Source organism: Podarcis raffonei, chromosome 3 (genome assembly GCF_027172205.1).
Source record: "Podarcis raffonei isolate rPodRaf1 chromosome 3, rPodRaf1.pri, whole genome shotgun sequence".
NCBI lineage: Eukaryota > Metazoa > Chordata > Lepidosauria > Squamata > Lacertidae > Podarcis > Podarcis raffonei.
In genome coordinates this window covers 55,565,964-55,707,198 of record NC_070604.1, presented here as the reverse complement: position 1 = coordinate 55,707,198, position 141,235 = coordinate 55,565,964, and the positions used below count along the sequence as shown (strand labels likewise).

At 43.6% G+C, this 141,235-nt stretch overlaps 8 protein-coding genes and 1 long non-coding RNA gene across 19 annotated transcripts in view; 5 read left to right on the top strand and 4 right to left on the bottom strand.

The window, feature by feature from the left end:
• LOC128410466 (amine sulfotransferase-like) overlaps positions 1–15,706 on the top strand; it is a 20,546-nt gene extending 4,840 nt beyond the window's left edge. The window contains exons 1-7 of one of the 2 annotated variants that reach the window (XM_053381738.1): positions 8,350–8,541; positions 9,934–10,078; positions 11,478–11,686; positions 13,321–13,447; positions 14,212–14,306; positions 14,902–15,082; positions 15,414–15,706. In XM_053381738.1, the coding sequence (XP_053237713.1) occupies positions 9,937–10,078; positions 11,478–11,686; positions 13,321–13,447; positions 14,212–14,306; positions 14,902–15,082; positions 15,414–15,538 (879 nt within the window). In that variant the 5' untranslated portion in view covers positions 8,350–8,541; positions 9,934–9,936 and the 3' untranslated portion in view covers positions 15,539–15,706. Of the gene's footprint in view, positions 1–8,349; positions 8,542–9,933; positions 10,079–11,477; positions 11,687–13,320; positions 13,448–14,211; positions 14,307–14,901; positions 15,083–15,413 lie in introns of those variants that run through there. The other variant, XM_053381737.1, reaches the window with a different exon arrangement.
• Positions 15,707–23,095: 7,389 nt separating this feature from the next.
• On the top strand, positions 23,096–39,254 carry LOC128410468 (amine sulfotransferase-like). Of its 3 annotated transcripts, none has more exons than XM_053381745.1 (7): positions 23,096–23,414; positions 24,999–25,147; positions 33,712–33,920; positions 35,072–35,198; positions 35,744–35,838; positions 38,460–38,640; positions 38,796–39,254. In XM_053381745.1, the coding sequence occupies exons 2-7, from the start codon at positions 25,006–25,008 to the stop codon at positions 38,918–38,920; spliced, it is 879 nt and encodes a 292-aa protein (XP_053237720.1). In that variant the 5' UTR covers positions 23,096–23,414; positions 24,999–25,005; the 3' UTR covers positions 38,921–39,254. The 3 variants fall into 3 exon arrangements, with proteins under 3 accessions (XP_053237720.1, XP_053237719.1, XP_053237717.1); XM_053381744.1 differs by having other exon boundaries at positions 23,097–23,418; positions 25,003–25,147; XM_053381742.1 differs by having other exon boundaries at positions 23,100–23,414; positions 25,003–25,147; positions 38,796–39,253.
• A 5,306-nt stretch (positions 39,255–44,560) lies between these two features.
• Positions 44,561–50,504, top strand: LOC128410470 (amine sulfotransferase-like). Its single transcript, XM_053381747.1, has 4 exons — positions 44,561–44,859; positions 45,619–45,713; positions 49,870–50,050; positions 50,206–50,504. Exons 1-4 carry the CDS (start codon positions 44,835–44,837, stop codon positions 50,328–50,330), a joined length of 426 nt encoding a protein of 141 aa, XP_053237722.1. The 5' UTR covers positions 44,561–44,834; the 3' UTR covers positions 50,331–50,504.
• Positions 50,505–51,490: 986 nt separating this feature from the next.
• Positions 51,491–57,943, top strand: LOC128410465 (amine sulfotransferase-like). Of its 4 annotated transcripts, none has more exons than XM_053381731.1 (7): positions 51,491–51,760; positions 52,384–52,528; positions 53,417–53,625; positions 55,025–55,151; positions 55,996–56,090; positions 57,109–57,289; positions 57,628–57,943. In XM_053381731.1, exons 1-7 carry the CDS (start codon positions 51,569–51,571, stop codon positions 57,750–57,752), a joined length of 1,074 nt encoding a protein of 357 aa, XP_053237706.1. In that variant the 5' UTR covers positions 51,491–51,568; the 3' UTR covers positions 57,753–57,943. The 4 variants fall into 4 exon arrangements, with proteins under 4 accessions (XP_053237706.1, XP_053237708.1, XP_053237710.1 ...); XM_053381733.1 differs by having other exon boundaries at positions 51,659–51,760; positions 52,334–52,528; XM_053381735.1 differs by lacking the exon at positions 51,491–51,760 and adding an exon at positions 52,032–52,108.
• A 1,396-nt stretch (positions 57,944–59,339) lies between these two features.
• Positions 59,340–67,249, bottom strand: RWDD1 (RWD domain containing 1). The gene is made up of 7 exons (XM_053381746.1): positions 67,020–67,249; positions 64,968–65,033; positions 63,934–64,064; positions 62,738–62,881; positions 61,606–61,738; positions 61,335–61,397; positions 59,340–59,624 (listed from the first exon to the last, which is right to left on the bottom strand). The coding sequence occupies exons 1-7, from the start codon at positions 67,090–67,092 to the stop codon at positions 59,512–59,514; spliced, it is 723 nt and encodes a 240-aa protein (XP_053237721.1). The 5' UTR covers positions 67,093–67,249; the 3' UTR covers positions 59,340–59,511.
• A 4,144-nt stretch (positions 67,250–71,393) lies between these two features.
• Positions 71,394–86,009, top strand: TRAPPC3L (trafficking protein particle complex subunit 3L). 2 transcript variants are annotated; one of them, XM_053381729.1, is made up of 6 exons: positions 71,394–72,333; positions 79,047–79,094; positions 79,553–79,650; positions 81,766–81,865; positions 83,846–84,025; positions 85,353–86,009. In XM_053381729.1, the coding sequence occupies exons 1-6, from the start codon at positions 72,292–72,294 to the stop codon at positions 85,470–85,472; spliced, it is 588 nt and encodes a 195-aa protein (XP_053237704.1). In that variant the 5' UTR covers positions 71,394–72,291; the 3' UTR covers positions 85,473–86,009. The 2 variants fall into 2 exon arrangements, with proteins under 2 accessions (XP_053237704.1, XP_053237705.1); XM_053381730.1 differs by lacking the exon at positions 79,047–79,094.
• Positions 81,198–85,433, bottom strand: LOC128410464 (uncharacterized). 2 transcript variants are annotated; one of them, XR_008329513.1, is made up of 4 exons: positions 85,343–85,433; positions 83,434–83,498; positions 82,992–83,082; positions 81,198–81,839 (listed from the first exon to the last, which is right to left on the bottom strand). It is a non-coding gene; the product is annotated as an uncharacterized LOC128410464 (long non-coding RNA). The 2 variants fall into 2 exon arrangements; XR_008329514.1 differs by having other exon boundaries at positions 82,992–83,498.
• A 925-nt stretch (positions 86,010–86,934) lies between the features above and the next one.
• On the bottom strand, positions 86,935–91,750 carry LOC128410462 (calcium homeostasis modulator protein 6-like). Its single transcript, XM_053381728.1, has 2 exons — positions 90,921–91,750; positions 86,935–89,015 (listed from the first exon to the last, which is right to left on the bottom strand). Exons 1-2 carry the CDS (start codon positions 91,455–91,457, stop codon positions 88,593–88,595), a joined length of 960 nt encoding a protein of 319 aa, XP_053237703.1. The 5' UTR covers positions 91,458–91,750; the 3' UTR covers positions 86,935–88,592.
• Positions 91,751–99,265: 7,515 nt separating this feature from the next.
• Positions 99,266–137,479, bottom strand: DSE (dermatan sulfate epimerase). Of its 3 annotated transcripts, XM_053381724.1 has the most exons (6): positions 137,177–137,479; positions 118,478–118,946; positions 106,476–106,729; positions 105,027–105,266; positions 103,983–104,190; positions 99,266–102,958 (listed from the first exon to the last, which is right to left on the bottom strand). In XM_053381724.1, the coding sequence occupies exons 2-6, from the start codon at positions 118,891–118,893 to the stop codon at positions 101,194–101,196; spliced, it is 2,883 nt and encodes a 960-aa protein (XP_053237699.1). In that variant the 5' UTR covers positions 118,894–118,946; positions 137,177–137,479; the 3' UTR covers positions 99,266–101,193. The 3 variants fall into 3 exon arrangements, with proteins under 3 accessions (XP_053237699.1, XP_053237700.1, XP_053237702.1); XM_053381725.1 differs by lacking the exon at positions 137,177–137,479 and having other exon boundaries at positions 118,482–118,586; XM_053381727.1 differs by lacking the exons at positions 103,983–104,190; positions 105,027–105,266; positions 118,478–118,946; positions 137,177–137,479 and having other exon boundaries at positions 106,476–106,558.
• Positions 137,480–141,235: the final 3,756 nt, after the last annotated feature.

The window sequence follows — 141,235 nt, the reverse complement described above, 5'->3', positions numbered from 1 at the left end:
CAGACCACCCCGGGTGTCATTCTTGAGGGGGGGTCACATTACTGTTTGCCCCCCCGGATGCTCACCGCTCGCCCAGGGAGAAGGCCAGTAGTCTAGAGAACAAGCCTGCTGTGGAACAACCTTGATGCCTCTTTGTAATGGTTTCTAAGGGGTTGCTTGTGTGCAAGCAGGCAACTATTTCCCTGGCTGGGTGCAAACAACTGGCTGGGCTGCCAAAATAAACTTTATCTGTCCGGACGCCACTCACCCGTGGCTGACTCAGTCACTGGCAGAATCCGTGCGTGGGCGTTTCTTAAACTTCTTCCAGCAAAGAAGCTCTTTGACGCCTAGTCTCCGCCTACCCTCTCTGCGCGAAAGCCTTCTGCTCAAGGAGGGCATGGGCAACGGAGGACCCCTACTCTCCCCGCTGGTCCCAGGCAAGGAGTCATGGGACCGCCTCGCCGCTTCCCCCGTCTGCCCCCCTTCTCCACTGGTGCTACGCTGATTCTCTTCCCCAGAAGATGGGCTGCTTCTCCCGATCCCTGGACGCTCTCTGGAATCCCTCTGGCTTTTGATCTTCCCCTCCGGCACTGATGACAGTTCCCTGACACCCACCCCCTCCTCAGGACCCCTCTCACCCCTGGCGTGATCTTCCGATACATCCTCCTCTCTCTCCTTGACCAACGATGCGGGGAATCCCCTGAAAGAACTGTCATCATCTTCTGAGGATTCAAAACCAGCCTCCCATCCCCTCGGATCTCTTCCAGCTGGTTGAACCTCCCAGTCTGATTCTTCTCCCTCAGACAGCTCCCCTCCCTCCTCTTCGGAGGCAGGAAAATCCACAAAGTCCCCTTCGTCGTCTGTGGGTCCAAATTCTTCCTCCCAGAATCTAGCTAATGGTTTGGGCTTACCCGGGAACAAACCATGAAACTCTTCCACCAGATTCCTGTCAGTGATTGATTCAGCAGGGACCCAAGTGTTTTCAGACCTGGGTTCTCCTTCCCAGGCTACCAAGTACTCTACCTGGTGACCTCGCCACCTCGAATCGAGTATTTCTGTAGCTTCGTTACAGTGTTCCCTCTCCTCTACCCGCGGGTGGGTGGTAACCCCTCCCTCCCGTCCCGGGAATTCCCGCCCCTCCCTGTAATGTGAAAGTAGGGACCTATGGAACACCGGATGTATCTTCATGCTGTTGGGCAACTTGAGTTTAAATGCCACTGGGTTAACCTGCTGTATTACCTCAAATGGCCCCAGCCGCCTAGGCTGCAACTTCTTGCACCCTCCCTTTAGGGGCAACCCTTGGAATGACAACCACATCCAGTCTCCCACCCGTATGGCCTCCCCCTCCCGATGGTGCCTGTCTGCCTGCCTCTTGTAAACTTCCTTGGCCCGCTCCAAGTTCAGCCTGAGTTGCTGGTGTAAGGCCTCCATTTCCTCAGCAAATTGCTCAGCCGCAGGTACACTCCATCCTTCCTCCCCCCGTCCCGGGAAGGCCCTGGGGTGACACCTGTAATTGGCCATGAAAGGGCTCATTCCCGTGGACACGTGTTCAGCGTTATTGTACGCAAATTCAGCCAAAGCTAATTTCTCTACCCAATTGTTCTGCCTCTCACTGACATAGCAGCGTAGGTGTCGGGAATTCAAGCCCATATCAAGAGAAACTGGCAACAATCCCAGGCACCCGGCTTGATTCCCTGTTGACCTCCCTGGCTGCATTCCCCAGCAAGCGCAGGCTAGGTCTCGATCGGCGATTCTTCTCAAATGTGAGAAGAACACACACCCTCTTTCCTGCCCCCTGGCAGGGGAAAGAGATAGACAGGAACGTATTTACATGCCTTTATTTCTGTCTTTGCAGCATTACAAAAAACATGACTGCTCTCTTCAAACTCCAGCAGTGTAGTAACAAACACTTCCTGCACTTCCTGGACAGGAACAAACGGAAGAGCTCATATTACACTCTGAGCTAATTCCGGTGCTTCACACTGTGAATTGACTGTCCCTCTGTTTCCCACGGGCAGTCCCAACATTCCCATCATGTTTACTTTTCAAGCTAGCACTTTGCAGCTGCATTGCTTCAATATCGTAACAGTAGGTACTGCTGGAGTATACCGTTCGCTCTTTCGGCCTGTCCATTGGTTTCTGGGTGCCTCGCCGTCGAGAAGCTCACCTCGACCTGCAGCCAGCTCATGAGTCTCTGCCAGAACCGGGAGGTAAATTGTTTTCCGCAATCTGAGATTACCCTCAATGGGGTGCCATGCAGTCTAAAAATGTGGTCCACAAACAGCCTGGCTGTCTCCTCTGCCGACACTGCATGCGAGCAAGCTACGAAATGACACATTTTAGTCAGTAGATCGACCACTACCATGACCGCTGTCTTTCCCCTTTACTTGGGCAGATCTGTCATAAAATCAATGGACACCACCTCCCAGGGCCTTTCCGGTGTAGGTAAGGGTTCCAGTAACCCTGCGGGGCAGTCCTTTCCCCCTTTGCCCTCTGGCATTGGTCGCACCCTCGTACATATCCCTGGACGCTCTCTGGAATCCCTTTGGCTTTTGCTCTCTTCCTCCGGCACTGATGGCAGTTCCCTGACACTCTTCCAGTCAGCAAGGAGCCTTCTCCTTCAGGAGAGAGGACTAGAGTAAATTGGTTGCTGAGCCATTGCCAATGCTGCCTCCATCTCCAAGGACACACAGATGCTAACACATGCAAAAATCCTTGCAGACCCAACCCACTTGAAGGGATGCCTGTTTGCTTGCTTGTCTCCTTAGAGAGCTTAGGCCCCAGGTATTCTTGGAACAGGGCCCAGGCATTGGACATATGAAGGGAAAAGGCTGCACTTTGCCACGTCCTGAAGGTCTAGGAAAACTTAGACCTGAGAGCAGCAATCAAACACATCAGGCCCTGGGCTCAGGAGCTCAGAGGGCCACATCACTAGTCCCAGCCTGACCCCACTGCCCATCTCTGAGAAACTGGGCTGGAGCTGACAGCAAAGCAGTGAAGAGGCCCTCTGCATCCTACCCCCACAATCTATGTCAAGAAAGACTGCTTATGCCATTTGGATCCCTTCCAGTCGGGATTCAGGCCTCATCATGGGACTGAAACTGCCTTGGTCGCACTGGTTGATGATCTCCGGCGGGCTAGGGACAAAGGTGAGAGCTGTTTCCTAGTTCTGCTGGATCTCTCAGCGGCGTTTGATACCATCGACCATAACATCCTTCTGGACCGTCTTGAGGGGCTGGGAGCTGGGGGCACTGTCATACCGTGGTTCCGCTCCTTCCTCCTGGGCCGTGTTCAGAAAGTGGTGGTGGGGGATGAGTGTTCAGACCCCTGGGCTCTCACTTGTGGGGTGCCTCAGGGTTCTGTCCTTTCCCCCATGCTTTTCAACATTTACATGCAGCCACTGGGAGAGATCATCAGGAGGTTTGGGCTGGGTGTTCATCAGTATGCGGATGATACTCAGCTCTAGCTCTCTTTTAAATCAGAACCAGTGAAGGCGGTGAAGGTCCTGTGTGAGTGTCTGGAAGCGGTTGGAGGATGGATGGCGGCTAACAGATTGAGGTTGAATCCTGACAAGACAGAAGTACTGTTTTGGGGGGACAGGAGGCGGGCAGGTGTGGAGGATTCCCTGGTCCTGAATGGGGTAACTGTGCCCCTGAAGGACCAGGTGCGCAGCCTGGGAGTCATTTTGGACTCACAGCTGTCCATGGAGGCACAGGTCAAATCTGTATCCAGGGCAGCTGTTTACCAGCTCCATCTGGTACGTAGGCTGAGACTGCCTGCCTGCAGACTGTCTCGCCAGAGTGGTACATGCTCTGGTTATCTCCTGCTTGGACTACTGCAATGCGCTCTACGTGGGGCTACCTTTGAAGGTGACCCGGAAACTACAACTAATCCAGAATGCGGCAGCTAGACTGGTGACTGGGAGCGGCCGCCGAGACCATATAACACCGGTCTTGAAAGACCTACATTGGCTCCCAGTACGTTTCCGAGCACAATTCAAAGTTTTGGTGCTGACCTTTAAAGCCCTAAACGGCCTCGGTCCAGTATATCTGAAGGAGCGTCTCCTCCCCCATCGTTCTGCCCGGACACTGAGGTCCAGCTCCAAGGGCCTTCTGGCGGTTCCCTCACTGCGAGAGGCCAAGTTACAGGGAACCAGGCAGAGGGCCTTCTCGGTAGTGGCGCCCGCCCTGTGGAACGCCCTCCCATCAGATGTCAAAGCGATAAACATCTACCTGACATTCAGAAGACATCTGAAGGCAGCCCTGTTCAGGGAAGTTTTTAATATGTGACATTTTAGTGTATCTTTCATCTTTGTTGGAAGCCGCTCAGAGTGGCTGGGGAAACCCAGCCAGATGGGCGGGGTACAAATAATAAATTATTATTATTATTATATATATCTTGCTGCATGCCACCCCAATTTTGAGCAGTGCAAGATTCCCTGGGTTCCAAGTGCTCTTTCTCTCAAAAAGGGTATGTGGCAATCCCAATTCGGGAGACATTACACTAAAAGAAGGTGTATGTTTGACGGAAGTCCAGCCATCATGAGATGGTGCACAGCATAGAAAAAAGACACAGAGAGCCAGCTATATTTTCAGGATGGTAAGAGCAGCTCCCTCGTCCGCTCTCCCCCGATTTTATTCTCCTTTGTTCTCCTCTGCCCGCATGGCCATTTGCCAATGTCTCACGTTACTTCATCCGGTCATGGCTTTTGCTACGCCCATCACCATATAAGGTCAATACATTCTAATACATTGTAAGGCACAGAGTGTGAGTCAGCCGAGGTCAGGGGGCACCCTGCAGTATTACAAGCCTCTGCCATGGCTTTATGACACCCACACATGTTGATCTTTAAATCTCCCAATAAAGGTGCCGGATTCTGCTGCAGCAGCTAGGGATGGCATTTTGTGACAAACTGGTGTTACAACTATCTATTTGACCACCACAGTGCCAGGCACTCTTGGAGACTGGGAAAACATGATGGCCATTGCAAAAATTTGAAAGCTTTGAGAGTGTTTTTCAGAAGCAGATGGAAAGGCTCCTCTACAGGTTCTGCTGGAACATCAATGGTGAACTGAGTCTGATTCCAGCTTGAGAATATTTATACAAACTTTTTCTCTGTCTTGCATGTGTGTACCAATAGTCCAAATTTCGAGAGATTTGCTGCAGTCCATCTAAAGCTGTGTTGGAACCAAGCAAGCAGTATTCTGAATGGAGTTGCTTGCTCAGGTCCTTCTCTAGAACAGGATGTGCATATGTTGTAGTATCTGTCAATCCATGCGTTGCAAATAATTGGTTGAGAGCTGTGATTGTTGGAACAGATGTTTGTGATTATTTGAAGGCATTCTGAGTGGAACAACAACAGGCAAGAAGTAATTTCCTTGTAATGGTCCTACAAAATCAATTTGAATTCGTGATCATTCGTGATCAGGCAAGAAGTAATTTCCCTGCAGTAGGTGTGGCAGGATCCATCTCCGCTTTCAAATATAAAAACTGCCTCTGCCTTTTCTATGTTTAAGAGTGTGGATGAGTGAATCTTATTTGTTTGGGTTTCTGCTTAGTTTCTCACATTTCCAGTGTTCTTTTTGGTTCACCATATTTCTGTACCAGTTTGTGCAGAAGAAGTGAAAAAAATCATGAAAAATTGTCTAAATTTTAGTGTACATTTCTGTTGATATACAAATAATGCTTAATACAAAGATTAATATATACACACAATATTTTTGTTAATATACTAAATTTTGCATGATATTTTCAGTAAAATATACATTCTATTATCGGCATAATATCATAAACACTTTACCATAAAATACACACATTGTTTGGTTGGAAAGGTGTATCACGTAATCTGAAGATGTGTGAATTTTGATGGATGAACTGCAGCTGTGTTTCTGTTCACATACCGTTTCAGGAAGTTGAAATTAGGTGGACTTGCATTAAAGCATTAATCAGATTACTCCCCATCCCTGCTCTGGAGTATTATTACAGTCTGCCTGGCAACTAAAGCTGATGGATAAAGGACATCAGGAAACCAATATCTATCGGCCAGGAATGTTTGTATGGGCTTTGAAACATCTATCACTCCAACATATGAAGTCAGTATCATTTATCAGGAAACACTGCTGAGATTTGCCATCATTTCAAATAAAAAACCCTGCAACCATAAAATAAACTGCGCTTTCACAATCTCTCTTTTTTTAAAAAAATTTTTTATTAAGTTTTCCATTTTAACAATCCAATCAAATCACATTAAATATTCCAAATTATACAAATATATATCATAAAGTCCAAATATTTTGCCAAATTCTAATTTTTTTGTTGGGGGTTCCCATGCTTCAAGTTCAGTAGGGTCCAATCATCTCATATTTCTACTTCTTTGAGTGTCCACTAGTCCCTTCTTTAAATCTTCTTGTTATTATCCTTCTTCTTTCATAGCCTCTGAGTTGTTTCCACAGGTGAGCTGAAATGATCAATATTATACTTCTGTGTGAACTTTGTATGACTCTCCACCCCTTTTTTTGCAGCTGGTAAGTCTTTTATTTGCAGTATGTCCTCACGCGCTAGTATTTATGCCTAATCCATCCAAAAGTCCTTCTCGGGTGGCAGACGCCATCTTATCTCAGTTCTGATGAAATAGAATCTAGGCGTTTGCTCATTAATTTTCTCAGACAGGTTGCAGCAAACATTAGTCTTTCCAGGGAAGATTTGCCAAATCGAACTTGAGACGCAGATATAATAACAAAGTAAGAGCTCGCCTCCCCCTATGACTATTAATCTCTGCAGCGCAGTCTGTCTCGTAATGGCGGATCCCGATTAAGTTGTGCGTCACAAGAAAGTCTTTTATCTTCTTCCAAATATTTCAAGAAACAAAGGCTTTACTTAATATTATTATTTCCACACAGTTTATGTTTTCCAATCTCACTTGCTATAAGTAGTAAAAGACGGTTCTTCGGGGGGGGGGGGTGTTGTTAGGTAGTATCGTAGTAAGAAAACAAAAAGTTTTATCCCCCCTTCTTTCCTTTCCGTTTCAACATACCGGCTTAGCTGTTGTTCTTTGATGTTATCTTTCTTCCAATCCGTCACTCTTAGCATCTCAGTGGCTGGCTTAATTAGCAGATAAAATACCCTTTCTTCGCTCGAAGCATGTCCATAAATCTTATCCAATCTTTTATCTTAAGAAATGGAACTTGGAGCGCTCATGGAGACAGTGTCCAGGAGATCCGAGCTCACTCGAGGGCTTTCCATCCAGTGCCCTCACCCCCTCCTTCTTTTCGAACTCGGGGGTGGTTTGTGGGCAGCTGCGGATGAGACTGCATCTTCCCTTCCACCGGGAAGAAACCTGGGAGGCTGATGACTCCCATCTCAGCCCCTTAATTACCTCGTGTGAGCTGGAGAGATGGTATTGTCGGCCATCTTCCATGGCGCCCCAAGCAGAGCCCGGCGCTTTCAGAACCTCAGGGGTGTTGTATAAAAAAACCACCCTGTGAGTTTGTGGGGGGAAAGCTGAGGTATGGGAGGTAGACAAAATTGTGGAGCTGCCCAAGCCCAAGACATTGAAAGCGGTTTGCAGGATAAATTTGGACAGCTTAGCAAGGAGAACATAGGAAGCCATCAAGTGCATTTTCTATGCAAAGGTATTCCTGAAAACATTAACTTTAGATGATAAACAAAAACAAAATGAGCCATTTCTGCATGTGGCATTGTTTACTGGGACATAGCTTTCATGGAATTCTGACTAAAATGACTGGGAGCTGTCCATCTTGATGTGGACTCTGAAAATCCTTCAAAATCTTTGAAGGGTGGGAAAGACTGCTGCCAATATATTGGATTTGAAAGTTTATTCTTGGGCTTGAGTCATATTTGATCTCAGATATGCTGTGTGCAAATGAAAAAAGTTGCTACTTTTCTTGGACAGATTTCTAAAACAACCAGTGCTAATTATTTAGTAAGTTTTATAGTAATAATAATAATAATAATAATAATAATAATAATAATAATAATAATAAATTTATATCCCGCCCATCTGGCTGGGTTTCCCCAGCCACTCTGGGTGGCTTCCAAACAAATATTAAAAATAATACAGCATCAGACATTAAAAACTTCCCTAAAAAGGGCCGCATTCAGTTGACTTTTAACAGTGAAATAGTTGTTTATTGCCTTGACATCTGCTGGGAGGGCATTCCACAGGGCAGGAATCACTACCGAGAAGGCCCTCTGTCTGTTCCCTGTAACCTCACTTCTTGCAGTGAGAAGAGTTAAAGTGGGCGTTATCGGGGTGTAAGTGAGTGCAGGCATGTGTGTGAAACAAGTTCGTCCCCTGTTGTCCTTTACATTTTATGCCTCGATGCTCCTGTGTTACCTTTCTTTTCTTGCATAACTTGCCAGGAATTATTTACTAAGGAGGAGCCATCGATTTACTCAAACTCTTATTAGTTAACAGAATTCTATAAAGCAGTTTCCTTCAGAGCTCTGTACGTGAGCCTTGAAAAGCTGAAATACTCCAAGCTACAGAAGAAATCGGTCTCTCCCTCTCTCTCCCACACTTTTGGACTCTAAAAACAAAAGGTAGGTAAGTTTTCTTGTAAATTAAACTTTCCAAGGAAAAGCAGGACTACTGAATGACAAACAACTAATCTACTCTTTCTTGCAAGAGTTCTGAGGGGCAATAAGGTATTTGATCAGATGCATGGAAACTCTTTTCACAGTTCATATTATTTTATGGTGTCACACAGAATGCAACATTTGTGTTACCAGAGATTAATAGTTATTTTGAGGGGACTGAATGTGAACTCCCATTGTGCAAGTGGAACCCTGCTCATTCGGCATGGGATACAGCCCTTAATTTATATATTGGAAAATATATTTTGTACATACAATGTTTTCCACTAAACGATTGTTGCATTTCTTAGCGTTGAAACACAAGACTTATATAGAGAATTAAAGGGATTTTCAGGCTTCATGGCACTTTATTTCTTTATCACTTTTAAGCAATGGATTTTATTTTTATTTAAATGTTTATAAAGCATCCATTCATCTATAATAAGGTGGTATATCTTGATGTCATGTATCATATTCTATATTACGGCCTGAAATGTCCTAACAGGTATAAAAGACAAGCAACACACTGGCGACAACTTTGGTTTCCTCAGCACCCAATGGAGCCTTGAACTTTCTCCCATAACAATTCCCCTCCTCCTTATACCATGCACTGAGCCCACGCTTGCAAGTGCCTTCCTTGTCAGACGCTACGTGGGAGGAGAGAAATTGGCGCAGGGAGGAGGCAAAAAAAGAAGAAAGATCTATTTTGGCAGTGGTGTCTCAGAGGGAATACCTTTCTCTTTGCCACCCTGTGGTCCCCAGGCACATCTATGGTTTGGTCCCAAGAGGCCCAGAAAATACGTCACCCCAATTTCTTGAAGCTGATCAAGAACCCAGGAGGAATTGGGCAAGAGTTCCCAACAGATTCCATCTTTCATTTTCCCTGGAACCATTTCCAGGGAGCACTTTTTTGCTTCCTTCCCACCTCCCCTGAGTACAAGAATGAGTGTCAGGATAGCAGCACTGACCAAACTATGATGCCAGGCAGCATAAAGTGAGGCCAAGGGCTGCTATTTTGCATGCTGCACACATGCACTTGAGAAATAACTATATCAGGGTGAGAGAGAAAAGCCTTATTGTGTAGGACAAAGCCAGCTTTGAGTTGAAAGCAGCACCATTTAAAAAAAACACTTAAAGCAGGGGGAAAATAATGCTTTGTTGCCTCAATGATGGGTCAAGTCTCTGTACTTTAAATGATGGACCTTTATGTTGCTCACCTGTGATGGAAGAGAAGCATGGGATTCTGCTATGGGGTCTGCAAGAGGAGTAGGATTTCACAAAATGACACCTCTATTTCTTTGTGATTCCCCATTGTTGTATAATAGAGAGAACTATTCTCTTCTCTTTATTCTTAGGCAGGCAATGCAACCAGACGAGAAATACCTTTTCACATACAAAGGATTTTATTTCCAGTCAGTATTTACTTCAGTGGAGTACTTAGATTCCCTGGAGGGTTTTGAAATAAGAGACAGTGATGTATTTATAGTCACTTATCCAAAATCAGGTAAGAGTACCTTTTCGTAGGTTGAACCATCATTTCAATTCAACCCTGTTGGATACCCACATATATCTACATAGTATCTGTATTATCCTAACGCAAGATTAAAACCAAATGCAAAATTGAGGTCAATGTGGGTAGTATGGAACTTACCTGGTTACATAAAGGTGAACTGGGCCATGTTCTGATTTGTTCATAAAAAAGAGATGAAATAATGTGTTTTCCACCACTCTCAAAATGTTTGAGGTTTTGAAAACAACATAAATACACATCAAAAACATTCAAATGCTTTGCCAATCATGGGGGGGGGGTTCCGTATCCAATGCAGTTGTGCCCTCCATGCAATAACTTCCACTTCCACACCAGAACTTCCTTCACTCTTCTCTCTCCTTGTGTCCCCAGTGTTCCCCAAATCTGCCTTGGAGGGTTGGTGGGGTGGGGAGGACACAATAACCGGGAGTGGGAGAGGAGAGAGAGGGGAAGTTCTGCATTGAAAAGGCATTTAAGACTTGGGTGACATGAAGAAAGGCTTCTGCAACTGCCTTTTGCTTATTATGTTTGTCCCACTGGCCATTTGTCAATATTCCTGTTCCTAGAATGCATTGATTGCATTGGCAACCCGTGCAGCCAGGTCCCTAAATCTGCCTATGCTTGCTGTGTTGATTCCCTTCCTCTCTCTCATTTCTGGCCCAGATCTCCCATTAGGTCCAGTCGTGGATGACTCTGGGTTTTTGCGCTCATCTCGCTCTATAGACCGAGGGAGCCTTCGTTTGTCCGCAGACAGCTTCTGGGTCATGTGGCCAGCAAGACTACCATAGATTCCGGCATATTAGGCGACTGGGCATATTAGACAACCCCCCAAATTGGCAGCTGCAATTTGAGGGTTCGTCTTATACGTCCAGTTGCTTAATATGCTGGGCAGCTCTGCGCCACGAGAAAGCCACCCGGCGCTGAGCAGAGCCCGCCGCCAGCTGCTGCTGCTTCCGAAGCAGTGGGGGGGGGGCAGGCTCCGCGCCAGGCAGTCCTGTCCCACTGCAAAGCCCGCTGTACGCCGCCAATACCCAGCGTATAATACGACCCACGACGTTTTAACCTCTTTTCCAGGGTTAAAAAGTCATCTTATACGCGGGAATCTACGGCAAGTCACTTCTGGAGAACCAGAGCGGCTCACAGAAATGCCGTTTATGTTCCCGCCAGAGCGGTACCTATTTATCTACTTGCAGTTTTATGTGTTTTCGAACTGCTAGGTGGGCACGAGCTGGGACCGAACAATGGGAGCTCATCCCGTCATGGGGATTCGAACCATGACCTTCTGATCGGCAAGCCCTAGGCTCTGTGGTTTAGACCACGGCATCACCCACATCCCCATATGAATGAAATTAAGTATGCTTATTCTCATTTATAGGCACAATATGGACTCAAAATATTTTGAGCTTGATTTATCATGAAGGTCACCGAGATGGAACTGAAAAAGTCGACTTACTAGACAGGGCTCCGTGGCTGGAGTACAATGTCCGCAATGTGGATTACGTCAGTCGTCCATCACCTCGCCTCTTTGCTTCCCATCTACCCTACTATTTAGTACCCAAAGGATTAAGGAACAGAAGAGCAAAAGTAGGAAACAGCACATTTATTATTTGATCATATTAAATGTTTGTCTTGCCTTATTTGAATGAGCATCTCAGTTTCCGTTAACATTTCTCTGATTTTGAGGGAAGTTCATCCAGCTGCAATTCCTTATTCCTCTGTCCAGATGAATGAATAATGCTCTGTGCACCCTGAGTTTGAAATAATTCCCATGACTGCTAAACAGCACAGAGTTTATGCTCCACCATAGTAAAAGTCCTGGAGGGTGTTAAAAATAAAACAGGTTCTTTTATCTGAGATTCAGTGCACTTCAGGCAGAACACAAGTAAGCAGTCAGACAACCAATATATTGGAATTTCTACATAACATTGCTTTGTTGAGTAACAAGCAGAACACATAACAAGATAAGGGAACATGTACTCAGTCTCTCACATAATCACACATACACTCACCACTCTTCTGGATTGGGTGGGCAGACAGCGGGATCCTGGCTGCATCCGACACACCAACCCCCCTGAAAAGCCTGATCTTATATAGTCCTTTTTGATACACATCTGAATATTGGCATTTCTCATTGCCTTTGACATGTTCTTGGCAGTCCTCCACCCTTAGCATGTTCTTGGCATATCACAACTCTCATGCTTTGCACCTGGTCTTCTGTAACTTTTGGCACGGTACGATACTCATTGTTTGTAACTAGCATTGCACAGCCAGTCTTTACACTTCCTTGCAGGTACAGTACTTTTGCCAGAACATGCACATTCCATTCACTCTTTGATCAGCACAAATTATTTATAGTTCATCAACAGCATCCATTTTATGTGGTGGTCTTCAGCCCATTCAAAACATGGCATTTGTTGTGCAAGTACTTGGAGCTCGCAAAGCTGACAGATGCAATACGAGATAAACCTAAAATTATGATGAAAGAAGAATGGGAATGTATAAATAATTATCTAGGGGATAAGGGTTCAACAAGAAAGACCTGGTTATGTTTAGAATGATACCTCATAGAGAAATGTTCCCTGATACCAAAATGAGGGATTCCTTGGAATGCAGATCAAGAGAATTGATAAGAATAATGATCTGTTGTGACCTTGATGGAAGCGTACAATAGATGAGCCTTTCTGTGTTCTGGCTCTTCTTCTTCTTCGTCTTCTTCATCTTCTTCGTCTTCTTCGTCTTCGTCTTCGTCTTCGTCTTCGTCTTCGTCTTCTTCTTCTTCTTCCCTTTCCCTTTTCCCTTTTCCCTTTTCCCTTTCCCTTTCCCTTTCCCTTTCCCTTTCCCTTTCCCTTTTTTTCTCATCCTTCTTCTTATGTTTTATGCCATGTATTTTGATTTTTTTAGCTTTTTCATTATTATCATTATTAAGTAATTTTCTTTTGTAATTTTGGTTGTCTATATTTATATGTATTTGTTTAAAGCAAAATAAAAGTATTTTAAAAAACAAAAAAATGCCATTCGTTACAAGGGTGCCATCCAACAAACTTAATAAGAATAAGCTCATTCGACACCATAGGATTGCACTGTGCATGTGACATTCATGTTGCAAAAGAGGGTGAGGCTGCCAGGGTTGTAAAGCAACTTGGAATAACTAAGAATCCACAAGAAGTGATATCTGAGATCCATCCATTTATTATTTTAGGAATCGAAAGAATTTGCAGGTTGTTTATGTGGCCAGAAACCCAAAGGATGTCTTGGTTTCCTTTTACCATTTTTCCAAAACTGTAGTCCAATTAGAAGAGGTAGAAGATTTTGGAATTTTCATGGAGAGGTTTTTGGCTGGGAAGGGTAAGGATGAATTGCTACTCTAAAATGAATCACTCTTGTCTCTTCATCTTTATCCTTTGACAACAGATTAAAGAATTTCTCTCTGTGTTAAGGAACCTTTTCAGAATGCCATGTCTGATGCCGTAGGTTACTCTGAGGAAATTCCACATCCATGCATCACAAAGCGTCTCCAACTGAGACTCCAACTACACTATTTTATGCCACTGATGACTGGTGTCCATTGATGCCGAAGGGAGGGTATAGATCTGGCCAACTCCCAAAGGAAATCAGGTGGATTTGTATGCTGTCTGCATCAGGATGCAGCAGCTACAAATCATTACAAGCTGGAACATCCAATGCTTAATCAAGTGTAGAGATTTGTGTCAAGTTATAACTCAGAAACCCAGACAGTGTCTCTAAATGTTGCAAGTATTAACTTCCACACCATATAAGGAAAATGCCAGAGTGGGAAGGAAGGGGGCTGGAGGAAGGCTAGACTGATCTCAGCCCACCCATCACTCTCTCATCACATTGGGATGGGAAGCACAGCAGGGAGCCTTAAAATGCAGAACTCTTCTGCAAATTTCTTCTCTGAGAAAGTGTTTGGTGAGGTTGGGTGGTATTAATTCAGCTTCTGTTTAATGGTTTGTACCACTGCTGGTTCTTAAAATGATCCCTTAAAATTGTTTTAATGGACTTTAAATGTTCATACTGCTTCTCTCTGAATGTTTTTTTTAAAAAAATCTGATCTACATTTTATGCCAAATCAACTTCTCTCACATCAGTACTTGCAAGTTTATGGCTGGACCATGTGGAAGGCTGGTACTCTCACAAGGATGACTTCAATATTCTGTTTCTTACCTATGAGGAAATGAAGAAGGTAAGTTATCAAAATGCTATCCAGTCTGATATTAAACATCCATCAAAACTCTCCTTTACAAAATGGAGGAAGGAAGCAATTTGATTATTCAATTGCCCTCAGCTGCTGCTTTCCCAGCTGGTCTCTCTTCCTTTCCAAAAGATTTTTCAAAGCCGAGCAGGCCATGGATTCGGGTGCAGCTTTCAAACCTAAGACTGCAAAAATGCACTGTAACCATTTCCCCTGAGGATTATGGGGCTATAAATAAAGTGTCATGATCCCAAGCAAGATATGTCATTTCACAGACCCTCTGATGCTGAGGAGAGATGTCACAGAACCTCCCTTGTGTCTGCAACAGGGACATTTATTTATTTACTTGTGGACTCAGTTGAAAGAGCTGCCCCATAATATAATGCATTCTGCATGGCTCATAGAATAAAAGCAACAATGAAAGTACAATATGATGCAATGGCAATTATTCCAAACTAGGCAAAGAAAGATGCAGGCTGCTTGTTTCCCCTGCTTGTATTCCTGCCTGTTCCATGAGTTTTAGTCTCTAAGCTGTCAGGTTTCTCTATTGTGGATGGCCTGACATTAAAACCACGTTCCATTTCAGGATCTGAGAAGCTGTGTATTGAAATTATGCAACTTCCTGGGAAAGAGACTGACGGAAAAGGAGGTGGATGCTGTTGTGGATCAGGCTACATTTAATAAAATGAAAGCAGATCCCAGGGCAAACTATGAGTTCGCTCGACCAGATCGCATGGACCACAACAAAGGACATTTTCTTCGCAAAGGTAAGTTAATGGTAGAAAAAACTGATTTGGTGCTTATTGTAGAATCCTCTACAGATTCCCCTGATATTTACACTGATATGTGATAGCTACCAAGTAATGGTGATTTCATTTTTCCAGTCTTCATGAAACTCTCAGTTTCTGTTATTTCCTAATTTTAGAGTTGTTGTTTTTTTTCCTTGTTCTAAATAGGAGGTTTTCTTCGCAAATGTAATTTATGGTAGATCAAACTGACATATTCACCTGACAATCGCATCTAGGGATGGAATATATCTGGAGTTATATTTATTTGACTACCACAATGCACTTTCTTTCTGTCTGCTTCCTGGGCCAGGCACTGTTGGAGACTGGAAGAACATGATGACAGTCGGACAAAGTGAAAGGTTTGACAGTGTTTTTAAGGAGAGAATGGAAAAGCTGCCCATCAAGTTCTGCTGGGACATCCATGAGGAATCATGAGTCTGCCTTCAGCCTGGAAGGATGAAATAAAGTGCACTGTATGCATTTAATCCAGCCCTATTTATAAGATTCAGCAGAATATTCTCATGTGGCTTAATAGCTTCCTAATGTTCAAATATGTGCATTAATGTTTTTAAAACACCACAATAAAATTACATTTGTACTGTCCACTTCTTCTCTTTCCACATTCCAACATGTCCTAATTTCTGACCCCATGTGCAAAAGTTAAGGAATCCCAAGATATCTATTGGGATTAGTAATTGTGTTTTAATTTGGCAGTGAGGCGACCACTGGATTATTACAATTGAAATTTAATAAAAAATGTTCTTAAAATAAGCAAACAAACCAACTAAGCAAACTATTGGTGTCCCAGATGCACTGGCGGAGGAAGCGGGCTGTGGGCCACCCCGGATGTCATGCCTGAGGGGGGGTCACATTACTGTACTGCCCCCCCCCCAAGGATGCTCACCGCTTGCCGTGGGTGGCACCCCCCTGATATGCTCACCCCGTGCCCGGGTGCCAGAGCAACTACCTCTGCTTCTGCCCAGACGGCAATGTAAATCCTCCCACTCACTCATGTCATCTATTTATTTGTTGTTTGTGGAATTCAACTTCACGCTCTTCCAATCATACCATCAGGACAAACATTCCAGCCTGCTGGTTGGCACAACCCCTCCTCACCTTCATTCCTTCTGCACTGTTCTTGGGGTTCTCCTGACCCCCCTCAGAGTCAATTTTGAGGGTGCGTGGGGAATATGTGGGGAGAAGTGGGGGAAATGGACAGTGTATGTTTGATGCCCATAGCAATCTCCTTCATGGGTTAGATTGAAAGGGGGGAATTTCCATCAGGATCATGGAGCAGAGAGAAAGGGTTAAAGCAAATTTTGGATGACATAGAACCTGGATCAGAAGTTCCCACTGCTACTTTTAAATCTTAAGAAATGATGTCATGAGTTCCATGGAGACATCACAGAGGGAATGGTTGGATCCTGAAAATCAATGGGAGGAGCTCAGGAAGGTGGGGCTGAATAAACCTGGGGAAGGTCTTAGCCGGATGCAAGTGTTGAAATGAGGATCCCAAGAAGCGTCTGAGCCCAGGGAGAAGCCCAGTAGTCTAGAGAACAGAGAGGCTTGAGGAGATTTTTTCTCTTGAAGTACATGTGTAAGTTGCTGCTTGAGTATATCAAGCCTATTTATAACTTCCTGCTTTGACAATATCTCTTGGAGTTTTATGAAAAAGAATCTCAAAGGAATGGGGGTGGGCCAAGGTTTTGAGAATGGTATAGGTGCAATTTATTCTGAACAAAAAGCAAAACTAATTGTAAATAACGTGGTTACTGAACAAATTGCTATTGAAAAAGGGACACGACAGGGGTGCCCAATATCCCCACTACTTTTTATAACTGTTCTGGAGGTTTTACTAAATATGATTAGAGGTGACCAGCTGGTTAAAGGGATTCAGGTCGGAGCTAAACAATACAAGTTGAAAGCGTTCGCAGATGACCTAGTCTTAACTTTGCAAGAGCCAGACACTAGTACAAAAAAAGTTTTGGAGATAATACAAGCTTTTGGTCGAGTGGCAGGTTTTAAGTTAAATAAACAAAAAACAAAGGTATTGGGAAAGAATCTAACAGTGGAGGAAAGAGAGAAGTTTCAGAGTGAAACTGGATTAATGGTAGCAAATAAGGTGAAATATCTAGGGGTTAACTTAACAACTAAGAATGTGAATCTATTTAAAGACAATTATGAGAAATGCTGGACAGAAATTAAGAAAGATTTGGAAATATGGTCAAATTTGAGACTTTCCTTGTTAGGCCGAATTGCTGTTATTAAGATGAATGTTTTGCCAAGAATGCTGTTTTTGTTTCAAACACTGCAGATTGTGGACAGAATGGACTGTTTCAAGAAGTGGCAGAAAGATATATCGAAATTTGTCTGGCAGGGCAAAAAGCCCAGAATAAAATTTAAGATACTAACTGACGCAAAAGAAAGAGGGGGGTTTGCCCTGCCGGACCTAAAACTTTACTACGAAGCAGCAGCTTTTTGCTGGTTGAAAGATTGGCTACTTCTTGAGAACACAGACATTTTGGACCTAGAAGGGTTCAATAATAGATTTGGTTGGCATGGATATATCTGGTATGACAAGGTAAAAATCCACAAAAGTTTCAAAAATCATATTGTTAGGAAAGCATTATATAATGTTTGGACTCGTTATAAAGATCTGTTGGAAAATAAAACCCCTAGGTGGTTGTCACCAATGGAGGCTAAGGAAGTTAAAAAACTTAATATGGAATCTAAATGGCCAAAATATTGGGAAATTGTAGAACATGAAGGTGGAAATGTGAAATTACAGAGTTATGAGAAACTGAAGCTTAAAGTAAGAGATTGGCTACATTATTACCAGATAAATGAAGTTTTTAAACAGGACAGGAAAATAGGCTTCCAGGTGGAGAAGTCAAAGCTAGAAACAGAATTGTTAGAACCCAATACGAAGAATTTGTCTAGAATGTACAACTTACTGCTGAAATGGGATACACAGGATGAGATGGTTAAATCAGCTATGGTTAAATGGGCACAGGACATTGGTCATGACATTATGTTTGCTGACTGGGAACAGTTATGGACCACCGGTATAAAATTTACGGCATGTAATGCCTTAAGAGAGAATATTATGAAAATGATTTATAGGTGGTACATGACCCCAGTCAAGCTTGCAAAAATTTATCATTTGCCCAATAATAAATGTTGGAAATGCAATGAAACTGAAGGTACTTTCTATCACCTTTGGTGGACGTGCCCAAGGATTAAGGCCTTCTGGGAAATGATTTATAATGAAATTAAGAAGGTGCTTAAGTGTACCTTTCACAAAAAACCAGAGGCTTTTCTCCTGGGCATGGTGGGCCAATTGGTGTCAAAGAAAGATAGGATGTTTTTTATGTATGCTACAACAGCAGCGAGAGTTTTACTAGCAAAGTATTGGAAGACACAAGAACTACCCACACTGGAAGAGTGGCAGACGAAAGTGATCGACTACATGGGACTAGCAGAGATGACGAGCAGAATCCGTGACCAAGGGAAAGAGACGGCGGAAGAAGATTGGAAGAAATTTAAACTTTATCTTAAAAATATTTGCAAAATTACTGAGTGTTAAAATGTCATGGGTAAAGCACAACAGATTTGCAGCGTTAAATGAGGATAAGAGGAAAGAAAGAGGTTAAAGAAAGGAATTAATTATAATTTGGATCAGGGGTTGCTGGAAAAAAAAGTTTAAAATAGAGATGCAGAAAAGGGGGGCATGGGGAAGTCGCTGAAATTGGGTACATGAAAAAATCTATGAAATTATACATGTTTATATGTTTGTTTGTTTATGTTTGTCTTTTGTATTGTTTTATATTATATGTGGAAAAACCAATAAAATTTTTTATAAAAAAAAAAATATATAACTTCCTGCTGTTCTTCTAATGGCAACTCACCATAGGATGAGATAAGGTCCCTCTCCTCTAAAGCAGCCAGATGGCTGGGCCCGCTTTGGTCATGCTTCTCTGTTGCTGGAGTAGATAAACCAGGTAGCTTGGGCTGAGAGGGAGGGTGAGGTTCCCGGGTGGGCAGCTTGAGTTTCAAGACTATGTCGCGCCAGTCTGGTGAGCGGATACCTTTTTGTACGATATTACGGAAAAGAGGTTTAATCCTGGTGTCATGAAAGACTCTCGTTGGAAAGATGCCCCAGGTGGCCAAAAACGCTTTGCGCCTAACCAGTATGGAAGGAATTTTTGGTGACTGGAAGGAGAGCAGTACTTTTTGGAACCAATGGTAGTAGTTCAAAAGTTTCACAGAACTAAGTTCTATTAGCGGAGGCCAAATCTGAAGGAGTTGCCTTAGATGATCTTTGATATCTCTCGAATTATTCCACCTTGGGGACCTGGGGTCACTGCTGCGTATAGTTAGGCATATTTTGTTTGCTTGTAGGGTCAGAGATTGAGAGTCCAATTGAGCTTTTAATAAGTGACCACCAGAACCACTTTCATGTCTAACAGGGGAGGTACACCTCTGTCCCTTTAAATCCCTCGGAGGCAGAGTGAGGTTGTGCTGCAACTCCAACAAATGGGCCTCAAGCTTTTGGTGAAGGTTATTCACCTGCATGGAGATCCCATTTATGCTCTTAAAGATGCAGCGCAGGGTCCTGGTTATTAATTGGAAATGATCGAATCCCATGCCATCGCCCAGGGCCGACTCGGACTCCCCCTTCGAGGTGGCTCTGACTTCTTTGTCATTATCCTTAGCATTATTCATTGCCTTCGAGTTCACCCCCTCCACTTCTATGTCGGCTGCGAGGTCAATTAAAGGATTAAAACGATTGTGAGTTTCAACCGTGTAGCTATCTTCCTCGTTATTTCTGCTACAGTTAAAAAAGAAAGAATCAATCTTGGACTGTTTGGGCCTTGGGGGAGGCATTGCCTCATCCAGGTCCCTTGGCCGCTTGCCATGACACATAGTGGAGATAAGGAGAAATATCCGCAGTAATTGGAAATATCTTAAAGCACCTTAGAGAGTATTGTAGGAGGCAGGGGAGTGGTAAGTAAAAAAAGTTGGTAGAGTTCGTTGCTTACTTACAATTCTCAGCCCTCATAACTCATCGCCTCTTAGGCAGCTCCGGCACAATACAACCTCTCCCCTCTTTATTATTTTCTGTTCTTCTTAGCCAGTAGAAGAAGCAATGGACGAAACTGCAAGTTAGTCACAAGGACTACAATCAATCTTCACTGGAACAGAGAGGCACCAAGCAGGTTGTCAGAAAAATGTTCTGCCCCTGTAACATTGGACATTCCAAGCCAGGCACCACCTGCTGTGGAACAAGCATGGTGCCTCTTCCAGTCAGCAAGAAGCCTTCTCCTTCAGGGGAGAGGTCTAGAGTAAATTGGATGCTGAGCCATTGCCAATGCTGCCTCCATCTCCAAGGACACACAGACGCTAACACATGCAAAAATCCTTGCAGACCCAACCCACTTGAAGGGATGCCTGTTTGCTTGCTTGTCTCCTTAGAGAGCTTAGGCCCCAGGTATTCTTGGAACAGGGCCCAGGCATTGGAAATATCAAGGGAAAAGGCTGCACTTTGCCACGTCCTGAAGGTCTAGGAAAATTTTGTCCAGGGTCCAACCTAAACCTGAGAGCAGCGATCAAACACATCAGGCCCTGGGCAAGGTCTCAGGAGCTCAGAGGGGCACATCACTAGTCCCAGCCTGACCCCACTGCCCATCTCTGAGAAACCTGGGCTGGAGTTGACAGCAAAGCAGTGAAGAAGCCCTCTGCTTCCTACCCCCGCAATCTATTGTCAAGAAATACTTCTTATGCCATCTTGCTGCATGCCACCCCAATTTTGAGCAGTGGAAGATTCCAGGGGTTCGAAGTGCTCTTTCTCTCAAAAAGGGTATGTGACTATTCCATGTTTGGGAGACATTACACTAAAAGAATGTGCATGTTGATCTTGGAACCTCCCAATAAAGGTGCCGGATTCTGTGCAGCAACTAGGGATGGCATTTTGTGACAACCTGGCGTTACAACTATCTATTTGACCACCACAGTGCCAGGCCCTCTTGGAGACTGGGAAAACATGATGGCCATTGCAAAAAAATGAAAGCTTTAACAGTGTTTTTCAGGAGCAGATGCAAAGGCTCCTCTTCAGGTTCTGCTGGAACATCAATGGTGAACTGAGTCTGATTCCAGCTTGAGAATATTTATACAAACTTTTTTCCTTCTCTAGAACAGGGGGTGCATATGTTGTAGTATCTGTCAATCCACGTGTTGCAAATAATTGGTTGAGAGTTGTGATTGTTGGAACAGATGTTTGTGATTATTGGAAGGCATTTTGAGTGGAAGTACTGCAGGCAAGAAGTAATTTCCCTGCAGTAGGTGTGGCAGGATCCATCTCTGCTTTCAAATATAAAAACTGCCTCTGCCTCTTCTATGTTTAAGAGTGTGGATGAGTGAATCTTATCTGTTTGGGTTTCCTCTTAGTTTCTCACATTTCCAGTGTTCTTTTTGGTTCACCAGATTTCTGCACCAGTTTGTGCAGAAGAAGAGGAAAAAATCATGAAAAATTGTCTGCATTTTAGTGTACATTTCTGTTGATATACAAATAATGCTCAATACAAAGATGCTTAATATATACATACAATATTTTTTGTTAATATACTAAACTTTGCATGATATTTTCAGTAAAATATACATTCTATTATCCGCATAATATCATAAACACTTTCCCCTAAAATACGCACATTGTTTGGTTGGAAAGGCGTATCGCGTAATTTGAAGATGTGTGAATTTTGATGGATGAACTGCAGCTGTGTTTCTGTTCACATACTGTTTCAGGAAGTTGAAATTAGGTGGACTTGCATTAAAGCATTAATCAGATTACTCCCCATCCCTGCTCTGGAGTATTATTACAGTCTGCCTGGCAACTAAAGCTGATAGATAAAAGACCCCAGGAAACCAACATCTATCATCCAGGAATGTTTGTATGGGCTTTGAAACATCTATCACTTCAGCATATGAAGTCAGTATCATTTACCAGGAAACACAACTGTGATTTGCCATCATTTGAAATAAAAAACTCTGCAATCATAAAATAAACTGCGATTTCACAATTTCAGGGGTGCTGCATAAAAAACCCATGTGGGTTTGTGGGGGAAGAGCTGAGGTATGGGGATGTAGACAAAGTTGTGTAGCTGCCCAAACCGAAGACATTGAAAGCGGTTTGCAGAATACATTTGGACAGTAGCAAGGAGAACACAGGAAGACATCAAGTGCATTTTCTATGCAACGGTATTCCTGAAAACATTAGCTTTAGATGATAAACAAAAACAAAATGAGCCATTTCTGCATGTGGCATTGTTTACTGGGAAATAGTTTTCATGGAAGTCTGACTAAAATGACTGGGAGCTGACCATCTTGATGTGGACTCTGAAAATCCTTCAAAATCTTTGAAGGGTGGGAACGATTGCTGCCAATATATTGGATTTGAAAGTTTATTCTTGGGCTTGAGTAATGTTTGATCTCAGATATGCTGTGTGCAAATGAAAAAGGTTGCTACTTTTCTTGGACAGATTTCTAAAACAACCAGTGCTAATTATTTAGTAAGTTTTATAATAATAATAATAATAATAATAATAATAATAATAATAATAATAATTTATACCCCACCCATCTGGCTGGATTTCCCCAGGCACTCTTGGTGGCTTCCAACCGAATATTAAAAATAATACAGCATTAGACATTAAAAACTTCAAACTTTTAAAAGTAAAATAGTTGTTTATTGCCTTGACATTTGCTGAGAGGGCATTCCACAGAGCAGGAACCACTACCGAGAAGGCCCTCTGTCTGGTTCCCTGTATTCTCACTTCTCGCAGCGAGGGAACCGCCAGAAGGCCCTTGGCGCTGGACCTCAGTGTCCGGGCAGAACGATGGGGGTGGAAGCGCTCCTTCAAATAGACATTGGTGAATCTCAGGTCTCTCGTATCATTTGAGCCCATTTTCTACTAGTGGACCAGATGTAATACTGCATTTATTTCTTAAACGGACGAAGACCACTGTTGATATTGGCTGTTGCTTGTGTAAAGAAACAAGTTATTCCCCGGTTGTTCTTTACATTATCTGCCTCTATGCACCTGTGTTACCTTTCTTTTCTTGCATAACATGCCAGGAATGATTTACTAAGGAGGAGCCATCAATTTAATCAAACTCTTATTAGTTAATAGAATTCTATAAAGCAATCTCCTACAGAGCTCTGAACTTGAGCCTTGAAAAGCTGAAATACTCCAAGCTGCAAAAGAGATCGCTCTCTTGTTCTCTCTCCCACACTTTTTGACTCTAAAAACAAAAGGTAGGTAAGTTTTCTTGTAAATTAAACTTTCCAGGGAAAAGCAGGACTACTGAATGACAAACAACTAATCTACTCTTTCTTGCAAGAGTTCTGAGGGGCAACAAGGGGCATCAGATGCATGAAAACTCTGGTCACAGTTCATATTCTTTTCTGGTGTCACACAGAATGCAACATTTGTGCTACCAGAGATTAATAGTTATTTTGAGGGGACTGAATGCGAACTCCCATTGTGCAAGTGGAACCCTGCTCATTCGGCATGGGATACAACCCTTAATTTATATATTGGAAAATCAAACGGAGTATTTTTCTTGTTACTATTTTGGACATACAACGTTTTCCACTAAATGATTGTTGCATTTCTTAGCAATGAAACACAAGACTTATATAGAGAATTAAAGTAATTTTTCTGTCTTCATGGCACTTTGTTTCTTTATCACTTTTAAGCAATGGATTTTATTTTTATTTAAATGTTTATAAAGCACCCATTCATCTATAAAAACACAAGGTGGTATATCTTGATGTCATGCATCATATTCTATATTATGGCCTGAAATGTCCCAACAGGTATAAAAGACCTGGCGACAACTGGCGACAACTTTGGTTTCCTCAGCACCCAATGGAGCCTTGAACTTTCTCCCATAACAATTCCCTGCCTCCTCATATCATGCACTGAGCCCACGCTTGCAAGTGCCTTCCTTGTCAGACACTATGCGCGGGGAGAGAATTTGGCGCGGGGGCGAGGTAGGGGGGAGACAAAAAAAGAGAGGAAAGATCTATTTTGGCAGTGGTGTCTCAGTACTGGAACGCCTGCCCAATAGGGCCCATTGTATGTGTAGCCAACTCTCTGTATTATCATAGATGAAGCTGAGGGCAGCACTCCCTCCATGGAACGTCCTTGGGCACCACATTTCAGCAGCAGTTTCAGCCAGAGCTGGCAATGGAAGCCAGATGGGCAGTGAACAATACCTTTCTCTATGCCACCCTGTGGTCCCCAGGCACATCTATGGTTTGGTCCCAGGAGGCCCAGAAAATACGTCACCCCAATTTCTTGAAGCTGATCAAGAACCCATGAGGAATTGGCAAGAGTTCCCAACAGATTCCGTCTTTCATGTCCCCTGGATCCATTTCCAGGGAGCAGTTTTTCCTTCCTTCCCACCTCCCCTGAGTACAAGAATGAGTGTCAGGATAGCAGCACTGACCAAACTATGACGCCAGGCAGCATAAAGTGAGGCCAAGGGCTGCTATTTTGCATGCTGCACACTGCACTTGAGAAATAACTATATCAGGGTGAGAGAGAAAAGCCTTCTTGTGTAGGGCAAAGCCAGCTTTGAGTTGATAGCAGCACCATTTTAAAAAACATTTAAAGCAGGGGGGGGAGAATGCTTTGTTGCCTCAATGATGGGTCAAGTCTCTGTTCTTTAAATGATGGACCTTTATGTTGCTCACCTGAGATGGAAGAGAAGCATGGGATTCTGCTATGGGGTCTGCTAGAAGAGTAGGATTTGACAAAATGACACCTCTATTTCTTTGTGATTTCCCATTGTCGCATAATAGAGGTAACTATTCCCTTCTATTTATTCTTAGACAGGCAATGCAACCAGACGAGAAATACCTTTTCACATACAAAGGATTTTATTTCCAGTCAGATTTTTCTTCAGCGGAGTACTTAGATTCCCTGGAGGATTTTGAAATAAGAGACAGTGATGTATTTTTAATCACTTATCCAAAATCAGGTAAGAGTACCTTTTCATAGGAAGAACCATCATTTCAATTCAACCATGATGGATACTGTCAGGGAATCAGGAGCAGGAGCACTGGGGAGAGAGGATTGGGAGAGCGAAGGGGAAGAATCTGAGGGCAGCGTAGGGGAGTATGACAGTGGCCCGAGAGATTCCATGAGCTTCTCCAGCGAATCAGAAGATTCCCAGAAGGGGGCGCCGATGGTCAGGGCAAGGGGGGTCCCAGGGGGGACGCACCAGAAACAAGGAGCCAGAGGGGAACCCCAAAGCAGCAGTGGAGGATCGGGACCAGTTTCCCCACCAGAGCATAGTGGGGGGGAGGAGTCACATGTGTCAGGGCCAGCGTCTCCTCCAGAGAGGGAGTCAGGGCTGACCACGCCTCCATCGGAGATTGGGGGAACGGAAGGGAGGTCAGTTGCAGCTAGCCCCCCCGAAGGGGGAAGCAGTGGCAGCAGCAGTGAAACGGTCAGGAGGAAAGCTGCTGGCTGGGCGCGCGCGCCAAGTTCAAATGTGCAGGCGCGCGGAACAGCAGGAGACCCGGATGGGGAACCAGCTCCTAAAGCCCGCCGGAGGGAGGGAGAAGGCTCAGGGGAATCAGCGGGAGAAGAGGCTAGAAAGGGCGGAACCCCGGCGGGCAGGCGGACCCAGAGGAGGAAGGAGCAGCGGAGAAGGTGGAGCAAGGCTAGGATCTTAAATTGGTGTCAGGGGGGAGGAGACTCAGACGGAGCATCAGTGGTCTGACACTTTAGACGTGGGGCTGCGCGCTGCGGCTCTGGAAGTGAAACTGAACTTCAATAAAGACTTTTATACTTAACAACGAAGCAGCGTTGGTCCTTTGTGAGCTGGGACCTAGGGCAGCCCTGACAGTATGCTCCGTCTCGAATAAAAACCTCGCAGCGTGAGTTGGTGCAGCGAGGGGCAAGACTTGGTGTTTTGCGAGCTCACGAAGAGAGGCAAAGATGACTACAGAGAGCCAGGTGAAAGAACTGCAAGAAGCAGTCACAACGCTTTACGCAGAAGTAGCAGCATCCAGGAAAAGAGAAGAAGAAGCAGTAGCGCTCTGCCGGGATCTGCAGGCCAGGTGGGACCGTTGGGGGAAAGAGGGGCTGCCAGGACCCAAACCGGAGGGAGTTGGCCTCGGGAAGAGGGGGGGCAGCCTAGTAGCCCACTTTGATGGGAACCTGCAGCAATACCCTAACTTCAGAGCTGACGTGGTTTACGCGCTCAATTTGCTTCGGAAAGACTTTAGAGATGAGGAAGAGAAGGTGGGCTTCATAATCACTCATTTGCATGGGGAAGCAAAAGCGTGGCTGCGGAATTTGTGGCGCGAAAAAGACCCCGCCCTCAAAGATTCCGATGCATTTATCAAAGCTATGGACGCTTGCTTTAAATCTACGGTAGATGTAGATATTGCTCGGAGGGAAATGCATGGACTACAGCAAGGGAAAGCGACGGTGAGGCAATATCACTCGCGCTTTTTTGCCTTACTGAACGTGCTGGGCTGGGAGAAGGACTCTATTGCTGTCAGAGACCTGTTCTGGGAGGGGCTAAGTGGAGAGGTGAAAGATGAGCTGGCAAGAGGGGAACGACCCCAAAGTACCCAAGAAGTTGCCCAAAGAGCGTTGGCAATTGGTGTGCGCCTGGAAGGACGCCCTTGGAGCAGGGAGGAAGGACGTAAGGCAAGCACCCCAGCCAGGACAACCCCTTTCTTTCCCAGAGAGGCGGGGCGGGCGCTGTCCATGCCTCCTTTAGGCAGGGGAGAAGAGCCGATGGAGATTGGTGGTGCAAGGGCTCAGACTGCCAGCAGAGCCCAAACACCGGGAGCAGTCAAGGGGAAGGCTCCTAGAGGGACCAGGAAGTGTTACATCTGCGACAGTGCACAGCACATGGCCAAAGAGTGTCCCCAGAGGCTCCAGAAGCACACTGCAGCCTCAGCAACAGTAAAGGGAACAGGTGAGCAGCCGAAACAGCTGCAGGGGGAAGAAGAAGCCTGGTTGGAAACAGAGCCACTGGGGCCCAACCAGGCAAGTCAGTGAAGCAGTCCCCAGAGATTTTACAGCCCACAGACCCCCTCCCACCCAAACCAGTGGTGCAACTCACCGCATCGCTCCAGTTGCCCAATGGGCACACCATGCAAGTACCAATAACCATTGACTCTGGGAGCAACGCAGACTTTATTGGAGTGGACTTTATCAAGCAACATCGCATAGCACTCATGCCAGCCACGATGCCCCTAAACGTCGTCACGGTCGATGGCAGGAAGCTACTGGGAGGAGAGGTGGTACAGCAAACACCACCGATGGTGATGCAAATTGGAAACCACCGCGAAGTCATCAGCTTCAACGTCACCCACCTGTCGGACACGCCCATAGTGTTGGGTATGAGTTGGCTGGATAGGCACAGCCCGGCATTAGCATGGTACCAGCGGCAGTTGACCTTCTGCTCCTCCTATTGCGCAGAACACTGCATCCAGACCCGCCAGGAGGAGGAGGGGCAAGAGGATGAACCGCAGCTACACCTAGGCATGGTGCAAGCGGTACCCAACAAGTACAAGGAGTTTTTGGAGGTCTTCTGCGAGAGGGAAGCGGATAAGCTGCCTCCCCACAGGCCTTACGACTGCAAGATTGACCTCCTGCCGGGAGCGACGCTGCCGACTGGGAAACTGTATTCCATGTCTGAAGATGAACTGCAAGAACTCAGGGAGTTCATAGATCACAACTTGAAGCGGGGGTTCATCCAAGAATCTAAAGCAGTGGGGGGCAGTCCCGTGTTTTTCGTGAAGAAGAAGGACACGCCCCAACGGAGACTCATAGTTGATTATAGGATCATAAATTCCAAAACAAAGCCCGCAGCATTCCCCATGCCCAAGACCGACGACCTGCTCGCGACGGTGAGGAAGGGAAGGATCTTCACCAAGTTGGATCTACGAGGGGCGTACAACCTTATACGCATGCGGGAGGGCGATGAGTGGAAGACAGCCATGTTTACACCTTTAGGCACCTATGAATATCGCGTAATGCCTTTTGGTCTGCAAAATGGCTCCCATACCTTCCAAGCTTTCATGCATCATGTGTTAGCGGGACTCCTCTACAAGAAGTGCGTCTGCTTCCTGGACGACATCCTGATCTTCTCGGAATCGCAGGAGGCTCACGAGAGGGACGTCAAGGAGGTCCTGCAGAGGCTACGGGAGCACAGACTTTACGCCAAATTAGAGAAGTGCCAGTTCGACATGACGGAGGTGGATTTTCTGGGCTACAAGCTGTCCGACAAGGGACTCGCCATGGACAGCGCCAAGGTCCGCGCGGTGTTGGACTGGAAGAGCCCGCGCAATCGGAAGGAGGTCCAGAAGTTCGTCGGCTTCGCCAACTTTTATCGCAAGTTCATCAAAGGGTTCGCGAAGGAGACGGCGGCCATCACGGACACCCTCAGCTCCAAGAAGAAGAAGTTCACCTGGACGGACCAGGCGGAGCAGTCCTTTCGGAGACTCAAGCGTCTCTTCGCGTCCGAAGAACAGCTGCTACATGTAAACCCCAGCAGACCAATGAGGGTTGAGACGGACGCCTCGGACAGAGCGGTGGGGGCCGTCCTGTTGCAGCAAGATCCGCAAGGGGAATGGAGGCCGTGCGCATTCTACTCCAGGAAACTCAGCAAGGCGGAACAGAACTACACCATCTGGGACAGGGAGTTGCTGGCCATTCATGCAGCTTTCAAGGCGTGGCGGCACTTCCTCGTTGGAGCCAGACACACGGTGCAAGTCCGCACGGACCATAAGAACCTGGAGTACTGGCGCACGGCGCGGTTCCTGAACCAGAGACACATCCGCTGGGCGGAGTTCTTTGCGGATTTCGATTTCCGGATAGAATACATCCCGGGAGACAACAACGTCATGGCGGATGCACTATCCAGGAAGCCGCAGTATCTCGAGGAAGCGGCGCCGGTGGCGGCCAAGCACATTTTCGCACCGAAAGCGTGGGCGTGCGCTTCAGCTGCCGTGGACCTGGACGCGGTGCGTCGAGCGCTGCAGACGGATTCGTTCGCACAATCCAAGATGGAGGAGGTGCGAAAAGGCACAGCGAAGGACGACGAGTTCCAGATACGAGACGGACTGCTCATCCGCAAAGGGGCTCTCTACGTGCCCGGAGACGACCTCCGCGCGAAAGTCTTGCAGCAGCTACACGACGCGCCCAGCGCTGGGCACTTCGGCAAGGACAAAACGGCGGAATTAGTAACCAGAGACTTTTGGTGGCCCAAGGTGAGGGGAGAAGTCGCGGATTACGTCTCCAGGTGTGACACCTGCCAAAGGGCCAAGCCAGTACACAGGAAGCCGGCGGGTCTACTAGAACCCCTACAGACGCCGCTCGAACCGTGGGAGAGAGTGGCCCTGGACTTTGTCACAGATCTGCCCAGCTCGCGAGGCAAAACAGCGGTGCTCGTGGTCGTAGACATGTTCACCAAGATGGCGCACTTTATTCCGTGCGCGAAGGTGGCCACAGCGGAACAGACCGCCAAGCTGTTCATAGACCACGTGTTCAAAGCTCACGGCTTGCCGCGGTCCATCCTGTCCGACCGGGGTCGCCAATTCGTCTCGAGCTTCTGGCAGAAGCTGCTGGGCATCCTGAACGTCAAGATCAACTTAGCGTCAGCACGACACCCGCAGACCAACGGACAAGCGGAGAGGGTCAACGCCATCATGCAGCAGTACCTGCGATGCTACGCCAATCAACAACCCTCGACCTGGGTGGACTACCTACCGCTGGCCGAGTTTGCCTACAACAACACGAAGCACGGGTCTACGGGAGTGACACCGTTCTTCGCCAATAATGGGCGGCATCCCAGAACTTTCCCGGGGTTAGAGACGAAGGGGGAGGGGGAGCCAAGGGGAGCAGAGCACTTAGCAGCAGAGTTACAGGAGGTCCACGAGCAACTCCGAAGGCAATTGGAACTGGCGAAACACGCCTACAAAATGCAGGCAGACAAGCACAGGAGGGTCGGGGAGGACATCCAGGTGGGGGACTGGGTCTGGTTAGCAGCCCAGGCAGTGCCGGCCAGGACGCTAGCTAAGAGGAAGCTCAAGCACAAGCAGCTGGGACCTTACCAGGTCGCGGCACAAATCAATCCAGTGGCCTTCCGGTTGACACTCCCGGAGGGCTCCAGAATGCACCCAGTCTTTCATAGGTCAGTGCTCACACCCTACAGGGAACCCCACAGGTTTCAGGCGACAGGGAACGCGCCAGACACACTTAGTGAATCTCCGAAGAGGGAGGGGTCACGGAGGGCGACGCCACTCAACGAGGTCACGGAGATTTTGGACTCGAGGTGGGGGGAAGAGGGGGTGGAATACCTCCTCGCCAGGGAAGGTACCCCAGCCAGTGCCAACAGGTGGGTACCGTGCTATGCCGTGGAGGAGCACTATCTTAAAGACGAGTTCCATGCACTCTTCCCACACAGACCTATGCCGGCAGAGTTTTTCGACGACTGGCTCTTCACACCCACACTGTCAGCCAGTACGTTCCAGGGTTTTTCATCAGCTGAAGAGATGACGCAGGACACTAGCTCCTCGGAGGGGTCTCTCTCGGGGTTTGCCACAGACCGCTCCTATTGGTGGGACACTCAACCGGAGGTGGGGTGGCACAGGGAGCTGCTGCGGGGACCTTTGCAAGCAGTCTCACCAGAGGTACCCGGGGGAGGGGAGGACATGGACGTGTTGGGGGAGGATCCTGGATTCGGGCACATCAGCAGAGAGATGGAAGCAGAGGAAATCGACGTCGACGAGCCCGTTGTGGTTGGGCCGGATCCAGTGGACCGGCTACACACCAGGGGGGAAGAATGGTATCCCGCACTCACACCCACAGGACTGGAGCACCCGGAACCCACACCCGAAGAGGGGGAGGGGGGAAGGGGGGGCTTCGAGGGGGGGATGGATGTCAGGGAATCAGGAGCAGGAGCACTGGGGAGAGAGGATTGGGAGAGCGAAGGGGAAGAATCTGAGGGCAGCGTAGGGGAGTATGACAGTGGCCCGAGAGATTCCATGAGCTTCTCCAGCGAATCAGAAGATTCCCAGAAGGGGGCGCCGATGGTCAGGGCAAGGGGGGTCCCAGGGGGGACGCACCAGAAACAAGGAGCCAGAGGGGAACCCCAAAGCAGCAGTGGAGGATCGGGACCAGTTTCCCCACCAGAGCATAGTGGGGGGGAGGAGTCACATGTGTCAGGGCCAGCGTCTCCTCCAGAGAGGGAGTCAGGGCTGACCACGCCTCCATCGGAGAGTGGGGGAACGGAAGGGAGGTCAGTTGCAGCTAGCCCCCCCGAAGGGGGAAGCAGTGGCAGCAGCAGTGAAACGGTCAGGAGGAAAGCTGCTGGCTGGGCGCGCGCGCCAAGTTCAAATGTGCAGGCGCGCGGAACAGCAGGAGACCCGGATGGGGAACCAGCTCCTAAAGCCCGCCGGAGGGAGGGAGAAGGCTCAGGGGAATCAGCGGGAGAAGAGGCTAGAAAGGGCGGAACCCCGGCGGGCAGGCGGACCCAGAGGAGGAAGGAGCAGCGGAGAAGGTGGAGCAAGGCTAGGATCTTAAATTGGTGTCAGGGGGGAGGAGACTCAGACGGAGCATCAGTGGTCTGACACTTTAGACGTGGGGCTGCGCGCTGCGGCTCTGGAAGTGAAACTGAACTTCAATAAAGACTTTTATACTTAACAACGAAGCAGCGTTGGTCCTTTGTGAGCTGGGACCTAGGGCAGCCCTGACAGATACCCACATATATCTACATAGTATCTGTATTATCCTAACACAAGCTTAAAACCAAATGCAAAATTGAGGTCAATGTGGGTAGTATGGAACTTACCTGGTTACATAAAGGTGAACTGGGCCATGTTTTGTTTTGTTTCAAAAAAAGAGATGAAATAATGAGTTTTCCACCAGTGTCAACCTGTTTGAGGTTTTGAAAACAACATAAATACACATCAAAAACATTCAAATTTGGTTGCAAGGGATTTATTGTATTCACTGACTTTTAGGATTTTGTATGTGTTTGTCAAATAGAGTTGATAAATTCTTTTCTTAAAAACTTTTCATCCTGTGACTCTTTATTTCAGCATTTACCTGCCACAGTTTTGCCAATAACAACAGGGGTCCGTATCCAATGCAGTTGTGCCCTCCATGCAATAACTTCCACTTCCACACCAGAACCTCCTTCACTCTTCTCTCTCCTTGTGTCCCCAGTGTTCCCCAAATCTGCCTTGGAGGGTTGGTGGGGTGGGGAGGACACAATAACCGGGAGTGGGAGAGGAGAGAGGGGGGAAGTTCTGCATTGTGTACAGGCATTTAAGACTTGGGTGACATGAAGAAAGGCTTCTGCAACTGCCTTTTGCCTATTATGTTTGTCCCACTGGCCATTTGTCAACATTTCTGTTCCTATAAAGCATTGATAAAAAATCATGGTTTGAATCCACTGAATCAAAGTACAGTGGTACCTCAGGTTAAGAACTTAATTCATTCCGGAGGTCTGTTCTTAACCTGAAACTGTTCTTAACCTGAAGCACCAATTTAGCTAATGGGGCCTCCTGCTCCCGCCGCACTGCCACTGCCCAATTTCTGTTCTCATCCTGAAGCAAAGTTCTTAACCCGAGGGACTATTTCTGCATTAGTGGAGTCTGTAACCTGAAGTGTATGTATCCCGAGGTACCACTGCACTTTGGAGAACAGATAACTTTTTTTAAATTCCCTAGACTTTGAATATCATTTGTATAATGTTCTGGGAAGAATCTGGAATAGAGTTTTTGGTAGCTTTCTGAACAATAAAGGAACTTATTAGCAAATTTTGTTCTGTCTTCCCAAATCCTCAAATTCTATGAAGCCTTTAGCTGAAATTCCCTCTCTCGTCCTCAATGGAAATGAAGCCTATGTCAATCTTCCTCATTCACCCATTGCTGTCCCTATTTCAGTGTTGGTCTGTGTGACACCAAAATGTGGTGCCCCCCACCTCTCACCTTCTATTTGACATCATAGTATTGGCAGCCCGTGCAGCCAGGTCCCTAAATCTGCCTCTGCTTGCTGTGTTGAGTCCCTTCCTCTCTCTCATTTCTTTTCAGTGTTGCAATTCAGATAGTAAGCTCCATGACATGTTGTTTTCAGTTATTTCACTCTTTAAAGTACTAAGTACATATACTTAGTATAATGAATGAAATTAAAGTAAAGGTAAAGGTATTCCTGGACCATTAGGTCTAGTCGCGGACGACTCTGGGGTTGCGCGCTCATCTCGCTCTATAGGCCGAGGGAGCCAATCTTTGTCCACAGACAGCTTCCAGGTCATGTGGCAAACTAGAGCAGCTCACAGAAATGCCGTTTACTTTCCCGTCGGAGTGGTACCTATTTATCTACTTGTGGTTTTATGTGTTTTCGAACTGCTAGGTGGGCACGAGCTGGGACCGAACAATGGGAGCTCACCCCGTTGCGGAGATTTGAACTGCCGACCTTCTGATTGGCAAGCCCTATGCTCTGTGGTTTAGACCACGGCGCCACCCATGTCCCTATATGAATGAAATTAAGTATGCTTATTCTCATTTATAGGCACAATATGGACTCAAAATATTTTGAGCTTGATTTATCATGAAGGCCACCGAGATGGAACTGAAAAAGTCGACTTACTAGACAGGGTTCCGTGGCTGGAGTACAAAGTCCGCAATGTGGATTACGTCAGTCGTCCATCACCTCGCCTCTTTGCTTCCCATCTACCCTACTATTTAGTACCCAAAGGATTAAGGAACAGAAGAGCAAAAGTAGGAAACAGCACATTTATTATTTGATCATATTAAATGTTTGTCTTGCCTTCTTTAAATGAACATCTCAGATTCTGTTAACATTTCTCCGTTTTTGAGGGCAGTTCATCCAGCTGCAATTCCTTTGTCCATATGAATGAATAATGCTCTGTGCACCCTGAGCTTGAAATAATTCCCATAACTCCTAAACAGCACAGAGTTTATGCTCCACCATAGTAAAAGTCCTGGAGGGTGTTAAGAATAAAACAGGTTCTTTTATCTGAGATTCAGTGCACTTCAGGCAGAACACAAGTAAGCAGTCAGACAACCAATATATTGGAATTTCTACATAACATTGCTTTGTTGATTAACAAGCAGAACACATAACAAGGGAACATGCACTCAGTCACTCACACAATTACACATACACTCACCACTCTTCTTCTGGATCGGGTGGGCAGACAGCGGGATCCCGGCTGCGTCCGACACACCAACCCTCCTGAAAAGCCTGATCTTATATAGTCTTTTTTGGTGAATCTGAATCTGAATATTGGCATTTCTCATTGCCTTTGACATGTTCTTGGCAGTCCTCCACCCTTAGCATGTTCTTGGCATATCACAACTCTCATGCTTTGCACCTGGTCTTCTGTAACTTTTGGCACGGTACGATACTCATTTTTTGTAACTAGCATTGCACAGCCAGTCTTTATGCTTCCTTGCAGGTACAGTACTTTTGCCAGAACATGCACATTCCATTCACTCTTTGATCAGCACGATTTATGAATAGTTCATCAACAGCATCCATTTTATGTGGTGGTCTTCAGCCGTCTTGCGGCCCATTCAAAACACAGCATTCGTTACAAGGGTGCCATCCAACACACTTAATAAGAATAAGCTCATTCGACACCATAGGATTGCACTGTGCATTTGACATGCATGTTGCAAAAGAGTGTGACGCTGCCAGGGCTATAAAGCAACTTGGAAGCACCAAGAATCCACAAGAAGAGATATCTGAGATCCATCCATTTATTATTTTATGCATATATATCCCACTTCAACAACTTAGTTACTGGCACATTTCACAACCACAGAAATAACTATAGAAGCAAAACAAAAGAAACAGTAGAAAAAATAAGACCAGGAATCAAAAGAATATGTTGTTATTCCTGCAGGTTGTTTATGTGGCCAGAAACCCAAAGGATGTCTTGGTTTCCTATTACCATTTTTCCAAACCTGCAGTCAAATTAGAAGAAGTAGAAGATTTTGGAATGTTCTTGGAGAGGTTTTTGTCTGGGAAGGGTAAGGATGAATTGCTACTCTAAAATGAATCACTCTTGCCCCATCATCTTTATTGCCTTTGACAACAGACTAAAGAAATTCTCTGTGTGGTAAAGATCATTTTCAGAATGCCATGTCTGATGCCATAGGTTACTCTGAGGAAATTCCACATCCATCCATCACAAAGAGTCTACAACTGAGAATCCTACTACACCATTTTATGTTGCATTTTATGTTGCAAATGTTAACTTCCACACCATATAAGGAAGGAAGGGAGCTGGAGGAAGGCTAGACTGATCTCAGCCCACCCATCACTCTCCCATCACATTGGGTTGGGAAGAGCTGCAGTGAGCCTTAAAATGCAGAACTCTTCAGCAAATACTTTCTCTGAGGTTGGGTGGTATTAATTCAGCTTCTGTTTAACGGTTTGTTCCACTGCTGATTGTTAAAATGATTCCTTTAAATTGTTTTGGCGGTATGGATATGTTTGTACTGCTTCTGTCTGAATGTTTTTCAAAAAATAATCAGATATACATTTTATGCCAAATCAACTTTTCTCCTATCAGTAATTGCAAGTTTATGGCTGGACCATGTGGAAGGCTGGTACTCTCACAAGGATGACTTCAATATTCTGTTTCTTACCTATGAAGAAATGAAGAAGGTAAGTTTTCAAAATGCTATGCAGTCTGATATTAAACATCCATCAAAACTCACCTTTACAAAATAGAGGAAGGAAGCAATTTGATTATTCAAGTGCCCTCAGCTGCTGCTTCCCCTGCTAGTCTCGCTTCCTTTCCTAAAGATTCTTCAAAGCCTAGCAGGCCATGGATTCAGGAGCAGCTTTTCGGACCCTAGACAGCAAATAGTGCATATAACCATTTCCCCTGAGGGATTATGGGGCTATAAATAAAGTGTCATGATCCCAAGTAAGATATGTCATTTCACAGGCCCTCTGATGCTGAGGAGAGATGTCACAGAACCTCCCTTGTGTCTTCAACAGGGACATTTATTTATTTACTTGTGGACTCAGTTGAAAGAGCTGCCCCATAATATAATGCATTCTGCATGGCTCATAGAATAAAAGCAACAATGAAAGTACAATATGATGCAATGGCAATTATTACAAATTAGGCAAAGAAAGATGTAGGCTGCTTGTTTCCCCTGCTTGTATTCCTGCCTATTCCATGAGTTTTGTTTTTTTTAATTATGTTTATTAAAATTTTCAAAAAAGAATACAAAGGAAAACAGAAAAGAAAAAAAGCAAAAAAGAAAAAAGAAAAGAAAAAGAAAAGCAGCAATTTAAAAGTTTACCATAATTATATTCCATACCCAATTTCCCTGACTTCCCCACACCTACCCTTCTTGTATTCCAATTCCAATTTTTAGCTCAGCAATTTTTATCCCCCCCACTTTACCTTATTTCCTCTACTTCAATTATCTTAAACAAATTTTAACTTCTAAACCTCTATCTTTATATTTCAAAACTTATTCTTAACATACTTTCCCTAAATTCCTCCATCAATTTAATTAACCTATTTAAACTTAAAAATCCCAATCTTTATACACGAAACACTTATTTTTGATAATCTTTTGCTAAGGTCGGCCCCAAATCTCTCCCCAAATTCCCCATTTTTATGTTAGTGGCAAAAGCCAACTTAATTAAAACAGAATCATATTTTTACACCCTTTAAATTCCCGAAGCCCTCCCACCCCCTTTCCCGGTTTCGATCCCCAACCAAAGTCCAACAGTCCATCCAAAATCAGCCTGGCGATCTCACATCCGAGGCACTTAACCCTCTCTCAATTTCTCTCTGCCGGTTTTCTTGATAGTCCTTTATTTTAAATTCTGAATCTCGAAGAGGCTCTGTTCCAGTAAAGTCGATATTTCTTCCAGCCAGACCTCCATATTTAACAATGGAGCCAAAATCTTGTTTCTTGCTTCTCATAAGTTCAAATGTCCCAAAGACTCCAAACTCTGTACTGTCCATATTTATATTCCATATGTCTTCCGATCCCCATAAGAGGAGATCTCTCCAGATTCCATTCTTCACTTCCAGCCAAACATCCATTGTCATGATCTTATTTTCAGTTGTTTCCAACTTAATAGGCCTCTGGCTCTCTTTAGCCATCTGCAACATCCCAGCGCCTCCTTCTTTCTCATATTCTTTAAATGGCATCTCAAATGACTCAGACTCTTTCTCCTGTTTGGCTATAAGGATTTTTATATCAGCAGCAACACTTCCCTGTTCATCTGCAGGAGCTTGAATCATATCCTTTCCAGGTTCAGCAATTTTGTTTACTGTTCCCTTCATTGTTATTACACTTATAGTCAAAGCATCTGTCTGCTTCTGTAGATTTCCCAAAAGACGAAAGGTCCTTTCCAGTTCAGCCAGTATTTTTCCACTTACAGCCATTTTTGTAATGTCCTGAACCCCCTCTAGAGGGATTCTAGTTACTTAATGACAAATTAACCTTTTCTTCTTTGTTTTTAACAATTTGTTACCAAATTGTATCAAATGTAACCAGCAAAGACACAGTTCTCCTTTTTTTTTCAGCTTTGACAGCTAATTTGACAGCTGTCAAAGTCTATAAACCTCTTCCACAGGCTCTCTGCCCGATCGCTCCCGGGTTTTGGGGGAGGGGTGAATTCCGTTCTCTTATCCTCCAGCACAGTCACTTAAATTGGCCCAATATAAAGTTAATTGCGCTTTTCCACAAAAAACAAAAGACATTCACACAACCTTAGTAATAAAATCCTTGCTTTACAATGCTTACAAGGCGGGCAGGTTGACTTCCTTTTTAGCACCTTACCCGATCTTGCCGAATTCCCAGAAATAATTTTCCCTTTTAAGTCCAATTACCGTGTTACTCACGGGTCGTTACTTTGATCCAAAAGTTCAAAAGAAGAAGTTAACGCTCTCCGCCCATGGCATGCGGCTTCACTCAGCAGGGGAAGCAGTCGAACTCTCAGCACCACACCTCCCTCCGTCCCCCGTTCCGAAGCCTTTAAAAAGGCTTCTTTGCGGGTCGGGGGGGCGCGCAAATGGTGCCCACCGAGTCACCAGGTCCACAGGCTTCAGCGCCTGTGGTTTCTAAGGGTCCCCGCGTCGCCGCCGCGGCAGAACCCGACCCCTGTTGAGCAGATTCCCTCCGGAGCTCGGAGGGAATCCGCCATTAGACGATGGCGCCAACCCGGAAGTCCTATTCCATGAGTTTTAGTCTCTAAGCTGTCAGGTTTCTCTATTGTGGATGGCCTGACATTAAAACCACGTTCCATTTCAGGATCTGAGAAGCTGTGTCTTGAAATTATGCAACTTCCTGGGAAAGAGACTGACGGAAAAGGAGGTGGATGCTGTTGTGGATCAGGCTACATTTAATAAAATGAAAGCAGATCCCAGGGCAAACTATGAGTTCTTGCCACCGGATCTCATGGACCACAGCAAAGGACATTTTCTTCGAAAAGGTAAGTTAATGGTAGATCACACTGGCTTGGTGCTGCTTGCAGAATTCCTGACATATTCACCTGACAATTGCATCTAGGGATCAAATATATCTGGCGGTATGGATATTTTTTTGACCACCACAATGCACGTTCTTTCTGTCTGCTTCCTGGGCCAGGCACTGTTGGAGACTGGAAGAACATGATGACAGTCGCACAAAGTGAAAGGTTTGACAGCGTTTTTAAGGAGAGAATGGAAAAGCTGCCCATCAAGTTCTGCTGGGACATCCATGAGGAATCATGAGTCTGCCTTCAGCCTGGAAGGATGAAATACAGTACACTGTATGCATTTATTCCAGCTCCTATTTGTAAGAGTTAGTAGAAAACAAAATCTCATATGGCTTAATAGCTTCCTAATTTTCTAATATGTGCTGTAATTTTTAAAAAACACCACAAAACAATTACATTTGTACTGTCCGCTTCTTCTCTTTCTACATTCCAACATGTCCTAATTTCTGACCCCATGTGCAAAAGTTAAGGAATCCCAAACTAGCTATTGGGATTATTAATTGTATTTTAAATTGGCACTGTTATATTGAGCCTAGCATTGGATTATTGTAATTGAAAATTAATAAAAATTATTGTTAAAAAAAACCAAACTAACTAACTATTGGTGTCCCAGATGGCAATGTAAATCATCTGGCTCATTCACATCATCAATTTATTTATTGTGGGTGGAATTCTTCTTCATGCTCTTCCAATTATTCCATCAGGACAAACATTTCAGCCTGTGGGTTGGCACATAATTGGTCGAGAGCTGTGATTGTTGAAACAGATGTTTGTGATTATTTGAAGCCATTTTGAGTAGAAGTACAAAAGGCAAGAAGTAATTTCCTTGTAATGGTCCGACAAAACCAATATGGATACTTGATCATTTCCCTGGTGAAGATAAGTCACTTTGGTGGGTTACACCAAATTGCTGGGTGTGCATAACTGTGTGATATAGTATAATTTCAGAACTGTAGAAAAAGTAACATAAAAATTACAAGAGCAATTTTATTTTATGCTGCTTGTCACTTACTCACCTTTGGCCCTTGAAAGAATTAGCAATCCATGTGTTGCAAATAATTGGTGGATAATCTTGATTGCTGGAACAGATATTTATTTTTATGGTACTGAATAATCTCTTTGAACGCTTCATTCCTAAACAAATTTATTATTTGAGGGAAAGTGTTCTTGAACACATTTGGCTTTAATTCAGAGGACAGGGCTGCTTGTTGCTTCCTCGCCTCACTCCCCTGGAGAAAGGTTGTGCAAGACGAGTGACAAAGTCTGATTGCAGAGGAACTCCTCTGACCCCAAGGATGATAAACATTGCAAAGGGCCCTCAAGTGTGTATCTGAGTGGGTTTGAAAAAGATAAATGGGAGAACTATCTAACTGCCTCACAAACATTTTTGATGGTGAAAGCATTTGATTCCTACTGGATGGCAATGATTAATCAGAATTCAAAAACAGGGCTAGCTGTAGAAAAAAATCTGTACTCACATGCTGCATGCCACTTCAAGGCAGTGAAACTTGATAAGAGACAAATGCACCCCAAATATATTCCTTGAAGTGATTTGACACACATACTCCTCCCTGTAGTTCACACAGCAAACACGATCACATGAAAAGGCATAGATAAAATTAATTACATTTTATTTGTTGTTGTTGTTTAGTCGTCTTAGTTGTGTTTGACTCTCTGTGACCCCATGAACCAGAGCATGCCTTGGAAACTCTCACTTTCTTCTCAAAGCTTCTCCTTTTTTATGTCCATGGAGTTTACTTGGGAAAATACTGGAGTGGTTTGCCAGTTCCTTCTCCAGGTGGATCACATTGAGTCTAAACACTTGGCTATGACCTGTCCGTCTTGGGTGACCCTGCACAGCATAGCTCAGAGCTTGTGCTGGTCCAGGGGGGGAGGTTACCATGGGGCGAGGTCCAGGACCTGAGTCGAGGGTCGGCAGACAGTCCTCCACGGGCGAAGCGGGGTCCACAGCGAGGAGCCGGGCGAGGACACGAAGTCTGGGGAAACAGGACTGGATGCTGGCCGAAACAGCTCTTCAACGACGTTGCTCCCGCAACCTGGGACCAGGCTGACTGGCCTTTATCTTCTCTGAGGCCAGGGACAATCCTGGCCCCCAGGTGACCCGCCTCTCCTGGCCTTAAGGCGAGCACTCCTCCTGGGAGAAACCAGTTCCCTCCGCCTCTCTGCCCTGAGCCTCTGCAGCTCAGGAGAGGCCGGTGGGTTACTGGACCCAGGGGGAGACTCACTTTCCCCTGACAGGGCTGGGAGAGGTGCACCTGTAGGCAATGGGTCCTCAATCATCTCCGGAGCCAGAGTGGATTCACCTGGTGCCTGCTCCTGAGGATCCGGCACAGGTGCAGGAGCTTCAGAATCAAGGCCCTGCCCCAGCTCAGCCGGCCCTGGAGGCAGGGACTCCTGTGCAGGCTGGGATTCCTCCAGTTCAGCCTCTGAATCGGATTCCCAGGCCGTCACAGAGCTTCTCAGAGTTATTGAAGCCCCTTCGCCACAACAAGGCAGTGATCCATGAAGGGGAATTACATTTTATAAGAAGACCTAAATAAATGGTTCTTTGTGCTCTTCCAAGAGCGTAGCAGCACACATTCTTCAGATCCCAAACTTGAACCAGACTCTGATATTTATAAACCATCTCAATATAATTTAGTACAGGCTGAGTTGCCCAGTCCTATTCTCAGCAAGCAGTAGGTGTGGCAGGATCCATCTCTGCTTTCAGATTTAAAAACTGCCTCTGCCTCTTCTAGTTTTTAAGGGTGTGGATGAGTGAATCTTATCTGTTTGGATTTCTGCTTAGTTTCTCACATTTCCAGTGTTCTTTTTGGTTCACCATATTTCTGCACCAGTTTGTGCAGAAGAAGAGAAAAAAATCATGAAAATTTGTCTGCATTTTAGTGTACATTTCTATTGATATACAAATAAAGCTGAATACAAAGATGCTTAATATATACACACAATATTTTTTGTTAATATACTAAATTTTGCATGATATTTTCAGTAAAATATACATTCTATTATCGGCATAATATCATAAACACTTTCCCCTAAAATACACACATTATTTGGTTGGAAAGGTGTATCGCGTAATTTGAAGATGTGTGAATTTTTATGGATGAACTGCAGCTGTGTTTCTGTTCACATACTGTTTCAGGAAGTTGAAATTAGGTGGACTTGCATTAAAACATTAATTAGATCACTCCCCATCCCTGCTCTGGAGTATTATTACAGTCTGCCTGGCAACTAAAGCTGATGGATAAAGGACCCCAGGAAACCAATATCTATCAGCCAGGAATGTTTGTATGGGCTTTGAAACATCTATCACTCCAACATATGAAGTCAGTATCATTTATCAGGAAACACAACTGAGATTTGCCATCATTTGAAATAAAAAACCCTGCAATCATAAAATAAACTGCACTTTCACAATCTCAGGGGTGTTGTATAAACAACCCCCTGTGATTTTGTGGGGGGAAAGCTGAGGTACGGGAGGTAGACAAAGTTGTGGAGCTGCCCAAGCACAAGACATTGAAAGTCGTTTGCAGTATAAATTTGGACAGTTTAGCAAGGAGAACACAGGAAGCCATCAAGTGCATTTTCTATGCAAAGGTATTCCTGAAAACATTAGCTTTAGATGATAAACAAAAACAAAATGAGCCATTTCTGCATGTGGCATTGTTTACTGGGAAATAGCTTTTATGGAATTCTGACTATAAAGACTGGGAGCTGTCCATCTTGATGTGGACTCTGAAAATTCCTCAAAATCTTTGAAGGGTGGGAAAGACCGCTGCCAATATATTGGATTTGAAAGTTTATTCTTGGGCTTGAGTCATATTTGATCTCAGATATGCTGTGTGCAAATGAAAAAGGTTGCTACTTTTCTTGGACAGATTTCTAAAACCAGTGGCGTAGCGTGGGTTGTCAGCACCCGGGGCAAGGCAAGTAATTTGCGCCCCCTAACCCGTGGATTTGTGCCCCCTAACCCGTGGATTTGCCCTAACCCCAGATGTTGCGCCCGGTGCGGCCGGCCCCCCCTGCACCCCCTACGCTACGCCACTGTCTAAAACAACCAGTGCTAATTATTTAGTAAGTTTTATATTATTTTTATTATTATTATTTGTGACGTTACCATATATGAGAGAGTGCTGGAGGAGAAACAGACATGCCAATTAGGCCCGAGCCTGCTGAGGTAAGTAGAGGCCGAAGTCCTGCATTGTTATATGATACAACAAGATAATCTCTTGTTAAAGAACGCTGGAGAGTATATCTGGATAGAGGGGAAAAGATATCTTGGGTTAAAGGACACGGGATCGCAAGTCACCATAGTCCACCCGGAAATAATCAGGGATGAGGCCATAATTCCAGGGAAAGTAATGAAATTAAAAGGACATTCGAAACAAGCAGAGATCCTAAAGGTGGCAGAAATAGATGTCAGGTTCAAAAACTGGAAAAGGGAAGTGGCAGGTAGCCCTTTCGGAAGAAATTCCCGCCCCTGTGCTCATTGGTTGGGACATTTTAGAACATGTGCAGAGTACTTTCATAGTTACCAGAGCAAAAGGGAGCTCACAGTCAACTAAACCTGAGGGGGTGGATACAGTAGCAGAGGCAGACAATGCTGAAGAACAGCAAAGGAATGATCAGTGTGAGGAAAGAAAAGACAGCTTTTTATTTCCTTTGACTAAAAGTCAAACCTCAAGTTTTGTCAAAAAGCAAAAAGAAGATACTGAGTTACAAAAGTACTTTGAGGCAGCCGAGTCGGAGAGGCCATTAACTCCTGAGTGCCCAGAACAGTTTTGTTTGAGCAAGGACATTTTATATCAAGAAGTCCTTGACCCACCATGCAGGGGGGGTGAAGAAGTGAGAAGACAATTAGTAATCCCACATGAATACCGAGGCAAAATCCTGCAGCACGCTCACAACAGTGTATTTGGAGCGCATATGGGTATTACACATACAAAACAGAGAGTGGCTCAAAATTTTTATTGGCCAGGAATGGGGAAACAAATAAAACAATACTATCAAGCCTGTGACATATGTCAGAGAAGAGGCACCGGGCAAGACAAAACAAAAGACAAAATGAATGAAGTAAATTATGTGATCAAGCAAGGAGAGGAAGGGCGAAAAGTGGTGCATGTAAATATGATCAAACCGTATTTCATTCCATTCCATTCCACATTCCATTCGCTCTTTGATCAGCACAATTTATTAATAGTTCATCAACAGCATCCATTTTATGTGGTGGTCTTCAGCCATCTTGCAGCCCATTCAAAACATGGCATTTGTTGTGCGAGTACTTGGAGCTCGCAAAGCTGACAGACGCACTACGAGATAAACCTAAAAAGATGATGAAAGAAGAATGGGAATGTATAAATAATTATCTAGGGGATAAGGTTTCAACAAGAAAGACCTGGTTATGTTTAGAATGATACCTCATAGAGAAATGTTCCCTGATACCAAGATGAGGGATTCCTTGGAATGCAGATCAAGAGAATTGATAAGAATAATGATCTGTTGTGACCTTGATGGAAGCGTACAGTAGATGAGCCTTTCTGTGTTCTGGCTCTTCTTCTTCTTCTTCTTCTTCTTCTTCTTCTTCTTCTTCTTCTTCTTCTTCTTCTTTTTCCCTTTCCCTTTTCCCTTTTCCTTTTTTTCTCATCCTTCTTCTTATGTTTTATGCCATGTACTTTGATATTTTTTGTAGTTTTTTTAGCTTTTTCATTATTATCATTATTAAGTAATTTTCTTTTGTAATTTTGGTTGTCTATATTTGTATGTATTTGTTTAAAGCAAAATAAAAGTATTTTAAAAAACAAAAAATGCCATTCGTTACAAGGGTGCCATCCAACAGACTTAATAAGAATAAGCTCATTCGACACCATAGGATTGCACTGTGCATGTGACATTCATGTTGCAAAAGAGGGTGAGGCTGCCAGGGTTGTAAAGCAACTTGGAATAACTAAGAATCCACAAGAAGTGATATCTGAGATCCATCCATTTATTATTTTAGGAATCGAAAGAATTTGTTGTTATTCCTGCAGGTTGTTTATGTGGCCAGAAACCCAAAGGATGTCTTGGTTTCCTTTTACCATTTTTCCAAAGCTGCAGTCCAATTAGAAGAGGTAGAAGATTTTGGAATTTTCATGGAGAGGTTTTTGGCTGGGAAGGGTAAGGACGAATTGCTACTCTAAAATGAATCACTCTTGTCTCTTCATCTTTATCCTTTGACAACAGATTAAAGAATTTCTCTCTGTGTTAAGGAACCTTTTCAGAATGCCATGTCTGATGCCGTAGGTTACTCTGAGGAAATTCCACATCCATGCATCACAAAGCGTCTCCAACTGAGACTCCAACTACACTATTTTATGCCACTGATGACTGGTGTCCATTGATGCCGAATGGAGGGTATAGATCTGGCCAACTCCCAAAGGAAATCAGGTGGATTTGTATTCTCTTTGCATCAGGATGCAGCAGCTACAAATCATTACAAGCTGGAACACCCAATGCTTAATCAAGTGTAGAGATTTGTGTCAAGTAATAACTAAGAAACCCTGACATGGTCTCTTAAATGTTGTATTAACTTCCACACCATATAAGGAAAATGCCAGAGTGGGAAGGAAGGGGGCTGGAGGAAGGCTAGACTGATCTCAGCCCACCCATCACTCTCTCATCACATTGGGAAGGGAAGCACAGCAGGGAGCCTTAAAATGCAGAACTGCAAATTCCTTCTCTGAGAAAGTGTTCGGTGAGGTTGGGTGGTATTAATTCAGCTTCTGTTTAATGGTTTGTTCCACTGCTGGTTCTTAAAATGATTTCTTTAAATTGTTTTAATGGAATTTATATGTTTGTACTGCTTCTCTCTGAATGTTTTTTTTTTTTTTTAAATCTGATCTACATTTTATGCCAAATCAACTTTTCTCCTCTCAGTATATGGAAGTTTATGGCTGGACCATGTGGGAGGCTGGTACTCTCACAAGGATGACTTCAATATTCTGTTTCTTACCTATGAAGAAATGAAGAAGGTAAGTTTTCAAAATGCTATGCAGTCTGATATTAAACATCCATCAAAACTCACCTTTACAAAATAGAGGAAGGAAGCAATTTGATTATTCAAGTGCCCTCAGCTGCTGCTTCCCCTGCTAGTCTCGCTTCCTTTCCTAAAGATTCTTCAAAGCCTAGCAGGCCATGGATTCAGGAGCAGCTTTTCGGACCCTAGACAGCAAATAGTGCATATAACCATTTCCCCTGAGGAATTATGGGACTGATAATATAGTGTCATGATCCCAAGCAAGATATGTCATTTCACAGGCCCTCTGATGCTGAGGAGAGATGTCACAGAACCTCCCTTGTGTCTTCAACAGGGACATTTATTTATTTACTTGTGGACTCAGTTGAAAGAGCTGCCCCATAATATAATGCATTCTGCATGGCTCATAGAATAAAAGCAACAATGAAAGTACAATATGATGCAATGGCAATTATTACAAATTAGGCAAAGAAAGATGTAGGCTGCTTGTTTCCCCTGCTTGTATTCCTGCCTATTCCATGAGTTTTAGTCTCTAAGCTGTCAGGTTTCTCTATTGTGGATGGCCTGACATTAAAACTGTTCGGGGGGGTCAAGTTCGACCGGGGGTCCGGCACACTTCTCTGCGCAGCTCTGGTCTTCCCCCTTGGAACCTTTGACTCCAGCAGAGTAAACACAGCAGAAGCAGAAGCAGGAACGTTCTGTCGTGTGGTGGCAATAACTCAGGCTGACACGCAGCTCTCCTTATCTTAAAGTCTTTATTCCTTAGCAAAACACAACATCTATAAATCTCCTGGCGAGAGTTCGCCCATGTTGCTTGCTCTCTCCTTGAAGCAAACACGCAGACTGAAAAACACACAGAGAAATCCACACCCCTTCCGTGTTCTCTGCCCGCCCTCAGAATGTGAGGCGTCATCACTCAGAACTCTTAACCCTGTAAGTTCTGAGCCCCCTCAACACCCCCTCTCGAATCACATTCTGAGAGGACTTCTGAGTGTTCAACACCTTCCCCATTGCCTTCCGCCCCTTCCTGGCATCGTTGTTAGGCACCTGTTGAACCTCACAAACCTTAGGTTCGCACTGTGCGAAACCAACCCACGCATTTGTGACCTGAAACCTCTCAGGTGGAATTCCCTTTGTTGCCCTTGAAGACCGCCTGGGCACAAACTGGGGTGCTCCTCCTGACCCACTGGGGCCAGCGTGTGCGTCTTCCTCACCAGAAGACTCCCCCTCTGACTTGACACGTCTGTGAGCTTTCTCCATTATGCGCACAGGAGATGAGGGCTCACTCTTGGACACTCCCTTAACAACCTGTGGAGACGCCCTACTCTGTTCAGGGACCTGGTCTCCACCAGCAGGTTCAGGCTCTGGCTCTCTTTCCTCCTCAGAGTCGTACAGACAATCTGAGTGAATGTCAGAGCTCGCTTTGCGCCTTGCCCAACCATCCTGCTCAAAGAACTCAGCCTGTTTACTGACCAGAAGCTTGGTCTGATCACCTTCTGGATATGCGAACCTCCACCCTTTTGTCGCAGGTTCATATCCACAGAAGATCATTTCCTGGTACCTTGGACCACCTTCTTGCTGCAACCACTTTGGTACAGGCACCATGGCCCTGCAACCAAAAGTGCGAAAGAAATGCACAAGCGGCTTCTGCCGATGAAGCAGGAAATATGGGGTGTCACCTACCACTGCATTGTAGCACCTGTTCATCGAGAAATTGGCCGTTTTTACCGCCTCCCCCCAAAAACTGTGAGGCAAACCAGAGTCATCCAGTAGAATCTCGGATGCTCGAACCAGGGCTCTACTCCTCAGCTCTGCCACGCCACTCTCCTGAGGAGAAGTCACCTTGTGACGTATCCCCCTCTGGCGAAAGAAACCCTTTAGAGCAGACCCAGTGACCTCTGAACCACGGTCAAACTGGAAACCTTGCACCTTGGTGGAGAACCTCAGTTCCACCTCTGCAACCCAATCTTTGATCAGTTGCGCTGCCTCCTCCTTCGTTTTCAGCGTGAAAGCCCAGGAGTTCCTAGTAAAATCATCTGTCAGCACCACCAGCCACTTGGCCTTGCCCAGACTTGGCTGTGGCATACCTAAAAGGTCTGCATGCACAAGCTCAAAAGGCTTTGTGGTGACCCTCTCCACCCTGGGATCATTAAACCCCTTGTTTCTGGCTTTCCTGCAAGCCTTGCAATTCAAAGGTTTACCACATTCTTTTACCTTGCAACCTTTGGTGCACTCTGATAACATCTGGACGTCCTCACAGGACCCATGTGACATTCTCTTGTGCCACACGCAAGCACACGACACATGAGTGTGGTCAGTGGCTTTCCCCTCACCCTCGAGAGGTGATTCCAGAACAAAGAGGTTGTTCTGATTTCTTTCAACACGTACCAGTTGCTCTCCACCTCTGGAAATGGTGCAAACATTTTTTTCAAAACTCACAGAATATCCCTCCTGTAAAAGAGAAGGTACAGATAGCAGGCAGTGTTTTATCTCAGGGAGAACATAAACCTTCAATTCAGCCTGTAAGAAAGAGACAAACATGTTAGAAACATGGGTTACACGCCCCTGTGCCCCTGTAGCAAAACTAACAGTTTTCTCAGTTGAAACAGCTTTGCAGTTCCACATTTGTCCATCAGGTGGCGCTGTGACCAGATGGGCATTCGCAGCTGAGTCAACAACCCAACGTAGCACGCTCCCCCCACCGGAGTTGTCCTTCTTTGTCGCCTTTGTTGCAACTGACTTCCTGCTGCCCTCGACCTTGGAGCTCTCGCTGCAGGTGGTGTTGTCCAAAACCGCCATCGAAGCAGACAGTTGAAAAACGCTCCCCTCCCCTTCCTGCCGACCCTGGGACTTTCCACGCTGGCCTCTTCTCCCGGGCTGGTTCCCATGGGAAACGACCTTGGGCGCATCCTGCCTTGGCTCTCTCGCTCTCTGTGGGCAGTTGCGACGCAGGTGTTCAGCCGAGGCACAAACAAAACATCGCCTAGTGGAAAACTTTGCAAACGTGCCTTTGGTCTTCGCTGCCCCCCCAACCTCTCCAGCAGCCCTCCTCCTTGAGGCTTTTCTGCCGTTGGGAAAATGGCTTTTGGCTTCTGCTGTGGTTTCTCTGCAAACCACCTTCAGCTCCTGCCAAACAGCCTGGGCACTCTCAAGACCCTTGGAATGGCCTTTATGGCCTGCACCCCCAAACTTGGGTGCACAGCCCCCAGAGGAACAGCTTGCCTCTGCTTTCCTCTTCCCAGCTTCCAGCAGCTTTCCAGCATGCAGCTCATATGTAGGGGCATTCCGGCAGCCCTCCAACACAGTCCCAGCCCCCTCTGGGCCTTCTGGGCATTCCTCAGCTTCTGTGCAGCATCTGGCCCCCTCTGGGCCTCCAGCCCCCTCTGGGCTTCTTGAGCATGGTGCTTCCTCAGAGCAATTCTCAGCCCCCTCCAGCCTGGCTCCCACTGCTTTCTTCAGTGCCTGCCTTCTCCCGGCCCAGGGCTTGCTCCCGTCCACCTTATCAACAGGGATTGACGACTCCTGGCTGTCTGCCATCTCTCCCCGGGGGCCCAGCTTACTTACAGGTACCTCCCGGTCCGGCAGATCTCAGCTCCTCCCAGCAAACTCCTGGCTGGCTCCAGCTACGCCTTAGCTGGCCTTTGGCTGCTTCTCAGCCGATTCTCTTTCCCAGCGTCTCATCGGCTGGCCTCCGTCTGCAGCCTCCTCACACGCACGAACGTTGCTTATCTTTATTGCTGATCCCCATAACCTGTTCGGGGGGGTCAAGTTCGACCGGGGGTCCGGCACACTTCTCTGCGCAGCTCTGGTCTTCCCCCTTGGAACCTTTGACTCCAGCAGAGTAAACACAGCAGAAGCAGAAGCAGGAACGTTCTGTCGTGTGGTGGCAATAACTCAGGCTGACACGCAGCTCTCCTTATCTTAAAGTCTTTATTCCTTAGCAAAACACAACATCTATAAATCTCCTGGCGAGAGTTCGCCCATGTTGCTTGCTCTCTCCTTGAAGCAAACACGCAGACTGAAAAACACACAGAGAAATCCACACCCCTTCCGTGTTCTCTGCCCGCCCTCAGAATGTGAGGCGTCATCACTCAGAACTCTTAACCCTGTAAGTTCTGAGCCCCCTCAACAAAAACCACGTTCCATTTCAGGATCTGAGAAGCTGTGTCTTGAAATTATGCAACTTCCTGGGAAAGAGACTGACGGAAAAGGAGGTGGATGCTGTTGTGGATCAGGCTACATTTAATAAAATGAAAGCAGATCCCAGGGCAAACTATGAGTTCTTGCCACCGGATCTCATGGACCACAGCAAAGGACATTTTCTTCGAAAAGGTAAGTTAATGGTAGATCACACTGACTTGGTGCTGCTTGCAGAATTCCTGACATATTCACCTGACAATTGCATCTAGGGATCAAATATATCTGGCGGTATGGATATTTTTTTGACCACCACAATGCACGTTCTTTCTGTCTGCTTCCTGGGCCAGGCACTGTTGGAGACTGGAAGAACATGATGACAGTCACACAAAGTGAAAGGTTTGACAGCGTTTTTAAGGAGAGAATGGAAAAGCTGCCCATCAAGTTCTGCTGGGACATCCATGAGGAATCATGAGTCTGCCTTCAGCTTGGAAGGATGAAATAAAGTGCACTGTATGTATTTAATCCAGCCCTATTTGTAAGTTAGTAAAAAAAAAAACCCCTCTCATATGGCTTAACAGCTTCCTAATGTTCGAATATGCACAATAATTTTTTTTAAACACCACAATAAAATTACATATGTACTGTCTGCTTCTTCTGTTTCTACATTCCAACATTCTACATTCCAACATGTCCTAATTTCTTACCCCATGTGCAAAAGTTAAGGAATCCCAAACTAACTATTGGGATTATTAATTATTAATTCAGAAGTGAACAGAGCGATCTGAACAGGGGCAGAACTAGGCTTTCTTTGAAAGACTAGGTCAGCAGCACCCGACCAGACCTGCGCAAGCATGCACAAACACCCCCTCAACACATTTGTGTGTTTTCTTGCGGGGGGGGGGGGAGAAAAACAGCTGCCCTAGTCAGGGAGCCCTGTAGGGACAGAGGACGCCACCTGCTGCCAAGGGGTGCAGAGGCACGTGAGGGAGGGAGAGGTCGGTGTTACAGCCTGACCCAGCTGTCCTGGGCACTCCACAGGCATGGAGGGGGCTCTTCCCTTTGGAACAGGCAAGGTGGGAGATAGTGAAGATGTTGGAAATGGTGGAAAACATTGCTGCCAATCTGTTGGATCTGAAAGATCATTCTTGGGCTTGAGAAAATTTCGATCTTAGATAAGCTGTGTGCAAATGAAAAAAGTCACCACCTTTCCTGGATAGATTTCTAAATCAACCAACGCTGATTTATTTAGAACATTTTATTAAAATGGGGCTTCTTTTGGAGTTTAAAGTTGTTGAGATTGGAATGCAAGTCATGTGTGTACAAAGAGATACATACAATACCCCAAATTTTCCTGACGCAGCACATGTAGAAGGTGTTGAGGGATCGGTCCTGCCTCCTGGCATTGCCCACACACCTCACTTGCATAAAGCAGAGGGCTCCGTTTGCAAGCCTGGTACTTCATCTTGGTATTGGACCTTAGTAAAACATTCTCCCACATCCTTTTGGATGGCGGTGTCTCAGTTCTGGAAAACCCGCCCCAAGAGGGATCCCCTGGGTATTCACCCAGCACCCTCCTTATGAAAACACACATGGATCCACTGTATGTAGGGTGGGGGGAGCATAACAGAAAGAAATACCTCCAACTCCCGGAGGAATAGATAGAAGCTAACACCAAGAGAGAAAGTGATTTGGCCCCAGGCAGGCAAGAAAATGTGCTCTACTAAATCCTCGAAGCTTTTCTTCCCACGCACAGAAGATTTCCCTGTCTCTTGCCTCATTCCTTTGGGATTTCTTTATGATGACAGTGGGGAAGCCTTGGGAGCTCAGCCTGGGAGGGAAGGGCTTCGTCGTCCGTTGCTGTGCCTCGAAAGGACCGGAGTGGAGCCACTGACAAGAAGCCTTGTGGGGCAGAACGAGAGCTGAGAAGGCTTTTGCGAGAGTGCTCAACTAAATAGAGGGAAACAATGGAGGCGGGTTGCGGGATCTGGCAAAAGGTGCCTTGCTGGGCTGGGCCGAACAAGCGCAGTTGCAAGCTGGGTTAGAGACCAGCCTTGCCTCAAGAAGGAAGTGCTTCTCAGCAGGGGCCGATTTAGGGCAGCGCGGTGCCAGAGCCCGGCAAGCGCTTACCGGGCTTTGGGAAGGAGAAGAAGGTCTCTAGGGCCCTGCTGGAGCCAAGCCCGGGAATGAGGAAGCAGCGAAAGGACTCTGGCCAGGACGCCCAGTCTCTACGCGGAAACGTGGAAGGCTGCGGTGAGTTGGAAGCAGCACAGTTTCAGAAAATAAAATAAAAGGAAGGGGGGAAATGCTTCAATGCTGAGCCACGTTTCTGTTCCTCAAGGAACAGGGGATACCTTGGAGCTCTATGTCGCTCACCTCCGATGTAGGGGAAGCCTGGGATTGTGCTTTGAGCTCTGCAAAAGCACAGTAGGATTTCACCGAATGACAACTCTCTTTCTTTGTGATTTCCTCTTGCAGCGCCATAGCGGGAACTGTTCTCTGCTTCTCCGCTCTTTATTCTTATACAGGCAATGCAACCCGCCGAGAAATACGCTGTCAAATACAAAGGATTTTATTTCCAGCCAGATTGTTGTTCACCGGAGCACATAGATTCCCTGGAGGATTTTGAAATCAGGGACAGTGATGTGTTTCTAGCTACTTATCCAAAGTCAGGTAAGATTAGAAACGTGTGTGCCTTTTGCATGTGGTTGTAAAATGGTATTGGTAAACTTCCATTGTTAAAAGACTCTCATACCTCTATCTCTTTATTTCATTAGGTTTTTGCCACAGCTGTTCAGTAACAGGGGACTGTGTCCAATGCAGTTGTGCCCTCCACACAAGAACTTCCACGTGCACACCAGAACTTTTCCTGACTTTCCCTTCCCATAGGCGCCCCCTCCTGTGTATCCCCAGATCTGCTTTGAAGGGGATCCAGTAACTGGGAATGGGAGAGGAGAGGAAGCTCCAAGTCTTTGTGCAAATGGGACATATTCAATGGGTAGAACGTAGGGGTTTAGACAGTAATTTGACAGGTCTGCATTATATAGGCACTGAGGAATTGAGTGACAAGAAGGCAAAATACAATGAGCATTTCTCAAAATTCCTGGGAAGAATAATAATGATTGGAATAAGCTGAATCAAAGTACTTTGGAGGACTGACAACTCTTTTTATTCCCTGGACTTTGACTGGTCATTTGCATTTCCATCTATAGGGAGAATCTAGAACAGAGTTTGTGGTGGTTTTCTGAAAAAGAAAGGAACATCTTAGCAAATATTTTTCTGTCCTCCCAAATCCTCAGATTCCATGAAGGCTTTCTATTTCTCATCCACAATGGAAAGAAAGCCTTGGTGAATCTTCACATTCTCTTATTCAACCATCCCTGCCCTTGCTGTGTTTCCTTTGACTCCCTTCTTCCTCATCCTTCCTTGTCTCTAACAATTTGCAATTTAAATAGTAAGCTCCATGATTGAGAGGCATGTTGTTTTTAATTATTTTGCTCTGTAAACTAGTATGTACATTTATGGCACTGAATGAATTAAATAACTTATCCTCATTCATAGGAACAGTATGGACTCAAAATATTTTGAGCTTGATTTTGCACAAAGGTCATCGAGATGGAACTGAACACATAGACTTACTAGATAGAGCTCCATGGCTGGAGGCCAATGTCCGCAATATGGACTACGTCAATCGACCGTCACCTCGACTCTTTACTACCCATCTACCCCACTATTTAGTACCAAAGGGATTAAGGAATGGAAGAGGAAAAGTAGGTCTTGCCGTATTTATTATTTGATCAAATCAAATGTTTGTCTCACTTTGTTTTAAGCCCAGAAAGAACGCATCCCATTTATCACATGAAACAGAACAATTGTGAAGTATGCTTTTTCAGATCATGAATATTCTTTAAAAAGTGGAAAATCCAGTGTTTACACATCTTACTCATATCTTCATGTAAAATAATTAGCATACCAGGATAGTATTAGCATACCAAACCTTTCCTCCCTGGTGGGCCGGCTCGCCAAGGATCAGCATCTTTCCCCTGAATTTCCTGCCTTAATCTTGTGGTACAGTTTGGTCAGCACAAAAAAGAGCCATGTCATTTCTCTAACCTACATCATTCCTAAAGCTTATGTCACTGGATCAGAATGAAAAAAGAGCACAGAAGAATGGCTGTTTTGCTGTTCTGGGAGTGTCAGCTTTGTCAATGGGTGAGATGGTGGGAATTCAGAAGAATTCGGCATAGGATATGTTGCTGCAATGAGATTTCCAGGAGATTTGAAGGGAGAATGAGACAATGAAGACCAACGTCATATAACTGACAGGAGGGTCTGTCAAAAATGCATCTCAAGGGGGACTTCCGGCTGAGAAAATTGTGTGCTAAGCAATCTTTATTGTTGTAGTTTAGTCGTTTAGTTGTGTCCGACTCTTTGTGACCCCATGGACCAGAGCACGCCAGGCACTCCTATCTTCCACTGCCTCCCGCAGTTTGGTCAGACTCATGTTGGTAGCTTCAAGAACACTATCCAACCATCTCGTCCTCTGTCATCCCCTTCTCTTTGTGCCCTCCATCTTTCCCAACATCAGGGTCTTTTCCAGGGAGTCTTCTCTTCTCATGAGGTGGCCAAAGTATTGGAGCCTCAGCTTCACGATCTGTCCTTCAATCTTTATTAGCGGCTAGTTAATAGGGAGACTTATAAATGATGAAAGATGATCAGATATAATTCTGATTACCCAAACAACTCACCTTTGAATCAAGCGGAGGTGAGGTCAAAGGGCAAGCCTCCTAGCTCTGAAGAAATATTTCATTATTGTTCCAGCGGGATATAAAAACCTCCAGGGAGGCGAGGAAAAATCCAAGAGTGAGAGGCAGATACACTGAGCTTGAACACTGTATAAAGGCTCTAATGTTAGATCATCAAGTACACATTCTCTTCTCTCTTAGTTACTATTACCAGTACTGGGAAGAAGGAAATTGAAATTGGACTCTGACAATTAAAAACCACACAAAAAAAATAAAACTGCAGACGGTTAACAATTTTATTATTTGATACAAGCAGAGAATATTATGGGAAAAGCCAGGTTTGGGAGAACAGTTTCATTGCTAGCAGTATCTATCTCATCCTTGGAAGAGTCAAGCCAAAAAGAATTTGTTGTTATTCCTGCAGGTTGTTTATGTGGCCAGAAACCCAAAGGACGTTCTGGTTTCCTATTATCATTTTACCAAAGCTGCACGCACACTAGAAAAAGTAGATGACTTTGGGATTTTCATGGAGAGGTTTTTGTCTGGAAAAGGTAAGGATGATTTGCCGCTCTAAAACAAGTCACTTTTGTCCCTTCATTCCCTATCCTCCTTTGAAAACAAATAAAAGAAATTCAGTGTGCGGTAAGGAATTATTCCAGAGTGCCACATCTGATGCTGTTGGTTGCTTTGAGGAAGTCTAAACTTATTTTCCATGTGCATCCATAATAGTTTTTCCAACTAAATAAATTACAGCACACAGGTTTATGCCATGGATAGCTGCTGACCATTGAGGCAGAAGGTAGGGTATAAATTTGACCAACTCCCGAAGCAAATCAGGCATGGGCTGAAGCAGCTACAAATCATTACAGGGTGGATCACCTAACCGTGAATGAAGTGTAGAGATTGGTGTCAAGTTATAAGTCAGAAACCCAGAAAGGGTCTCCTAAATGTTGTAGGTATCAACTGCCACACCATATAAGGAAACTGCCAAAGTGGGAAGGAAGGGGGCTGGAGGAAGGCTAGACTGATCTCAGCCCACCCATCAATCTCCCATCACACTGGGATGGGAAGCACTGCAGGGAGCCCTAAAATACGGAACTCCTCTGCGAATTCTTTCTCTGAGAAAGTGTTTGGTGAGGTTGGGTGCTATTCATTCAGCCTGTGTTTGTTTTCTTTCCTTTCCAATCCATCTCATTCCGATTTCAAGCTGCTTTGTTTCATTGAAAGGTTGGTCTGAATTTTATTATGATCTAATGGTTTACACCATTGCTGGTTCATATTTGGTTCCTTTAAAATGTTTTAATTCATTTTATCTGAGTGTTATGCTGCTCTCCAATAAATAAATAAATAAATATCTCCTCTACATTTACGCCAAATCAACTTCTCTCCTATCAGTAATTGCAAGTTTATGGTTGGACCATGTGGAAGGCTGGTACACTCACAGAGATGACTTCAATATTCTATTTCTTACCTATGAAGAAATGAAAAAGGTAAGGTGTCAAAATGTTACCAAGTCTGATATTAAACAAGCATCAAAACTCACCTTTACAAAATAGAGGAAGGAAGCAATATGATGATTCAAGTGCCCTGACTGAAGGAGATTCTGCATCTGCCTCATCATCAATTTAACACAGTCTATGGTCTCAATTTGAGTGAGCTTATCATGTTGCATTGAAACCATTGTGAATTTATATAAGCAATTTCAACCCCCCCCCCAGGAATCAAAATGTTGCCCTTTTATTATTAACTGATTTCGAAGCAGTCGTGGTTGAAGCATATTCCCACATCAACTATCAATCAATCAATCAATTACAGCATGGTGTTGTGCCTCTTTGCAATCATCTTCTAGCCAGGCAGCATTTTAAAAAGCACACAAAATCTGAATATGCAATAATGCAATGATTTTTACCAACATAGTTAATGGAAACAATGAATTCTGAAACTACCTTCAGAAGAGACAAGCACTCCAACTGCCCGCTTGGAAACCGCAAAAGGTTTACTGAGTGTTCAATACAAACAGTTCAAAACCCCAGTTCAGCTGCTGCTTTCCTTGATAGTCTTCCCTCCTTTCTAAAAGATAAACAAGCCCAGGAGGCCATGGACCTAGGACCAGCTTTTTAGGCCCTAAACTCCAAAGAGTGCACTGTAACCATTTACCCTGAGAGATGATGGGGCTGAAAATAAAGTGTTCCAAGCAAGATATATCATTTTACAGGCCGAGGAGAGATGTCACAGAACGCCCCCTCCTGTCTGGAGTGGTGGCATTTTGTTTATTTATTTACTTGTGGATTCAATTTAAATAGCTGTCCCATGGGTGGCTCACAGAACAAAAGCAACAGTTACGAGTACAATATAATGCAATGGCAATTATTCCAAACTAGGCAAAGAGAAATGCTGGCTGCTTGTTCCCCCTGCTTGTTATCCTGCTTGTTCCATGAATTTTAGTCACGAGGCTGTTGTGTCTCTCAATTGTGGATGGCTTGACATCAAAACTATTTCCCATTTCAGGATCTAAGAAGCTGTGTCTTGAAAATATGCGACTTCCTGGGAAAGAGACTGACGGAAAAGGAGGTGGATGCTGTTGTGGATCAGGCTACATTTAATAAAATGAAAGCAGATCCCAGGGCAAACTATGACTTCTTGCCACCGGAGTTCATGGACTACAGCAAAGGACATTATCTTCGAAAAGGTAAGACAGTGGCAGATCAAACTGACTTGGTGCTGCTTGCAGAATCCCTGACAGATTCACCTGACAATTGGTCTGACACGTGATGGGCACCAAGGCGATTTCATTTTCCCAGTCTTTCATAAAACTCCTTCAAAATATATGTATTTAAGGGTGGCATATTTGTTTTTTCAATCTGGAGTGTGGAGACTCAGCCAGATGGGTGGGGTATAAATTATCATCATCATCATCATCATCATCATCATCATCATATTCCCAACTAGGGATGGAATATATCTGGTGTTATAGAGATCTATTTGACCACCACAATGCACGTTCTTTCTGTCTGCTTCCTGGGCCAGGCACTGTTGGAGACTGGAAGAACATGATGACAGTCGCACAAAATGAAAGGTTTGACAGCGTTTTTAAGGAGAGAATGGAAAAGCTGCCCATCAAGTTCTGCTGGGACATCCATGAGGAATCATGAGTCTGCCTTCAGCTTGGAAGGATGAAATAAAGTGCACTGTATGCATTTAATCCAGGCCTATTTGTAAGAGTTAGTGAGAAAAACTCTCACGTGGCTTAATAGCCTCCTAATATAATACTGTAATATGTGCAAGATTTTTAAAACACCACAATAAAATTACATTCGTATTGTGCTCTTACTCTGTTTCTACACCCCTGAGCATGTCCTAATTTCTGACTCTTTGTTGCTCCTGTTTTGTTCTATTAAATTTCTTCTTTGCAAAAAGGAGAAATAGTTTCTTGTAGGTTGAAAATGTTTTCTTTATGTATTACTTTTGTATAAATAAATACCGTTGAGTTAAAAAAATAGACCTTTAAATGCCCTATAAAAAGAAATAAATTTAGCAGATTACTAAAACAAACGGGGGGGAATGGTACTATTAATGCTACAAGTAATTCATAGGAGGAAAAAAAGAGTATGTTATTGGAAGTTCGAAACTGGTAGAAGTCATTTTTACCTGATCAGAGGAAGTGAATAAAAAAGAAAGGGGTTGCTATTTTTCTTGCTAAAGCATCATCACTCCAAATCCCCCCTTGAATAGATTACAGACCTAGATAAGAGATTTATTTTTGGAATGTGCTGTGAAAGAATATTTACTAGGATGCATTTATGCACTCAACAATAAAATAATTATTTTCAGAAAAGAAATGAAATTATTAATGTCAGCACAGATGAGATTCTTCTCAGTGGAGAATTTAATGGGGTATCAAACCCCAAAACAGATCATACAATTTCTAAAGATAACAAAGGTGTTTTACCTAAAACATTGAAATGGTAATGTTATGGAGAAACTTTCACACAACCAATTATACCTTTCACTCTATTCCACATAATTTTTATTTGGAATTGCATTTCCCCCCCTAGCATCTCCTCCTCTGGAAATTGGAAGTCCAAGTATATATGTGGACCAGGCGCCATTTGTTAACAGATCACAAGGAAGTAAATGTCGTTGAATGGTCATTCTTATATCACATGGGAGGGGGGGGGGACCTTTACAGCAGGGGTGACTAACCTGTAGCTCTCCAACTGTTGAATATTGCCCCCATCATCCCCGCCTGTGCTTCTGCCCACATTGCCCTGGTGTCGTGGCTGCCTCACCCCCAAATTATTCTGATAAGCTGTGATGCCAGACACACTGCCAGCCACTCCAGGGAATTTGTGTTTAACATTTGGAGGGCCACAGGTTCCCGACCCCTGATTTAGAGCCAAACACCGAATACACTTCCTAAAGCAAATCTGTACATCTCGCCCTTTCTCTCTTTATCATTATTAAAATGAACACCTCCACTGTACTTCCATAATCTTTGGATGCTGTGAAAGGGAGAGTTCTAAAGAGCAACTTCTTTTCAGAACAACTGGTCCTAAGAAGGTTTGGGACTGAAGATAATATGAGAATGCTTCTCGTTCTGTGTTTTGCTTTGTGCACAACACATTCGTTTCAAACCCAAGGCCTTCGCAATACAGTAAGATTAGTGTTTCAAGTGCATTTTAAACTTCAACACACGGTACAGCTTCTTCTATAATGCAAGAGATTCAAGAACGCGAATGTCAAACACCTGAAGTCAATTTATTATCTGTGATGAAAGATGTCAGAGAAGGTGGCCTCTTGGAATTAAAATACTTTTGTCTTAAGTAAAAGGGGAACCAAAACATATGTGGGTGTCTCTCTGTACAAATGTTCACACAGGTTGATCAGTAAAGTCGGTACAACAATTTCCATCTAGTCGCTCTCTAGATGGGCAGGGTTATAGTCAGGATCGTCTTCTTCATCCTCCAACTCCAAATCATCCATTTCCTGGAACAAGGATTCATCTACTTCCACACTGTTTCCAGCTTTGGGGAGAGAAGAGAGATAAAACTGTCATTCTAGAGTCATTCTAGAGTTCAAAAGCCCAATACCAGATGGACTGCCTGCTATGCTTGCTAAGAATCTTTAGCAAAATGCTATGAAGAGTCAATGCCATCTACTGCTCTACATAGTTATATTAAACAGATTATCTAAAGCAAGCCAGATGGAGAGGTCTGGTGGGCTGCATTGTGTCTGAGGTTTGTGAACTAAAAGGCAGTTTAGATCTCCACTGCGTGCCATCAGTTGCTGTTGAACAACATGCATTTTGGGTTTGTTATATGGAGTATCCCAATTCTTCCTCTGCCTTTTAAACATTTTTAAACCCAACACAGCCTAAGCAGTGTTTGAGTGCAACAAATTATGGGGAAGGGGCCCTCAAAACAATAATCTTGAAGTTTTCCCAGTTGCCTATATTATAGGGACTTTATGTCTCCTCTGGTCAAAAATCAGCTTTGGGAAAGGGTTTTACACTGAGGGAAGGATTAAGCCTCTGCTCTCCTCACTCTCGCTTGTTTCATTCTGAGCTTCCACAAGCTGCTTTGGATTTAAAACAAAAGAAATATAGGGAAGAATAATTGGATTCTATGTAACCTGCAGTTTGTGTCTATGATTAATTAAACCGGAGCATTCAAGTGCTTTCCATTCCAAAAAGGCAAAATGGAACAACAGTGACATCTTCTGGACAGTAAAGTGGCTTTTATTTTCCACATGTTCTTTGTTACCTTGGTCCCTTTATATTGAGGCTACAATCTCATGCAGTAAACCCCATGACCATCTCCTTCCATATGAACCTTCCCGGACCCCTTCTGAGGCCCTTCTTCGTGTGCCTCCTCCTTGAGAGGTCCGGAGGGTGGCAACACGAAAACAGGCCTTCTCTGCAGTGGCTCCCCATCTGTGGAATGCTCTCCCCAGGGAAGTTTGCCTGGCGCCTTCATTATACACCTTCAGGCACCAGGCAAAAACTTTCCTTTTGAATGTTTCCTTATGTTTAACATTCCTTTTTTTAACCAGGCCTTTGCTTGATTTGACTGACATCCTATGCCCTTTGAAAATGTGGCTTTTGTGCGGGGGGGGGGGGGGCAGGGGCGAATTATTGGGTTGTTGTTATTTTTATAATATATTTTGTTTTTGTTTTGTGAACCGCCCAGAGACCTCTGGGTGTAAGGCAGTATATAAACTCAATAAAAAATAATAATAGTAATTTGCCTACATTATTAAGGCTGCATTATATCTCTGCTTCTCTGGGGAATAAGGTGCATTCTTTTTACTTTTAATCATTACCTTTCTGTTTTGTCTTTACGCCAAGCAGCCAAGGTGATGAACCTGAGCCTCTCAGACACCCAAACTAGGCACTACCCAGGGTGAGACATGATAAGCTTCTGCCTGTCTTTGACATACCCGCTCCCCTCACAGGTGAAGAGCTTTGCCACCCTCCAGCTTCCATCAGCGCATTGGCCACATTTGGGGGGTGAATGAGGATGACGAGCCAGGCAGCCATCCCTTTTTGCAGGGACACATCCTGCGCTTCACACCAGGTGCTTATAGCACAGAACTGGCAAGCAAAACATTAAAACTTTTAACCCCTTCCAAAAGTGCAGCATTTAGGCAGCATTTAGGCCGCTACCAGGGGCAGATTTTGTTCTCGGTATGAATAATTACAATTTGTAGCAATGGAAATAGGAATCGCCAGTTACCTTCTTCCAAGAACTGAATATCAGATGTGTCAAGATTATGATCTGTTTCGAACAGCTGTTTCCCTGTAAGAAATAAGAACATAATAAATTAAGAACAGCCCTGCAGGATCAGGCCCATCTAGCCCAGCATTCTCTTTCCCACAGTGGCCACCTAGATGGCTTTCGGAAGTCCATTTTGGGGCCACCACCCACTCTGGCCTACAAATCCCATCAGCACCAGCCAGCACAGCTGTTAGGGAAGGGCTGACCTAAGGCAACTGATACCTCTTACCTGTTAGTTTATTTTTGCCAGACTGTTCTTCCTCTTTCACCTTCTTTCTTTTAAATTCTAGCATCTCTAAATCAAATTTTGCTTTCCAGCTTAGAAAATTTTCAATGGTGACCGGGGTGCCATGGAAACATTGCTACGCAGAAAGGCCAAAACAAACAAACAATATTAATATACAATTCAGAAAACAAAACAATCAAGAACACACAAGTCTGCTCTAGCTGTCTGGTACTCTTGGACTGAGGGACAAATGAGAAACACTCTGTCCCTATTCATCCTCTAAAGGACTAAAGGCTGCAGTACACATGTGTGGGGGGTTGGGGTAGTGTGCTTGAGAGCTAACTTATTATTTTATTAATTTATAAATCACACTTCACATTGAACTTCAAGGCAATTTTTCAAACATACCCTAAAACCAACTAGAAACAGTTTAAAACCCTGCCCTCCTTGACTGTTTTAAAAACAATACCAAAAAAAAACAACACCTAGGGAAGAAACCTTTTCACCCAGCAGGAAAGCTTATCGGAACAAAAAATGTCTTCAGTTGTTTCCTGAAACTGTCATATCTCTGCAGAGATTTTGTAGCAGAAAACTGGGGCAGCTACAATGAAATCCCAGCTCCAAGTTATTGTGGAGTGGGTTTCTGACATCATTTTAAGGACTTCAAGGAGAAACGCTTCTGCAAAATGCAGTGACCTGCTGGCTCAGCCTCTCAAGCAGGGCTTTTTTTCAGCTGGAGCTCACCGGAACTCAGTTCTGGCACCTCTCAGGTGGGCAGCATTGCCATTCTAAGAGAACAAGGGAGGCGCTCATGGTGAGTTCTAGAAAAATAGCACTGCTCTCAAGTAACCTGGTCTTGAGCTGTGATAAGCCTATACATATTGGTACCAAAACCTTGAATTTGGTCCCATAGCTTTGGGAATCATTCAGTTGAAAAGGTGGGTTACAGATCTTTAATAACAAGAACAAGAAGAACACTTAGAAGAGGTTGCTGGACTAGGCAAAGTGAGTTTAACAGCCCTCCTTATTTAGCACAAAGTGTATCAAAGTAAAGCTACACTTAGGCAGGCCGGGGAGTCCACTAAGATTTCTTGTATTCAGCAGATAAGAAAAACAATTTCAACTAAACTTTCACCTTTTCTGCTTCCTCTGCCTCTTTCTCCTTCTGTTTAGTTTCCTCTTCCCTCCTTGTTTTTATCTGATCTACTATTTCATTTAATTTCTCTTGCACAGCCGATACTAGTGTGAAGATCATTACCATGCCCAGGTTCTCATCTGCCTGAAATACAGAAAAGTGTTTAGCAGGAAATGAAGTCACCTCATGGCACAGCAAATACAAAACCTGTGGGAGGAACATTGCCAAGCAGGCAGAAAATGGGGGGGGGGGGAATATAGATATACTGAATGCAAAATCCGCATGGAGCAACAGCTTCAAGATAAATCACTCCTATTTATTATTTGTATTTAGCAAGACTCATATTGTCTCAGACCTGCAATTCCCATCTAGTACAAAAATAGCACAAAGGCCATCTTTGCACTTTCCAATGCGTTGTGGGATAGAATATCCTATAACAGGTTATTGTTACATTGGCCAATCTAGTTCTGATGCCACAATTTAAAAAGCATACAAAAATCACATCAAAACCTGCAGATATGCCTTTATAAAATTTACATAATTTCATAAAAGGGAAACATAGATGGTCTATTATAACGAGAAAGAACTAATAAAATGCTACACTGAAATGTTTCCAAAGCCATCTGCAGACCCTGGAATTCATGTGATCATACACAATATAACTTAATGCAGGCTAAAGCGCAATCCTACTTTGATTAAGTCCCACTGAGCTCAATGGGACTTGCTTCTTGCTAAGTTCATATAAAGATTGCAGCCTTAAATTATCCTTAACACTCTGTCATATTGCCAATGGTGGTGCATAACAGATTCCTTACCACCACTTCAATGCAAACTTGCTTTTTTAAGGTATTGTGGTACAAAGTCAGGAGTTTAGTAATAATAATACAATTCAGAATAGTGATAAACTAAAGTGTGTTATTACTGGTACTGTGCAAGATATTTTCAAGTGCTCTGTCAGCTAATGGAGAGGGACCAACATTAGCTGAATTGTTTGTTTTTGAAGTAGATTTATATTTATCCATTAAGTATTTTATCGACTTTACCTATCTGCAGAACCCATTATCCTTGAGCTTGAAAAAACAACCACACCCTTTATTCCCCTCTTTGTAAAGCATTTATATTGCAAAGCATGGGGCAATAGTTAAACTTGCTGCACCTTGATGTTATTAAACGTTATTAAAAAGGATGCTGCTTACCTGTTCCCGCAATAATTTCAGTATGTCTGTGATGTCACTGTCCTCAAGATTCTCTTGAGAGAGTAGTTCATAGAGGGGGATTTCATCAGGATAGCGCTCTGCATATGTGAATTTGAGGGTTGCCTGGACAGCTAAGTGCAACAGAAAACATTAGAAATCGTTGCTTCATGCTGCCAACAGCACCTACTGACATTCATTATATTAGTAGCAATTTACACAACCTAGTTATGACGAAGGCCTAACACACAAAACACACCAGTGTACAACCAAAGTGATGGTTGCTGTTTTAAATGCAACAAGGAGGTGTCTGATTCTTGTGCTAAGCCCTTTAATGCAGCTCAGTTTTCCTTACTGCATTACAGTGGTACCTTGGTTTGCAACTGTTTTGGATTACAACCACATCAAACCTGGAAGTGCATGTCCCTTTTTTTGGATTACAACCCATTATTTTTTTGGGGGGAGGCCCCACTGGCAAAAGTGCGCCTTGGGTTACAACCTGTTTTGGTTTACAACCGGACCTCCGGAACGGATTATGGTTGTAAACCAAGGTACCACTGTACACTCATCCTTTCCCATGGTGAAAACATAAAAATGCTTCAATGACATCATGCAGGTGCAACAAAAGAAGCTACTACTACGCTTGTTGTTGTGTAGTGGGCCTAACAATCTATATTTTTGTTTGTTTTACTAAATCCTTCACCTTATTCTGTCATGGAACCAAATGCAACACAGATGCGGTTTCCAGGCTGTCTCCAATCTAGACCCTGACCAGACCTAGACTTGGTCTGTTTCAGCGAAGTGGTCGTCCCTTCAGACCATACATGGCTTGGGACCAGTTTACTAACAGTACTGCCTTACCCCATATGTGTCCACTTGACTGTGTCAATCTGCAGACCTGGTACTGTTACACTGTTATCAAGGGACCACCTCCTATCAATTTAGAAACAATCAAGTCTTTTAAGCATTTTATGCCAAATGTCTTTTCTTCGTGGGAGATCTCTTTCCATATGAAAGTTCAACAGCAGTCAACTTACTTTCGTCATTTTCTCCTGCTTCAGATGTCACAGTGATAGTGAAACTTATTGGCTTTTCTGATAACACTGTTGAAGAAAGAAGTCATAAATGAAGACAATAAAGGTTTTCTCCCTCGGCCACCCAGAGGCTGGTTGGTTTTGTCTCCATCAGCCATAACACAATAGCCTCTGCTCTTTTCTTTAAATTGTTTTATATAGGAAATTGGGTTGAAATTCAAATACCAATTAGATATCAGCTCACCAAGATCCCAGAATCAGCTGGAAAGGAATAACCTCTATTAACTCAAGAGCCTTTCCCCTTTGAGGAAGGGATATAGCTTAGGGTCCCTTCCAACTCTACAATTCTATGATTCAATGAAACCGTATTGCCCTGGTGAGCAACCTCGTCACTGAATTCCGCACCAGCTGAAGTTTGCAAACCATCTTCAGATGCAGCCCCACATATAACACGTTGCCTCTTATCTGCAATAACAGGGATAATACTACTCATCTACAGCACAGGCTTGCCGTACAAAACTTCCTGGATTATTTAGTGCTACACAGCCAGTTTCATTGAATGTATATGAAGGATGTGTCCCATACAAAGCTGTAGCAGTTTTCATTTGTGTCAGTGTAAAGTCAAAACAGTGACTGCTAACCTTTTTGGCAAGTGTGACACATAAAAATGTAGGGCAAAATCCAAGCTAAGTCATACCCTGAGTATACCCATTAAAATAAATGGGGTTAAGCAATTTATGTTTGTTCATTTCAGTGGGTCCACTCCAAGTATATCTAAGCTTTCTCATCCTTTACTTATAGTAGCACAGCATGGAACAAGCAGGTGTGCAAGCCTGATTTTATGCCATGGCCCTTATGCTAGTTCAGAAGTACTACAAACACCTTTTGAAAGTTGCCCATCTGTGATCCAAAGTGATCTGGTATTACAGACATACAGTGGTACCTCTGGTTACATACTTAATTCGTTCCGGAGGTCCCTTCTTAACCTGAAACTGTTCTTAACCTGAAGCACCACTTTAGCTAATGGGGCCTCCTGCTGCTGCTGTGCTGCCACTGCTGCACGATTTCTGTTCTCATCCTGAAGCAAAGTTCTTAACCCAAGGTACTATTTCTGGGTTAGCGGAGTCTGTAACCTGAAGCATATGTAACCTGAGGTACCACTGTAATAACTATCTGCCACAGAGGCTTCTTACAGCACAAAAGACCAAAAACCAAGCCTAAAACCAAGGGATGTTTTGATCCAATCCCAGAATCATGTGACGCAAAGTTTGGAAAATAAGAGCGCACATTTGGATCTCTGGAATAAAAGCAAAGATCTGCCCCCCAACCATTTCATAATACGGCTCCAACTGCACTCCAGGACACTGATGATTTCAGCAGAATGTGGTTCCACACCATATTGTTATGTCTTGGCTTGTTTTAACATGGTCTGTAATTTATTTGCTAAACCATCTTGGGAGCTCTTTTATTAAGATCAAAAGGCAGGATATGATTTTTTTCAAATTAATAAGTCTTTTACAGTGGTGGTATTAAGAGGTTTAATGACTGAATGAGGGCCAGGTTTTCAGGAGACTACTTGCGTGATCTGCTCTGCCTTGCTCTTCATGGGCCACCAGCATGGCAGAGGGGGCACCTCATGAGAAGCTGTGAAGACCCTAAGAAAAGCCCTGCCTGGATCAGGCCAGGGGCCCATCTGGCTTATGGGGAGCCTGAGAGCCGAGAACACAGGCGCGAGAGCACCGTCCCCTCCACTATCCGGAGGGAGCTGTCCCTGCTGCAAAGCGGGGAGTGCAAATCCCCACCACCCAGGATCCCGAGGCAAAAGTTTGGCAACTTCTCCAGTTAGGATCGGGGGGGGGGCGGGGACCTTGGAGGGAGGTTTCCCACTTCGAAAGCTGGAAGTTCGGAGCAGGCTGGCAGTGCGGGCGATCGCCGCGCCGGGAGGCAGAAGTGCGGAAAGATCAGCTGCAGCGCATGCCGGAAACTTGGCGCCGCCGCCCTGCCCGCGCCCACCTGGCTCCGCACGCGGAGGTTCCTGCAGGCTCCGCCGCTCACCTGTAAAGGAGTCCGGGTAAATGGACTCGAGCGCCTCGAGCTCGTTGCGCTGCTCCTCCGCGTAGTCCGTCATGGCCCCCCGCGGCCGGCCATGGAACCCTCCGGCCCGCAAGCGCCTCCGCCGGCAGAGCAGGGGCAGAAAGGAAGTCGGCGGGCGCAGGAGACAGCCGAGGGAGGCACAGCTCAGGCCGCCGGGACGCACGCGCAACGCGGCGCCGCCCACTCGGCCTCTCTACTCATCGGCCTGGCAAGGAAATCCGTGACTCTGACCGACGATTGGTCGCGCCTGCCGCCGAGGCGCGCAGGCCCGGTTCTTTTCTTACGGCTGCCTCTTCGCCTTGAAAGCGAGCGCGTTGCTTCCCGAGACCCTGGCTAGCCGGCAACGGCTGCCGGGAAAGAAGCGGGGGCTTCTCTTCCGCTTCGAAGCGCTTTCAGTATTTGTTTCTGTTGGTCATGCGGAGAAGGGAATCTGGGGTCTCCACGGGTTGCAACAGCTCCGTAAAGTCCTGCAGGGATAACGGGGAATGGAAGGGAAACACAGAATAGCAGCGCGGCGGCGCTTGCTCCCGAGAAAGTGCATGTAGGATTGCAGCCCGCACATTGCAATCCCACGGATCTCTGCCCAATAAGTCCTTTGAGTTTAGCGAGACTTGATTTCAGGTTAATGTGTGTTAGGACCGCAGCTTTAATTTCTATTCCCACCTCCAAAGCCCCATGTGGCACCAGTCCTAACGCTTTCCTGTTGTTATAAGACTGCATAGAAAGAGGGAAGAAGCGTTTTTAAAAGCCAGGAAAAGGGGGTAAATTAATTGAGGAGGGAAAGCAAAAATGAGGCAGCGATAGGAGTCTCAAAATGAGGTGAGCCCCTGGACCACAGGTTCCTCACCTGTGATACAGAACAGGGCAGGTTTTTAGGCTTGTGGATGCACGTCAGATGACTGGGAATGTTGAGAAATAGGAGTAAGAAGCAGGCTGTAGGTATGTGCTGCCAGCTTAATATTGGAGGCATTCTTGACATGCATGCAAAAAAATAGCGGAAGATTGTAAATTCAGACTAGTAATTCATAACACTGTAAGGGCATATTTTCCTTTCCCATCCCCTAATGTTTTTATAATGGAGGAGGAAGTAAACAGCAGGTAGAAGTACTCCATAGTAGCCAGCTGGCACTACAAAGCAAAAAGAAAGAGATGATTCAGCTGTCGGGGGACATGGTTATCCTCGATTCAACTCATTGATTTTCTGTTATTGCGAGATCCCTTAAAAGCTTAGCATTTAACAACCTAAAAATACTTCTAAAGGAAAAAAACAGAGCCATTGCATTGCTTCTTTTAAATCTAGACATATTTTCTCAAGGATACAGTTGCTGGTAAATGTACACAAGAAATAAATACTGTATGTATATATATATATAAATCCCAGACTGCATATCCTAAAACAGATATGCCAAATCCCACAATGAAAATCTGCATGCAGAAGATGATGGTTCAACTGGTAGCAACAGAGCGCAGTAACAAATAGTGAAAAGAAGTCAGCCTTTTCCAGGAAAAGCTATATTTTAAAACAACATGAAGAATTGAATTTCCCAGAATCTTTGGTAGTATTCTCTTGTTCATTTCCAGTTACGTTGGCAGGAGAAGGGGTGATCTATCTGTAGCATCTAACAAAAAGGTTTTAAGATTTACTATAAAATAAAGGGATTGTATTGAAAGGGTGAATAAACTGTTGTCTTCTTAAAATTTAATATCTTGCTTGAAACACTTTGTTTGAAACTGCATAGGTAAAAAATAAAAAAGGTAAAGGACCCCTGGATGGTTAAGTCCAGTCAAAGGCAATTTGGGTTGTGGTACTCATCTCGCTTTCAGGCCGAGGGAGCAGGCGTTTGTCCGCAGACAGCTTTCCAGGTCATGTGGCCAGCATGACTAAGCTGCTTCTGGCGCAACGGAACACCGTGACGGAAGCCAGAGTGCATACAGAATAGCTGATCCCCCAAAACTTTGAACAACCATCACCCTTTGGAATTGACAGAGAACCAAATTTAAAATGAAGTTCTCATTATACAGCCATTAACATTTGGATTCAAACACTTGCCTCAGTCGACAGATTTCATATTACACCAAAGAGCAGCAAATAGTTGATCCATTTATTTTGTTTTTGCTATGAGAACTATTCAGATTTTCTTCCTTAGGCACCCAAGTGCCTTGTCTTTTGCCAATTCTGAAAGCAGATGAGTTTTCCAAGATAATTTATTATACTCCACATTTCATTCAAAAAGCCTAAGGCTGTAATTCTATGAACATTTGCTCAGGATGGGATATTCCATTAAACTCAGAATGGCCAAATTGTAATTAGAGAGAGTTGTAAAGCATATGGAAAAGGTCTGATGGAGCTATAACAAAACATTTAACAAAGGCAGAAGGGACATGAGATGCATTTGTGAAATCTCCAGCTGTGCGTAACTAATTGACTCAACTACAATTATCTTTCTTCATCCTATCATTCTTTTTGTGGTGTTCACACCCAGCCAAGATACTTTATAAATATACATTCATTTGAAGCATTTCTGTACTATCCTTCAGCAGATTCTGTGGAATAGCTTATGAAACACATAATAAAGCACACACGCGACTGGGAATATAAAAACTGCAAAAAAATTTTGATAAACCTGGTGCCAGGCAGGCCTCTTTGAGGAAGGAATTCCACAGAGGGAGCATTCTCCATTCGGTCACCACTAGCCTTGTCTCAGGTAACTGGGGACCTGTAGGAGATATTCCAAAGATTAAGTTAAACCTCATCACTTTGAATTGTTCTTAGAAATGGGGCAGGTGCCAGCACAGCTGAGTTGTGTTCCCACTGACCAGCCCCAGTCAATGGACTGGCGACTGTATCGTGAACTAGCTATGTGAGGCTACCCTTCAACTTGGTACAGAAGCTCTAGCTGGTGCAGGATGAAGCAGCTAGACTGTTGATGGGGACAGGTGGCCAAAGGCATTTGACACCTCTACTGAAACATCTGCTGGCTTCCCATATGCTGTTTCAGAGTTCTTGTATTGATATACAAAGCTCTGGACAACTTGGGTCCAGGATACCTTGAAGACCTCCAGAGCCCTTATGTCCCAGCTGGTAATCAGTATCTTCTGGAGGAGCCCTGTTCGTTTCCCCTCATGTTACAGAATCCCTATTTGGGCATTTGGAATTTCTGGTTCCATGCTGTGGAATATTCCATGTACTTCCATAATAAGAGATTTGGCAGGAAGAGGAAGATCTTGGAGAAGATTTGCCCTCGGTAGAACTTGTTTCTGAGATTTTAGCGTCTCTATCCCATCGTACCACCGCATGCATTATTTAATTGTTTTTCTTTAAGCCTCAGTCATATTATGCTCCTCCATTGATTTTGTCTGAAGCAAGGATTGTTTGTTTTTTCTCCTTAAGTGAGCTTTGGAATGAGCAAAGCCTTTCCATGCTTTAATTTTTAACTTAGAAAACGCATTAGTGAAGAAATGGAGATCAAGATGACAGTGGAACATCAATACAGTTGAGATATAGGAAATTTGGACAGCCAGTAATGAAAGTCTGTGTGGCAGTGGTGGTGTACTGCCAGCTTGCTAAGACCATGTGATCATCAATAAGCAGATAAATTGCATCCAGCATCAAAGAGGCCATGTATGGGGGCGGGAGCGAGGCAGATGTAGCAGTAATGTTTTTACTGACTCATGTATTCATGCTATTTAAGAAGTAGATCTTGCTGGGTTTCATGTTTGTTTGCTCCCAAGAACGTATGCATAGGATTGCAGCCTTTTATCCTTTCAGATGTAGCAACCCCTCCCCCTCTGTATTATAAACCTGCTGCTCAGTCCTATTTGTATTAACTCAGAGGTAAGTTTCACTTTGTTCGAAGGATTTTGTTCCAAGTAAACAAACAGTAAAACCCATTGAACTCAGTGGGAATTGATCACTGATTCAGCATACACATTGAAAATCAATCATCTTGCATTTACTTACCGATCATTTATCTGCATGCATAAAAATTGTAATTTTGGATAGAAACTGGGACATAATTATTTTTAAAAATCAAGTGCACATGCTAGCCTGTGTTGCAAAACACAGGTACAAAATTGTTATGCTGTGCGATTTTATGACTGTTTACCCAGAAACATTCTACTTGGCAAATGTGCTTAGGATGACTGTGGACCACTTGTGATGCTGTAGAAGCTGTTGGCAGCTGAATGGATATAAATGAGGACCAAGGAAAAGGCCCTATTAACCAGCAAATCTTTTCTGTGAACCGCCCTGAGCCCTGTGGGTATATAAATTCAATAATAATAAAATAATAAAACGCAGGCGGTCATGCCGTTCAGCATTGCCCGGTTTCTTCTACTTGGAGGAGGTGAACTGCTGAATAATACAGGCAGGTGATCATCTGGCAGCAAGATGCTATGGAGTGATAATAAGGCAAGCTCACTTGCTGAGTGGGATTGTGGCTTGAAAACTAATAACACATCGTTGCTGATATCCATGGTTGAAAGCTGACCTAGGTCTAGTGGTGGACCTAACAAAATCTGGTAGATGATGTTGGATAGAAGCTGGTGGAGTCTGTACTCAGAAGCCGGAGAACATAGCATGGCTAAAGCAGGTTGGTGCTTATGGTTGAAGTTCATTTTCGGAAGCCAGACAACAGAAGCCAGTGGATATTTGTGGACTGAAGCCAGGACATGGATGTGAATGAATGGAGTGTATGTGATGAATGGATGTGTCCACTGGTGTTCTTCACAGATGTCAGCTGGCATATGTTTGTATGAGAGGATTCCCATTTGAATGCTGTTGAGATGAAATGAGTGTGTGTAGGTGTGTGAATATCATGTGTGAGAGGTGGACTATGGCTATGCCAAATAACCAGCTTTATATATTTCTGGCATATTTAGACCTCTGAATGTTCTGGTCTTGCTTGTCATGCAGTGAGATCAGCTATTATGCATGTGATTTGCAATCTCTCTGCTTTAATGGATCAGTTCCTGATCTGAGTCAGGTTGTTCTCTGAAGCAGGCTTGATTTCTTGCCAGATTTCTCTTGGAAGATTTGAATCACATAAGAGGAGGAGCAGAAGAAGAAATGTGGCACCCAGAGCTCTTTTACTTTCAGAGAGTAGTAAAGGGTGGTTGTTGTTTTAATAGCCAGGATAAAGAAAGGAATCCAGTAATGGGAAAGGAAAATGCTTTTTGAAGAAGAAAGGATATAAACAGGGAATCGCATCCTCTCTACTTCTGCCCAGGAAAAATGTCACGGCCAGCAAACAGAAGACCAGAGAACCCCAAAATAGTAAGTCTTATTTGGACAGGTAAATGCTACCAAATATAAAACTTTCCCTTTTAAACTAAGGTGCTGCTCTGTTTAATAAGAACATGTTTTGCAAGCTAGGACATATAGCTAAGAATTTCAACATGTTTAGGGATATAGATTGCATTTTCATCTTTTGTTTTGAAATGAGAACCCAGGAGGGAGCATTTTAGTTGTAAAGATTCAGAAAAGGGCAGCCTGAACCATCAAAGAACTGGAACAGCTCCCCTGGGAGGAGAGGTTAGACTGTTCGACCCTTGCTAGTTTGCTTTAGGGAAAAAGCGAGTAAAGGCTTTTTCTCCCTCATTCATGATACTAGAATCCAGATTATTCAATGAAGGTAAATGGTGGGATATTCAGGACAAATGGAAATACTTATTTGCACAGTGTATAGAGATTTGCTGTCACAAGATTGGTGTTAGCCTCTTTTAATGTCAAGTCATGGAGTTCTTATCATTGTGTAAGGTGTTGGTGGTATATCTGTGACTGAACAGTTTAACATTCTCGTGGTTGAATTATTTAAGTTTTTCTGTTCATAAGATGATTATATTTATTATTTCTTCTAAAACAAAGATGCTTTAAAAAGAAGGAACTACTTCACTCCATTCATGGCTGTCGGTGATGGACACCAATTTGGATGGCTTTAAAAGAGGATTAGATAAATTTGTGGAGGGTAGGTCTATCTGTGGCTACTGGAAATGTTTCTTTCCTTTTTTTTGTGGGCTTCCTATAGGCATCGGATTGGCCTCTATAGGAAACAGAATGATGTTTGGCCTGACCCATGTTCTTATTTGTGGCCTGAGAGCAATTTTCAGTGCTTGTTGTAGTTATTGTGATGATTTCCAACAAGATCACATTTTTTGGAAGACCCGTGAAACCTTTGGCACCTTCTGCACTATGCATTAGAAACAGTATCTTGCCACTTTAAGCAGCCATAGCCTTCCCCCAAAGAAGCATTGTAGTTTGTTAAGGGTGCTGAGAGTTCTTAGGAGACCCCCTTATTCACTGAGCTACAATTCTCAGAACAGTTTCAACAGCCAATCCCTCTTCCCAGATAACTCTGGGAAATCTAACTTTTCCCATAAGGTGTTGTCTGGTGCTGCTGGTACACCACATCTTTAGGAAATGGAGGAAGGGATGTTACCTTTCACTCCACATATCAGCAGTATCACATAAGCACCCCACCGTTCCTCTAAAGTAGTGGTTTTCAGGCCTTTTGGGTTGAGAAACCCTGTAATATCTCATCCTACAGAACTCTTAATCCCTCTCCTTGAGCAACCTACATACCTACAAAGCCAGGGGAGAGGGAAATCGGTGTAACAACATGCAATAATTTATTTAGCCATTACAAAGGTGCAAGAGAGGAAAGTGAAGTCCCTGAGGGTGGGACAGAATTGTACAGAATTTTACAGCAGGGCTGGCCCACCCATGAGGAAGGTGAGGATACTGCCTCAGGGGACAGGACTCACAGGGGCAGCAGATCCTAATGTAGAACTTTATCTCCCCCCCCCCCGCCCTTGTTCCTAACTTAGATCTTCACTCATCTCTTCTTCCCTGGTGGGGGGGCAGGGTACAATTGTGTGGTTTGCCTCAGGCGCTAAAATGTATTGGGCCAGTCCTGCTCCTGGGGAATATATTTGGAAATTAAGGATTCATCTTCAGTTGGTTAATTCATGGCTAAGTAGGAATTTGAACTCAAACCTTACAGACACAATCCGTTCTCTCTCTTTTTAAAAAAATAATATTTATTAAAGATTTTTTAAAATTATAAAAAAGACAAAACAGAAAAAAAGACAAAACAGAAAAATAAAAAGAAAAAATACATCCATCATTCTCAAGTTTTTAACTTTCATTACCTTCTTTCTTTGACCTCCTCCTCCTCCCCTTTCTTGTATCCTGGTTAATAATTATCACAGCAAATCCTATCCATAATTCATAATATTTTGTCCTTACATTATCTTAATCTATTTTCATCTTGTCTTATAGCAAACCTTGAAACTTAAAACTTAAATCTTATTTTTACCGACTTCTCATAACCATACCATTAACCTAATTCTTTAAACATTTTTACTAGAACCAAGTAGTTCCATTTCAACATTTTTCTAGCATTCATCAATTATTTTAAAGCAGTCCTAATGATAAAAGAAAAACAAGTAAAACAATCCAATCTTCATCCAGCGTCCCTTCCTCCTGGTTCCGGATTTTGTCAGTCCTTTTTGTCCCATTTATCTAGCGCATTAACCTGGTGTCCTTATATCCGAGGCCCTCAAGTCTCTTCCATGTCCCTTCCGCGGCTCTTCTTCATATTTTCCTTCCACTCGTAGGAACTCCAGCTTAGTAATATTTTTGACCCTTTTCAACAGATCAGCAACATTTCCATAGTCCAGACTAAACTCCATGTGATATTTAAACACCTGTTTCAGATTCCCTCCAAAATTAAAAGCCCCCACAGCTCCAAACATCTGACGGCCCATTACCAGACTCAGAAAGTCCAAACATCCCGGCATGGGAGGGTCATTCCAACCCCCCATTTCCAAACCAAACCTAACTTTATCTTTCCAAGTCTGGTTTTTTCCAAATTCATTTATCAAATCCAAAGGCTCATGATCCTGCAGGGCCGCAACTCCCTCCATTTCTGGCACCCAGGATTCAGCAGTATTCTCTTCTCTCATCTGTGCTGTCATAGCACACTCCTGTTTTAATTCCTGGGTAGGCTCCATGTAGTTTCTTACTGCCTGTTCAAAATTTCTGGTCGCATTAGTCATCAAGTCCGTCTTCTGGCTTAGCTGATCCAATAGGGCATTTATTTTACAGAAAGCACCCAACAGAGCTTCTGAAAACATTGTCCTGCAAGGTCACAAGTCCTTTCCCACGATTGTAATCTGTAACAGCTGCAAGCTCCTGAAGTTGGTTACAATTTCACAGTCTCCCTCTAGGGGGACAACTTGTTTATTCTTTCTTTTAAGAACAATAGCAACAAAGTTTCTTTTTTAAAATATTCAGTCAATATTTGTTCCTTTGAAATGCGAAAGGAAACAATGGAGTCACTATGTTACTTTTCTTTTAACTATCTGTCAGAAACATTTGTCTCTGGTCAATGAGCTTCAAACGTCAGTCCCAACACTCTGCTCCAGGATCAGGACGGTGGAAAGTTACTTTACTTTAAACTCACTTCTGCAGGTTTAGACAATCCAAAAAGAGGTCCCCCTTCTTCTCCTGCTACCGAAGGGGGGTTCCACGATTTTAAATGATGAAAGCCAGTCCTTTAAAGGTGAATTTCTATGCTCTAGTTACGTTATCTTTGCTTTATTCTGACTACAAAGAAACGGAAGGCTGACTTCCTGTTTAGACCTTCCCGTTTCAGTACCAAATTGAAGTAAATTTTAAGTCCAATTCCTCTCTACTGGCCAATCCTTATTTGAAGTCCAATTGTTCGAGTTTTAAGTACTCACGGGTGATTCTTTAGATGCCAAATTGTCCCAGGAAAAAGGCAGCGCTCTCCGGCAACGGCTATGCGGCTATGCTCCACGGAAAAAGCATTAGACTCACAGCACCGCGCCACACCCCCCTCTTCGCTTCGGAGCCCGTTTATGGGTTCCTTTGCGGGTTGGGGGGGCGCTAAAGGTGCCTGCCGAGTCCCATGGTCACAGGCTTCATCCGCCTGTGATTTTTTAAAGGGTCCCCGCTTCGCCGTAGTGGAAAAGACCCGTTTCGCGCGGAGCTGGTCCCTCCGGTTCAGAGGGAGTCCGCCATTGCCGATGGCGCCACCCCGGAAGTCAGACACAATCCGTTCTCTCTCTCTCTCTCTCTCTCTCTCTCTCTCTCTCTCTCTCTGTGTGTGTGTGTGTGTGTGAGAGAGAGAGAGAGAGAGAGAGAGAGAGAGAGATTAGAGTGTTGCAGCCAGACAGAAATAGAAAATCAAGTTAAACATTCTGCCTTTCTACTTTTTTCCCCATGCTGGCACCTGTTTGTAAGCTCCTTAAAAATTTATAATTCACTGAACTAACGGTCAGGGGTCCCTTTACCTTTACCTTTAAGGTAAATTGATTTCTTAAAGGAAATGAGTTGGTTTTGTAAGATATTCTATGCTTCTCAAAGTGACATAAAAAAGACTAGACTTCAAACCTGTTCTGTGTCTATATATGAATGAGTCAGGAATATTTTTTCTTCAAATGATACTGCAATTTTTGTCCATTCACCACCACCACTTACAAGCACCCTTCCTTTCTCGCTCTTCTAATTCTGATCATCTATTAAAGATTTCCCTTTTTGGCCACTAGATGGCACAACAGTTAATAGCAGCGCCACCAGTTTTATTGTTCCAGAAATGAATTTCTGATCACTTGAATCAATTTCTTTCCCCAAACACTGAATACTCTTACTGGATTATAGTCCCCCAGAGGCTAATATGCAATTAACATACAGTTGAGCAAGTCTTACTTGACACCAAGGAATCGAAAGAATTGATTCCAAACTTTTGACTTGTATGCAATTCCAAGCTGCTTTTATTCCTTAAAAAAAGAAAGAAGTTCATATGCAGTTGCATTGTGGAGTCTAGGAGTGTAAGGCATTATGTAGAAGTTTGCCAGACATAATTTCCACCTGTGCTTGTTTGATTCACCTCTGTGTAAATTTCAGAATATCCACGGGCTCTGTCTAGGCCGCTTAACTTGGAATAATAATAATAATAATAATAATAATCCTATAATAATTTATTATGTATACCCCGCCCATCTGGCTGGGTTTCCCCAGATACTCTCAGCAGCTTCCAACAAAATATTAAAACATTAAGACACTCAAACATTAACAACTTCTCTGTACAGGGCTGGCTTTGGATGTCTTCTAAAAGTCAAATAGATGTTTATTTCATTGACATCTGATGGGAGGGCATTCCACAGGGCGGGCGCCACTATCAAGAAGGCCCTATGCCTTGTTTCCTGTAACCTCACTTCTTGCAGGGAGGGAACTGCCAGAAGGCCCTCGGCACTGGACCTCATGAACTTCTTTCTTTTTTTAACTGAACGATGGGGGTGGGAGATGCTCCTTCAGGTATACAGGACCAAGACTCGATGGGACTTGCTTGTGAGTAGATGTGCATAGGATTGTGCTGTACAGTGATAGTTTCAGTGGCTATTTGTGTTTGCCAGGAGCCTGCCAGGAGCATTTGGGTGTAACTACAGGTGACACTTGGGACGCGGGTGGCGCTGTGGATTAAACCACAGAGCCTAGGACTTGCCAATCAGAAGGTTGGCGGTTCGAATCCCCGCAACGGGGTGAGCTCCCGTTGTTCGGTCCCTGCTCCTGCCAACCTAGCAGTTCGAAAGCATGTCAAAGTGCAAGTAGATAAATAGGTACCACTCTGGCGGGAAGGTAAACGGCATTTCCGTGTGCTGCTCTGGTTCGCCACATGACCTGGAAGCTGTACGCCCGCTCCCTCGGCCAATAAAGTGAGATGAGCGCCACAACCCCAGAGTCGGTCATGACTGGACCTAATGGTCAGGGGTCCCTTTACCTTTATCTTACAGGTGACACTTAACTGTGTCACTTGTAATATGCCATATTTTCTTTACCTTTTCCTTTACTTAATTGCAGGTATGTGACAAGGCAAGGGGCTATTTTATTTTATTAGCACTGCAACCCTGGGGAGGCCATTCTACTGCGATTGCAATGAAAATCAGGACTCAGTTCTTTGCACATCACTTGCAAGGCACTGTGTTGGGATTTGTCCTCAGTTCCTGCAGAGTCGATGCGAAGCCCAGTGGGCCTCCCAAGAGTCTCATGAAAATAAAGGATATGAGATGGCTTAGCCTCCTCTACACAATGGTGGGGCTCCCTTGACAGACACGTCAAGGTCGAAAGGGGTCCTTCAAGGTAGAAAGGCTGAATGCTGTGGCTATAGGCAGGGATGAGGAATCTCCAGCCTGCAAGCATATTCTGACCCACCAGTCCTCCTAGTTTGACTCACCAGTGAGGAGTGGGGCAGGTAAGGAACTGCCTTGGCTGAAATGGGCTTACAGGCACCCCGATTAGCTTTTTGTTGGAGCTTGAGATGCCCCCACAATGCTATCTGCACAAAGAGCTTCTCCGTGAGGTCTTGCAACATAGTAAAGGATAGGAGGGTCCACTGAGTATTCAAGCTGTGCAACTCCCTTGCATTTCAAGGGCACAAGTGTAGGAGACCTTTGTGAGTGCTTGGCTAGTTTTCACTAAGGCTACCATCTTAGGCACACAGACTTGGATGGAGGCCCCACTGAACTTGCTTTGGAACCAACATGCAAGTCACTGGCAGAAATTTCCAGAGCTGTGCTGTGTGAGTTTTTGTGGTCCTGAAGTGTACTTTAAGGCTGTGATGTGCCCTCTAGAGACTTTGTGAGCACACAGCGATTCGTGCTCTCTTCTGGTTTCATAGAAATTTCACAACATGGTGGAGTTTTGAAATGCAGTTGCTTGTTCATTGGGAGAGTGGAAAGGTGTGCTTCTGGAGACATTGCAAAAGAAACCATTTGTGCGCTTGTTATTACTCACCTGATTCAGGGTGAATTATTTCCTTTCTAGTTCTAAACAGCTTTTGCATTTCATTCCATCACATTTCCCCCCTCCTCGCTTTCTATCTTTCAAACAAAGCAATTTACAGGAATGTGTGACTTTATTGTTCTTCCCCCTCTCTCTTTTATATGCTTCTCTTTGTGTTCTAGGACTGGCATTTACCCACCGTTTCATCCTCTGCATCAGCACATCATATGGTATGCTGAAAGACTTCTGCATCTACCCTATAATATATCTCCCTGGGAAACTGGGATTTTTTGAGAGTTCGTATTGGGCATGGTCAGGGCCAGCCCAAGGCATTTTGGCACCTGAGGTCAGAAGAAGGGGTCAGAGAAGATCTACACCAGGAACAAAGGGGGAAGAAGGATAGACATTGGGATCTACTGCCCCAGTGGATCCAGCCGCCTGAGGCGGTTGCCTCACCTTGCCTTGTGGATGGGCTGACCCTGGGCATGGTCAATATGGCAATGTTTTGCTAGTTTTTGGACAGTGCAGGCAATTATGCAATTGTGCAGCACATCCTGAGTTCACTGCCTTTTCGTTAGACAGGATATTTACAGAAAAGCTTAGGGGTGGGGTAGGATAATTTGTTTCCTCCTAATTCAGTATGTTTAATAAGCCATGACCATCGCTTTGTATCTCCCTTAATTGGCAGAGCAGAGAGCTTTTTGTACTCACTTACGGTGCTTTGGTGGCTCAGCTGTGTAAGGATTACGAAAAGGATGAAGATGTGAACAAATATTTGGACAGCATGTAAGTAGCCAGCACAGGTTCAAACACGGTTGCATATCAGCTTAGCAGGCAATGATATCCATTTAACATTGCTTTCCGCATATCGGGATCTGTCTGGGGAAAAAATCTAAATCCAGGAGATTGGTGGAACTTCTGGAGGGACTGTTTATCCACACAAGATTTGGTTTGTTATTCCACCCCTTTCTAGGACAATTATCCAATCGCTTTTCTAGCCCCTGGAGGTCTGCCAAGATAAGTGATGGGAAATGGCACTGTAATGTATGGGATAGATGCCATTGACTGGCATTGTCCTCTAAAATTCCATGGGAAGGTTGGCTCTCAAGATGAAGCCAGTATTTTCTCAGGGAGCTTTCAACTGATGGGGATGATGATCCCCTCGATGGCCTTTTTGACAGCAGGTTAAGGTTACCAGATTTTTTTCAATGAATCCGGGGACACTTTTCAACTTCAATAGGAATGGTAGGATTTTGTCAGGGGATTGATTTGTAAATCCAGGGACTGTCCCCGGGAAACGGGGATGTCTGGTAACCTAACAGCAGGTTCTGCAGCTACAAGTGGGACTTTGCTGATCCAGACATGTCTTCTTTGAGTATATTCCATTTCATCCATCTCCCAGTTCCCACCCAGTTTTGGGGTCCTTCCCCAGCCCCCCAGCAGTCAGTCAGCATGCCGTGACCACTGAGCTCATCAGCCTTCATCAGTCTCATTGTGGCAGTGGGAGAAGGCTGTATTGCAATGCTGAAATGGGCATTTAGCATCCCTGGAAATAAACAAATATTGCATGACTTTGAACTTCCGCCTACAAGAAATGTTTGTGTTATATCAATTTACTTGGCTATTGTAGTCTGTTTTGGCTTTGTGTCATATGCTCTCATCCTATATTACTTAAATGCTTTCCCATTAACTGCAGTTGGTTTTCCGGTAAAGCTGATTGTGAATTAGGATTAAGAGAGAGAGAGTTTAATGGAACTTTTCCCCGAATTCATTTAAACTTCAAATGGATCTGTTAAAAAGTTCCATTAAATACTATCTCTTCCATTTTAAATTTTAAAGCCTTTCAGGCTGGCAAAAGCAATATGTTGATTCATTCAAGTCCCTTATACTTGGGAATTCCTTGGCAACAGCAGCTGGTAACAGTTTTATTTGGTACGGCTGCATTTTTTAACCTTTGTGTTTTCGCCACAGTAAGACTTACACAGCACTTATTCAGGGAAGTGTGCCTTTACACGTGTGCAGAGTGCCATTGTCTCCTCTCTAAAAAAGCAACCCACCAATTATTCTCTGCACTTCTATGGACTTGATCGACTTGGTCCCACCCGGCAGCTGCTGCAGCTTTTTCTGAGTGAATGCAGGAAAATGGTTAATACCTAGTTAATTGCAACATATACAAAAGCCACCCACTATTTCACTTCCCAATTTCCTATTTTTTATTAAAAAAGTGCAAAATGATTAAGTAAAAACAGATATTTATTATAGAAAATTATTCATTGTTGCTTGCTTGCTTGCTCTCTTTCTCTCTATGAAGGTCACAAAACAAATGTTAAACCAGGCTTCCTCAAACTCAGCCCCCCAGATGTTTTGAGGCTACAGTTCCCATCATCCCTGACCACTGATCCTGCTAGCTAGGGATCATGGGAGTTGTAGGCCAAAAACATCTGGAGGGCCGAGGTTGAGGAAGCCTGTGTTAAACTAACAAACAAAAATGGATTCAAAGTAGAAAACACTCCCTGTTGTTTCTCTGGCCTTCAGGGAAACAGCTCCAACCGTGCTCAGAACCAGTGTATGATTATGGTGGCTAATGTTGTTCTTGAAGCAGTCCTAACTCCACTCATTTTTTCTGTAGTGGCTGTACTGGATAGGCCTAAATAACAACAGAAGTAACAAGAGCTTTCTTACTAGGGCCGCCTTTCCAGCAACCCAATCAGTCACATGGTTTTTCTGCTTAGAGACACCTGGGAGGGACCTTGTCAGCAGGGCTATACCTTTGGGTTTGGAGCATCTGAGTCATTCAGAGAGTTGGTTGGCTAGAGATCAGGAAATTGACCAAAAATGCCTCTGTATGTTCAAAGAAGTATCAAATGTGCACGACTGACTTTTTGTTCTCTCTTTCTCCAGGGGGTATAACATTGGCATCAGGTTAGTTGAAGACTTCTTGGCTCGCTCCTCTGTGAAGAAGTGCCGGAGTTATTCTGAAACGACAGACATAATTGCACAGGTATGCACAGGTGCTGCCTCGACAAGGCAAGGCTATGTCCAAGTGTCCCTTTCTTAGCGAGGATGATCACAAGAATGATCTCAATTTTGGGGGGAGGGATCCAGTTTCCAGGCATTGGCTGGCTGGGCAGGACAGAAGCATGCATCCACCCAATCCATCCACCACACACACACACACACACACACAAACCCATAACCCGGTGCAAAAGAGGGTTTGATTTGCAGTATTAGTGCCTTATGTAAATGGAGGTACCATGCTGGGTTTTTTTTACTATAATAATGCCTACTAATAAAATCCTATTAGCTGTCATGGGTTTTGAGGAAAGAAAATAGCTCATGTTTCCCTTGTAAAATTACAACACGGAGTTAGATGGAATCGTTTAATGAAACTGGGTGGTATTTTGAAGAAGATAGCGCAGCAGAGAAAGGAGCAGCAAAGGTCTAATGAAGGGCTCTTTGCTTAAATTTCTGAAAATGGCATTGCAGTAGTGGCACAATCAGAATCAATTTGTTGCTTCAAAGGGACAAGCAAGGGAACTAATAAAAAGCAAATAATGTTACATAGATATGGATAGAAAAGTGCACAAAGCCAACTTGTTCCTGCAGTGCTTTAATGCTTTCATTTACTTATTTTAATAAAGTATAAGTAAACTGTTTCTTGGGTTTTTTTATTCAGTGGTGGAAATTTCACAAGTACTCTACTCCCATAGTAACATGCTATCCATATTTATAGTTTTAGTTAAAGGTCTAAAGCCTGTTTCTGGTTTTTGTTGAAGTGGGGGAGGGGGTACCAGGCTCAGCTGCTTTATTTCTAGTAGTCCCATTTTGCAATCAAACTGAAAGGTACCCAGTCACCAGTGTGTTGGTTTGGTTTAGTTAAAAAGATAAATAGATACGGTTTAATAATAAAAAAAGAATTCCCTGGATGCCTAGATTCAGGTTTGGGGCAAGTTCTATTTGGTGAGAGAGCCCCAGCAAAGATTTAAAACATACAGCCAAAGTAAAGCATGGAAATATAGGCTGTTAGACCTTTAAAATATCCCCTTCTAAGTTGCTTCCAAAATTCTCCACTTCCCTTAGCATAGAAAGAGACTACACATTTGGTAAGTTAAAAATGGTTTGCTTACAAACTCTTCAAAGGTCAGATTTGTGTGATTATCCATACAGCAGCAAGAAAAGACAGGCAGTATAACCTTGGTTCCAAAATGGTGTCTGTTCCTAAATTATTTGTATAGAAACAAAATGATAACTTGGTTCAGCCATGCAGTCCAAACTTGAGCATCCAGCTTAAACCTCCTTAGTGGTAGGTAGTGCTATTTTTCTAGAAAAAGAGGTGCTGAAACTCAACATGAACACCTCCCTCGTTCTTAAAGAATGACAGTGGCGCTCTATATGCATTTAGTACCCCTACTGCAGATTGGAATGCAATCCAGGCCTACAATGGGCACAATCTTTCCCATCTTATTATGGTTATGAAAATGAGGTGATAAGCCCGTATAAAGTCATAAGATGCCCAGTGTGAAACTGAGCACGCTGTAAGCAAAAAACAAATAAACCATTTTTACATACCTGTTAACTGATATAAAACTGATGTAGGTTTGGAGGAGAAGGAAAGGGGCCATGTAATCAAGTGACTGCAAAAAGAGAAATCAATTGTAGTGATAATATATCCATCAAATGCAGGAGATCAATTTTTGCATTTGAAAGTTGTGAAAACTCTTCTACAGTTAAGTAGATTTCAAACCTGATTTCTTGCTGACTACAAAGAAATGTTCATCTGGGCTTGTCTTAAGCCAGGAAACGAAACCTATCATTTCTGGCTAATAGTCAGGGATGATGGGAATTGTAGTCAAGCAGCATGTGGAAGGCCACAGGTCCCCCATCCCTGTCTTAAGCTAACAAACTTTCCTTTGGTAACCATTTCCATCTGAAAACTTGGAGACAGTGTTGATGGGATGCATGTTCTCCTCTCCATTTCCAGGTTGCTTTTAAGATGTATCTGGGTGTTGTGCCAACTGTGACTTGCAGTAATTCCACACGGTTCTCCCTCATTCTGGACAAGAACCCCTTGGTGGACTTTTTGGAAGAGCTGCCGGCGGGGAGATCTTCACTTTGCTATTGCAGTCTCTTGTGTGGGGCCATAAGAGGTGCTCTAGAAATGGTATGCAGCCGACAGCTGCTTTGGCCTCCTCTGCTGCTGTTGTAATTATTAAAACTAATAGGGCTCATCCACACTTCTGCTTATCCCATGCCCAGAAAGCATGAGTCTGAGTGGTTTTCCCCTTGCCCAGTTCCTTTTCCACGAAAACCCATTCTTTAGTGCTAAATTGGAGCAAACGTCAATCTGGAGAAAACACAAATTGCCCTTTGCTCCAAAACAGCACTAAAGAGCAGCTTTCCCTAGGGGAAAGCAGTGGGGCAAGAGGGGGATAAACTGTTAGTTACTTGCCACCCAAAAGGTCTCCAGGTGAGGTACATTTAAAATATACACCCACCCAAACAAACACCAACCTACATTCTATCATAAGGGGTGGGATCTGAGCCTGTCTTGTGGCAGCAATGCAAGCCCTGGCTGACCCGTTCAAGAAGGGCAGAGTTACATTGCAGTAATTGTCTTGCCCTTGGGTAGGCCATTACGAAATGAAACTGGCCCCAAGGGCAGCTACCAGGATCTGCACAAATCTGAAAGCGAAAGCTGGAGAAAACAGAACTGTGTTTGCTGTGTTTTCCAAACCAATTGTTTTGTGGAAGCTGCATTGTGCTGCTTAAAAAAAAAAAAGTTTGTTTATTTAGATAAGTGCTGATGGACTTGTGCGCAGCTGTGTCAGTTAATGCATTCTTCTTTTAAAAAAATAAATCAAAAAGCAGGCTAGCTGTGCCTGTCTGTACAGAAAAGGGGAAGGTCACAATCTCAAGGAATGGGCACATCTACATTTGGGGGTCCCTTTTCAGTAGAATTGACCTGAGCATTGGAAAGCACATAGAGCTGAAAGGGGAAAGACTGTCACTCTACAGAATTTCACTTTGGGCTCTATCTGCTCTTCAGCACCTCGTGGCTAAGCAGGAAGTATGTGAGGGGCTCAGAGGCTTCATGGGTACCAGGCAAAGACCACAAGTGAATCACTGCATTCACAGGCATCATATTGGCAGCCCCTGGCCCCCAAGTTTCAAGGTGTCTTTTGCACAAAGAAAACACCTTTTCATTTCCTTTTTCAATCTTGCTGTAGCTTTAAAATAAGCTTGAGCTGCTGTGTTTTATTCTCCACTCTTTGTTTTTGACCTTTGTCAAGGTTTGTCAGCATTTCATTCTGCATTACATTTTATTACCCTTTTAATCGGCTGTTGTTGTTTTAAACTTGTTTGTTTTTATTCTATAAGCCCCACCCACCCATTATAGTGCACCCTCTTAATTTTTTTTTAAAAACCCTGCAATGTGGAATAACAATAAGTTTTATTTCACTTACTTAGTCAGACTTACTTATTTTCAGATACATCTGGCTGCTGAAGTTACTTTCATCCAAGACACTCTGAAGGGGGATGATGTGACAGAAATTGGAATTGCATTCTTAAAGAAGATTGAAACCAGGAAACACAAAAGAAATAAGTGAAGCCATATCTGAAGTAACTATGTGTGGACAGTTAATATTTTTGACCCTCTGTACCTGCCTAGAAAGATATTATTTCTGATCCAGAAAAGGCATTCGATACAGAACCATGGTGTGGATGGTGCCACTTCTGGATCAGGCCCAGCACTCCCAAATGTTTGCTATGTCGGGCATGAACTCTGCACCAACCCACAACCCAACATGGACATGAATGGTGCATGGTTCTCCCTCCTGGCTCAGCTGCAAATACGTCCAGGGTATCTTGAGGGAATGGCTGCCTCTCCTGCATGCTTAGGTCATCCTTCTCCACATTCTTCAGCCAGGTAAAGTTAGATGGGTGGCTATGAGGCACAGGAACTGACTTAGCGATGGCATACTCACTGTGGAACTCCCTGCTTCAGAAGGCTTGGTAGCCTAGCTATTTCAGGCTTAAAGAGACTCATCAATGTAGCACTTGTTAGAAGTGTGGGCAAGATTTCTTTTTATTCTTCTGAAGGAGTTGACTATTTCCCCAGAGTGTCTGGGGAAGCCTAGCCAGTTCAGCGGGTATAAATAATAAATTATTATTATTATTGGTCCATCTCTGCTTATTCTAGGATTTTCTGTTTCCCTGGTGCTACTATTTTAGTATTTTAGTCATCTGTTTCTCATCAACAATGGTGTTTTTGACAGAGCAGAAATCATATACATATACATATACATATACATATACATATACATATACATATACATATACATATATATTCACTGCTGCTTCTGTGCCTTTGATGTTGCCTTTCTTATAATTTCTCAGCTGTTTTCTAACTGGCAGTATTCATATGGCTTATCCCAGCAAATTCAGGATCACATATTGAGTGGAACGATAGGCCAATACATAACTAATCAGATGCAGCAACATGACAATGTCACTGAGAATGAATGAAGGCAATTGAGAATGAGAAGCGGTGCTCCCTGGCAATAGTCACGTGATCAACCCTAGCCCCCTCCCCCCTTTCATATCACAGAATGAACCAGATGATGTTATTTAAGGGAAATGGGAGAAGCCAATTTAGAGTTCAGGCGATGCTTCCTGAAATGGTGAACTCTTTTCATAGCAGCCACTGCTGAAAGGGGGGGGGGATTTCCAGTGTTGCTGAATGTTCTCCTTTGGGGGGGGGTTCCTTTTCCATACCAGAGAGTATTATTATAGGTCACTTCTTTCTCAGGATGTCAACAGCCGATCATGCCTGCACAGATGAAACCCAAATGTCACTGCTTTTAAGATTTGGGGGAGGCAGAAGCATGCTGTTCAGGGTCACTTGGAAATCATCAAGCACGAAAGCAACCGTGCAGACTTGCCCAGTACCTGACTACCAACAACAAGCATGTTCCTTCTCCCACTGCAGAAGCAACTGACTTCGGACTTCAGCTTTTTCTAGGAGGAAACAGATAACTTAAAGAAGTGAGGGAGGAAGGAAATGCTTATAGGATTTGAGAAGAAATGGGCTAAGGGGTGCCTGAGACATGATTTGGATTGCACAAACAAGAAAGCAAATAATGGGGTAAGACAAGGATTTTCCAGGCAGAAACATTTTGTGTTACACTGGTTAATTTATTAGAAGCAGGGTAACTGTACTACTCTTTTCGTGGCTGCAGAAGAATCCCATACCAAACAGTTTTTTCCCATGATTCCAGTGGAAATACCCAAACACATGCTTCCTTTTGCGGGCCCCTTGGGAGCACAAGAGATCCAGTTGATCCTTCCCCCCCCCCGTCCTTTTTCGTACTCCTTGACAGGCAAGGTGAAAGTTTTGTTTGGGCAAGTAGCCCAGTATCATTCCACACACACTAACTCAGTTCAGATGCCATTTTCCTCATTCTCTGAACCAGGGGTCTCCAACATGGTGCCCACATGTGCCAGTGAACATGATGCCCAGAAATACCAGTAAATATCCTCTCATAAAATCCACAATGCAAGAAAAATGTGTATCTTCCTGCTTAATTCCTGGCTCAGCATCTCTTACATTGAATGTGCCTTAAACATGCCCATTTGTTTTATGCGTTAAAACTGTAAACTGCCCTGATACTTTATATTGCAGCAAAGAAATATGTTTATAAATAAAAATAAAATTTCACTGGATGCCAAAATTGGAACCCATCTTCCCATCCTTTCTGAACAGATTAAAGCTCCAAAGAGCTTTTCTGTGTGAATAAGTGTGGCAAATGTAGGTGTCTTTTTCCAGCTGGCGAGTGGCATGCTAATACCATTTTGTGGTCATGTCTCTTTTCCTGCTCTTTTGAATGTGGTAAACCATTTTGTGTTATGTCACGTCCCTATGATAGACATTTCGTGACTGGTGCCACGATGCTTTCTCAGTATTTCAAATGTGTCCACTGGCCTGAATTGTTTGGAAGATCAGAAACATGGCATAAGGCTTCCACCTATGCTCTCCCTCTCATGTGCAGTTTGGGCATTTGGTTCCTTCCAAATCCAGTAATCCAAAACATCATGGGGGAGGGACTCCTGAATCTTTTATTTTTAAAATACTTTGTGCCACATTTCATCTGAGTAATATAAGAGGGATTGACAAGATACAAGCAGATTCAGTAAAATAAACCTCATATCTCTATATCTATCTATCATCTATCTGTCTATCTGTCTTCCACCCATGGTAGTCTGCAATATATTATTCCAGGCTGGGAATTAGTGGCCAGCCAAAGCCTAGATAAGCAGGTACAGTGGTACCTAGGGTTACATACGCTTCAGGTTACAGACTCCGCTAACCCGGAAATATTACCTCGGGTTAAGAACTTTGCTTCAGGATATGAACAGAAATCGTGCTTCGGCGGCGCAGCGGCAGCAGGAGGCCCCATTAGCTAAAGTGGTGCTTCAGGTTAAGAACAGTTTCAGGTTAAGAATGGACCTCCAGAAAGAATTAAGTATGTAACCAGAGGTACCACTGTATGTCTTAGTAGGAGTCAGAGGTTAATTATGGTCAGGCTGTATACACACCATACATATAAAGCACAACCCAACACCAAAAAACAAGAGAAAGAGGAAAAAAAGAGGAAAGAGGAAATAACAACCATGTTCATTTAGACATCTTCTTGTAACAGAGCCTGATGGGCTAAGCAATTATTTCACTATAACCCTTGTGTGTCAATACCACCAGCGCCATCCACAAACCCCAGGCAACAAGGAACTGTATCCCCCTCCACAGACTTAAGACTGCCAGTATTGGTTTTGCTGCTGTTATATTTGTGCATCATGCTGTAGTAATCTTTTTTAGGGTTAAAGGTGAACAAGGAAGAAATGCCGTGCCACTCTTTGGCACTTGGAGTTGGAAACTCGTCCAGTTCTGTGGAATCAAAGAAGCACTTGACGTTCCTATCTGCCAGCTTCGCTGCGTGATCCTTGGCCTTTTGCTCAAAAAGCTGCTGCTCTTGCTCCAGGTACACTTTCCAGAAGGCAAGCTGGAGAATACTGACTGGAGAACAGCAACGGGAGATGCATGTAGAAACTAGGGCCAATATGAAGACACTGGCGATCAAACTCCACCCCAGCACCTTGGCAAAGAAGCACAAGAGAGATAAGAGCAAGGTTTGCATCAGTGAGCCCCATAGAACTCTTGCCTAGAATTAACTTGGGGTTGTGTCATGTCTGTAATAACTATTTCTCCCCCAAAATACCAGGAACCTACTAGCTCAGACGATTTGTCCACCTAGCCCATTATTGTCTATTGTTTTGATCAGCAGTAGCAATCCAGGATCCAAGATGAGCTCTTTCTCTAATCTCTGGCTGCTTTACCTTGGAAATATCAGTGATTGGAGCTGGGACCTTCTGCACATGCTCTACCACAGAGCTTTGTGTTTGGCCAAACCCCAAAGCTTTTTTTTATTATTCAGATAGGCAATAAAAGACACTTGAGTTGCTCTTTAACAGTTTTATAGATAGGATGTTATGAATAAAGTGCAAAGCGAATAGAGCAGATATATTCTTACGACCCCTTTGTAGTCTGCCAGAATCCCCTCTCTTCCAGGCAGCAGTGGTTTCAAGCTCCTTACAGGCAAATGGTGCAGACCCCATGCTGACAACAAGATCCTTACTGGGATCTTATATAGCACTCTATTTTTTTGATACAAGCTTATCACGTTTCCTTTGGGCATATTCTCATGGCCCTGAAATTATTTATGTTTTACCATGCCAGAGCAATTCTTCAAAGATAGCCAAGTGGTTACTCTGGTTTATCTCTGTTAGGCAAATGACCCCTGCTTCAATTGCATCTTTTTTTACCCGTTGTATACATTTCATTAATTCCTGCAAAATAAATGCTAAATGTGCAGGTTCATATAACTGCTATCAATATAGATTCTTATTATCTGATCCCACGCCTTCCAAAGTTTTCCTATATAAACCTGGATACACATCTCCCAGGATGTGTCACATGAGTCACATGACCCATGCCTCATTCTTGCCCTGAAAAGTACTTTTGGGGGGTGTAAGATCTCGCACAACACCCTAAAATGTGTGTTTTTGGGTGCTACACATAATCGCAGCCCTGAAAAACTGCTTTTTTTCAGGGCAAGAGTATGCAAGGTCGTAGCACCTAAACTGGCCGCTGAGATCTCTTGAGAAAAGTCAGTGTCCCATTTTTTCTGGGGCTCTTGGAAGGTATGTGATACAAGCACAGGTTATAGTTATAAAGCAATGCTAGCTCATGGCCTTTTGGGTCTTATCCCGAGGCATCAAGGGAAAATTGATGACATGGCTCTATCTCCTCGTGATAACAAACATTTCCCACAATGTAAAGCTACACTGTGGCCTCTCTCATTTATGAACAGGTGTGTATCTGAAGAAGTGTGCATGCACACGAAAGCTTATACCCAGAACAAACTTAGTTGGTCTCTAAGGTGCTACTGGACAATTTTTTTATTTATTTTGACTGCATCAGACCAACATGACTACCTACCTGAATCTAGAATCATGTATGAACAGATGGCTCATCAGCCCACACCTTATCCTTCCAAGTGCCCTTGTTTAAAGGCTGGGATTTTATACTGCCATCCACATAATGTCACTTATAAGGCCCTGTTGAAGTCTGGTAAGTTGAACTACATACATGATCACCTGATGCTTCTAACACTTTCAAGTAGCGTCTGAATATTAGCTATGTTGTAAAAAGAGGAGTTTAGAGATAGTTACTAAGGGGAAAGCATAAACAGAAAAAGAAGGGAAACATAAACAGCAGAAGGAAGGGCATTCCAGAAAATGCGTATTTTCAGGTCACTACCACTTGATACGCTGTAGGGTGCAGTGCCATGAGTAAATTTCCCCCAAATAATCCCAGTTTATACATGAGCAGGCAGCCTTTCAGTGCCCCTGGTCCCAAGTTGAGATGCCCCCCACCCACCCATGCAATTTACAAGTCACAATTTAGTACTGTAGTACCATCTGGAAGAGGTTATACCAACCTGAGACTGTGCTTGAAGGCTCATGAGTATATCCTGCATCTCCGAGGTAGCAGTGCCACTCTGACAAGGAACCTGAGGCATTTTCTCAACACACTCACCCCCTTTGCCTTTGCACATGTACGCCTGCACTGAAGAGCTCCCAGAAGCGGCACACTCGTAGAAGCGGCTTCCCAGTAAGGCCACAGCAATCCATGTCAAGGGAGCAACAGATGCTCTGACAATCACCAGCCCCAGCACTTTCAAGTAGTGCCGGAATCGGGTCCCGTGAGGGCACCTGCACAGCCTGTTGGGGGCGCAGCTTCCGGTGAGTATCTTCCAAGACTGGCTACTGAGCAAGAAGCCAAGCAGAAACAGAATAAGGGCTGGCACCAAGAGGAAGACCAGGCCATAGAGCATATTCCAGGAGTTGCAAGGGCATTTGAACACCACAGCAGAAAAGATGCGCTCGCTGCCAACCGTCAACAAAGAGACAGCCCCATAGCCCAGTGCCTTCTGGTGATTAAGGCAGAAATCAAACACCGCACGAAACTTGTCCATCCTGCTCCCTGGGACTACTTTGGTGCTCTACATCTGTCCTCTGATACACTTTCTTCCTACACAGGAAGCAAGGCTCTAACTTGAAAGAGGAAATCTGCAGTTTGAAACTATTTGCAGTCACAAACGGTTTCACTTTTGGTGCAAGACAGAGAAAGAGAATTTGGAGACTTTACCGGAAAACATGTTTATAGACCACTTCTTTTTGGGTTTCTTCTTCATCACAATTGAATCGCCAACAACTCACTCACTGAAGCAAAAACAGAAGAAGAAATCCTCCTGCAAATCTTGCTGCATTTAAATGGTCTGAGCTGTTATTTTATTTTATTAGAACCATAAGTGGTAATTATTAATTTCCAAGCAAGCCAAAAAGGGTTAGGGGCAGGATACACAATTCTTCTTTTTATGTTATCTTCATAACAATGTTATGTTGGGAGACAGGGACTGAGCCAGACTGTTTTGTTGATTTTAATGGAAGTACCAGGAGAGGCTGGTCCATGCCCTACCAGCCTCAGCCTGCCCTCACTTCTCCTTTCTTCCTTACAGCCAGCCAGAGAGTGGAATTGCTTCACAGCTGCAGCATCCTTAGTCTCTGCATTGCCCTTGTACAACTGAGCCGGGAGGTAGAGGACGGGTCCAAAACTAGAATTCTTTGGTTATGCTTATCATTGGCTCTGGCTCCGAATACTTTTGGGTTCCCTGCTTTCCACCTTAGCAGTCCCGATGGGCAACAGTCACCACTGTGAAGTACATTACACAAGTACTTCCAAAATAGTCTCTTCTCCCCCAGTGTAAAGTAAGACCACGTCTGATCAGTTAAAAATGGTTTACTTATAAACTCTCCAAAAATGAGATTCATTTGCTTTCCCACATATCACTCAGAAAACGTAACTAGTAAAACTTGGCTTGTTACAGTGGTGAAAGTTCCTAAATTATTGGCAAAGAAACACAAGATTGGCTTGTTAGAGCCATGCGGTCTGAGCTGCAGCAACCAGCAAAAAACCCTCTTCACTCAGCTTCTCAGGTAGACTGAGAGAGGACAATAGGCTTGTTTACCTTCCTCCCAAGCTGAGAGGGAGTGACCTAGCTAACCCCTTTGTGCATTAATTAGACTTAAGTGTGTTGGTTATATGAAGGTTATCCCACACATTAGCTGTTCTGGCTAGGGCTGATGGAAGTTGGATATTCAACATCTGGAGGGCCATCCCTGGCTTAGAGCTACTGAAAGGTAAAGGTAAAGGGACCTCTGACCCTTAGGTCCAGTCGTGACCTACTCTGGGGTTGCACGCTCATCTCACTTTATTGGCTGAGGGAGCTGGCGTACAGCTTCCGGGTCATGTGGCCAGCATGACTAAGCCACTTCTGGTGAACCAGAGCAGCTCACAGAAACAGTGTTTACCTTCCCGCCGAAGCGGTGCCTATTTATCTACTTGCACTTTGACATGCTTTCGAACTGCTAGGTTGGCAGGAGCTGGGACCGAGCAACGGGAGCTCACCCCGTCACGGGGATTCGAACCGCCAACCTTCTGATCGGCAACTCCTAGGCTCTGTGGTTTAACCCACAGCACCACCCACATCCCAGAGCTACTGAAAGCTACCAACAATTGGCACAAAATATAGTAAATTTCCTACAAGATATTTAAACAGCAGATCCACAAATACTTATAGAACATGGCCACAGAACATATTTTCCTTTTTGAAAACCTGTTCATTAAAGGGTCCCCCCCCCACAAGTAGAAACAAAGACAAACCACCACCACCTTTTCCCCTCTGTTTCCCATTCCCCATACTCTTTTTTTCCTTCTCCAAGCAGTGCCTGGGCCGTTGATCATGCAGCAAAACTTGGCTGAAGCCATACCTTTCCTATCTGCTGTGATTTTAATGTTTCGAGCAACTACTAGCTACCCTGACTTTGGGGAATGGCAAGATACATATGGTAAAAATTATGCTCATTCAACAGGAAAGAGGATTGTAGAAAAAATACAAATCAGTATGCTCAGAAGAATCGAGCGTTAAGATTTCCTGTTTGCGTGGGGACTGACAAAAGAGGAAGTAGTGACTGGGGTCGAAACTAACTTTATTATTATTAAGCATTCCGCTAGGTGGCTCCTGTGTGCCACGACCTTGGCAATGATGAAACAGGCTGGAAAATGTGCATTAGGCAGATGAGAACACAAGGAGAGACTGGCAGTGACGATGCAAAGCAAATGCACTGTAAGAACTGGGAACCAGCTAACGATATATAAAATACAGAACTATATAAAACATGGACCATTGGTTTCCTCCCTCCTCTCTCTCCCTCTTTCCCACCCCAGAAAGATGCAGCACCTGGAGACAGCATGTTGAGTGGTAGGGGAATGCAAGAACTTTGGTCTGAGTCAGCTGAAAATTTTTGCTCACACTCAGTATCCTTGATGACACTTTTATATTTTCACTTCATGACTGCAACATCAAAGCAAGTATTAAACCACTGGTCACACATCAAGCTCCACAGACATTAGCAGAACTTTCAGCAACGGCTGGTTGCTCGTTCAGCAGCAATTGTCAAGAAATCATGTCATGTAAAGAAAAAGAAAAAAAGGTTTAGGTATGGGTAAACAGCCTGCTTCAAGGCTGCACATTTCATTAATATATATATATATAAATATATATATATATATATAGAGAGAGAGAGAGAGAGAGAGATTCCTACGTTGGAAAGGGGTTAGACTAGATGATCCTCGGGTCCCTTATAACTCTACAATTCTATGAATACCCCATCTGTGTTCCTATTTCCTCTTCTCAGAACCATGGCATCAAAGCTGAAATGAACGCTTGCCCTGGATTGTGATGTGGGACCTAGTTTTGGGTTGGAGAATCTCGGACAAACTTTGGCTGCTCCTGGGCCCTAACATCACTAGGCTGAGTTTGGTGCAGACAAAGACACCAGGCACTTGCACTGGACACATGTTTCCCAAAGCAAGGATGGTGCCCTTCAGAAAGTGGTGCCAACAGGGTTTTCTGAGCCCAGTACAAGCAACGAGCAATTTGCACAGGGGTTACATTCCTGACCCCTGCATGTGTCAAAGCACAGATAAGCCTATTCTGTCCCTGTTCTGCCCCCTTTTCCGGCCACTTCCAGGTCGCCACAATGTGCACACTTGATCTCTCTGACTTCACTCAATGGCACTGAGAGATGGGAGCAGCCAGGTTGACTCATCTCAACTGAAATTGTAAGGAAGTTACAAGGGCTAGAGACTTTGTTTAAAAAGAAAAAGAAAGTTGATAGCCTGAGGCCCCTCTTGGCTATGGGACCTGGTACATCTGAACCCCCTGTGGTGGCCGTCTTCAGATGCTGGAGATTGAACCTGTGGGTGGGGGGGTGAGACCTGCAGCCATCCAGATGTTGTTGAACTCTATTTCCCATCAGCCACATCTGCCTGGCCAATGATCAGCAATGATGGGAGTTGTAGTCCAGCAACTTCTGGAGATCCACAGGGTCACTACCCCCTGCTTTAATTGCATCCCTCTTTGGTTGAACAGTAAGGTTGTGATTAACATGTTAAACAAAACCATTCCATGTGTGCCATAAAGCTATGGAAGGAAAATATGAAAGTGTCTCTGATGGTATTTAATACATGAATGGAAAAGTCTCCACCCTGCTTTTGGAACGAAGCATTCAGAATTGCCATGTTGTCAGCCGCTCTTTCCTGACAAGTTTAGAATACGCAAGCTTGTATACATAATGTTTAGTTACATGAAAGAAAAAGCTGGGGCTTTCCTGGGGGAAAAACAACATTGACATTGACCAAGCAGAAGGAAATTAACAGCAGTTAATTGGCCCGTTCCAAAAGGAGCTGATATTTTCCAAAGTAAACTTTTAGGGAGAAGACAACTTAACCAGGAAGCTTTAGTTTGTCAAAGGAACAGAAAAGTGACTAGACATTACTACACACCTCTGCATCCATTTCATATAATACATACGCACTTCTCTGTGTGTGCAGAACAAAATCTTACTCACTATGCTAACTATTTATTAAAAATTTTTTGAAACAGGACTTAAGAAAATGGACAGAATGTTCATGTGTGGTGCCAATTATTCAATCAAGGCCAGGTGTTGTGGCCTTATTTCCACACATAGAACTATAAGAACTCCTCAGATTTACCAGTTATGCTTCAATAAAACACCAGGGCTGAGGCCAAAATAAAACCAACTCTTCACATTGAGTTGGGAGTGTGAAAGGGCAGGCCCAGATCTGATGCTTGTGAATGATCTGTATTTTCACAAACATTTGCATTCTGTGACCAACATCTGACTCCTTTTAGAATAAGCTGTATTTATTCCTGCCTGTTCCTTGCCAGCTTTTTTAAAATTAGCAGATATTAAGTTATTAAACCTCTTATGAAAACAGTGACTTATAAGAGCATCTGTGATCAACAAGTTTTATTGCACTATAAAATGGAAGTATTTCTCTCGGGCACACTGGCAAGCTGTAAAATTATCATATTCATAAGTTTCCTATGTGGCACAAACACACGCTGCATTCTTTGCTCGAATGAAATCAAATGTAGTGGGAGTATCCTTAAAGTACTGATGTTGCAGTAATGACTTGATTCTGAGCTTCAGGCAATCCAAATAAGGGAAAACCTATTATTAATGTAATTTCTACAGGGTGAAGTGGCCCACCTCAGAGTAGACATTAGAGTAACAGTAAAAAGTGGAAGGTGGTTAATAATCAAGGCTGCAATCCTAAATTATGGCTGTCAGCGGTGTGGCTTGGCGAAGTGATGCACCCAGTGATGAACCCACAGCCCCAGCATTTGTGCCAGAAGGTGGGGGCAGGAAAAAAGCCCCTACACTGTGCCAGCTCCCAGGCTGGTACTGCAGAGTCCCAGATCAGACCCGTCGCCATTGCCTGACAGCAGCAGAGTCCACACAGGAGCTGCTGAATCCTGGGTCAGCCCAGCCCGGTTTCCAGCTATTTCAACCCACCATTGGAGTAGCTGCATTGGATTCCTCCTTTACACTGCAGCTCAACCAACAGAGGAGGCTGACAAAGCCAGGCAGAGCTGAGCCTCAGGACACTTCTTCTGGCCCCACAAGGAGTTGGGGTTGCACTGCTATAATTATGTATTGGATGCACCCATCCAATGTCATCTGCATTTAATTCAGGCACCAAAAATACTCATGCTATCTCTGTTACAACCTACACATTGTCAGAAACGGCTTAGGACCACAGTACCTCAGGGACCACCTCTCTCCATATGAACTGACCTACACCCTATGATAATCACCTGAAGCCCTCCTTCATGTGCCCCCTCCAAAACATGTCTTGAGGGTCCTTTTTTGCAGTAACCCTGTTTGTAGAATGCCCTCCCCAGGGAAGCTTGATTGATGCCTTCATTACATATCTTTAAGCAACAGACAGCAACGTCTCTCTTCAACCAGGCCTTGGACCAATGAACATTCTATTGCCTTTTAAAAAAATTTTTGGGGAGGGGGGATTAATAGTTTGCTTTTCTTTTATGATTTATTTTGTATTCTGATTTTGTATTTTTATGTTGTGATCTTTGCATGAAGGGCAGTATACACACTGAATAAATTAATAACAATAAACATTTGGAGCTCTGGAAATATGCCTGGTAAATTTATCTGCTACTATGATTGGAATGAATTGTGATTGTATAGTCTCCACATTTTTGTCGGTATTATGAAAGACCACAGGGAAAATGTACAAGTTTCAAGATACTTCAACCACATAAATAGCCATTCTTGTGGAGTCAGGTTGTCTGAAGAAGTTTTCACACATCCACTAAGGCAACTGTAAACTAGAAGTGGCTGATGAACCAATTTCTGGATGGTCATTCAACTTTATGCTGGAGTCACATTGCACAATTCAACGTATGATGCTGGGTTAACACAAATGTACTTCTGCACACGAGCATCTGTTAACAAAGGTAAAACAATACTGGTGTTGCTTAAGGAGAAGGCAGCATTCCCATTTGATTTTCCATACTTCTATATTTCCCTTGAAAAATAGAGTTTTGCAGTTCCTCAGTATTACTAAAATATTCATTTTTTAAAAAATAACACTTTTATAATAAAGGACTTTCACTATTGTGAATGTAAATCAAAATTTACGACTGAACCTTGCCAAACGACAAGAAACACTACCATAGTGTGGGAGGCCAATACTTCAATGCCTTACTGACACAGTTTGGAAGAATATGCATGCTGAATATTTTCACTAACAGAGAAATTTGTTTGAACAGCTATCAAATTTCCTAAGGACAAAAGCATCTGCTCCCATATCTTGTCTGCAAAATCTAGAAGTTATTAGATCTTACTTGTCTGCAAAATCTAGAACCTAGATGCTGCTAGTCTTAGAGCCATCCTTAATTTCTTACCCCAAGTCCACCCTAAAGCTGAAGCCAGTAAATATCAATACCTCATTTACTTATCTCCTGGGATCCTTAAGAAGGAAGGGCAGGGTATAAATTCAATAAATAATATCTATGCAGTGTACATGATTATTTGCATAGTCACATTTACAGTAAGAACTCACGGCTGAGAGATTGTGACACGGCCAACTTTGTCCTGTGATTAACGGCTGAAGTGGGATGTGAATCACAGTCATGTTGTTTGTGCACTAGTTCAACAATAGCATCAGAGAATGTGATCAGCATATAGCATCCTACACGTACGTTGAAATACAAAATAAAACTTCATCTGCTGGAATCCTTTAATACTATTTTCCAACATGCCTTCTTTAAACTCCTGCTTTCAACCTATCTACATCTGCTTTTCTATTCTCCCTTTTGTAATGCACTGACCTCATTTTAACAATATGGATGGCTGTTCACCTGATAAATCAATTACCAACAGAAGTCTACATGATTGCCCTCTAGAGTTTTAAACGTATCATTCATATATCCCCAAGAAATTTGATTGTTTTTCATAAAATAATACCCAAGTTGACCGATTCTTCAGAACTTATACACTGAGCAGTGCTGTCTATCCAAAGGTTCTTTTTATAAATGCCCAAATTTGTTTCCATTAAACAAATATGTATATATTCAGTTTAGGTTGAAATCCTATGGCCCATGGGAAGGCACCACAGGGGCCAAATGGTACTAGGAATTTCTGACCTGAGAGACAGAGATCCAATGTTTAACTTTTCCCCTGACTAAAGAAATCTCCATGACCCTGGTTCTGCTGGTGTTGGAGCTCAGACATTGGTAGGGCCAAAAAGGGTGCCTATTAGTAGAGGACCAGAGGAAGCTTGGCTCCAAAGTGTTTCCAAGCCCCAACATACCCCCAAACACAAGAAAACATTACATTGACTCAGGAACTGGTGCTGTATAAATCAGAGCCCAGCAGGGAAGTGGATACAGTGGAAGAAGTGCTTTGGGATTTCTCTCCTTCCTCCACTGCTGAAGAATTGGAGCATTAGTGCAGAATTATTTTGTATCCACTCTTAACTTTCCAAAAATGATTTTTACAAGGGCAAAAGCTGGAGAACAGTAAGAACAAAGGAGATTGGAACCATGGGAGGAAAGACAAATTGTACAGTTCATGGGAAACCTCCCCAGACATATTCAAATACTTTTGCACAGCTATGAGAGATTTTTAAAAACTTTTTTTTAAAAAAGACTTTTTAAAAAAATAGAAATTCAGGTTTTTTTAAAAGCAAAAGCTGTTGGAAGTTTTCTTCTATCTTGAGCAACAAATTATGTGAGGTCAATGTGCATAAAATAAGAAATCAGATGTTCCTTATTGTATGGATGCACAACAAAAGAAGAAAAATTAAGCAAAAGTTTGAAATACCACAGACATTTATAATCTCTTTATTTAGCAAAATGCATTTGGAAAAAGCACTTTATTTTCTTCAATGTGTACAATAAAAACCATTTCCTCAACTCATATTCATTTTCAAATGCCTTAGATTTAAACATCATCCCCACGATTCCTGCATGCAAGAGAGGCACATTCATTAATTGCAGAAGCGATGTCTTTTCTTGTTTCAGGAACTTCTAGATACATACAGGGCCGATATCCTAAAAACTGGGAGGAGCAAGGGCCTCATCAATCAGTTAATCTCAGAAAATTTCCACACAGAAAGACTGCTAAGAACATAAAAAGAACTCTGCTGGATCCGACCAAAGGCCCATCTAGTCCAGCATCTATTCACAGTGGTCAACTAGAGGTCTATGGCATCTAGAATCCCACCTAGAAGTAATTCCACAAAAATGTACATTATCCTATACATTTCACCCACACTCTCAATACAAACATTCCCAACTGGATAGCACTTTGGTATAGATGGGGCTGAGCACCCATCATGAGCACCCCTGTTCCCTTTTCCCCAGTTACCTAATGCGTTCCCCTGGCTTCTTCAGGAAAGCTAAGTTCTGGCTCATATAAAATCATGTCATTGTAGAGATAGAAGGGGCCATGAGGGTCATCTACCTGAACGTGAAACATTTGCTGACTGGCAACAGATTATGTGAACTGACACTAGTGAAACTCAGGGCTCATCCACAATTTTGTGTCTAGAAAGCACAGGTCTGAGTGTTTATTCACTTGACTTGCACTTTCTAGGCAAACGTGTGAGGGGTTTTTCCCTTGCCCTGCTATTTAGAGCTAAGTTGAAGCAAACATCAATCCAGAGAAAACCCAAATTGCTGTGTGCTCTGATTGAGCACTAAAGAGTTTTCCCTGGGAGGAAAGCAGGAGGACAAGAAGAAGTGTGGCTAAGCCTTCACTTGAGAGGATCTTACAAAATTATTGATGGCTTGTTGTGTATGTTACAACATATGAATCATCCCTCAATTAGGCAGGCGTTAAGTGATGAAAATGCAAGCGTGTGCCAGCGCAAAGATACCTTAGTTGTCTCATTCGAGATTTTATTTATGGGCCCAGCTGCCTCTGCATAGCACTGACCAAATAACATGCGCTCGCTGTTCTTTCCTTCCAGCATAAATGGGGAAAAGGACAAATGAAAGCATTTGGCTTATGGCGTCATAATTTCCCATTTAAGCATTCACACATTTTAGGGTCTTGATGCTCCAGGAGCTGTTAGTTACCCCAAACTGGCTTTCTGCTTACAAAGATTGGAAGAAGGATTTTGCATAGTCTTGACTGGAGGTGGGGGCAAGGCAAGCAGCACTTTCTGTTACTGGCGATAGAGAGAAAATGATAGTGATACTGACAGGAAGTGCTATACAGTAGTGCCTGCGTTTTAAGACAGGTAAGCAGTAAGATGCAACAAATAATCAATAGAACTTCTCATCACCCTCCCTTCATATAGTTATCTCTGGCTAGACAGAAAGGATGAAATCCTTTGGCTAAAAACCTTGCTGCATGTGTGAACAACCAGTTTGGGGGACTGTTAAAATAGTCACATATTTAAAAAACTTCACCAAAGTTATGGAACAACTCATCTGAGAGATGTAATTTTTCTATTGAAGAAGGAAATGTAATGCCACATATTGAGTTCAGAACAAGGACATGTAACATTCATTCTTAGGACAAATGCAACTTGACCTATATCTAGGTGGTACTTTGAGATATGTGTTCAGTGCCCCAATGCCCATTAACTTTATCTTCTCTGACTACAATAATTCAACAATCCCACAAGGGTTTCTGGAATGTGTCAGAAGATGAACAAAATATATTCTGGCCCTATTAGGCTTAATGCTTTGCAAAGACATATCTAATCACAGAATGGTCAAGTAGCAATCACTGGGGTTTTTATTGCTAGCATTGTGACTGAGAACAAGAGGAATACAGCCACAATAATATACAGCTGTCAATTAGCAAGATCGCATAAAGACATCTTTGGCTATGCAGGCTCTTGGCTTTTTGGAACCAAGTGAGTTGCATGGCTAGCATGACAAAGAAAATAACAATGTTCAGAATGAGGAAGAGGCGGGTGTAAGATGCTGACATCGAAGGAGCACTGCTTCGAGCAGTTGCCAGCATCTGTGCAAGACCAGATCGGCCTTTGAATAACACACTGTCCTTGTGTTTCCCATATGTAATATCTGCAAAATCAAGAAGATCTTTCATTTCCTCATCTTCATCCACAGGCAATTCTTTCTGAGCCAAAGTCTGTGCCTTCTGTCGAACTTTTCTTTCATTCACTTCAATCTGTGCAAAAATGTCGGGACCAGCATCAACGTACTTATAGCCTTTAGCCATCTTTCTGTTCTTCTTTGCTTTGCCTTGCTGCTGCTGCTGCTGCTGTTGTGAGATTGCAAATATCCTGTCAATGGCCTCCTCCGTCTGCCTTTTATCTGAAAACCGCAGCAGGCGCTCAGCTGTCTTTCTGAAGCTGTCTGTGTTCCGCACACGGGAAAGTATCTGTTTCTCTAGCTGCTGGAAGACAGGCTTGAAATGCTGAATGTTCTTTTCTACTATCCCCATGTAGTCTCTGACTTCTGATACCGGGGGGCTGGTAATAGCTGAGGCTTGGTCAAACAGAACTTTATGGCGGTCTGCAATAACTTGTGCAAAGATAGAGCGGCTTTTATCCTCACCGGTCCATAAATAGACGGCATAGGCATGCTCATCGGTTGTTATGAAGACATCTAATTGCTGAGAATCCCCATGGACGCTGAAGCTTTGGACCTCAATGGAAGGCCCAATAAAGAGGTACACAGCTCTCGTGACTGGGGCTCGCAGGTGAGTCGTGACATTCACATAGTTTGTCCCATTGTAAGGGTAGCCTCTGGGATACATTCTTGAGGCAATGACAGCTTTTTCACTGTAGCCAGTGTCATCCATCCAGTACATCTTGTACATTCCATCTCGTTGCCTAATGAAGGCCCCATGGACATCGTCAATAACTGTTTCCTCAAAAGGCACATCCACATTGTGGAAGAAGCTGGCTACTGTCTCCAAGGGGCTACCATCGTCAATAAGTATTTGGTCCACTAGCAAGAGGAGCTGGGGGTGTATAAGTAACAGGTTTCTTTGGAGGCTTTTCAGTTTCAGTTTGGGGTTGTACGCACCCACTCCTTCACCCCTGATGAAGATGATTCCACTTCTTTCCATAGCAGCAACCACTCTCCCTTGGCAATCTGCAGCCAAGTCATGTTTATATTTCAACCACTTTGATGAGCAGTCTTCAGTAACTTGCCCTTCCCAGGGGTAAAAACAGCTCTTTGACACAGCTGGAGAAAACATCAGTGCATTATTTAAAAATGTGTATTTTGGTCCATACAGAGCTTCTGTTATGAAAGGTACACCATTGGGGGCAAAAGTGAAGGAGTTCTGATCTGGGTGTTCGTGGCCAGCATTGAAGTTCCTCCAGCCTTTTATCCAGTCTTTGTATTTATTTCGGTGAACAATATCATATATTGCACGTCCTCCCAGTTTTCCTGATTTGAAGGAGAGGAAAGGTCTGTTGACTTCGGCCGGCAGTGCACTTCCATATGTTACAACTCCCCAGTCCTCAAAATAATGCAGTTTTGGAATGCCATAGTCTGGAGGAGGTACTAAACCCAGGCTTGCATCATACCTTTCCAAAAATAAAAATAAAAGAATGACAATAATAGGCATTAATTATTCATCTCTTTTGATTTTCTCAGTTAAATATTAATAGGTAACAATATTCCGTTCTCTAACCATCCTTACTGAAGAATACTGTCCTGATTAAATGCAGATTTTGCTTATCTATAAGCAGGAATTATAGCATCTTACACTACAGGAACTTGCATGATCTAGAATATCTGCAAACAACTAGGGAAGGCAATATTTCAGATGAGGAAGATTCAGGGAAGAGTAGTCATGAAAAGCTCCAGTCCTTGACACTGGGGATGGCACCAAATAAGAATTTGTGAACTTCCCATTAGAAAAGAAGCATTTCTCCATTTCATGGCAGGTTCAGACCACTTTAAATGTGTATCTTGCTCAAAATGGTATTTGTCCCCCCAACCTAGCCCACCAAGCCAGGACTTCCACTTTCCAAAGTTAATAAAACATACAAACAAACCTACTTCTAAGAATGAGGAGGAGGTATCCCACAGTAAGGAAGACTCACTAGACAAAGGAGAAGCCTTGCTGGATCTATCCTTGGATAGAAATGATGCTCCTAAGTATATTCATGAACATCATTTTCTGCTGGGGATCACGGGGTTTGTTGTCTTCTCTGTTTCCTGAGCTGAAATGGGAGGCATATAATACCTACAAACCTCTGTGATCTGACAGTAAAAGATAATTTTGTACATACTCAGGAGCCTAATTTCCAGCCAATGGCAGACCCCACAAGGCTTCTTCTGTGCCATAAGTTGATTATTATTCTTTTGCGGGGCAGGGGGCAGGTTGGGGCTGAGGTTTGCACAAAATTACTGCCAATTTTTTCTTCAGTTTTCATTAGATGCTGCTTTCAGAATTTCAAAATTTATTCCAAGTTCATAAGGATGTTAATTTCATACCAGTCAGTTTTTGTCCAAGGTAGCACATGGACAGAGTACAATATTCCTACATACATTGGCAGAGGACCCTCAAAAGTCTCTCTGCATTAGGATTTGTTTGTCTCGTACCAGATAAATTCAGTGTGAAGCGTGCACCAACGCTGCCCTTTGGATGGTGTCCCTGGGCCTTCAAGCGCTCGGTTCCTCCTTATCTGATCAGCCAACCAATTTCCACTACCATTGCGCATAACGAACTTGTCCAAGAACACCAACTGGCTCTCTGGTCCATAAAACCAATTGTAGTTGGAATCTGCAATAGCAACTGTCCTTTGGAATCCTATGAGGAAAAGTAAAATCAGACATGTATCCATGTAAGCACATTACTCAACACTGCATATTTGAGTACAGAGATGGGAGTGTCCTACTGAAGTCAGAGGGAGTCCTTGGGAATTAAAGATTTCCAGGATTCTAACTATGCTCTTGAATAATGTTTTATCTGGCATGCAATCAATTTAAGAAAAGAGTTTCAACAGACACACCCTTTTTTGTTAATCTCAAATCCAACAACAGTATAAAGTTGTGAAGTGGTATTGCCTCAGTTATATGTACACGTATGGGAATACTTGTGTTGTAGCAGGCATTCTAATAAGGATGGTTTGCATGGTTTAATAAATTGTGGTCCAACTTCATAGTCTAGTTGCAGCAGGAAGATCCATATCACAATATTAACTCCCTTTTCAGCAGGAACGCCTTGCCTGGTGGGGTAGAAGAGCAGCACTAGCCTCCCAGCAGCAGCAGCACTGCTAGTTACCTGGGGGCGGAGAGGCAAGTTGGGCAAATGGGCAAGCTGAATGGGCAAATGGGCAAGAAAAGCAGAAAGTGCTTTCTGCATTAAAAAATGCACTTTTGGATCCAACCCAAATATTCTGGATCACTTTGATCCAGAGAATCCTCTATGTGTGTAGGAACAGATTTTTAGGTGTGATTGCACTGTGTGTATCACTTGACAGCTGGTTGGTGCTGCTCAGCTCCAGCAGCACTTATCTCCTGTCAGGAGGGGCTACAGTTTGATACTGGCATGCAGCCTGCCACTGTACACAAGAATCTCACAACTTGGGGCTTCATCTAAAGACCGATTGGTCATTTATTTTGAAGCTGATTCGAGCTGCTTACCTGGCAGAACTGTCCTGTACATAAAAGCAAAATGTTCTTTAAGCCAAGGGTGTTTAAAGTGGTTAATGTCAAAGTGCCTTTGAACAAGGAACATGTATTGGAAAAGGGATCTGGTGGTGTAGCTGCCATATGCTACTCCTTCATAGAGAGATCCATCTGTCACTTCCTGAAGCAGAACTATAGACTTTTCCATGATTGCAAGGACTTGCTTAGTCCACAGGTATGCTTCCTGAAGATAACCTGGAAGGTAATATTGAGAATATTATACCCAATAGAGATACGATCTATAAAATGTCATTTTTAAACACAGATATAAAAAATTACACATACTAGTTTATAATCAGGATGGAAAGTTTTCTATGAAAATGTCCAAACTGAAAGTGGCAAAGAATTCAGCTTCCCCTGAATATCAGCTTTCGTTAAAAGTTAATTATTCCAAAACCTCAAGTGAAGGCCAGGGGCATGATCCATCTTCCTACTTATGTGAGTTGGCTGCTTCTGCTCCAAGCAGCAGTTACTTACATGCAGCCTTGGTGAGGTGTATTAAGCTGGATCCATATATAGGAGACAAGCCTTTGATAACATGTAATGCCCAAGTTTTCTGCCAAGTGATCATGCCTGGCCAATGAACAGTGGCTGTCAGTGACTGACTAAACGAAAGGTCATAGGTGTGTGGTGGATAGCTCAAGGAAGATGCAACTCAGTGTGGATCAGTGGAGAAAGAGGCAAAATCCATGCTAGGGTTGATTAAGGGAGGGAAGGGAAATGTGATGCACCACTTAAATCAATATTTAATGTGGCTGGATTTCATGGAATCTTACTATGTACAATTCTGGTCTATCCAACTCAAAAACAACCAGAAAACCAGCAGAAAAAGACAACCAAATTGATCAAGGGGTTGAAACCCTTCCCCACAAAGAAAGGCTAAAGCAGTTGGGACTTTTTAGTTTAGAAAAATAGGCAAATGATAAAGGAGGTTTATACAGTTTTGCAGGGTGTGGAATAAATGGACAGAGATAATTTTTTCTCCCTCTATTATATCACATGTTATATCCTTCCCGTTCAAGCTGTTTTACAAAACATACAGGATAAATAAATTACTTGCAAATGCATTCTGAAGAAGAAAGAGTAAGAAACAGCGAGCTTCTTCAGTAACACTTCTCAAGGCGATGTCCTGAAAATAAACTAAAGCTGCAATCCTAATCACGGCTACCTGGCAGTAAACCCAGATGACTTCAGTAACTGAGAAGTGAGTTATTACTGCGCTGTAAATCAATGTAAGTGGAAGGCAGCTGTGGTCTGCCTACTTGAGGCAGGTCCCAACATACCCTTTCCAGTTGGTTGCACTAGCTGTTGATTATCAAGCAACTGTATCAACTTCTGACACTTTTGTTCACAACTAGAAAACGCTACTGATTCAATCATGCTCTCTCATTGTTCAGCACATACCTTGATTCATCAGAACCAGGCTTCCTGCCAGCAAGGCCACGCAGTTGGTTGGCTGGTGGTTGTGCAGGTACTGGAATCCCCATCCCCGCCTGTAGGATGCTTCATACATGTATCCTGAGGCATTGGCAATCACCTCAAGAAATCTTTCCTGCTGGGACTTGCTAAGATAGTTGTACAAAAAATCATAAGCAGTGGCAAATCCAACCAAAGAGTGAGCGAGAGGGACCTCATCCCATGGTGCATCCTTCACCAGCCTGTGGAAGACAAGAGAAGGGTCAACTCTATTCATTTTAGTCATACAGTAATATCCATATGGCTGGATCCCTGTGCTGACAGGGGGTTGAATTGCTCCGCCACCTACTTAAGATGCTAGAAATTATGCAAAATCCATATGTGTGTTTGTGGGATGGAGGTGACTGAACCCTAGAGAAATTGCTGCCCATAAATGGGTGAACGTTTACGAGTTTCCTTTATATGTTAGGTGGACACTTTAAAATCTACAACGTTTATAGAAGTAAAAAGCAATAAAAACGTTACACAGTCTTCATATGAGCTGTGTAACATACTGTTGCTTCATAAAATGCAAACATTTTATACCTACACAAACCTTTTTGACACTCTAGCTTTTGAAAAATACCACAGCAAACCACTGATTATGCCAGACCATTGGTGATTTAAAAGGACCTATTTACACATTCACACTGTGGAGTCATTTATTTGCCTTCAAAAATGTACTATGGGATCACTGGAATCAAACTGAAAGGAACAGCCTTACCAAAACATTACATCTACTGAGAAAGTTTTTGGGTGGTTCCCCTCCCCCTTCCTCCCACAAAGGCTTCTCTAATTGCAGAAACTCAAATGAACTTCAAACATTTAATCTTGGATTAAACTCTGAACATATTAAATATCACTGGACCTTCATGTCAGTATCTGTCTGTCTGCCACACTCTTTAATTTACACTGCCATTCCCTTGCAGTTTACTTCACAAAAGGCAATGGCTCAAAAAGCAGCCCATGTTAGCAACCTCTAGCTAAACGTGGAACTATTCCACATTTTTAATGAATGGCTGCCCAGGGCTATCCCATGTTTATCAAGAGGCAAATATTTAAAACCTCACCAATTTATCCCCAATAAACTCTGCATTTAGTGTGGCATTAATTGCTTGTTTTCTGTACTTTGATTTTGCAAAAACTGCGGCCCTACAGAGGCAGAAAGTAAAGATGAAGACTTGATAGACACATGCAAGCCACAACTGGGAGAAATTTCACTCTGTTCAACAAAACTGGGACTCAGTTTTGGTTTGTGTTAAGCTGCTTTTGCAATGCGGAAAAGCAGCTTTGGTACCACTATCCTTAGCAATATACAAAGTAGACATTTCCTTTAAGAATGAAAAAAAAGTGCCTGGAAAATTTTATTTTTAATACTTAACTAGTGCTGGCCTATTATGGGTTAAAAAACGTGAATGAATGACCACTTAACCATTTCCCACTGCTGTCCCTACAACAAAATCAGAGAGGTGTGGTCTGATAAATAATAGTGTGATAGAACTAGCATTCTTTAGAGTTTCTGGTAGAGTGCAGAGGGAACATTTTCAGTATGAAAGTGCTTTGAATAAAATAGGAACATTGGCAGCTGACTTATACTGAGTCAGACCACTGGTCCATCAAGTTCAGTATTGTCTACACTGACTGGCAGCAGCTCTCCAGGGTTTCCAACAGGTGTCTCCCCCAGCCCTACCTGGAGATTCTGGGGACCATTTCTGATGCTCTCCCACTGTGGTATGGCCCTTCCCAATGTGGGAATGCCTCTGCTCTGAGAAGACCCTGGTTTATCCCCATTCTGTGTACTGGAACACCCTGCCAGCAGAGATTCAGCTTGCTGAAAACTTTTCTATTCTGCCAGGCCTTTGCAGGCAATTAAAGAGTACATGCCCACAATGATCTGCTGGTGTTTGCTTTTAATTCTTTTAATTTTAACTTGTTTTTAATTATTTATAATATTACTGTATGGTTTTATGGCTTTATGTTGTTGCAAACTGCTGTGATATACTTCTGTGATGCAGCAGTATATCAATATTTAAACAAACTAACACTCCAGTTCCTGCATCCTCACCTGGGCGCACTTAATAACACATTAGGACAGAAAGGTAAGGAGAAGAATGGGAAGAAGTAGGGAGAGGCAACAAATCGTATATTAAAATTCAACATGTCCTGTAGCAGCTGAGAGTCAGTTAGTGATGCACAGCCTTTGATCCTTGGTAGACAAGTGACCTACAGCCATCTAGCAACTGCTGGATCAAAACAGAGATGGATTCCTGACTTCTGCCTTTTGTTTCCCTTTCCATCAACACCCTCCTTTCACATACAAGGCCTCAGCTGTCATTTCAGATTTGGTTGCTGCAATTCTCCTCTCTCAGTTTTGAACCTTTTCCTCTCTCAGCCTATAGTCTGTCTTTTGTTTTCATATCAAATTCCCAAAACAGCAACCTAAAGTAATGCTATTACTTATCCTAAGAGCTTTGATTCTGAAGCCAGATCAGCATGCTTTTCCACCAGAAACATGTAAATTCCATCTGAAAACATTAAGCTTCCCCTACCCCCATTTTTGGGGAGGGGGGTACTCCAAGACACTAAACTCATTTCAATAGACAAGCCTACACAAATTCCAGGGAGTTTTTACATTGTGTCTTCAAAGCCACTGAGCTTAGGAACACTGGTCAGCCTGCTGATCAACTTTGCTCTGTCCACATTGTACGCAAAGTGTTTTTGTCTCCTCTACGTTCATTGCAACTAAAGCACTTCCTCTAGTGACATGTAAACTTCCCAGAAACTGTGACATGCTTTGACTTCTACCCTTGGGGTGGGGGTACACACATGCTACTAAATCTACATGGAATTCAATAAATTAATTGGGCTTTATTGAATCATTATGGCTCCGTCAAGCTTTTTTTAAAAGAACACTGTCAGTAGGCTTTTTTTTAAGAAAAAAAGGGGGGGAGAAAACCACTATCCAAAGACTTTGTGGGATATTTAATACAGAATTTGAGCTTTCCAGCTGTACACATCGTGGTTTTTATTGTGGAATTTATACCACATGAATTTTTGGAAAGGGGAAACACTAAAGCACACAACCCACTTCTGAATTTTGTTGAAATTGTGTACAATTCATAGTACTGTAGAGCTGGAAGGGACGGCAAGGGCCATTTAGTTCAACTCTTTGCAATGCAGGAATCTCAGCTAAAGCATCCATGACAGATGACCACCTAATCTCTGCTTTTAAACCTCCAAGGAAGGAGAGTCTACCACCTTCCAAGGTAGTCCATTGCACTACTGAACAGCTCTTACTGTTAGAAAGTTCTTCATAACGTTTACTCAGAATCACCTTTCTTTTAAGTTGAATCCCTTGGTTCGGGACCTATCCTCTGCAGCAGACACCCCCAAACTCAACCCTACAATTCCCATCATCACTGACCACTGGTTCTATTAGCTAGGGATCATGGGAGATGTAGGCCAAAACATCTGGAGGGCCACAGGCTGGGGATGCCTGCTCTGGAGCAGGAGAAAAACAAGCTTGCTTAAATATCTAGGGGTACAAATCATGCATATTTTGAACAAGTTGTATCAGTCTAATTCTAGTATGGTTTGGAAAGGTATAAATATGAATAGAATATGTTGGAATAAATTGAGACACTTCATTATGGACTGACTGGCTGCTTCTAAAATGATGATTGTACTGCAGTTACTTCTTTTGTTCCAGATGCTGCCATTTTGCATACCAATAGCTCATCTGAAGAAATGGGGGGGGGGGACTTAGCAAGTTTATATTTCAATCAGACCGATCACATTAAAAAAAATATTTATTATACCTCCACCCAGCTGGCAGCTGGGGCTTTCTGAATTTAAGGCGCTGTTATGAAGCAAGCCAGTTTAGCCATGTGGTGGAATTGATGTCGTCCAATAAGTTGATTTATTGAAAAAAAATCATTTTTCTGATTTACTGTAATGACTTCATTATTAAGTGAAATAATGTAAAAAAAAGGAAAATAATGTTTAGTGTTTTACTCCCCCGTGACCCATTTCTTATTAGTTATGCCATATTTCAAGATTCATGTGTACAATTTCATAACAATAATATATTTTTTAAAGAAAACAAGCTTGCTCCATCTTCCTTGTGTTTTTCTGTATAGAACAGCTCAAAGATAGAAATTGATAGCCTTTATCATAAGCAAACTTTATCTGCACATGTTTCCACTTTAGATAAATGACTCACCAGCTTGAGTCCAAAGAGAAACTATCAAATGCAGGAAGACTGACTTCAGTTTGAATTTTGTTTGTTGGGAATTAATAGTTTTCTTTGCAGAACCTCTTCTGGTTTATACAACTCCTGAAGATCTTCTGTCAGAATATCTAAACACCAAGCTTACAGGATCCCATATGGAGATGCTACCTATGTGTCTGGTGAATCATTTTGGCAACATGGGACTTCAGAAATCTGTCAGCCATTAGCTTAGTTTCTAGTGGCAGTCTCCGATGGACTGGGTCCACGACTGACTAGCCAATCTTTGCCTGAAACATATCAAAGTAACACTAGCTGCCAGCAGCCTGAAGTCAGGCATATTTTAGGCTAGGCCAGATGTTTGTAAAGATTTATCTGTTGAACAAAAGCCACAATGCATTTATTCAAAGGTATGTTTTGTATGCCAAGTTTATCTTACGTACTTCCCTGAAGGTCATGAAACATCTGCTATATGAAACCATTTCTAGCCTGTTGCAGCAAAAAACAAGTCTTGTGGCATGTTAAAAGATTAGCACATGTGTGATGTGGAAGTTCTTTTGGATTGTCTGAACCAATCCAAATGATGCATTCTGACTGGCTTTTTAAAAAATCATTTCCTACTAATGGGGTGTGCTCAGAAGTACATTTTAGCAGCGACCCTGCTGTGTTTTCATCAAATATATGCACTTCTTCCCCAAATCCAGTTAAGGAGAAACCTGTTCTTCCGATTTGCTGCTGAGGAGGCTGCACAACTGAATCTGAAATACATTAATATTCCTGCAGAGGCATCAAGGTTCAATAGTGAAATGAAATAAAAAAGTGACCTTAAAAATTTGCCTGGACAGACCCTGAAACTGGCAATCATTCTAACACCTTTCACAAAGGTACTGGCTGGGTATGGCCAGCTTTTCAAAGAATAGAACTAAAAGGAAAAACCAATGGACATACGAACAAATTATTGACTAGTTCATGTCTATGTTTCCCAATGTGTTTCAAACACAGAGATTCTTCATTAGAGGAAATTATTCAGTTTTGTGGTGGGGAAGGAAATCAGTGATTTTACAGAAAAAAGAACTTATGCAAAAGTTTCACAACTGTAAAAACAGAAGCAGAAGAGCAAAAAACTCTTCTTCAGGAATAACATTTGGGGGGGAGAAAAAGACTGTATTGGATTTAAATAATTCTTGTTTTGAAAAGTATTATCATACACTGGTGATGTACAAGTAGATAACTATGCAAGTATCAGAATCCTTGCTTGGACTCAATATACCAACTTACAGGCTTGCCTTGAAAGACAAAGAATGGAATCTCTTAAATTTATTGTTGCATCATGAATCAGTATAATGCTAAACTTTCCTTTAATCTTTTGAAGGAAGGAGATTAGAAATATTCTAGAGCACTTAATGGGGGGATTAGCTAAGAATAAATTCAAGCTCTGAAAACAAAATCTAAACAATTGCTACCAATGTTAACTTTCATTAAAGCTGGGTTAAATCCAATTAAGTCATACTCAAAATAGACCTACTGAAATTTACATGACTAACTTACATCCATTATTACTAATGGACCTATTTGAGTGTAACTTATGTTGGATAGTACAACCCACTGAGAAGAGGCACTATGTACTTTCAAAACCACACTAGAAGCCTACACAGTTGACAAAATGTTATTCATTCACTATCTGGTAACATAATACAGATCTACAACCTATTTATCCTGGTGCAATTTCACTGACTTCAATAAAGAGCAAGAGAAAATGGAGAGGGGGTTGATTGCAGCTATCAAACTTAAAAACATTAAATCAGAGATGATGGCATGTGGCTAAAATTGTTAAGGAATCAGCACTCTTCCAATCCTAGTTGGAAGTAGGGTGGTTCACAACTTCAGTCAAGTGTTGCTTTATATATCACACACTTCACAGTAACCAAGTGATGAGGAGTTTTACCTGCTAACCACAGGAGGTCCAAAATCGAGGCAGCTGTGAGTGCAGATGTTCTTGGCTGATCTTTGCAAGAAAGTTGTTGGTTTTTTAAGCACTCGTTTTGGCCTGGTTTCTTAAGAACTTCAGAAAGTACATTCCAAAGTTCTGGCCATGGGTCCATCTATCTCAGTAGTAGCTACACTGAGTAGCAGCAGCTCTCCATGGTTTTGAACTGGGGGCATTCTCCCCCCTCCACCTGGACACGCCAGGGATTGAACCAGAGGCTTTCTACATGGAAAGCAGAAGTTCTACTGCCAACAGCCTCTCTCTTCTGAAATACCTTGGCAATTACCAAATAAGGCCATACTGGTCTTTTCTTCCACAGTAAATATGTGATGTATGAAGATGCATCTTCATAAACATTCAGAGATACACACCAAGGAACTCTGACTGGCTACAGCTTCTAGGCACACACCCAATGCATGCTTAGGGATGCATTTCTCACTTTCTGCATTTTTAACAGAAAACAATGATGCGGTTCTGAATAACAGATACAAGCCTAAGTACAGTGTGAAATGGCTCTTTCACATCAACCCATCTGCACTGTGGAGTAGGGAACTTGAATTCCACTAATGGGGCACCAAAACAAATACAGTGGTACCACGGGTTAAGTACTTAATTCGTTCCGGAAGTCTGTTCTTAACCTGAAACTGTTCTTAACCTGAAGCACCACTTTAGCTGATGGGGCCTCCAGCTGCCGCCGTGCTGCCGGAGCACGATTTCTGTTCTCATCCTGAAGCAAAGTTCTTAACCCGACGTACTATTTCTGGGTTAGCGGAGTCTGTAACCTGAAATGTATGTAACCTGAAGTGTATGTAACCCAAGGTACCACTGTAGTGCATGCAGATCATAGCTTATACAGTAAAAGAGTGGTTTACTAGCTGCAATACAATGAAAGTTTAAGAGAGCTCCATTGAATTTCTTTAAGTGAAAGTTCATATATGGCCTTGCATCAGACTCAAATTATGTCACTGAGTTCTTGAACAGGCTTTAAAATGAATGGAAAATATCACTACACAACAGGCAACATCTGCCAATATTTTCCTTCTAGGGAGTCACCTGACAGCAAACTATTCATAAAATGTTTATCTTTCAGTGCTTCGAAGCATGCAATATAATAACATTTCCATGATATTTTGTAGAAACGTCATATAGCAAATGCCAGGATGATATATAAATCATTTAGGGATAGGAGCTCTGTTTACAACCAGTTAAAATGTACAACCTGTTAAAGTTATTACATTATACTTCATAAAAGAGAGGTATAGATTAATTTTTAGAATCACTGCTCCCATCTTTTTAAAACAAATCTCTTAATTTTATCATTTTTAGAATATAGTTTCCCTTATCTTCTCTTTTACCTAGTCCACTACTAGATTTATTTATATTTATTTTTAATGGATTATTTATAAATATTTCAAATACTATAGTGGTTATACAACAATTTAAATTATAAAAATACAGCAGATAGAAACAGTTTTCAAAATAAAAGGAAAAGAGGTGCTGAAGGAGATTGCAACTTCTGATAATACTAAAAAATCATCATTTTCCTGTTGTGAGAGACATTGTTCCATTTTCTGCTTAGCCTTCGTAAACAAAAGGTGAATGTAGTTTGATTTTTTTCAACTTGTAAATTTACTGCAGTAATAAAAACAGAAAAGAATCTGACTTTAACTTTATGATATACCTTTTCTATAAGAAAACTGAAATATATTTTCCAATATAGAGTTGGAATGGACAAAATGGATTTCCTCTCCTTCCTGTAGCCCCCCCCCACACACACACCGGTTTGAGTAGACCCTTTTGAGGGTGTAGGAGCTGCAGAGGAGAGGACAGAACAAGGCGGCTGAAAATGCACAGTATTGGATAGTGCCCAGTACAAATTAAAATTACCGTATTGGCCTGAATATAAGCCACACCCGTATATAAACTGCTCCCTTAAAATTCTGCAGGCACTCACACCCGTTCCATTTTACCGTATGTCTGTTTCAGCAGCGATATCGTAAAAGCCAATTTTTGTAAGGTCGCGAATTTAAGCCGCACTTTAACTTTTCATGGTCAGAATTTTGGAAAAAAGTGAGGCTTATATTCAGGCCAATACTGTAACATTGAGCTGCACCATAACAAATTCTCTTAACTTTTATATATGTTACGTGCTTCTCCTGGCAGAAATACATTTCTGTGCCACAACACACATCATATTCGATTCAGTGACGTCACACAGAACTGAAAATATTATTGTGTTGCAGATTTTGCTTTAGAGAATACTTGAACATGATGGGGTGTTCCTTTATACTTGAGATAACATCTTTAGTGCCAGCACCATCTCAGTGGAAATCAAGAGAGCCCAAATACACAGATGAACCACTCAAACTGCCAATAAAATTTTATGAAAAACCCAGATGTGAAGCATTCCATTTACTCCAATGAATCCCTCTGTGATAAAAAAGAGCTTTCAAAACAAAACAGACCCTGCGCTTCCCTAGTGGGGTTATGATAGCACATTCATAAGAAAATGCAACTTCTTCTCCGAGTCCCTAGCATGTGGGATGGACAACTTTCCTATAGAAGACGCTTAACCTATGCTTACTTTTTAATCTAGGTTGCAGCAGGATCTTATAAAGGTAATATTTTTGATCAGGTGCAACATAAAAGCCTCAGGTCAATCATGCCAGCTTTCCTATTTGCACTTTTTGGTGGGAATTCCAATTATTTATTGTCTGTGGCCATTCCCAATTTCTTTATGGGAACATTCACAGTCCACTAACACCCATCAAAGTAGGTGGGAACAATTAGGGGAGAACTGTGTGTTTGTGTCCATGTTGCTCCTCCTTCCTAACTGCTCATCTCTCACTCTGTTTTAAGCTCTGCTGAAAATACTGCACACCTCTTCCACCAAAGCCTTTGGCTTGCTCCTCTAATTCTTACCTTCCACTGAAATAAAGAGTATTTGTGTAATCCTACGTACATTTATCCAGAGGCAAATCCTACTGTGTTTAAAGGGGCTTATTAATGTGTCTAGTATTGCACCCTTTTGCTCACATTCATTCTTGGTTGTCTTTCCCTTTCTTTCCCTTCCACTGTTATGGCACTGGTATCATCATAATTCAGCAGGAGTGGGGAACCTTATTCAGCCCAAGAACGGCATTTCCTCATGGCCATGTACCATGATGGGGCTATATGCCAATGATGGGTAGGGCCAGAAGCAAAGGTGAGTGGGGCAACAAATGAGACTCTTAAACCCATACAACAGCTGCAATCCAGCCACTTATAAGTCAAGTTTCTGCGTGTCTGTCTGTCCATGCAGAGGCATCATTACAGTTCAAGGACACATTCCAGCCAGGCAAAAGCACTTGGGGAGAGTATGGAGCAGGGCAAGTGAGGGGCGTGGCCTGGAGAGAGGGGGAGTGGCTTGGGAAGGAGGCATTGTATGGGAGGAGTCAGATAAAGAGCCTGGAGGGCATAATTTGGCCTCTGGGCCTGAGGCTCCCCATCCCTCAGCACCATTCTCTGAAATATCATCATCATAGGCATAAAACAACATGCCCCAGTCTTGAAAAGCCATAATCTCTACGGACAAATACAATACAAAATACTTTAACTGAAAATACAGGGTTGTAAGATGTGGCACAGGAGAAAATGCAATCTACTGCATTATCTCTATTTTGAAAGAGGCAGCCAACGAGGCACTTAGCGTGAAAGTATATACCAAACTTCTTCTTTTTAACCAAGTTCAAATGCAAGATACACAAACACAAGATAGGATTTCAAGCTGCATTCCAAGCACAGGAAACAAAACATTCCATAAAGCAATGAGATGCTTTACAGTGCAAGCAATTCAGCCTAGACACTGTAAAAAGAAAACAATGGTTACTTTCACACTTTTCAGTAAAAGTCTTCAAATGGCCCAATAAGCTGGATCTAGAGCTGGGAGGCTATTTTGTTACAGGTGAAGGCTACAGACATGGGAAAACTTGAAATCAAGTGAGAGGTCAGGTAAATTAGGTTCTATCTGCAATATTCACGCTTGTATGCTACCTCTCCTCCCATTCCATCCATCATGCTAATGCTATCATTTCCTCAGACTTCCACTCGTCATACTTGTTGAATGGCTTGCATAACTGGGTCCATCCAGCGTTGTAACCTGAAGACCCTATGTACAGTAGCAAGTTACTATATCAGTAACAGGAATTACTGTGGTCCTGCTCCATTTGTGACAATCTGGAGTAAGCGTTCATCATGAAATGTTTTTGTTGCTCTCTGAACCATTAACGATACAAAAATAAAAACAAATCAATTCTAAACATATAACAGAGCAGACATCTCACTTATTAAAGGGTATGTCTTTAAAAGTGTAACCTGAGTTACGGATTTTGAGATGAGATTAATTTCATAAACACTTAGCTTAGTAATGTTTACCCTGATTGGCAGCAGCTCTCCAGGGCTTCAGGTTGGGGGTCTCTCTCAGGTCTACCTGCAGGTAGCAGTGATGGAGCCCAGTATATTGTGCATGCAAAGCTGATGCTCTACCCCTGAGCTGATTAGAAATGGTGATTAAAATAATCAAGCTTTACAATGCAGAATCATCTTAAAGCTGTATTTTAACCTCAGGATGCACGAAAAATATATAAACAACTGAGAAAACATGTTTTTAACTATCCATCTAAAATGTGAGTTTCCATGGAATAAACCAGAATATGAGCAAGAATTTGCCATGGCTCATTTGATTGCAAATACGATTTTTCTAGGATGTAATTAAGAACAGCATACTAAATCATATGGAAGTAAGTAGGAGATAATTTTAACACTCATTAGGCACCTAAGTGAGAAAGCAATGCATGGCAGTATTAAAACAGTATTATAAAGTTGAAAAGACTGCAGGAAAGAATGCAAATTGCATAATAAATACATTGTGCAGGGTGCAAACTCCTACTATGAACTGTTTACACATTTAAGTTTTAAGTTTTAAGTTTTAAGATATATTTGTAACTGAGTACTCGTACTGAAATAATGTTCTTCTGCTATCATATAAACAAAGACTGAGCCAAATATCCCTTCCTCTTTGGCAGGACTATTAGTTGCTTGTAAAAAAGGGCCTGCCCATAGAAGGGGACACTTAAAACCTTTTAGGAGGAAGTCTTAGCCTTTAATACTTATTTATTATTATGTATTTATTAAATTTGTACACTACCCAATACCTGTAGATCTCAGGGCAGTTCAGAATTTTAAAATAAAAATGAAGTGGCCAAAGAATTTTCTTCCTTTTTCTACTTTAATATATAAAAAAGCTACCATTTCGCTGCCCACAATAGCCCAGTGGGGTTCCCGAAGAGAACAATGCCCCATGGGAACAATGACACTATGTCATGACTACAGACAGAACCTTTACTTTAAGCAGCACCTCAAGAGACAAATGGCAACCAGGCGGGGGTGGGGGGGGTTCAGCAGAAAATGGGTACAAGCCCATTCCAGTGTGTCATAGCTGATTTTTCTCCAAAATAAAAGCAGTCTGTTTACATACATGACTAACATAATGTGTAGTTTGGAGGGGGGAGTTACAGTATAAGCATCTGCCATGTCTTTTAGGCTTTGGAAAATGTGCTCTCATTTCAAAGAAAATTATGGAAGAAAACCAGAACGTCCTACCCTTTTTCTTGCTTTCTCTTCATATAAATCTCTCTTTTTTAGTACAAATGGATTTTTTGTGGGGAGGGGGCAGTAGAAACAAAGATAAAAATATACCAACTAGGCTGAGCCACCATTCTTTCCATGTAATCTCTGGCCATATTGATAGCTTCCAGGTTCTCTGGATAAAGCAGGCAGAACATTGCTAGAGCGCCCAAGTTGTTGCCGTAAATCTCATTCCATCGAGCACTGAAGTCCTTGGGGTCCCAGGGAGGAAGGTACTCCAAAGGGTTTGACAGCATGGTCTGCACAGCCTCAGCCAACCGAGCCGAAATGTGTTGGTGTGAATTGGCGGCCTTGAATCGCAAATCCCGCATCTCTCCTCTGGAAAAGTAGAGCATTGGGTAGCTGTCGTAGTTGGCATTGACAAAAGGAACCACGGTGCTTGGGCTGTTATTGCTGCTGTAGACCAGTGCGAAGCAAACCACATGTATGAAAAACACACTAGGAGCCCCCCGTGTGTGAGTCCTCATTGTGGCATTAGAGCTCCAGGTCTCAATGGCAGCCGGACCATCTTTGAAGGAGCCTAGATGGTGGGGGAGGGGACAAAGGGGGAGGGAACAAGAGTGATAGTTATGGCTAGTTTTGTGTAAAGCCTCTGAGAATTCATAATGTGCTCGTGACCCTTTGCTCTATCAGTCACAGATTCAACAGAGCAGCAATATCTATATAAACAAAAGCCAATGTAGCAACAAAGACAGAAATTCCCACAGCATTCCTGTAAAATCCACAACCACCCACTAACCATCTTGTTGAATACAGAAAAATTACCCTTCCCCCCAGCCCTACATGGAAGTTACTCATCAGTCCAGTACACATACATACCTTTCACGCAACTAATGTTCTTGCAAACCACTTAGAGGTTTTCTTACAATCAAGCAGTATATAAAATTTGTTAAATAAATAAATGAACATACTAAATGAATGAATGTACTTGGCAATGTGAGCATGGAGAAGTCCTGCATGGAGAACCAGTTATCCCAGCAAATTGCTCCACTTGTGGAACAAACAAATTCTATAATATGGTACAGCCCTTTGGATTGCCTGCACTTAAAGGGGAAGCAGCATTTGGCAGGGGAGGGGCATGCGCACGGATGAGCAGAATCAACAGCAGCAGTACGCTTACTGTAGGCAGCACTATAGGCCTCCTAGCCGCTCAGTGGGTAAAGGAAATGCAAGGGGGGGGGAGTATATTGGCTCCCAAGCACTATCTTGAACAGATGTGAATGTGACCTCCATAAAGCACAGCTTGCCTCTTGTGGGCACCACAGGCAACAAGAACTTCGGGTGTAAAAAAACACGATAGCAATATATTCCCTACCTCCCATCTTCATGTATGAGATCTGTTCCCCAGTGAGACCATTACTGCCTGTATAATTAGTTGTGGTGACAGGATGGCAAAAGATGGGGGGGGCATTAATCTTTATTAAGTATTACTTGCTATCCCACCACCTATGCAGGCATAGTGTTGTAACATTAGCAGGGGTGAAATCAATATTTGATGAAGCATATTATTCTAACAAAGTTGTCAGGGAACTGCCATCTGAGACGCAGGAGGTGAAAGGGCTCACGGAGGGTGAGAGAGTCCATTCAGCTGAGGAGGGGACCAGCAGGGGGAGAAGTGGAGTTCCAAGGGAAAGTGAGTCGGAGGGAGGGCTCAGAGACACTTCGAGCGAAAATAGTGGGGAGGTTTCAGGACCTCCTGTAGGGACACCCACTCCTCGCCGGAAACTGTCACGCCGAGAGTCCAGAAGACGCGTTTCCGTTAAGGAGCTTTTATGCTGGAAGAAGTTCCGTAAACGCCCACTGTCCGATTCAACGAGCGACTGATGGAGCCATGCTTAAGGAGCTCTGTCACAGACAGAGGTTTGTGGACTTAGCCAAACTCTGAGGGACTAGGATTTTACGCACAAGCAGCTCACCATCCCATCACAGCAATCGGACAGTCCCTGAAAGCAGCTTGTGCAGAGAGGCATCATGAGCAACCCAGCCGGAGCCGGGGGAGCAGGAGGAGCTGGAGAGGGTCCAAGCCTGGAAGAAAGGTACAGGGTGTTGGAAGTCCAGCTAGCACTGCAAACGGCGAGGCTAGAAGAAAGGAGGGCGCAGGATGCAGAAAAGGCAAAAGGCGCTACACTAGCAAGAAAGATGCCAGGATTGGTGCAGAAGTTTGGGGGGGACCCCAGGAACTACCAAGCCTTTAGGACAGAGATGCAGTATGCTCTCGAACTGCAGTTTAACGACTTTCCCGACGAGGCATCGCGAGTGGCGTTTGTGATTGGCCATCTCGAAGGGGGGGCGAGAGACTGGGTTAGACCCCTGATGGCAGGGAATAGTGAAATGCTGAAGGACACGAGGAAGTTTTTTCGCGCCATGGATTTGATGTTTTCCAGCGAGATTGAACAGGGACTGGTGCGCAGACAATTGATGGCTTGCAAACAGGGGAGCCGATCGGTTCGTGAGTACTGGACTGAGTTTACAATGTTGATGACGTGCTGATATATTCAGAGAATGAGGAGCAGCATGTAAAGGATGTCAGGGAAGTGCTGAGCCAGCTGCAAGCAAACCAGCTGTGTGTGAAATTGGAGAAGTGTCAGTTTCACACCAAGGAGGTGGAATTCCTGGGGTACCGCTTATCAGACAAGGGATTAGCCATGGATCCAGGCAAGGTCCAGGCGGTGCTGGAATGGAAGACACTGAAAACGAAAAAGGATGTGCAAAGGTTCTTAGGGTTTGGGAACTTTTACCGTAAATTCATCAAGAACTTTGCCCACTTAACGGCTCCCATCACGGACTGTCTAAGCAGCAAGAAGAAATTCGTTTGGACGGCGGAGGCGGAGCAAGCATTTGAGGAATTGAAAAGGGCATTTGCTTCGGAAGAACAGCTCCTGCATGTGGATTTACAAAAACCCATGAGAGTGGAAACTGATGCCTCAGACCGGGCGGTGGGGGCAGTGCTGCTTCAGCCAGGGAGCAATAAGTCGGAATGGAGACCGTGTGCCTTCTTTTCGCGTAAGCTGAACAAATCCGAGAGGAACTACACCGTATATGACCGAGAACTACTCGCCATTCACGAAGCGTTCCGGAGATGGAGACACTTACTAATTGGCGCACAGCATAAGGTGCAAGTGTGTACGGACCACAAGAATTTGGAGTATTGGAGAACGGCACGAGTGCTCAACCAACGACAAGTGAGATGGGCCCAGGAGTTCTCCAAATTCCATTTTGAAATCTGCTATGTGCCAGGTCCAGAAAACATCAGAGCGGACGCTCTCTCTCGCAAACCTGAATATTTGGAGGGGGAGGGAGCGCCTGAAGAGAGACATATTATCCCAGAGGACCACTGGGTGTGTGGGGCGGCCTGGGTGGGGCAAAGAGAACTGGTAGAGGGAACGGTAAATGATGAATACGCCCAGGATAAGCTCAGAGGTTTAAGGAGAGAGGGAGAAGACCCCGGAGGTTTTGAAGAAAGAAATGGGGCATTGTATTACAAAGGGGCACTATATATACCCGAAGGGGAATTGAGGGGGAGAGTACTCAAACAGCTGCACAACAATCCCACAGCGGGGCATTTTGGGCAACACAAGACCATGTGGTTGGTGACCAGGGAGTTTTGGTGGCCCAAGGTGAGGGAGGATGTACGGGAGTATGTGAGAAGGTGTGACCAATGCCAGAGAGCCAAAGGAGAAAGGCGGGCACCAGCGGGGTTATTAGAACCGTTACCCACACCAGAACGACCGTGGGAGGCGGTATCGATAGATTTTATGACTGATCTGCCTAAATCCCAGGGGAAAACCGCCATACTAGTCGTAGTAGACCTGTTAACTAAGATGGGTCACTTTGTAGCTTGCTCACATGCAGTCACGGCGGAAGAGACAGCGAAATTGTTTGTAGAACATATTTTTAGGCTGCATGGCGCCCCCTTGAGGGTGGTCTCCGACAGAGGGAAACAGTTCACGTCCAGATTCTGGAGGAAACTTATGAGCTTGTTGCACGTAGAGGTCAACTTTTCGACTGCCAGGCACCCTGAGACCAATGGGCAGGCGTAGAGGGCAAACGGTATCCTCCAACAATACCTGAGGTGTTATGTCAATGACAGAGAGAACGATTGGGTCGAAAAGTTGGCGCTAGCGGAATTTGCTTACAATAATGCAGAGAATGTGTCCACCGGGATGAGCCCCTTTTTGGCTAATTATGGGTGCCACCCCAGGGCGTTTCCAGGGGGAGGAGGGGAGAGATGGAGTGTCCCGGCCGCTGAACATTTTGTAGAAGAAATGGAAGCGATCCATCGTCAACTCCAACTCAACTTAGAAAGGGCCAAAGAAGAATATAAGAGGCAGGCAGACAAGAGCAGAAGGGAAGGTGAAACCATTAGGGTGGGGAGTCAGGTCTGGCTATCAACCCAAGGGTTGCCGTTCAAGGGGGGTTGCAAGAAATTGAGACCCAAAAGATTGGGACCATTTGAGGTCATCCAACAGGTCAACCCAGTGGCTTTCAGACTCCGGTTACCGAACCACATGAAACTGCACCCAGTATTCCACAGGTCATTACTGTCACCATATAGGGGGGAAGGTGAAGGGGTATCCACACGGGGGCCAGCCATAGAAGAAAGGGAAAGCAGCAACCATGTGGCGGAAATCATCGACTCCAGGTGGAAGGGTAATCAGGTGGAGTATTTGGTCGCGTGGGAAGGGGAACCGGAGTCGGAAAACACCTGGGTGACGGCAGAGGAGGTCCGTGACGAGATCTTGATCGAAACGTTCCACCAAAGGTTCCCCAGGAAACCTCAGCCAGTAGCGAGGTTCCGGAGGGAGTACTTTGGCACCACCGACGATGAGGAGGAACTGGAAGGATTCAGGGAATCGGAGTTGGAAGGAGGAACAGACTCCGATGAGGAGGAGTACTTGGAAACCGGAAACAGCAAGAGGTGGAGGGAAGTGTTCGAAACTTCGGAAGATGAGGGAGGTTCCTTCAGGGGTTTTGCTCCCTCGCCTCCCGCAGAGGAGGGGAGGGAAGGGGGTGAAGGGGGCCCTGGAGGGGAGGTGGATGTCAGGGAACTGCCATCTGAGACGCAGGAGGTGAAAGGGCTCACGGAGGGTGAGAGAGACCATTCAGCTGAGGAGGGGACCAGCAGGGGGAGAAGTGGAGTTCCAAGGGAAAGTGAGTCGGAGGGAGGGCTCAGAGACACTTCGAGCGAAAATAGTGGGGAGGTTTCAGGACCTCCTGTAGGGACACCCACTCCTCGCCGGAAACTGTCACGCCGAGAGTCCAGAAGACGCGTTTCCGTTAAGGAGCTTTTATGCTGGAAGAAGTTCCGTAAACGCCCACTGTCCGATTCAACGAGCGACTGATGGAGCCATGCTTAAGGAGCTCCGTCACAGACAGAGGTTTGTGGACTTAGCCAAACTCTGAGGGACTAGGATTTTACGCACAAGCAGCTCACCATCCCATTACAAAAGTCTTGCATCTGTCTCTAGTTACTAACTTCATCTTTCACCCCCTGTACTTGCAAAGGCTTCACAATTCCAATGCAAACATAAGTACCATATTGGCTTGAATATCAGCCTCACTTTTTTCCAAGTTCCGACCATGAAAAGTTAAAGTGCGGCTTAAATTCGCGACCTTACAAAAATGGGCTTTTACGATATCGCTGCTGAAACAGACATACGGTAAAACGGAACATTTACCATTTACGGGTGTGAGTGCCTGTGGAATTTTAAGGGAGCGGCTTATATTGGGGTATTTTTTTTCTCTCTCCCCCCCCAAATTTTAAAGTTGTGGCTTATACTATATTTGGGTGTGGCTTATATTCGGGCCAATACGGTATATATTTTTATGGCCATGGCATTCTCATGCTGCAGGACTTGAATCCTCTCCTCCTCATCACCTATAACGGGAAAAGGATGGGAGAGTCCAAGAGGACAGGGCTCCTGCACCTTTAATAGGTAGATGAGGGAATTTCAGCATGAATGGCTTGCATAACTGCTAAATTTCCATCTTTCATATACAGCTGCAAGAACCCTCTCCTCCTTTGCATCTGGCCACCCTACCCAGAAGGTTCAGATATACAGAAAGGTCTAATTTATTAGGCATAATTAAATACTGGGCTATTAAAAAGTCTTTTCAACAATCAAGACTGCCCAATATAAGTAGTTTCTTACTGTACTTGCACAAAGGGGAGGAGGGAGGGAGGGAGGGAGAGAGGTCATGTTAACATCAGCCAAGCCAAGACAGTGTATGTCAGATTGGCTGACGTTCACAGCTGTGGAGTAAAGGATTTGGAATGTGGGAGGCTTGTACAGGAGTCATTAGAATTGTGTATAAAGCCTCTAGCTGTGACACGTCTTCATTAAGAGGAGAGGGGGGAAAAGCAGAGTAGATCCTGGAAATGTATTTGAAAAGCTGGCCTTTAGGGCATGTGTGTTTTTTCCTATTAGCTTAAAAGAACCCTTCGATTTCACATGTGTAGATTTACAGCCTGTCACTTTAAAAGTTGAATGTAAAGTAAAAATGTATATTTTCCCAACTACCCGCCTGTTTTAAAAGGGATAAAAAAAAATAAAAAATGGCACACTCTGTGAAAGTAAAAAACAAAACAAGACTGTTTAACCATGGCTATTTCTCTTTCCTCCCATCAAAATTACCTACCGACTCAACACAGGTCTTAGACAAAACAGGCTAGGATTCCCCAGAGGAAAGTCAGAGAATTCCTGAAATTCTCAAGAGGGGAAAGGTTAGAGAAAGCAAGACCAAGAGAGATGGATTTATGTAAATAATGAACAGTAGTTTTCAATTATTAAAACCAGAAGTAGGCCGAGGGCAAGGGGAGAAAAACGACGTCCAAAACCTACTGCACAATGATGTTTTTCCTGAGGGAAAGCCATTTCATAAGATTCAGAAAGGGGAAAACATGTTAGAAGTTAAAATAAACAGAAGCCACACACAGAGATCAAGTTTTCCAAACCATAGGGCCCAAAATTAGACTAATAAATTAATGTTTGGGGACAGGAGTAATGATTCAAGTGGGAACTTTACACACAAAAAAGTCAATGGACTGCTTATAAATTTATTTGCTGGCTTGTGGAGCTGTTGAACATAATCCCAAGAGCTTGAACCTGCGAGAATAGTTGTGTTATTTGGCTGCTGGGCTGAAAGGTTCCCTCCTTGTATTTTGGCATAAATTAAATACTATGGTAGGTGGGGCAAACTATCTCTCTTTATTACTGGCACAGTATTGTATCAACACATAAGCAGAACAGGCTGTATCAATGCCACACAAAAGTATCTGCTCTCTAGTCACATCATTCTCTGCCCCTGCAAAAAAAGCTGAGTTATTCCTTCCACAGCAGTGAAAGAGTCCTAAGCTGCATCAAGAGGAACACATTCCCACTCCAGCTGCAATTGGTGGAATCTCCATGCTGAATCCTGTGGGTCACTACTGTTTCATGTATTAGTTGGTGCTTTGGACTTTGGGAAATCAGAGGATTGTGCCTTTATCATTAGGCACATTATTAGGCCATGCCTACAAGAATGAACTCAATATTAATTCCAAGCTTTCCATTCCACTTCCACTCTGTGTTGGCCTTCTTTAACCAGGTTCCCTTCAGATGTTTTGAGCTAAAACTCCCATCAGCCCCAGCCATCATCTGAAGAGTGCCAGGTGGTGAAAGGTTGCTCTAAACACAGTACAGTGGTATCTCTGCTTATGTACTTAATTCGTTCCGGAGGTCTGTTCTTAACCCGAAACTGTTCTTAACCTGAAGCACCACTTTAGCAGGGGCCTCCTGCTGCTGCTGCGCCATCGCGCGATTTCTGTTCTCATCTCATCCTGAAGCAAAGTTCTTAACCTGAGGTAATATTTCTGGGTTAGCGGAGTCTGTAACCTGAAGTGTATGTAACTTGAAGTGTATGTAACACAAGGTATCACTGTACTGTATGCCTCCAAATGTAGAACAATGCTGAGTCACCCAGTATAAGCAGACTTCTACAGATAGCAGGTTCCTTCACACACATACACAGTATAAGACATACAGACAAAAGGAGATGAAACACAGCAACTGTTGTTCCCTTGTACTGTAAGAACAATTCAGACACAAACTACTCAAAGGAGTTTGCAAAATATTTTTTGTTTCAGGCTTTTGAAGAAATCATGGTTAGTCATTTATTTAGGGACTATATGCTACATTCTCCCGCTGAACTGAATTACGTCAGAGGTTTTCAACCTTTTTGAGTCCACAGTTCCCTTGAACAACTACATTCTTTCTGCGGCACCCCTGTGGGGCTCAGGAGCCCAGTTATGTCACCCCTTGCCTACAGAGCAGCTTCTCACCCTCCCTCATGGAGTGTTCTCTCAGCCTCCTCTCCTGTCCCTTCTCATTGGGAGTCCTCTGAGCAGCCGCAGCTGCCGCCCCTGATCTCTGAGCTGCCCCCTGCTCTACCCTCCAAAGAGATGCCTCCTCACACTGCCCTACAGGGGTCTGAGAAGAACCCCTGGCCAGCCCCAGAGGCACTATTCGCCTGGGGAGCTGGTAGCTGCAACCAACAGCTGTGCAAGCCTTTGAGAGGCAGAGACGCAAGAGGGTATCAGAAGGAGGGAGGGAAGGAAAGAGGGACAGAGGCCAGTGTTGCCCTTAGCACTCCTGATTATCATTCAAGGCACCCCAGGGTGCCATGGCACACTGGTTGAAAACCACTGAATTACTTGACTGCTTAAATTCCCTTCTCTTACAAACATTTGGGGGAAATAGCTTTGTCAACTGTTTAGTCCTACCCCACAATATGGACCAGTTGCAGTCACATGACAAGCAATGAAGCAATGAATAAAATTGTCTTGAGAATCAGTAATGCCAGGCAGAGTAATCCAGACCTCTGAACTGCTGTGCTGGAGGGGGGTTGGAAAAGGCAGAGTACCCCCTGCTCAGCTCTGCTAACTTCTGCCATGAGGAGAGCTCTGCCATTGATGGGGAAGCTCCACAGGTGAAGCATGCAACAAGGTACTTATTAAGAGAGTGGGTGAGTTGAAGCTGCTGGTGGTGGCAGTGGCTATGCCATTCTCACCAAGCCTCATTGCTGATAGTCAAGAAAACCATATGCAGAGATTTTCAGTCACAATGCAGAACTTCTCAAGATATCCTTATGATGATCAAAAACACTACTTTTTGCATATTCTTTAGCATACTTGATAAGAACACAAACATATGCTTTTAGAACCAGGCAGAAATATTTTCTCTATAATAATACATTGAAAAGATTTTTTGTCAATCAACAAAGCAGCAATATCCAAATATAACTTTCAAAAACTAAAAGCTGATTTCCATCCTCCAGCATCAACTTGAATTTAAGTGTAGCTCCAATTATAGAAACATTGTCTATATTTCTTTCTTATTTTGTAATAAAAAGTAACTGTCTGTTTCAACAACAGGAAAGTGTAGAATGGTGAACTGCAGAGCCAATGTGACCAAACAGTATTGTTCATTGTTAATGCTCTATATATGTAATTAAGGCTGCTATACTCAGTAGGACTTCTGAGTAGCCATATACAGGATTGTGCTGTAAAATACACAGGCAGTGTGAAGCCTCAACCTGGCAACTAGCAACCAACTCAATGTGGTGTGTGGGGAGGGGAAGCCCCATTACACCAGCGTAAGTCCTTGTTCAGGCTTCTGCTAGCAGGATCTCTTAGTGGAATCTGGTTCATTATGTTTCTTTCTCCTTTACAAAATGTACTCATAAGCACTTCTCAGCAAGTCTGTGTCAAGGGGTTTCCCACATTCCCTGAGCCACCCCCTCCCCGCTATGAAATTACACCCAAGACTGTCTACAGAAAATCACTTAAGATTGCTTTATTACTTTAATTGTTAAAGACATTCCTTTGATCACGTGGAGTGATTCCATTTGCTTCAAGTATTGTGACCAATCCCTAATTTCAGAGCAACAGGCCCTGTGACCTTTAAATGTAAATATGAATTTTCTAATAGTATTTTAAACACTGAAAACTCTTTTTCATTGATAATACCTGACATCCAATGTTAGCCATGCTCAGAAAACAATTAACTTCAGCAACTTATATTCATTGCTTTCAGTGGCGTGACTCATCAAGTATGACTTAGTTGTCTTAGGCCCTCCCCATATCTTATATTATTCTGCATCCAGATTTGTTACGGAAGAAGTGCAAATGAAACAGTAACATTTTACTGAAAACAATAACACAGAATAAGTGGTTAAAGCAAATAATGCCGCATCATTATAAAAGTGATTTACCAATTCAGTGACAGACTGTAACAGAAGTGCTTTTAGTCAGTTCTGTTAAGTTAGACTGCACCATATTTCAGTGTGTTCATCCAATAATATTTTAAAAGCATTAACAATAAGCTTTTTTATTGCTGATATCAACTTACAAAAATGTAAAAATAAACCACCCAAAACTATGTTGCTATGTAGTTGGTCATAAATTATGTTGAAATTTTCCTCAATAAATTGGTTTTGGATGTTTCCCTCCCCTCCTCAACTGTTTAAACAGATCTTTGCAGGCATATATTTTTCAGTTTTTCAGTTTACGATTATGACAATAGCAGCTGCAAGTTCTCTACATACCAATAGATCACAAGTTCAAGAAGGTCACTCCTTATTCTTTCTCTAGAAAAGTGTCAGCTGCAGATTTCAATATGGAACAGTACTCAAAAGTCATTGATTAAGCCAAATGGAATTTTGAGAAGCCAAGAAACAGGAAAAGAACAATTCTATCCTTGGGTTACGCCTGCTGAGTCATATAGGATTGGTCCTAAATCACAGCACAAGCACAATGATTCAAAGGAAACATTATGCTGGGGTAGCAATGAATTTGTGCCAGCCTTACTACAAGAGACCACCACCAGCTTAATTGATACTCTAATAGAACACCAGCATGACAAGGAGAAAAACTGGTCAGAGTTGAGAAAATAGCAGGAGAGAAGTGGAATTTAGTTAGAATCCTATGATCACTTAGGGGTCAGTTCAAGTTCCAACTAGATGTAAAGCTACACCTTCAGAAGACATGGGGATCATTAATAACATCCACCTACAAAAGTCTCACAAAGAGAAAAACAGCCGCTGACACCACCCTAGTCTCTCACTCTAGGCTTGCTTTTTATGGTGGCTGGAGCTTCCTCAAGCTGCCCACAGCTGTGCTCCATTAAGCAGGCAGCGGCACTCTTCATTCTCCACATATAGTTCCAGGTGCAGTAGGTTGGGTGAGTTTCCCAAGCGGCCTCAAGGATGGAAAAAAGACAACCCTCCATGCACTGCTCTTTCTCCAGCTGCTTTGAAGTAAGCAAATGCACCCATATAATGGCCACCTTGCATCTCTCTCTGCCATCATCATTCCAATGGAGAATATCATTCTGCATAACTCTACAGGTGATTGTGGTACAACATCAGAGATCTTATATATCAAGACATGCTGCGTGACACTGTCTTAGTCTGATCCCAATCTAGAGAAATAGGAGCATCCAAGTTAAGGAAATAATGATAATAATGATAATAATGATAATTTATTATTTATACCCCGCCCATCTGGCTGGGTTTCCCCAGCCACTCTGGGTGGCTTCCAACAGAATATTAAAATACAATAGTCTATTAAACATTAAAAGCTTCCCTAAAAAGGGCTGCCTTCACATGTCTTCTAAAAATCTGGTACAGTGGTACCTCTGGATGCGAACGGGATCCGTTCTGGAACCCCGTTCGCATCCTGAGTAAAACGTAAGACGCGTCTGCGTGTCTGTGCGTCGTGTTTTGCCGCTTCCGCGCATGCATGTGACATCATTTTGAGCGTCTGGGCATGTGGCGAAACCCAGAAGTAACGCGCTCCATTACTTCCGGGTCGCTGCGGAGCGTAACTTGAAAACGCTCAACCTGAAGCACATCTAACCCGAGGTATGACTGTAGTTGTTTTTCTCTTTGACATCTGCTGGGAGGGCGTTCCACAGGGCGGTGCCACTACCGAGAAGGCCCTCTGCCTGGTTCCCTGTAACTTGGCTTCTCGCAGCAAGGGAACCGCCAGAAGGCCCTTGGTACTGGACCTCAGTGTCCGGGCAGAATGATGGGGGTGGAGACACTCCTTCTGGTATACTGGGCTGAGGCCATTTAGGACTTTAAAAGTCAGCACCAACACTTTGAATTGTGCTTGGAAACGTACTGGGAGCCAATGTAGGTCTTTCAAGACCGGTGTTATGTGGTCTCGGCGGCTGCTCCCAGTCACCAGTCTAGCTGCCACATTCTGGATTAGTTGTAGTTTCCGGGTCACCTTCAAAGGTAGCCCCACATAGAGTGCATTCCAGCAGTCCAAGTGAGAGATAACTAGAGCACGCACCACTCTGGCGAGACAGCCTGCGAGCAGGTAGGGTCTCAGCCTGCGTACCAGTTGGAGCTGATAAACAGCTGCCCTGGATACAGAATTGATCTGCACCTCCATGGACAGCTGTGAGTCGAAAATGACTCCCAGGCTGTGCACCTGGTCCTTCAGGGGCACAGTTACCCCATTCAAGACTAGGGAGTCTTCTACACCTGTTCGCCTCCTGTCCCCCCAAAACAATACTTCTGTCTTGTCAGGATTCAACCTCAATCTGTTGATTGTGCAAAGGGATTCTTTTGTGATCATGCAATATAATTAAAGTAGATGAAGGGCTGGTGAATAACATTTGTCTTACAGGTAACCTGCCACTGGATCCTGAATATTATTATTATTATTATTATTATTATTATTATTATTATTACCCACTCTAGTAACTAGCAACAGCAGCTTCACTGCTACAGCTGAGGAGGAAAAGGCAGGACACTCCTGCAGGGAATGAGGTTCATGAGGGAAGACGAAAACTTGCCTGTAGAGTGTGACCCTTGCACATCCTTTATCCTCCTCCACACACAGGTGTGTGAAAGAGAATGTAAGCATTTGTGGCCACAGATTGTGCACTAATCTAAGAACTCTGAACTGGTAGGAGTTTCTACCACACAGAAGATACAGGGATGGTTATACAGCATTTACTAGGGGTGTCCCTGATTCCCCAAAGCCCCCACAATGCATCAATGAATGCAATGAGGGGAGGTGGTATAAAAAAACAAAATAATCAACCATCCTTGACTTCTGTCAACTTGATGCTTTTTACACAATGGCTCAGAAACAAAGGAATGGCTAAAACAGCAATACTTAACCCAAGATATATCCAGCAGACTAAGTTTTGGTTACATAATTTGAGGTTTATTGCTTGAGAAGTTATCTTATTCTAAGATATATTCCCAACCAAAAGGCTTGTCTACTTGAACATTTACACAGGCTGAATTTAAATGGAGACATATTTCTCAAAATAGTTTCTCTAGTTTGGAAATCATTAGCAAGTTTTAATTCCTCTGGCTATATTCAAACATAAAGATTTGCCTCTGCTCTGAATTCCTAAACTGTTAGCAGAGAAGAGCTATCATCAATGAGAGTGTCAAGGAGTTGTGGTCCTCAGTTCTTGATGCAGTTTGAGAAAAGGGCTAAACTAAGTGATGCTTCAGCTCAGGATTTGTAGCAGAAGCCTTCAGAAGCCTAATTGCTTCACTTCACACCTGATCACTACCAGGCTTTAAAGAAGGTAAAGGACCCCTGACAGTTAAGTCCAGTCACGAAGGACTCTGGGGTTGCGGTGCTCATCTCGCTTTACTGGCTGAGGGAGCCGACGTTTGTCCACATACAGTTTTTCCGGGTCATGTGGTCAGCATGACTAAGCCACTTCTGGTGAAATCAGAGCAGTGCACAGAAATGCCATTTACCTTCCCGCCGGAGTGGTACCTATTTATCTACTTGCACTTTGATGTGCTTTCAAACTGCTAGGTTGGCAGGAGCTGGGACTGAGCAATGGGAGTTCACCCCGTTGCGGGGATTCGAACTGCTGACCTTCCAATCGGCAAGTCCTAGGCTCAGTGGTTTAGACAATGTGGCATATGGTACTCCAAGGACTTCGGTAGGTATTGCTTGGGGGTGAATTACCCCAAGGTATTGCTTGGGGATATTATATTTTAACATATTTTATCACAAATTAAATGCATGCTTTATCTCAATATGCACTAAGTATACATTTCGGTATGTTTTTTTAAGCTGAGAACTGTATTGCAAATTTTAAAGTGTGAAATCTGAATGATTAATGGGCTCTTATCTATTTATTTGCTTGTGGGATGAGTTAGTAGATTGAATTGCTTAAAAATAAAGACCGTTTGTTCCAAATGTGCACAGAAGATGAGGAACCAAATGCAGGAATCCAACAAGTGTATGTTGAACTTGTGTAGGTAGAAGTTGAACTGTAGCATGTGCTGCAGGAAAAGCGGGGGGGAACCATTTGTGGAAAATGGAGAAGATGCTGAGATCAGGTTCTCTTTCATAGTGAAACCAACTGTTGTTTGGCTTTTACAGTAAAAAGCAGTGGAGGGATATGATATAGTGTGTTGTCAGTTCATCTTACAGTGTGAAGAGTTTCTCTAGTGAATGTAAGCACATGCTGACATGGCTTCTTATGAACATGAAAGCTCTAAGGCGTACATGAAGCATACTCTTCATGCTCTTTTAGGTGGGACTTATCTACACTCACAAAGTGTTCACTAGTGGAACTTTGTATTGGGACAATGAGAGCTATCCAGAGAACCCTAGGTGCACCAAAATATAACTTAAGAGTCCAGCCCTGTGAAACATACTCAAAACAACCTTCAGTGAGTCATTTCTTTCCAGTTAGCAAGCCTGGGATTGCAATCCTGCACATTAACTACACCCATGGCAAATAGAAAACAAAATCAAACTTTTATGTATTACTGTTTCTGATAACTCTTATAATTTCCTTACACATACAGATGCTGAAAGTTGACTACACTCCTGAAAAGTAGTAGTTCAGATATCTAAGACTCAATGATTTAAAACAACAACAGAGGAGAGATCAAGCTCCATCTACCTGTCAAAGGCGATACTACAAACCTTGACATTGTTAGGAACAGATCCCAGATGATGAATAGCTGCCCTGTTTGTGCATGCCTTTATCACCAGGGTTCTCTCCTTCTCTGAGCCCTTTCCTGTAGTATTCATGCCAACTTGGAGAATGGTAAACAGTGCAAGAATCTGAAGAACTGAATTGCTTCGTTCTGCCTAGCTGTCTCAAAATATTAATGGTGCCTGGGAGAGAAACGTTTATCTGCACTTATTTCATAACTATTTTTGATAGACATGTTCTTTGTTTTATCTGCTGACAAATGCAGTAAACGTAATGCTGAGCTTATGACCTCAAACTGCTCTGATAAGAAAAGCTGTGAAGACAATATTTTGACTTGAGTGCAGCGTTAGTTCTGGGCATTACACAATGATGCCTACATTCCAAAGAACGATATGTTATGTGTTGCACAATCCTATTCATGTTTTCTTGGAAATATGCCCTACTGTGTCAATGGGGCTTAATTCAAAGTAGGTGTATTTAGGACTGACACCGTAAGATATGAATGCTCCAGCACCTACTATTATGTAGTCCTGCCGTCAAAGGAATGGCATGTTTCACTATGATGTTAGAAACTTCTTTGATAATTGAACTCTAGCTCTGCTTTGCTTCTTCTTCTATCTATCTATCTATCTATCTATACATATATATATATATATATATATATATATATATATATACACACACACACACACACACACACACACACACACACACACGTACAAACAGGTAAACACAAATATTTCACATATGCTACTAACACCAATTACAAACATTAAAACACCCTTGTGACTTTCCTCCACCAACATTTGTAGTATTATTGTATTTCACATTGCAATTTACTGTATATCTTAATTCTTAATTCTCTTAACTTACTATCGTTTATTCTTACTCGACTTTACAAGCATTAATCCAAACATATTACAGTGGTATCTCGGGTTAAGTACTTAATTCGTTCCGGAGGTCCGTACTTAACCTGAAACTGTTCTGAAACCACTTTAGCTAATGGGGCCTCCTGCTGCTGCCGCACCATCAGAGCACAATTTCTGCTCTCATCCTGAAGCAAAGTTCTTAACCTGAAGCACTATTTCTGGGTTAGGAGAGTCTGTAACCTGAAGCGTATGTAACCTGAAGCGTATGTAACCAGAGGTACCACTATATTTTTTGTGCAGTGTTTGGACATATAATCTTCAAACCATTTCCATTGTAGTCTTAATTTCTTATTTGATCGATACCTTATTACTGCAGTTAGTTTTGCCAATTCTACTTTGCTTCTTTACTTTGTAATGTTAACCACATCTTGTATTCTTTGAGCTTACCAACCAACTCTGATTTTGAAAGATAGCGGAAGCAAGAGTTTGCAAGTCATGTTACTGACAACAATATTTAAAAGAGTAGTCCCATATTTCTGGGAGGTTTTTTTGCCTCCATATCTTTGCCCTAAGCAAGCAAAGCAATTGCCACATATACAAGGCAGTGATTTTTGATGATATTACTCTCATACTGCCTTGTCAGTTTCCTTTGTTATTAAAATATGATTAAGTGCTCCAGTGAGAGAAACTGAGATGCATGTTTGCCTTTATTTCATGTGTGTACATACAATACATACATCAGACCCAAAACGTATGTGGGGGTTACGTTCCAGGGATAGCGCATAAAGCCAAAATCACATACAGTGAAAACACATTGGGTGCAATGGTAGGTGAGATTGCCAAAGTCTTTTTCTCTTTACATCCACCCAGTTTCCATTTAAAAAAAATTATTGTTGCCAAGCACGTAAGGCTGAATGCGAACAAGTTAAATGCATGTAAGTTACTACTGTATTTTGGCAGACAAAGCTACTACCAGGAAAGCACAGCAGCAGCACTCCTTTATTCTTTGCTCCATTTGCAATGTATTCATCCTTTCCCTTCTTGTCCCTTTTTCCTCCTCAGTACCTCTGGAAACCAAAGTTGTTGCAATGGAATCCATTGTTAAAGAGTCAGAGACACGGTGGAACATTTTTCTAACTTTTGAAGTGTGGCACCTTCAAAAAGGGGTCAAAGAGAAACTACAGAAGATTGGTGTGAAGCCATGGAAGGGTTATTTAGTATAAGAGTGTGGGCTCAAATTCACTTAACAAATATTAGTTTTCACCCCTCAGAGAGTCTCACCTGCCTTTTGTTTATGCAGTCAGCATGGTTAAAAGCTGCCAGACTATGGGTTCTTCCCGTTAACTTTTCAATGTATGCATCTCCATGCAAGATAATGTGGTCAGTTTTGTATTTGTGGCTTTGATTATAACAGTTATAGAAGTAGAATGGTACTTATTCCAGAATGTAGTTGAGAATAACAGAAGGTGAGCACTTTAAGCAGGGTAGACCTGCTGGGTATCTCCAAAGTGGCTTATGCCACTAGGTCACTGGCTCACACCTTTCCATAGTCAGATAAAGCAAATTCTGACCTCTATGTGAGCTTACTGATGCTGCAATTCCATACATACTTGTTCCCAGTGAAACATGGAAAGGATTAGGCTGAACTGGTGTTCAATCTAATGCAAGTGCATAATCTTGACTAGATTGAAACTGGACATTTAACCATTTTCTGTGTTCTGCCCCACATCTGCACATGGAAGTGCAAGAAGATCAAAGGTACATTTCAGCATAATATGTGGAAATGGTCTAAGGCTGCAATCTGATGGATAGAAATGGTCTAAGACGAAGCGTGCTTACCAGGGAGTAAATCCCATTCACCTCAGTGAGATTTACCCCTGAGCACAAGATTGTTCTGTATAAGTCTATGGCTGGCTGTAACATTACAGAGCAATCCTGCCTTTAGTGGCTGTTTCACTGCTGGGCAGGCAGGAGTTATCCCTTTGATTCTTCACTCAAAAGTCATGCCTGCCAAACAGACTCCCAAGAACAAAAACAAGAGCAAGGCTAAGGCCTAAAACCTTAGGCCTTCTCAGAACTTCTTCAACTTCACAAGAAGCTGCTAGCCCTTGCTCTTGTTTTTTGTTCTTGGGAGTCTGTTGCTCTTGGCATGACACTTGGCGAGAGCGAAGAATAAAAAGGTGAACTGGCAACGGAAAAACTCCCAAGTGCCTATAGGACTGCTCTGTAAATCCTGCTCAGACCGCTGGCATTTCACATTTGAGGGTGAAGCAGAGGGCTTGCTTTGGTGGAGATCAGAGGGAGATGAGTTCAGCTTACATACTGATGGAGAGGCACAGCAAAACACACATCTCTGAGCCTCAGCCGCAATAAGCACGAACTCACCCACCCAGACCCGGCCCCAGTCTTTTAAGCCTAAATGGATGAGCAATTTGGTCCCTTCGATTTTCTGTGAGAGGGGAGAAGCCTCCAAGTAGAGCGGATCTTCCTCTCATCGAAGTCCACCCCCAGCCTAATTTTAGACATGCTTACTCCCAATGACTTTCGTGGAGCTTCCTTTCAACTTAGCTCCCCAAGCCAGGATGTTCCTGGAGTTCTGGCGCTTTCCTATCCCGGGGCTTCATTGTCTGCGCCTAAGTTCAGGAGGGAAGGTTGAACCCAAGGGCGCCACCCACCCATTTCCACCCCCCGCTCAACGAACCACTGGCTCTGCCTCAGCTGTCAAGATAAATTGCCTCTGGGCATCTGCAGAGCGCGCTGGCCTTGCCCTCCGCGCATTTCACTGCCCTCCAAACCCAGCAGCGCCCCCAAACCCCGAGCAGGGCCGAGGAAAGTTCCCCAGCTACGAGGATGCCCGGCCGGCCATTTCTGCCGTCGGGGGGGGGGGTTTCTCCAGCGCTTACCTCTCCCCCAGCTGCCCGTTGCGCAGACCCTCTCACTCCATGGCGGCGGCAGGAGGTCGACCCCCGCGCTCTGGACCCGGCCGCCTCCGCGCCTCCTAGCGCTGCCTCCCGGAGTCAAGCGCTCATTCCGGGCGGGCGAAGAAGCGAAGTCGTGGCCCCTCCGCGCGCGCGGTGGATGCTCGCTCGGGCGGGTGGCGGGACGGACGGAAGACCACGGGGCCGCGCGGAGCGGCAAAAGGACTTTTGCAGGCGCCTCAGCTCCGCCAGAGGGAGGAGACCGCAACGTCACCGGAGAAGGGGGAAAGGGGCGAGGAGCCCCTTAGTCCCACCTCCCGCCCGGATCCCTTTCTCTGCTGCTGCTGCTGCTGCTGCTGCTGCAGTTGTTGCTCTTCTTTTGCAGTTGAGGCGTCGCCCGCGCGCTTCGAACTCCTTTGAAGTTGTTTTCCCTCCAAAAGAGCAAGCGCCCGGGCAGGCTTCTCTGGGTGACTGAGGCCGTGCAGCGCCTCATTTAGTCAGCCCCTGAGGGGACGGCTGGATTTGTCCCCCTCCTCACCCCGCGCTGCCTTGCAGAGAGGAAAAAAGCTTCTTCCCAACAAGCAACTCCTCCCCTCCCTTTGGTAGCTGGGGATGTTAACACTTCTGCAGGCCTATAAGATAACTTTTTTAAAGTGCGCGCTCAACACAAGAGCTCAGTCGGCGCAAAAGTCCCCCAACTCCTCTGGACTGACTTTCCTGCACAAGCACCTCCCTTCCCCCATTTCTTTACTCGCCCTCTGTGGAGAAAAGCGCCCCTCAGAAGTCAACAACAAACAACCTTCCCCTGATAGTAAATAGGATTGCCGTCTTCCTCAGGGGGGCTGTAATTCAGCTGGAACCAGGGGGGGAGATGGAGCATTCAGACTTCAAAGGGCAAGATGGTATCTCCCTCCCTGTTTTCTACACAGAAGCAGGTCAAACTGACAGCTGACTCTTACTTCAATGCTGGCAAATGCTGTCCTCTGCTACTTGAGGGGAGAAGTCTACCTTAGGGAAGGCTATCTGGCTGCGCACACAGTTCCACACTCCCAACACCTTGCCACAACTGACATCCATCTGCCCAGTAGCAGAGACAATGATTCACCCCTAAGGCTAAGCTAGTCGGCTGGGAAGTCTTTTCCCCACGTGTCACTTCCTCCACACCCAAATGTGGTAAATGGGAAGGGGGTCGGTGGGTGGGAAGCATCCATTTCCATAGCCACCGTTTGGCCCGTAGCCTTCCTGTTGCTGACATGTCCTCGTAAGGTATATATATATACCATGGGTGCTCCCCACCTCCAAGCCACACAAGCAGCTCTGCAACAAAGAATGCTGACAAGCTGATCCTATGGATGTTTATGCAGAAGCAAGTCCCGCTAACTTCAGTTAATTTGTTTCATGCTCATCGACACCAGTAGGTGACTGGCGCTGTGAGATCTAGGTTTCATGCTCAATTTTCAAAGTGGAAGCATTTTAGCAGCATAGATTAGCTGTGTGGAAAGAAGGTACTTTGCATAGACCAGGGAGGACTCGCTGTGGGTTGCTTGCTCCAGGTCCCATACAAACCTAGTTTTAAAGGCTTTAAAAATATATAGGCATAGCTAAAACAAAACAAAAACATGTCAAAGACACTAAGTCCAGAGGTAGTACCCCAGTACCAGATGCTGGGCACAAATAACAGGAGAAAGGATATTGACCTCCAACAGGTCCTGATGAAAAGATGGACAGGGTGGGGAAAGAATAAAATTAATTTGGGCTTTGTTTTCCTCTTCCCTCTTCGCCTCCTCTGCCACGACCATATTTCAATATAGAAAGTTGGGTATAAATTTAAAAAAAGATAAATAATGTGTCATTAAAGACGCAAAAACAAAACAAAACAAAAACAGTTTCTACTACTCAGTAGTAGTATCTTTGCAGTTTCTTATTCTAGCCTATTTCTGGCTTTAAGTGTTAAAACAAGTTCGGATAGGAAAACAAACTGGAAGCCAGTGTAGCTGTTTGAACTGCAGTCTTATCAACTCATTTAGACAGCTAAGCAGCCTGTTTCGTTTTGACTTAAGTGAAGTTTCTGGACAGTCTTGGAAGTCATCTGGTCTAACCTCGTGCACTGTTCAATAAAGCCACTGCAATGTGGGATGACAGAGTCTATAATTATTATTTGGGGGGCATCACCCACAATCAGAAGAAATGTGATTATTATTATCAGTATAAAAAGGAAACTGCTAAGTGTTATAGAAGAGAGTTAGCTACTAAGGCAGAAGACACCTGGAAAAGACTACAAAGCTGAACTGAGGAATACAAAGTGACTTGGAGAGGGAAACAGCCTAGAGTAGTTACAGAAAGGTAGCCGTGTTGGTCTGCCATAGTCAAAACAAAAAAAAAAATTTCCTTCCAGTAGCACCTTAAAGACCAACTAAGTTAGTTCTTGGTATGAGCTTTCGTGTGCATGCACACTTCTTCAGATACGCCTAGAGTAGGTCTAGCTAGTTGTTTATTTTTTGCACTTATGCGTAACTAACTGTAAAATTAACTTTTCTCAAACTGTTTTATTACTAAACCCTTAAGTAAAAGCATTGTTTGTTTTTTAGGGGTAGGGATGGGAAATGGTCTGAGGTCTTGTTCTTCACCTCAGGCCTAGGTGTTAAACCACTTTATACAGTACGAAGTGTAGGATGGGCTGGTTAGTCCACAAGGTTAAAGGGATGCTTAGCAGAGCCAGCCAGAGAAAAATAAAGATACCCACACAGTGGTAGCTGTGAAATTAAGGAGCAGGAGTTGGTTTGGCTGGTTTGTTTGCCTCCCTTCTCTATCATGGTGCAGCCTATATGCTGTCAGACCTAGTAATATTTTATACTTAAGACAGACAGGGACAAAACAACAGGAAAAGTAAATCAAAATAATAAAATGGAAGGCATGGCATGGCATTTTAGGAAAGGATTGGTTTAGACTGGGATAAGAAAAGGTTTAGGTCACACAAGCAAAACCAAACCACCAGCTGCACAAACTCTTTTAAGCATTGCTGCTACTTAGATAATAAGCTTGCAAAGATCAGCAAAAAATAGATAAATGCTGAACAGCTTCTGATATCTTGTTGTAATATCCCTCCCCAAAAGCACTGTGGTTTTAAAGTCTTTCTTTTATTAGAAACTAGAGTTATCAGTTTTCAGTTAGCCTTCTCCCTCTGTTTTTGCTGCCTGGCATTTTTCTTTTAAAACTTGTGCAAGATGAAAGCACGTATCCATTTGAGTTTCCAAAATCTACTATCTGAACCCTCACTGAATCAGGCTACTTTGGTTCTCTGTTCAGGCTCTCATTTACATGCACAACACAGAAGCATATGAAAGATATGACTAACCTATTCTTTTTCTTGAAAAAAAAACCCCAAATACCAGTGTAAAATAAATTGTGTTTATATTTAGTGGTTTAGAAGTTTGCTTCCCCTTTTCTAACTATAAATTTGCATGAGAAGAAAATAGAAAAAAAATTCTTCTGAGAAATCTATTTCCCCTACTTCCTATCTCCTATTCTAAATGCACACTTCTTATTTCTCCACAGTATTTGTCCTGTAGTTATTTCCTTGTGCTTTGTTGAAACACTATTGTCTGCTTTTCATGCACAAATGCAAGTATTTAAAGGCTAGGACCTAGCACCTTGAATTGAGCCTGGAACAAGATGGTGTCCAGCAGAGCTCTTTCGAGACTCGTATGACGTGACCTAGTTTTTAATATGTGACATTTCTGTGTATTTTTCATCTTTGTTGGAAGCCGCCCAGAGTGGCTGGGGAAACCCAGCCAGATGGGCGGGGTACAAATAATAAATTATTATTATTATTATTATTATAGTCCTGTTGCTGTTTCTGAACCAGCTGAAGCTTCCAGGGGCTGCCCCCAAATACAACATGTTTCAGTAATCCAGCCTGGATGTCACTAGAACATATCTAAATATTTTCCTTTCATTTGTTGCCTATAAAATCATCACCTCAATTTATAGAGCTGTAAATGCAAGTAAATTGCCTTATACTTTTCAGTCTTCTCTCTCTCTGTG

Bases quoted from the DNA above. Each gene is read 5' to 3' on its own strand.
- LOC128410465 (XM_053381731.1), top strand. From the start codon at position 51,569: ATGTGCTCTACTAAATCCTCGAAGCTTTTCTTCCCACGCACAGAAGAT. The intron at 52,529-53,416 runs GTAAGATTAGAA...CCTCATTCATAG, and splicing joins AGCTACTTATCCAAAGTCAG to GAACAGTATGGACTCAAAAT. The intron at 55,152-55,995 runs GTAAGGATGATT...CTCTCCTATCAG, and splicing joins GAGGTTTTTGTCTGGAAAAG to TAATTGCAAGTTTATGGTTG.
- LOC128410468 (XM_053381745.1), top strand. From the start codon at position 25,006: ATGCAACCAGACGAGAAATACCTTTTCACATACAAAGGATTTTATTTC. The intron at 33,921-35,071 runs GTAGGAAACAGC...TTATTCCTGCAG, and splicing joins TAAGGAACAGAAGAGCAAAA to GTTGTTTATGTGGCCAGAAA. The intron at 38,641-38,795 runs GTAAGTTAATGG...TTCCTGGGCCAG, and splicing joins AGGACATTTTCTTCGAAAAG to GCACTGTTGGAGACTGGAAG.
- RWDD1 (XM_053381746.1), bottom strand. From the start codon at position 67,092: ATGACGGACTACGCGGAGGAGCAGCGCAACGAGCTCGAGGCGCTCGAG. The intron at 62,882-63,933 runs GTAAGCAGCATC...TCTGTATTTCAG, and splicing joins TGAAATTATTGCGGGAACAG to GCAGATGAGAACCTGGGCAT. The intron at 61,739-62,737 runs GTGAAAGTTTAG...CTTTCTGCGTAG, and splicing joins AGGCAGAGGAAGCAGAAAAG to CAATGTTTCCATGGCACCCC.
- LOC128410462 (XM_053381728.1), bottom strand. From the start codon at position 91,457: ATGGACAAGTTTCGTGCGGTGTTTGATTTCTGCCTTAATCACCAGAAG. The intron at 89,016-90,920 runs GTTGGTATAACC...TTCTTTGCCAAG, and splicing joins GCCTTCAAGCACAGTCTCAG to GTGCTGGGGTGGAGTTTGAT.
- TRAPPC3L (XM_053381729.1), top strand. From the start codon at position 72,292: ATGTCACGGCCAGCAAACAGAAGACCAGAGAACCCCAAAATA. The intron at 79,095-79,552 runs GTATGCTGAAAG...CTTAATTGGCAG, and splicing joins CTGCATCAGCACATCATATG to AGCAGAGAGCTTTTTGTACT. The intron at 79,651-81,765 runs GTAAGTAGCCAG...CTCTTTCTCCAG, and splicing joins AACAAATATTTGGACAGCAT to GGGGTATAACATTGGCATCA.
- LOC128410470 (XM_053381747.1), top strand. From the start codon at position 44,835: ATGGAGAGGTTTTTGGCTGGGAAGG. The intron at 45,714-49,869 runs GTAAGTTTTCAA...GTTCCATTTCAG, and splicing joins CCTATGAAGAAATGAAGAAG to GATCTGAGAAGCTGTGTCTT. The intron at 50,051-50,205 runs GTAAGTTAATGG...TTCCTGGGCCAG, and splicing joins AGGACATTTTCTTCGAAAAG to GCACTGTTGGAGACTGGAAG.
- DSE (XM_053381724.1), bottom strand. From the start codon at position 118,893: ATGAGGACTCACACACGGGGGGCTCCTAGTGTGTTTTTCATACATGTG. The intron at 105,267-106,475 runs GTATGTGCTGAA...ATTACCTTCCAG, and splicing joins CCTGGTTCTGATGAATCAAG to GTTATCTTCAGGAAGCATAC. The intron at 102,959-103,982 runs GTACGAGACAAA...ATTTTTGGAAAG, and splicing joins CTTCACACTGAATTTATCTG to GTATGATGCAAGCCTGGGTT.